Source organism: Acomys minous (genome assembly GCF_964271855.1).
Source record: "Acomys minous genome assembly, chromosome: 15".
In the NCBI taxonomy this organism is placed as follows: Eukaryota; Metazoa; Chordata; class Mammalia; order Rodentia; family Muridae; genus Acomys; species Acomys minous.
Window position 1 is genome coordinate 41247210 of NC_140497.1, and position 144179 is coordinate 41391388.

Here is a 144179-nt window from a genome sequence, read left to right on the forward strand (position 1 = left end):
AATGCTGTTTCTCAAACATGTCATGTTTTTCCTTGTGTTCTAATGTTTCTTTCTCTGTTCTTTTTGATCATTCATTTCTTCTCTGATTTAATTCAAGTCCTTTAGCTGGCTGTGGTGGTTCATGCCTTTAATCCCAGCACTAGACATCTGAGGTAAAGGGAGGGAGGGAGAGAACTGAGTGAGGGGGGGTGGGGAGGGGAACAGGAAAGATCAAGTGTGAGGAAGATGGAGGGAAAAACAACAGGGATCCTGGAATCCTGAGACATCTCTGGAATGAGCTAGAAACCTAGTACAATGGAAAATGCCAGGAATCTGTGAGGGTGACACTAGTTAAGACTCCTAGAAATGGAGGATACCAAGCCTGAAGTGGTCATCTCCTGTAACCTGGCAAGACTTCCAGTGGACGGATAGGGACACCAACTCAGCCACCAAATGTTCAATTTACAGTTTAGCCTACCTACAAGATGTGTTGGGGTAAAGGTGTCACAGAAATTGCGGGAGTGGCCAACCAATGACTGGTCCAGATTGAGACCCATGACTTAAGAAGCCTACCCCTGACACTGCCTGAAGCGTCAGGAGCCCAGAGACTTAGGGAAAAGAGGAGAAAGGGGAAACTGTGTTGGGGTGTGAAATAATAAATAAATAAATAAATAAATAAATAAATAAACAAACAATAAAAAGAAATGTGAGGGTTTTAACTTTCACTATAGTTTTTCAGCACTATAGGTAGACAAAGGATAGGAAGTCAGCAATAGTATTAACATCCGAAAGATATGAGGTAGTGTAAACATATTTTCGTTAAAAAAGATTTTTATGGAGGTAGCTGGGTGGTTAAGAGCACTGTCCACTCTTCTAGAGGTCCTGAGTTCAATTCCTGGCAACCACATGGTGGCTCACAACCATCTATACTGGGATCTGATGCCTCCATCTGGCATGCAGGCGTACACGCAGATAGAGCACTTACATACATAAAATAAATAAATAGGCTTTAAAAGATTTTATATTTTGTAAAATCTATTTGAACGTTTGTTCTTTGATTTTCCACACCACTTTGGATATTGGTAAGATTTGGCAATGACATTTTGCTGAGCCAAACATCAGCCAGGATTCCTAATCTTCTGCTGTGCCCTTCTATGCATTACCTTGTAAAAATTTAGGAAAGAACTCTGTCAGATTATCCAGAATTACGTCATGTTCCATATTTGAACATATTCTCCATCATCAACCAATCACAGGTGCTGTTTGATCATGTTGGCTTGTCTTCAATAAGAATCCTGTTAGATGCAGGAGAGCTGGCCCCACCCTTCTCAAGCCACAGTGGGCCCTCCTCAGCTGATGGCTTCTGTTGGATTGTAGGCAGAGAATGACTCACCCTCTCTTGGTTGGGCTGGCCACAAGGAACTTAGCAAAGCTCCATTGAGTATATGGACTTGTGTTTTTGGGGGGGGCAGTGGGAGGTCTATGGGGAGAAGAGATGAACATGGGAAGACTGGAAATGAGCAGGATTGAGGTGCATAATATATTCCCAAACAATCAATGAAGATAACGAAAAGAATCCTGTTAGATTGAATCTTGGAATCCTTGTTATCATGGATTTTTCTTCCTAGTAATTCTCTATCTATTGATCCCCACAGTTCCCTGAAGCTCTAATTTCCAGTTGTCCATGGTGAGTTCAGAGCCAATTTGTTATAGTGTCTCCACTTTTTAAATTTTATTTACTTTTATTTTCTCTTTTGAGACAGAGTCTCACCATATAGCCTTGACTCATCTAGAACTTGTTCTATAGACCAGGCTGGCCTTAAACTAATTCAGATCCTGAGTGCTGGAATTAAAGACATTCACCACCATGCCCTACTTCTATGATTTTTTGAAGTTCCTGAATAAAATGTTTCTCAATCATGCCTTAGCAAGTGTTATTGAATATGTTTAGTATGCATACATTGCTATAATTTAATAAAAAACTTTAGGAAAGTATATGAAAATATTTTCCCAAAGAAAATAGAAACTAAAGTAACAGAAATTCCAAAAAGTTATGAAAAAGTAATGCATTTTGTAATAACTTTTATAGAAGAAAACTCACCATTTCTCATTCTATTATTTGCAATTATCATTTGTATGTTTCTTTCCTTTTATTTTTTACTACATCTATGACTGTTAGCCATATTAAAACATGCATTTCTGCGTATTCCCATTTTTGTTTAAAAGCGGCAAAAGAATACATTATTTACATTATGGATTGCTAACACTTCATAAAGTTCATTTAAACTATGACTTAATGGAACACAAATACCTTTCCTACTTAATTTATACAAGGCTTGGTTTCATATACTGGGGAATTACTGGCAATGCCAAAAGCAACGAAAGCAAAAATCTATTTCACAGGGTGGGCAAGAGAATTAAATGAAGTAATCCATAGAAAACGCACAGGAAAGGAACCGTGCTTTGTAAGAATTTAACAAATAATGGCTCTTACAGTCCTCTTTTTCATATTTTGTACCTTCTTTTTCATACTTCTTCATCTGTCGTTGAAATACCTAATGCTTGTGATGGCACTGTCTTGAAATACCAGGAGAGAAAAGGAAACCCCCAAAGAGGTGAACACCAGAAGATTACACAGTTCCATGCAAAAGTTAAACTGAAAGATTAGCATATACAGGCACTAAAGTCCAACAGCCCAGCCCTGAGTCCACTTTGTAGGATTCGAATTGTCTAAATCACTTCAAGTTTGAGTTTCCATCTTGTATAGTTCCTCTGTAGCACTCAGTTTAGCATCCTTTTTTAGAATCATCTAATAGCTAGGTCATATTGGAGTTGGTCCTGGATTGACTTGTTCTCTGAAATGGATTACTACCTGATCCCAGCTTTTCGTGTGATAGCATACTGTGCATGACAGCATGCTATGAATACAATATGGAGGATACCCTAGATTCTGCCTCTGTAAATAGTGTTCATATTTTCATCTCGGCAGGTAGTTCATTCCATGAGAGTTAACTGCAAACTGTCTTGGCTAGAGGTTCAGCTATTTTTAAAAATGTGTTTTAAATTTATTCCTTGAGAATTTCATACATGCTTGCAATGTAATTTGGTCATATCTACCTCCAATCTCCCTCGCCAACTATGTCCAGACTCTGTCAACATGTCAAGCTCCTCACTTCTTGTTTTTTCTTAAATGCCCCTACAGACTCTAATGATTACCACCCATATGGGTACGAGTGTGGGGCCATCCAGTGGGGCACAGTTAACCTACCAGTAAGTTGATTCTCCCCAGCAGAAATCAACTTCCAGTATCTCTTCAGTTAGGAGTGAGACCTCATGAGATTCTGTCCTTCATGTATGATTTTGATTCACTTGATTTTGTGCAGGTCTGGTTCAGATAACCACAGTCACTCTGAGATCCCGAGTGCCCAGGTAATAGCTGCACTCTTAAATTCTTTCTACCCTCTCTTCCATTGGCTCCTTGAGCGAAGGTGTGGGAAATGGATAAAAAAAGCTCTTTTATTATGAATTTTCCAGTATTTCGAACAGTTATTCTGACCCTTGCAGCCATGTGCTTTTGATAAGGTTTGGAGTGCCAGATATGCATTGTCTCCTGTGGACCACACTTTAAATCTAATCAGAAATTGGTTGGTTGTTACCATAACTATTGTGTCAATATTGCACTTATATGGCATGTCACAGAACTAGATAAGACCACTGACTTCCCCACACCACAAGCCTGCGTAGAACATCACCATGCAAGCTAGCCAGTAGGGAGGGGGTATCCTAGTTGGTTTCAATTGATTTCTCAAAGTCCTGGAACCAAAGTCTTTTAAGCAATAGATTCTTACTATTTAGTTATGGTGGGCAACCAAGGACGGTGTCAATATTCTGTATTGTTTTGAGAGCCTCTTAGACCTCCTTGAGCAGTAACTAAAAAAGCAGCAACCCATGTGTTGTACTAAAATTTACACTTAAAAACCAATGCCTTTTGAGAGCAGCATTTTTTTACCTATGCAGATTAGCTCTGTGCATACTCCTTATAATTTTATTTTATTTTCTATCAAATTTATTTTTAATTCTTAAATCTCAACTGTAGTCCTCTCCCCATCTCGAATGACAAAACGTGCTGGCAAGGAAGTGGCAAAAGAGGAACACTCCTCCACTGCTGGTGGGAGTGCAAACTTGTTCAACCACTCTGGAAAGGACTATGGCACTTTCTCAGAAATTTGGGAATACCTCTACGCCACGACCCTGAGCTTATATCCGAAAGATGCTCCACCATACAACAAAAACATTTGAGCAACTATGTTCATAGCAGCCCCATTTGTAATAGCCAGAACCTGGAGAACAGATATAATTTTATTTTAATTAGCTTATGAAGTAGTGGGTTCCCATCTGGCTTGTTCACACCAACCCGTTCCTTTCTTACACTTAAACCTTTGCCTGTCAACACCAATCAGCTCTTGTTTTCCTTCTTTCATCTTTATGAGCCCTTGTCTCACAGAAGGACAGTTGTTAGTAATGACTTGACAATTTAGGTAGAACTTAAAGGCAGAAGTTGGAGTTACCCCTTTCTGAATATCTTTCTGAAATTTCCCTTCCTTTCTAGTGGCTATGAGAGACACAACTGAATGAATTTGGGTTCCTACAGCCATCTTATGAATTTGTTCTACTTTGAAAAAAGAATGCTGTAGGAAATGGTTTATTCTTGCAAAGCATTCCTTTTAAAAAAATCCATTGAGTATTATGAATGTATCCAGGATCATGCTATCTGTGAGGGGGTTAGAAAAGCAGGAGTTATCAGTAAAGTGGAAAATCTCTCCTGATGGAATTTTGTTCAAATTCAAAATTAATATAGGAAGAATGGTATATTTTAAACAGTCAGCCTTGCTAAAGGCCTTGCAAGTTTCATCTATGCACCTCAGCCTTTAGTATTCCTCAGTATAAAATTCTCTTCATGTAGATCCTACACATTTCCTAGTGAATAAGGATCTAACTGTTATAGCAAACCAATTGTGGTTATATTTTCATTGTACTTCCGTATTTTTAGCTGCACGCCTTAGAACTGGGAGGTTACGGAAATATTTTTGGCAATGGCCTGTTTTTTTTTCTCTGCTGCACATCATTTGCTTTTTCCTCCATTACTAGCACATATTCGCTACTTAATGTTAAGTCAGCTGAGAATATCAGCTGTCCAGTTCAGTTCCTGGTTTGTCACATAGATTTGTTGCCTCATTGAGCTTTTGGGGTAATGATCATTGATCTTGGGTTGTTTCTAACTTTGCCTTTTCAGTACAGAGTTAACACATAAAAAGACTATGAATGGGATGTGTTGTTGGCAATCATTTCATGTGCTATTAACTTTTGTAGTTCTGCATGGACAATTTAATGGTAGAATAGAAAAGGGTTTGCTGCCACTTAAAAAATACATTGACCCTTCTCTGAAAGGATTTTTCCACAAACATGCAAAAATACCTTAAGATTGATAGTTTTTTTTTTCCCCTTTGAGAAACAGTTATTTGGTCTAACTTTAAAGAAAAAAAATAAAGGAGTGTTAAAACAAAACTAGAAATAAAATGATAACAGGAATGAGGGTTTTCATGAGCAAGGATATTAGTTTTATCAGCAATAACTCTCTCTCTCTCTGTCTCTCTCTCTCTCTCTCTGTCTCTCTCTCTCTCTCTGTCTCTCTCTCTCTCTCTGTCTCTCTCTCTCTCTCTCTCTCTCTCTCTCTCTCTCTCTCTCTCTCTGTCTCTCTCTCTCATGCCCCAAAGAAAATTAAGGCTTCTAGATAACACTTCAAGGTATCATTAGCTACTAGCAATACATTAAGATTTGGAAATAGATTTACTTGCTTAAGGTAGCAAAGGATATTAAAATCAAGATTAGGAAAGCATCAATCCACATTTCCTTATGCATGTGACTTTTGTCCTAAGTGTTACGCTAGTTTGGATCCCCATAATTTTCTATGAAAATACTGAAGGTCATTGGCGGTTTCAGTGTATCTCTAGCATCTAACAGGAACTTTATATTTGTTGGACGGAATATGGTACTGTTTTTCATAAAGAAGATCTTGTATCTTAAATTGAGTTTAATAAAAAAAGGTATGCATTTAATCACATGTTGTACACAGTGGTGTGCCTGAGAACAGTATTCCTAACAGAATACTCATTTTTAAATATAGTATTGCATAATTAAAAATAATTTATTTAGATTACATCCCGATTGTTATCCCTTCACTTCTATCTTCCTATTTCCTATCCCTCCATTTTTCACCCTATTCCACTCCCATACACCTCTGACAGAAGGGGACCTCCTCTCCCACCATGTGATCACAGATTATGAGGTCTCATCCAGATAGCTCGCTTTCCCTTCCTCTGAGTGCCACGAGGCCTCCCCACCAAGGGGAAGTTGTCAAATAGGGGACACCAGGGTTCATGCCAGAGGCAGTCCTTGCTCTCCCCACAACCATGGAGAGTGCATTCTCCATTGACTAGATCTAAATAAGCGTCCTAGGTTTGCTGCATGCATTGTCCTTGGTTGGTATAGCAGTTTGTGCAGGCCCTGCTGGGTCCAGATCTGCCAGCCTTAATGGCCTTCTTGTATGGTTTCTGGACCCTCTGGATCCTTCTATCTCCCCATTCTTCCATACCACTCTCACCTGGAGTCGCAATAGAAAGTCCCAGCATCTGTCCCAATCCCCTGCTGAATGAAGACTCTCAAAGGACATCTATGTTGGGCTAGTGTCCAATTATAAGTGAGTATCTTTCTGGGTCTGGGTTAATTCACTCAGGATGATCATTTCTAGTTCCATCTATTTGCCTGAAAATTTCAAGATTTCCTTGGTTTTAATAGCAAAGTAGTATTCCATTGTGTAAATGTATCATGGTTCCTTTACCCATTCTTTGGCTGAGGGACATCTAGGTTATTTCAAGATTCTGGCTATTATGAATAAGGCTAATATGAACATAGTTGAGCAAATGTCCTTGTTGTGTGGTGGAGCATCTTTCAGGTATATTCCAAGGAGCGGAATAGCTGGGTCTTGGGGTAGCCCTATTCCCAATTTTCTGAGAAAGCGCCAGATTGATTTCCAAAGTGATTGTACAAGTTTACACTCCCACCAGCAATGGAGGAGTGTTCCCCTTTCTCCACATCCTCACCAGCATGTGCTGTCACTTGAGTTTTTGATCTTAGCCATACTGATGGGTATAAATGGAATCTCAGTCATTTTGATTTGCATTTCCCTGATGACTAAGGATGTTGAGCATTTTTAAAGTGTTTCTCAGCCATTCGATATTTCTCTGTTGAGAATTTTCTGTTTAGTTCTGAGGCCCATTTCTCAATTGGGTTATTTGGTTTGGTGGTGTTAATTTCTTGAGTTCTTTATATATTTTGGATATTAGATCTCTGTCAGATGTAGGGTTGGTAAAGATCTTTTCCCAGGCTGTAGGCTGTCGCTTTGTTCTGTTGACTGTCTCCTGCCTTTCAGAAGCTTCTCAGCATCATGAGGTCCCATTTGTTAATTGTTGACCTTAATGCATGGGCTATTGGTGTTCTGTTCAGGAAGTTATCCCCTTTGCCAATGAGTTCCAGGCTCTTCCCCACTTTTTCTCCTAACAGATTTAGTGTATCAGGTTTTATGTTGAGGTCTTTAGTCCACTTGGACTTGAGTTTTGTGCATGGTGATAAATATGGATCTACTTGCATTTTTCTACATGCAGGCATCCTGTTAGACCAGAATCATTTGTTGAAGATGCTATCTTTTTTCCATTGCATAGATTTGGGTTCTTTGTCAAAAATTAAGTGCCCATAGCTGTGTGTGGATTTATTTCTGTGTCTTCAATTCATCAGAATGAATATTTTATAATGTGATGTAGTACATAATCTGCTACAAATTACTGTTAACCAAAGAACTTATAAGAGACCAAAACCAAACTAAGAATACTTTATTGTCATCATTATTAAATATATTGAATATATATTTGAAAGTGAATATACTGTCCCTCTCTTGAAATAGTTCTCATTATTACAAAAGAAAATGGTAAGGTGACACATTTAAATAAAGAATATTTCTCAAATACCACAGCGTCTTAATTTATATGGATCACAGGCCTTCTATAAGCTTTCTACTAAACAAAGAGGACTGAACATTGTAAGTTTGATGAGGTTATGTGCCTTATATGCTTTAAAAAGAGAAAAACTAGCATCCTGGAATAATTTCCATTCCCGGTCCACTCTCTGCCCACTGGAAGAAATTACACTGCTTCTCCTTCTCAAAAGGACATACAAAAAAATTCTTCCCGTTATTAGGTCCAATCTTCAGCACCGTTCTCATGATGGAGCGCTTGCCATGTCTGCAGAATGGGAAGGACAGGTCTGCCCACTAAGGGAGGAAGAGGAGGGGTATAAAGAACACACGGTGTTACAACACAGAGAGACGAGACTAGCCTCACTTGATGTCATTTACTGTGGCTACCAATTTGGCATTGAGAAACAGAAATCTATTAGTTGCTGCACATTAAGAAAGTCGAAGAAGCATTTTATTCACAATTTGTTTCAATCACATAATAAATTGCCCAAATCCCAAACTTCATGTCATCTAAAGGCATATACAATCCCTCCCTTTATCCAGAGTAACTGAAAACTGTCAGCACCTTGATATTAAGCTGTCGCCAGTATCCCATCTATATGTCTGATTTTGTTAAACACTTGTTACAACTGTATTACTAAATTCCACTTGTCGACTAGGCAAAGGAAGATCCCAGCAGGTACATGCAGACTAATTAGACAAAAGCCACTCTATTCTTAGTCTCAAGACTTTGGTCTCAAGATAGGAATGAAGGGGGCTGTGATAATATTAGCAATATAAAATTATTACTATTATTTTCCATTATATTTAAATGGTTCTTAAGAAAATCTATGAATCTAGTATGAATACGTATATCCTAAGTGTAGGACCTAAAGCTGTCAAATTCCATCTGGGAATGTCCTTAAGAAGGTTTGAACACTGGGCAGAGGAACATTTTATTTCTCAGTAAGAAAAACCATCAATGTTGGGGCCTCAGCACTGAAGCTGATCCATCTTTTCCTTTTTCTATTAGATGCTGTAAGAGGTGTAACTATGGAAAATGTGTGTCCTTAAGCATTGAAATATTACACTGTGAGGAAAACAGGGAGAACGACTAAAGGGGACCTAGAACATCTAAAAAATCACCTGTGGCTGGATTATCAGAGGCTGTCATTCCCACCTGTTCCCCGAGCCAAGATACACTCATAGTTGAATTCACTAAGGTTATTGTAAATCCAAGTCAATTACTGGCACATACACTGATTTTTCTCATATGCTCTATCTAATGCATACATAAGGCAGAGGTTTTAAAGAATTCTTACTTAGTATTTCTTAGTCCTTAATGCCTTTCTCATGTTCCCTCTCTGCCTCTCACAATTCCTTCCTTCCTTTTGCTATAGGGTTTCACCATCCAGGCTGATCTGGAATTCGTTATATCAGTCTGGTCTCAAACTCAAGAATCTCTTGCTTCAACTTGCCCAGTATTTGGAATACAGATGTCTGCCACTACATCCACCCTCAATACTTCCTATCTACCATTATGAACCAAGAGCAACATTGTCACACTTGTGATTAAGTACGACCTTCACGAGCCAATGGCTGTTCTGTCATTACTCTTAACTGCCAAACCTCTTCACATTGGAAGGTAACACCCATGAATATTAATGTGGCTTTTAAAATGGAAAGGTAAAGCCAGGGGTGGGGTATGTAACTGTAATCCCAGAACTTGGATTCTGTCCCAAACACATACGTTAAAAAAAAATGAATAACTATGAAAGTAAAACTACAAATACTGATATCTGTCACATTACAATAAACCAACATTCACTTCGAACCGCAGTTAAGCATGGGAAATTTTACACATACTTCAAAAAATCCACACTGTGCTTCTCTGGGTAGAGAACAGGCGTAAAATTGCCTCCCCTTGTTTTCTCCAGGCTTCTGCACCACTCGGAGAACACAGAGGCGGTTATGCTTCCTGCACCGAGGACTGCCAGCTCTTACAGACGGAGGAGCAGGTGTTGCCTTGGGTTGGAATTCACTGTAATGACAGGTAACACAATCATGGTAGCACAGCGGCACGAAAAAAGTCACTCATGCCGTCTTGCCTCCACCATTTAGTGTTACACCTATAGAATGCCATAGTATACTCTTAATGTTTTGATTCCCCGGATTTTTCTAGTTGATTTTTAAACTCACTATGTGTCAAAGGCATTAACCTTAAAATTCTGAACAAAACCAGCTGAATTTGTAAGTAGTAATCTTGGGTTTTCTTAAGTTTTCACTTCTGGTAATCATTTCTTCCCTTACAATATAGACGGCATATTCACTTTTATTTCCTCTAAGATAGTCTTAACTGTACCTGGACCCCCCTCTCCCAAAGCAAGCAGGCTTACAGTCATCTCTAATTGCCTTCTCATCTACAGAAACTCTCATCAATGCACCAAGGAGGCCATCTTGTGATCACCCCCTGTCCATTTTAAGACAATTTTCTATGTCCTACAGTGATCATAGTTACCATTTTCATCAGAATAATATTCTAGTAATAAACAAGCTGCTTGGCAGAGAAGAAACATACATCTCTGTACATAAAATTCATAGTGTTTGACACAGTGACCAGAGCCCAGGAGATGATCTTGTCCTTCAGCTGTATATGCAGGGTTTATTGTAATTTTTAATTTTCTGTGTCTTGTATGTTTTAAGTAATACATGTTTCTGGACCAACCAGTTCAGAGTAAAAGCATTCATAGCAATGAAGGAAGGGTATAGGAATTTATCTCAGTTGTAGATGGTTTACTTAGCATGTGCAAGGGGGGTTTGATCCCCAGTACCAAAACAAAACAAATGTAACAACAAAACAAGACCGGAAACCGCCCCCCCATAATGTCCTTACTTTTAATTCCTTTAATAGTAAAATAGCCCATTTCATGTTGGGGGAAATTTCTAAAAATAATAGTAATGCTTTAAAAAAAATACTTCAGTCAGTAATCGTCTCGTTTTCTCCTGGCTTCTGAGACTAAATTTTGCAACACTGTTTAAATAATGATGCTTCAAGCAGCATATCAGAGGTTATGATCATTCACTTGTGATGAAACTGATTTATACTTTTTAAAAAAAGATATGATTAAATATATTACTTTAAAATATCTGCTGCCATAGAACTTAAAAAAAAAATCTAAGCACAGTTTTGGAAGCTGCCATTTGTAATATAAGCGTAGCTAGTGGCAATGTCACGGACAGTATTTTCATTAAATATATCACCAGTAACTATTTTTGTGTCTTTCTTCAGAGTAGTCAGGGATAGGGAAGCTGGAAGGCAATGGCTGGGCTTTTGTTTTCCACACACACCCTTCCTTGTGCCGATGAGGTCCAGAGGTAATTCAAAACTACCATTTCAAGAGAAGCTCAGCATCTAGGTGGCTACACATAAGAGGTTTCAAAGTATAAGTGGTGTCATAAACAGTAGAGACTTGATACCCTATGAGCATATACAGGGGGAGGAAATCCCCCTCAGGAACAGTCATAGGGGAGGGGAATAAGGGGAAAATGGGAGGGAGGGAAGAATGGGAGGATACAAGGGATGGGATAACCATTGAGATGTAACAAGAATAAATTAATAAAGGAGAAAAAAAAAGAAAAATTTAAGGTAGAAACAAAATGAAGTTAAAGGTATTAGCGACAGAAAAGGTGCTCAGTAAAATGTGCACACATAAATACACAGTTTAATATATACTTTCGGTGGCCCTGGTGGTTCAGGCCTGTAATCTCAGCTTCTCAGGAGAATGACACAAGAGGTCTGTCTGTTCAAGGCCAGCCTGGCCAGTTTAGCAAGAGCCTGTCTTAATTACATGAGGAAGAGGTAGGGATGGAACTTAGAGTTGTTCCACATACCAACTATGAGACCTTAATTCCAATACCCTCCCCTCCCCCCAAAGAACAAACAAACAAACAACAACAACAACCAAAACTATGCTATATGATTTTGAAAGTGCTGTTTTGGTAGCATAGTTCAATATTTCCTAATTCACTTGCCTTAAATTTTGATCCAAAATTTCGGAGACCTAAGGAGAGATTTAGAGTCCTCACAATTGTAGCTTTTCTGAGGTAAAGGTAAGGGATAGGACTAAAGAGGAAAGGCACTGATGCCTTACCTCTTCTTCATTTTGTGTTTCATTCTGTGTCTTCCCCGGCATAACGCTGAGGAAGACAAAGCTGGTTATATATTGCCCTATCCCTGGTACCCAGATTGTGTCCCACTAGCTAGAAACATTAGTATCAGCTAGGAGCTCCTCAGACATACTGAACTACCCACCACCTCCTCCAAATCCCTTTGGAATCAGTATCTGCTTGCTAACAAGATTCCCAGGTGATTCATATGCACATTAAGTAGGGAAGGGCTGAATTTATGTAACCGAGCTACTAGTGCCACCTGTGATCACATCAGCTCTAAATATGCACAAGCTAACCTCAATTTTATGACAGAAAACATTATCCAGGCTAATTAAAAGTTCTGCTTAATTGAGGATATCTTGGTTCCTCTTTGTTTCGATTATTATTTACATGTTTTCTAAAATGTAGCAGAGCATTTTCCTAGCTAAATTTAGGCTAAAGAATGGTTGAACTTATTTTGATGATTAGCCTATTCATTTGAATATTGATTTATAAATGGCATAGTGATGTAGTAAGTAGACCAGGATTTGGCAAAACCTTTTCAGACAACACATATTTTAAGCTTCTGAGTCTCTGTGGCAACTACTCAATTCTGTTGTTTTTAATAAAAAAATAACTAAACAAATGGAAATTAAATATCACACAAACAGGTGTTAGGCTGGATCTGGCCTTGTTGCCTGTAGTTTGCTGGAACAGACATTAGAATCAGGACAACACTTCAGAAACAACAAATTCTGAATAAATAATAAAATGATAAAATTGCTTCTGGCATGTGCAAAACATATGGGTTCCATACCTTAAGAATAGATAAATTAACAATAAAGATTAAAAAAACTGTCCTTGTGATGAAAAATTACTATACTATAATTATTAATTTATAAGTTATTGATTCTATAGATTAAATGATTTATTATAATAAAAATAATGCTTGGAAATATTTACTGATTTAACCAGTCAAAGTGAACGTAGAGCTGGCCATTCAATATTATTTCAAAGATTAAAGTAAGCAGAAATTAAATAAGTGAGGCCCTGAGAACCCCAGGAGGTAAAGCAGACACAAGCAGATGGAAGCAGGCGTGGCAAAATGGAGATTATTTCGAAGGTGTCCTTTTGCTCTTCAATGTGACCCTTTGCATGGTATTCCAGCTGGAACACAAGCTCTCTTTGAAAATGTACCACCATGGTTTTTTTGTTTTTTGTTTTTTTGGTTTTTTTTCTGTGTTTACAGCAATTGAATCAGAGATTTTAAACTGGTCTTAGAAGCTATTGTTAACCGCTTAAAAATTGGTTCAATTATCTAACTTATCATTGAGTAAGTGCATAACATTAAAGTATATTTAGGGACCAATCCAAAAATAAGCCTTATCAACATAGCATGCAACAGCATGGCAAAGAGATCGCTAATTAAGGGAACAAAAGTCAAATTAATTACCCTATGGTTATTAAGGAAAATAAACTGGCTATAAATTCTAAGCAGACCACCTGTTTAAGCAGTGTTTTGTGGTGAGCCTTGGCTAGGCATCTTGTCCACGAGATGAACACTCTAGCTGCCAGACAAGGAGCAAAATGAAATAAATGACAGTAATTTGCAATTTATTCCTTGTAAAGTAGCTGGGTGCAGAAGGGCTGCTGAGTGAATTCATTTCATCACTTGACATTTATCCTGCTACTTGATCTTGATTGATTGTGGAGTTTCATCCTGATGCTCTTCTATTCAACACACACACACACACACACACACACGTGCACACACGTGCACACACATGGCTGTAGCATTTTTAAACCATGCTGTGCACTGTGATTAATCATACAATTCTACTGTTGATGGCTTATGAAGAAATCATCTTAGTTTAAGGTTGCATTGATTTTTTTTTTTAATTCTTACTTGATTAGTTAGATAGTCTGGGGTTTTTTTGTGGCTTTTTTTTTTTTTGCATGAAGAGAATAAAAATATGACAGGATATTTCATCTGGGTACAATGAATGGCACCATATTTTAAAGCAACCACTACTCCCACTTCCTTCTAGTTCTGCCACCGAAGAGACAACCTGATTAAAAGCAATTTTCTTCTACAAGACAGCCTCCCAACTCAGACTGTACCTCTTCCTGATTTTTATCATAAGGCACTAATTGGAATTAGAGTGAAAAGATGTATTTATCTAGTCAGTTAAATGTTCAGTCTCCCCTAGGTTATCCAAATATATCACAGGGAGCAGTTGTATCACTCGTGTTAAATGATTATGAACAAAATATTTTGAAAAAAAAATTCAGCTAAGGGTCAACCATCAGAATTAACTCATGACAGAAGATTTAGAAGTAGAAATTGTTACAGATAAATGCCCATACTGGGCAGAAACTGTCTGAGAATTGTTATGAAAGAATCTTTAAGGATTCCCAGAGTTTGGATCAGAAGCTTAGCGTATATACTCCCTCATCCCCACTGCCCAGTGGAAGAGTCTCCCCATCAATAGATAAGGAACATCAATTAACCCAAACTCCCCGAAGATTACTTCAGGTTCCATGGTAACTGTCTCCCATTGGTAAGAAAAGACATTATTCATTTTATCTACTCTTCACTTAAAATGCTACAAAGGGTCAATGAATGTGAGGGCTGAGCGGGCAAAGGTGCTTGCTGTCAAGCCTGACAACTGGAGGACAGCACCTGGCACCTACATGGTGAAAGGAGAGAAGAGAGCTCTGTGAACTGCCGTCTGACCTCCACAGTCCACCCTACCCCAACACATGCATATTTCTGAAAAATTAAAATGCTATGTATGTGTAGCAACTGATTTGTGATGAAGAAATTAGGACAGAACACTTGTGGAAGCAATCCCTTTTTTTCTCATGGGTGCTTCCTGGGCTGTGACAGGAAGCCTAGGAGAGAAGAGGGTGATGCCCCTAAGGGAGGTCAGCGGAGACCGGCTGCAGTACTCATGAAACCAAAGGCGATATTCCTGCTTCTCAGGCTTCTACAGCTCAGCTAACAATTGGGGATCTTCTTCCGGCCATGTAGCTGGTGCTAGTTTCATAAAACACATCTGGCGCATGTAGTCCTTAATAGGAACTGCAATTTATTTTAGACATAAAAATATCGTGGATGCTCTTTTGGAAATTTTGGTTAAAAATAAAAGCAAGCAAGCAAACAAACAACCCACATGACTGAAAATAAAGCTACTTTCTTACGTTAACAGAAACTCAACCAGCAGTCTCTCTGGTTTCCCTTTTTTGAAACAGAAGACTCCTACTGAAGTTCTGTAGATAATGGTCCCACTCAGAACTCGGCTTTTCTAGGAAGAAGTACAGTGGGCCACATAGCTTTCACTTTTCCCATGGTAAAAGACAAACCAGTATACAGGAGAAGCCAGAGCTCAAATGTTGGTCTTTACTCAAGCTTGTGGTATGCAAGCTAATGCTTTCTCTCAGTGATTGACAAGCTATAACTCCCAGTCAGGCACCTGACATGAAGGAGAGAACCGGGACCCTACCATGTCATGCATTGCTAGGCTGACGTTAAGAAGCCCGAGTGAAGGCAATTGATTTTCAACTTATGCCAGGCTTATTGGGATATGACTACCTCGGAAATCAGGAAATATCTTTATATAAGATATCAGCAGATAACTGGTATGATTGTGGGTGTTTTAAATAGTTTTCTATATATTTTCTGATAGTTCCCAAATATGTCACATATAGAATATGCTGCATTCAGGAAAAGAATTTTTAAAAACTTGTTGGAGATGCAGGAAAATACGTTCCATGTCTCTCCTGTGCTAACATCAATTAGCTAGAGAAAGAAAAGCAAGCAAATTGTTATGATAATTTTCAGTGCTTATGCTACTAGAAGCAATCTGACTTCCTTAGCAACGGATACATTTTCTCCCTGCTTTAGAACTTGATGCAACACAAATGCCTTACAGATCGTAACTGTACTGGGTGGTAGTGGTGCAAGCCTTTCGTATCAGTACCCAGGCGGCAGAGGCAGGTGGATCTCTGTGAGTGAGATCCAGGGCAGCAGGGTTACACAGAGTAACCTTGTCTCCTATCACCAAAGGGGGAGGGGGGCAACTTAATGCCAGTATTGTAAAGACCAAAGTTAGAAATATCATACCTGTTAGGAAGTCCAGAGTTGTGACTCTTAAGGTCCGTTGCTGAAGAGTGAGCTGTTTTCAATTTTTTATGTGCCGAAGTAAATAATTTAGACTGGGCACAAACTGTAGGCGATCTGTTTACCTTGTTGGATTGTTGACTTATATAGTTTATCCCTTCTCTGGAAGGGTGCTGTGGATCACTTAAACATATGTCTGCAGGAGGAACGTTTTGAAATTCCCCACCTATTATCCGGTTTGGGCTTTTCTTTCTGGCCAAAGTACTGGATTTATTGCTGAAATCTGTCAAGACAAGGGTTGTACTTCCAAATACAGTTTCCCTGTTGATCTTCACTGCATGTGTGTTCTCAAAGTTATTACAAGGGTATTTCACTAAGCTGTTAAAGGTGACAGGATTCTCTCCATTCTTGGGCACTGAATTGGGAACAAAGAGATAAGTGATTTTTAGGGTATTCTTAAAAATATAAATCACCGACTATTTGAAACAGATTTGATTTTAAGTTTTACTTCCTTATAGTCAGCAAATAGGCACAACCACGTTGTGAAGGAAGCTCACTTGGACATATGACAGCGCGTCATCTTCAGCTTAGGAAAGAAAACATCAACAGCCTATAGGAACTGAAAGATGGTGTTCACAAAGATTTACATTTGCTTTTTTTTTTTTTTATGTTTCAGTATCTAAAGACTATTCAGCTATCAGTTCTAGTAATGTTAGGTGACACATTAAGCAGCATTAATTAAGAATGATATCTCATGAAGCCTCAGCTTGGCAGCTAGAGACCAATATATGGACAGGATTATTTCTATGAATGACAGAACCAAAACGAAAGATTTACTTAAGATTCTCAAGGAAGAAATATAGACACTCAATGCTAATAGGAATAAAGGTTTCAGCAAATATCCTAGAATTTTGGAATCAGCATCACAATATGATCTATATGTCTCTTCATATTTAAAAAATAAAAACAATAGTTGGCGAGGCACATAAAGGCATCCCAGAATGCTGAAATAAATGTAGAAAACTACGAGTGATTTTCCAACAGCTTCTCTCTTGGGTGATGCTGAAGGAGGTGCAGTCCTTTTTGGGATTTTGCAAAGCTGTTGGAGGGATGATGCCTGCCTCCCAGGCTCAGGGAACACAGCACAATACAGCCGCTAACACAATGCAGGGGTCCTTAAGTCAAGAAGGAACTTTCTCATCTCTAATTGGGGAAAGAAATAACACTTTGAGAACACAATGGGAACTGCATCAGTGAGATGGCTCTTAATCACAGGTTTCCTCTGAGGTTTTACATTCTCTGAACGCCTGAGATTGGGAGCTATAAAGAGTTATTTTGAAGGATTTCAATGAAATCAGTACAATTGTCTGGGTAAAGATTTTAATAACAAGGGGTAGGAAGGAGAAAGAAGAAGAGAAAAAAATTCAGCATTTTTCAATTCCACCTGCAAAGACATTCTTACAGAATTCCTCCCTTTCAATTTATGAAACACTTGGACTGAATAACAAACTGGAAAGTTGCTGAAATCTGCATAAAACAAAGCTTTATTGAATAATTCATTAGAAACAGTAGAGAACAGATGTGATCATCTCAGGACTTGAGATACAAAAGCGCATACTGTTTTAGGAAAAGCATGGTTTCCCTCCCTCTTTCTTTCTTTCTTTCTTTCTTTCTTTCTTTCTTTCTTTCTTTCTTTCTTTCTTTCTTTCTTTCTTAAATTTTCAACAGACTATCAGCCTAGTTTACATGAAAAGGCTGGCAATTTCCCTAAACATGAGGCAGAAAGCATTTCAGTTGGTTATGGACGATCAAGGTAGAGCACAATGTATACCTTACTATACAATAAATCCTCTTACAAATTTTATGAACTCAAAATGAAATGTTACTCTTACCAACAGGCCTTGCTGTCAAACAAGCGTCACAGGCATTAGCGGAGGGTTGGTTTATGAGGGTACAAACCACGCAGGACCACTGCTCTTCAGATTTCCGAGCCACAGAGTCTGTAAGGTAATCCTCTCTCCTACAAGTCCAGGTTATTTCTGCATTTCTCGTTGGCAATTTGCTGTAAAATAAACTTCTATATCAATCATTTATATTTTTAATATTTTATTCTTACACATTCTAGATATTTTAAACTATTATAGAAACACTGATACCCCAATTCCATTTATTATTATTTAAAAGTTGTTGTTGAGACTTACGATAACTCAATCCTGTCTTATTGATTCCTGCTAAATCCATAAATAAACTTTTTTATAGAGAATAAAAGTACTGTGTTTTAAAAAACAGAAAACCAAAAGCATTCGCTATAACCATCTTGAAGTATTTTGCAAATATTTTAAATAGTACTTTCCAAAGCAAAGCTGAAACATTACCTAGTCAATTAATTTTTAAAAAGGAAAAGGTTATGCTAAAATCAGAGCACTGAAAATAAAATGAAAACAAGGACATACATTTGAAAAAGAGCACAGAGTGGTATACAGGGCTTACAGGAAGGAAAGAGAAGGGAGAAATGATGTAATTATACTATAATCACAAAAAAAAAAAGTGAGGAAAAAAGGAGAAAATAAAATAAGAAGAGCTTTATCTAACTTCATGTTACCAGAATATAAAATTCTAAAAATCCTAGATTTTTCAGTAGTATTTGCTAAGCACAATACTGACCACTTGATCCATAAGGATGGCAAGGATATCTGTTGCCACTGTTAAATATATACTTACTGGGTTTAGAAACAATAAGACTAAACCTGATTTTGAGTGCTGAGTACATCATGGCTGTTACCGATTGACAAGAAAGCATATGCTTCTGAAGCTCTCATAAGGTCCCTGTTTGGAACCCATGCAGCTAAGCAGTGCCATAGCAGGCAGCGCCACCAGTTGCATGTGTTACTACGGAGAAAATCTCTTTCAGGAAGGCTATTCAGCTCCTTTTTTTTTTTTTTTCCGAGCATAAGCTCTCTGACTCTCAAAGGCAGCCTCACCTTCTGAAACACCTTTCTCCTTTTACACACCACACCAGCCGTGCACCCTGGCTTGTTTGGTAAAATAGCGAACAGCACAAGGAAAGCAGAAAGTAAGATGCATCTCATTAAGGCTCTTTTATCTTCACCTTGACTTCTAACATAGTATCTCATGTGTGTATCGAACTCTAAACCCACAGAATTTGTTCCCCTGACCTAACTCCTGGCCACCACACAACACACAACCTGCTCTAAAAGGCAACAGGCTGCCGGTATTCACAGTTGAACACAATTTAAATGACCTTCCGATTCTCAGTGTGCCCCGACGGCTTTATTATTGTCACCTTCTGCTATCCTAATCGAAGGGGGATGTATATTACTTCACCTGGAAGCTTCTAGATCTTTTTTGGTTTTGCTCTTCCATCTCATAATCATACCAGTCATAAATAATCCCCAGTCTCGGCATGCATACACAGCAGTCTCATACACGCACATATTTAACATTCCATACTACATTGAAGACCCCAGGTCACAATACGAGATAACTGGAAAGGTTGCTTTATAAAGCGTCTTCGCAGGTGAAATTGAGAATATTGACCTAGGGGGACCTGTCCTTATAAGAGGGGAAAAGGCAGACTTGACACACAGGGGAAAAAAAAAAAAAAAAAAAAAAAAAAAAGAAGGTACTGTTAAAACAGGCAGCAACTACAGTAACATAGCCTCATGTCAAGGAATTCTGGCAGCTATCAGAGGCTCAAAGAAGCAAGGGATTCATGCCCCCATAGGACCTTCAGAAGACAGACTTGTCAGTAATTTTTTGTTTGTTTGTTTGATATTACTCAAGCTTCTAGCATCCCAACTTGGGTGAATAAATTTCTGCTGCTTTATGCTAAAAGTGTGGACATTTGTTATGAAGTCTACATGACACTGGTACTAACCAAGTCAGGATCCCATAATCTGTAACTCCGCCATTTTGTTTCAGCAAAGGGTACCAGCATTTTCTTAACAGGCAATAACTGCAGACTTCAACCTCACATGTTCTTACATCTTACATCCAGTCCATCAACAACTCCTAAGCTAGTATTCTAGAGTTTTCTGAATGCTTCTAACAGTGTAAGGTGGAGACAGTAGGTAGGGTATGGAAGCAAGGAGACCAGCTGCCTCCTGGGGGCATACAGACAGCACTGGTTAGCTGAGTTACCTGCACAGCTTCCAGTCCTTAAGGCTCTGGTTTCTACCGCTTTTTATTAAGTCTACAAACTACCTCAATACTCATTTGACTATATGACCCATTTAGCCCATATTTTGTAAATGGAAATTGCAATCAAATTCTGTTCCCCAAAGAAGCTTATTGCATCAATACTAAGTCACTACAGGGTTTAAGTCTTCCAAATGCCCTCAAATTGTCCCAGCCCTTCAAACATCTCTGCAGGTGAGGGCCATGGGAAGAGCATGCTTCTCAACAGCACCAAGTTCTCAATAACCTTCGACCAGTTATAAGTGCTTGCTATTCTAGATGGTGTTTAAGCTATGCCTGTGTCCATACAAAGAAACAAAACGCCCTAACACTCCCCTCTGTGTATGTCTACAGATAAACTAGATGTTCTCCCCTGTCCTTCTCCACCTTCTGGTTTCCCTACTAGAAAATTCCTCTTGTGTGTGATGGATCCCTATTTCCATCTATACTAGAAAGATGACCCTGTCCGCCCTGGAGTCATCTGCTTCCACCTCTACAGCTCCATCGCTGGTGAATTAAATATAGCATCTCCACCACTGTGTGAAACCAGATAGGTGCCCACGTCCCACCTCAGAACCTGAGAACTTTGAGGGCTTATGTGATATTCCGCCTTGCATTCCCAGAGCCTGGCAAGTAATAAGAACGTAAATAATACATCATAAAAACTATTTTTAAAAAATTTATAAGACAGAAATCTTAAATAGGACAAGCAGTATTGGGTTTCGCGCTTTAAAAATTATACATGCATTTATCTTGCAGTGTGTGAATGGTTCTCCAAGGACTTAAACTGAAAGCCAGTATATAAAACAGGATTAGGGTGGCATGAAGGAGAGGAATTACAAGCCCCATGACACTTCTAGTACAGCAGGGCTCACAAGTAAATCTAAATCTCTTTCAGGAAACCTATGAGTCTTGAAAACCCCATTTCCAAACCCTTTGGAATTGACAAATATCTTGTTTATATGATTAAATATCATTTATTTCACTATTTGGGTAAAAAAAAGGAAAACTTTAAGCTCAAAAGCTGGAAAAAGCAATAGATTCTAGACAAACATGAAACATTAATCATTTATCCAATAGGCAAATATACTGAAGTCTTTCTATGTACTTGATACTGTGCTAAGTGCATGTATAAGTGCATCATGAAAAATAGTCCTGTTATGAAAAATAAAACCAGAAACCCCTATAACAAGTACAGCTAATTGTCTAATGATATTTTTCTATCTATGTGGTAATAAAATAGTCTGACAGGAAGGGGATAAAATGGTTTGGAGCTGGAAACCAAACTAAGAGTTACACAGCAATAGAACACAGAGGGAGAAAAGGCAAGAGGATGTGGATGTATTTATGAAAACACAAGCCACGCCTCTGTGTTCTCCACAGTGACAACAGCCCACCCGCTTCCTCAGCTTCTGCACAGCTCAGCGATGCCTATTTTCCATCTCTTCCTAGTCCCATCATTTTGTTTCCTCCCAGTGAAAAGCAATAGGTCATGGAAGCTCAGGCCATTTCTTCCTCTGTTCTCAGTGAGCTGGGCCTTTTATGCTTCACCTAAAACCACCATGCTGGTAACCCTCAGCCATTACACATCTTGCCACATGGCCCATTAGGTGTCCTTCCTGGGCAGTCTACTGACTACCATGTTTCTCAAAGATCTTCCTCATTCTATCCTGACTTTCCCAAAGTCAATATTTTTAATAACTGATCTTGCATTTTAATTTTTTATTGTCCTACAAATTAGATTTGTTTCTATTCATATTAACTTTAAAAGATTCTGGTTCTAGCTCTAGTGCATAAACGCTGGTCTGACAACCATTTTCAGGCATTCCTCCGTATGGGTTTTTATAGGTGTATTCCATTTCATTGTTCTGTGCTAACTACATGCTCCCAGTAGCTGGCAGTCCTTCAGGCACATGCTCTGATTATTAGCCATTCCGAGAGATAGTCTAAATCGGGCATCTTACCATATTTGAACATGCTGGGGGTTTTCTTTCTGACAGTGAGGACAGAAATATGTCATCCTGCTGTTCTCCCCTAAGCGACACACAGTAATTTTGCAGTGGCACTGACCACAGTTAGGACGCTTATAAACCTTATAGTGTTTAGAAATGGCACCTCCTGCTTTATGGCACTAAAAAAAAAAAAGAGAGAAAGAAAATAAAGTCATAACGTTATGCTCAAAATTGTTGTTATAGGAAACAAAGATATATTCCAGAAATCAAGTCATCCCTGAAAATATTAAAAAATTATATATACTTCCATATAATAATTTTTCATCAAAGTAATAGGTATTGACAAAATTCAGTAATGTCTATCAAATAAGGTTTGCATGAAATAATTGAGTCATTATGCTCTAACTTATTAGTATTCTAAACTGTTCCCAGCTTTATCCTCTTATCTAAATGATATATAAAAGTTCTATATTTTTAAATGTCTTTTATGCTTTTAAGGCTTTCTTAATTAAACATAATTACATGGTTGTAAGAAAAGGGCTAGATTAGCTTCAAATCTGATTGCTGTTAGAACAAGGAAGCTGCTCGCTCCCTTTCAATGGCCAAAAAACTTATTTTTAGGGGATAAAATTTAACAAGAGCATTTTCTTTGTTGGTCTGATAAAGGACTTTTTTTTTTTTAACTCGAGAGATTTGCTAGAAAAATAAAATAAAACCTCAAATACATCCCAACAGAGACTGTGCTCTGTTTTGGTATAAGCTTCATTTCAAAGACATTTTATTTTTCTGCTATAGTTTTATTCTATACACACGTTTAAAGCACCTACAAAGAGAATAGTTTTAGTTTCCAACAGGAGTGTGAAAATGTAAAAACTCAGAAATATGAGTGTATATGGGCTGAAGCTACACAAACATATATCAGTTTAAGCAAGGTAGTGAAACGCCCAGTTTGATATGGGCAGAGTGGACTGCTTTCTCTAGCCATTTTTCTCTGGAAGAATAAATGGGCACAGGTCATAGTAAAATCGCCATCACTTCTGAAGTCAGTTATGCACTGCCAGAGGTTCATGAACACTTTAGGTCAATTAGTGACGACCGCTATGATACCTTCATCTCTGTGCTTAGTAAAAACACACATTTTCAATATAGAAACCACATCATTGTGGTGGAAAACAGGCTTAGTTCTCATCCACTGCTTAAATGATGAAGCATTTTTACTGAGGTCTATACGAGGATTAAACAGCTTGCTAACTAACATGCTAGAGAGCACTTATGTCATCCATAGAAGAGTTTTTGTTGCACATAGAGAAACATAAACTTACATTACAGATTTTTAAAAGCCAAAATATTATCTAAATAACACAAACTACACAACCAATGGCAAACCCAGAGTGAACCCAAATCTATTTATCCTTGAGTATTAAGTTTGTTTAAACACTTCCTGTTTTATATGTCCAAATATAACAAGAATTTAAAGCGAACTATCAATATCAACCTTAGCATAACTAGAGCTAAATACATTCATAGTGAAGCCAGTTGAGACTGACTTCTGACCTAAAAGTCTAAGGCACTGACTGTGTCTACCGTTCAGATGTTACTCTTGCTCCATGAACCTCTGTCTTCTTGCCAGTAGAGGGCTGCACACAGCCTCAGCACCAGGGTGAAGGCAGAGAGGGAAAACCACTGCCCTGCACATGATTGAAAACCTTTGCTCTTACCCTATAGAAGAGAATGCTGAAATCACGGACCATCTTCACAAGGTGACGGGTCTGCTCGTCTGATAGCTGGCACACCTTAATTGGAAACCATAATTTCTTAATTAATTCACGACTGTAACAAAAAAACCTCAATACCAGTTCCCTTAAAGACAACTAACAACAGATTCTAAATTCCTGTACATTGTCTCTCACATCTCGTCCTCTCTCTAGTTTGGATGTTGTGGATCACGTGCTAGACAAGTCATGGCCCGTGCCCTTGGTTCTGTCCAGAAAACTTCTCCATAGAAGCCCAAGTGACCTTCAAAAGCTCACTGTGGTTAAGATTCTATTTCAGCATTGCTGCATTGAACTAAGTTTTTCCTCATTGGTGAAAAGCAGAACCTAACCTAAAACTATCATTAACTGGTTTCCTTTACATTTTAATTTCTAATGATTTGGATTTTATCAAAACCAGCAAGAAACTGTATGCAAAAACCAAAGAGGTACACATGGACTTATGTAAAAAGTAATTTGCTTAATATAGCCTATTTAGTAGAAATAGCTAGAATTTTAGCTAAGACTAACAAATCTGGATAAAAGCCTTAAATGTAGTCTTCTTTCCTAGAAACAAATGTAGGGATGCTTTCCAGCCTTTCCTTTTTTGGTGCCTTACGCAATTAATCACTATTCTTTAACATCTCTCTCTCTAGTAATTCTGTCTCCTGGAGAAATAAGAGCTCAAATCTCACCAGTTGTGGGGGTGGGGGGAGGGGGAGCAAAACCAAGTCCATTCCTTGTCCTGGTATCCCATTCTAGAAGCCTAATGCTTTCCCCTCCCTGCCAGTCTAAGCGAATTGAACAAGGACTGTAAAATCTCTCTTGCTCTCTCTCTGCTCATTTGCTCTTTAGTCCCTGCAGCGTGAATTCCGCATTTATCATTCACGGGAACAGTTTCTTCTACTGTCAAGAGCTATAAATGGGAATACACATATGTGGCGGAGAGTATGTATTTATTATGCCGGACAGAAAAAGCAAGCGGGGAGCCCAATTCACTCATTCCTACACCCCACAAACACCTCTCTAAAGCTGTGCTCAGACATTAGGAAACACCACTGAAGGGAACACACTTGGCCTCATTGCAAGTGACATTCTAGCTGAAGGAGCACCCCCCCCCTTTTTTTCAACAGTAAGTGTTAATGAGAAAAATATTTTTAAATGTAAAACCAATACATGGTATGGGAACAAATAAAACCAAAATAAGCTAAGGGCAATTGAAGGCAGGAAGTGGGACACTGTAACTCTAACAGGGAGCCAGAGACCGCAACATCAGGAAACTAACTGACACTTGAAGGCAAGACTTAAAAGATACCCTGAGTCTGCAGAGCCACTGTTCTTACCCTTCCTCAGGCTGCGACCCTTTAATACACTTCCTCTTGTTGTGGTGTTCCCCCAACCATAACATTATTTTCATTGCTAGCTCATAACTATAATTTTGCTAATGTTATGAATCATAATATAAATATCTGTGTTTCCTGATGGCCTTAGGTAAACCCTGTGAAAAGGTCGTTTGATCCCTGATGAGGTCACGACCCACGGGTTGAGAACCACTGCTATATAGATTTTTTTTGTTGTTGTTGCCAGAGCACAGATTTCTCTTTCACACTGGATCTGTAGAGTTCTTAAAAACAAGTTAGGAACACATTTTTAAATGCTGATACTTTAACAGCCGGATGGAGACCACTGTCCACGAGAGCTTCGTTTTTGATGATGTTGCCTACACCAGGCAACACTTTCTGATCCAGTAAAACGTCACACAGCATGCGATCTTTCTGCTTTCTCACTTCACTTTCTGCTCTTGAGAAACTGAACTTTGGTGAACACACATCCAGTTCTTGCCTCATTCTTATTCTCTGTTGGCTTTCCATTGAGTCCCTACAGAAGGAAGTACATGGACAGCACAGTCATCATAAATCTGCCTTATAATTTTGGAGCCATTAAATGGGCTTTGATCTAAATGCAAACCCTTACCTAAATTATAGCATATGAGTTATTTGAGTGAACAGTGATGGCCCCAATAGCAGTACTTGAAGGTCCCTTTACAGTGGCGTTTTATGGATTGTCAAGTTTCTATTAAGTAGCATGTGATATCAAAACCAAACGGCGGATCCAGGCTCTGCTGTTTTGCAGCTAAAGAACTTAGTATTCTTATCAGAATCTTGCTCTATTAATCTTTATTCTCTTTGCTAGAATTTCAGCATCTCTGGTAGTTCTTCTGTCACTAACACACCCTCCCCCCCCCCCCCCCCCCGCAAAAAAAAAAAAGTTCAAGTCTACTTGAAGAACAAGAAACAAAACAACTCTACTTTTTGTTCTGGTATCTCATTTTCTTTTTTGTATTAAAGACTTTTTAAATTAATTAATTAATTAGTTAATTAATTAATTATTTTTACCTGAGTTCTACTGAAGAGTCAAAGAAACAGATCAAGTCATTGGTGAGCTGCACTTCAAACGCTGGAGGAACCCCACCTCTATTTTCACAATCACGTGGGTTAATCAAGATGGAGCCTTTCATTCCAAAATGAATCCTGAAACAGAGCAAGCCCATTTTTGAGTAATAGAAGCAGATTACTCCTCCAGAGGATAGTTACTTTTAAAGAGGGAAAAACAAAACAGTAGCTAAAATCACCTCCTAGATAAATAGTAAGGTGGCAACACCTAGGCCAAAAGAACATAGCCGTTGGTGTGCACGCCTGTACTTTCAGCACTCGAGGAGGCAGAGGCAGGCAGATGGATGTGAGTTTGAGGCAAGCCTGGTCTACAAAGTAAGTCCAGGACAGCCAAAACTATACAGTGATATCCTGTCTCAAAGGAGAAAAAAAGAAAGAAACAATAACCAAAAAACCCTGTGAACAAAAATATCTTTTTTTCACTGAAGAATCTAGCATCTTTCCATATTTGCTTATTCAAAAGCATAAACCTAAAAATTGGTTGTGGTTTGCTTATATATTCTACAAAGCCACGAACATTCAGAGACCTTGTTTTAGCCACAGTGAATTGGAAGAATTACCTATTACAACCCCAAGTCTACAGGACAATATATGTTTCTCTTGCCCATTGTTTGAACTAAGCAGAGACATCTGCATGCACACATGCACGCACACACACACATGCCCACGCACACGCGCGCATACACACACTTGTACGAGCCACGTGTAAGGAGGATGAGTCAAAAAAAACTTTGTACAATTCTTTTCATTTTCAGTTACTTTTGTACATATTGGGAAGAAGGTATTTATAAATATTTACAGTTCACTTCAAAGCCATAATAGAGTGATGAAAAATTCATAACCTTTCAGATTTTGTAGAATTGATTAGGCTGTCCAGTTAAAAAGAAGTGATTTTGTGGGACCACTGATGAAGATCAAAAATTATTCTCAAGATGAAATACTGTGTTCTGCCTTTCAAATCTATTTCCTTATAGCTCTGTTGAGTTAATAAATATGGTTCTTTTGGCAGCAAATGTTACTGCTATGTGCTTCTAATTCCAAAGTGCTGTGTCACAGTATTGTACAAGGTTAACAAGCCCAACTTTTAAAATGCTGGTTTTAAACTCTGTGTGCCCTACTATCAATCATAAACGAATTTTACATGCCCCATAGTTCTTGACAGAAAAAATGTGTGCCTGTAAGTACTTCATAATTTAGCGTATGGAAGTTCAGCCCCAGTGAAAGGTGTACAACTGTCATGCCCAGAAGCCATCATATCTAAAAATCGTTCAGCTGCATGGCTCATAAAGTGGATTCTAAATCACTTTCCATAATGAAACCATATCGACATAAAAAACCTCAAAGGTTAAGACCCAAGTCAAAGGCTGGGGTAGCCCTAATATGAACCACAAACAAACCAAGTGCAGCTTTGTCTTGTAAACACATTCAATTTAGGGGCAAAAATGCATATAAAAACAACTACTTTATCTTGTATTAATTTGTATTTATATTATTAAATTGCTAATTATGATTGAGCTCCAGTTGACAACTAAATGTCATATGTATTGTTACTTACCAGTACCTTTTAGAGTAAGGATATACAGGCATCATGAAAATCTTAGAGGCACGGCAGCATCCATGCTGTTCTAACATCTGACACTGAGGTTTTATACTCTATATATATCAGCTTGTGGGCCCATACTACATTCAGCAAAGAGATATCAAGAGAAATCCTCTATTAAAAAAGAGTAGGTAGCACTCGGCTGGCAGAGGCAGACAGATTGCTGTGAGTTCGAGGCCAGCCTGATCTACAAAGTGAGTCCAAGACAGCCAAGGCTACACAGAGAAACTGTGTCTAGAAAAACCCAAATAAATAAATAGATAAGTAAATAGAAAGTAAGGAGAGAGCAGTTAAATTTTTAAGGAAAGTTTTAAATACCAAGTGTGGGATAGTGTGGTGCTTTATAATCCCTGCAGTGGTTAAGTGTGCACTTAGGCATGCACGGACGAGTTGTGTATGAAAAGGGATGCATCAGGGGACTGAGAAGTGTGCCCTTCCAATCATGGCAGCATCCTTACAAAATGCTGTCAGTTTCTGGAACGCTTCTCTTACATGAAACGGAAGTATTGAAAGGTGTGGTTGAGGGAGTGGAAGCAAAAGCTGTGTGTCTCTGAGAGAAGACCAGGAGACCTCTTTTGCCCAAGCAGTACATTCAGGCCTGATTTACAACCTGCAAAAGCCTGGGATAAGCTAGGAAAGCCTTTTGCCACCAGGTGGGGACTAAAGTGCACCTGCTGTTGAGAGTGAAACAAAAGTTATCTTCTCTGGAGATGAACCAGGAAGACCGGCATAGAATCCTGCAAGGACCCTCTAATAAAAAATAAAATAAATAAATAAATAAATACCATGACAGTTATCACCGAGAGGAAAAAAAAAAAAAAAAGAAAGAAAAGAAAAGAAAAAAAAAGAAAAAAATCCTGCAAGGATTCAAAGAGAAGAGGAGGAGAAAGATCTGGAACCCAAGAATATCCACAGAAGCCACGGCCAGGAGAGACTGTGACCCTGAAAAACTGCAGCCCTGTGGGCCACACAGAAGCCTATTTGGAAGGAATTAGACCCTCGCTTCCCTTCGGTCAGAAGACTTCCCTGGGGATAACAAGCAACAGTGGTCTTCATGGGCAGGCGGAGTGGAGACCCCTCTGTGACACGGGTTTGCAGGGTTGGCTGAATGCTGAGAATGGAGTAGAATCTATCTTCCATCACCCACACAGCAGCAGCAAGAGCTGGAGTTCTTTTAAACGTTGTTCAGAATTAATTATTAATTTTTAAAATGTTTGCAGAATGGCAGGCAACTTCGCAAGACACGGAAATACAAAACTAGAATAAAGAATGACAGGGCCAGGTGAGGTGGTGCATGCGTGTAATGTTAGCACGCCTATAATGTTAGCACTCTTAGAAAGCAGAGGCAGGCATAATCCTGAGAGGTCAGGGCTATCCTGATCTACAAGGTGAATTTCAGACCATCCAGGGTTAGTGACAGGGGTCACAAGAAAAACAACAGTCTTGCTAGTCTCCTTGTGGAGCTCCTGACAACCCATTCCCAAATCCCAAGTCTGGCTGCAAGTCCCAGTATCTGGCATGATCCCCTGCTGGGTGGAGTCTCTCAGAGGTCGTCCATGTTGGGCTAATATCCATGCATAAGTGACTATATACCGTGTGTGTCTTTCTGGGTCTGGGTTAATTCACTCAGGATGATCATTTCTAGTTCCATCCATTTGCCTACAAAAATTTCAAGATTTCCTTGTTCTTGATGGCTGAATAGTATTCCGTTGTGTAAATGCACCATAGTTTCTTTATCCATTCTTCTTCGGTAGAGGGATATCGAGGTTGTTTCCAGATTCTGACTTTTAGGAATAAAGCTGCTTTGAACACAGTTGAGCAAATGTCCTTGAATAGAATAGCTGGGTCTTGAGGTAGCACTATTCCCAATTTACTGAGAAAGTGCCAGATTGATTTCCAAAGTGGCTGTACAAGTTTGCACTCCTATCAAGACTGATGGACCTGGACCCGGTGGGGGGGGGGGGGCTTGCGCAGGCTGATGTACCAACCAAGCAGAGGTCCTGGACCCCCTGTTTGGGTGAAGCCAATGAACAACTCATCTTTACATGGGGAAGGGGGGATTGGAGGACTGCATCTAACAAGATCGCTGGTGCCCAGGATTTGATCACTTCCCCTTGGCAGAGAGGCCCCGTGTGCACACAAAGGAAGGGGATGCAGGCTATCCAGATGAGACCTGTTAGGCTGTGGTCAGATGGTGGGGGAGGAGGACCCCACCTGTCAGAGGTCTAGGGAAGAGGAATAGATGGGAGGGATGGGAGGATGGGAACAGGAAGATAAGAGAGAGTGGATTACAATCAAGATGTAACGTGAATAAATTATAACTAAAAAAAAAATAGAATTAAAAAAAATCATCCAGTTCTAAAAAAAAACCCCAGCAACAACAACAGGTAGACCACGGAATAAAACAGCTCACTCACCTTCAAAAAAGCAGGAAGAAAGGGGCACAGAAGTCACCCTACAGACAAACTCGGCCAGGAAGTCTTCTTACAGGTACGGAATATCACCAGGTGGTGGTATTTGTAAGCCCACTGCCCCACCCCCACCTTAGCACTGGGGCCGAAGGGGATGCAGTGACTAGCCAGGGAGAAACAGACCTTCCCCCCCCCCCCCCACTGCCCCTCACCCCGAGTGGCTGAAAGTCCACTTCTGAAAGTGACCAGAACACATGTCCTGCTAGCATGTGTGGGAATATGTAAAACAAGCCCACTACCACGGGAATTGTTCTGTTCAGCTCTTGAGTTTAACTGTAAGCCATGGCATCGTCTAGGGAAGATACTCCACCCTTTATCCCTGAGCTACATCTCAGCGTTTTTTGTTTTGTTTAGACGAAATCTAACCGAATTGTTCAGGCTGGCCTGGAACTTTTGATGCCCCCTGTCTCAGCCTGCTAAGTGGCTCGGATCACAGATATATGTATCAACAGGCCCAGTTATGACAATGCTTCTGTTTCTAAAACATGTGCAATAAACCTGCTGTGGTACAATCACAGCACTGGAGATGGTGGGGTATGGCGCAGATGAGGCAGGACGGTCAGAAGCTCAAGGCTACCCTCTACCACAAAGCAAGTTTGAAGCTAGCCTGTGACTCTGATACTGGCTCAAAAAAAACCAAATGAAAAAACAGAACAAACAAACAAAACAAAACAAAAATCTCAGCCATATATACACTATTAATTATATGTAATTTTTGTTTTTTATTTTGTGATCCAAAATGTAATTTAAAATTTTTAAAAGTATATTTGTTTGAGCTTGGGAATGTAGCTCAACGGTGGAGTGCTTACCTACCATGTGGACAATTCTGAGTCCATCCCTCTGTTGTGTAAGTTTCCTCTGATATTGAAATATTCTATCCTGCAGGGAAGCTCCTTAACCAGGAAGGTAAAAAAAAAAAAACCTCAAAATATATCCAGGAAGTCCCTGAAACTGACCAGATTCACTAGATCCCTCCCTCCCAAAGTAAAGAATAAAAGCTGATAGACCCCTCTAAGAGAGCCAAAGCCAAGGGTCAAAGACTCTGAGACCAGAACAGCTGCCTGGAACAAACAGAAGCCAGGTGAGCATCTGCCTGGAAGAGCTGTAGACCAACGGAGGCACCTGGAAAGGGCACTCTACAACCTGCTGAGCTGCCTGAATGCTGTGCAGTGTGTTCCCAGATTTTGTGAGCTCTCACCCACGCTGGGGTGAGAGTTAGAGATGCAGCTGTTTTTGAGTCATTTCTGTTCCACTAAGTAACCCTTATCCGTATTCCATGAGTATCCACAATAAAACTCATTGATTCACCAAGTTGGGCTTTGGTGGTATCTGTCTGTCATGCACTCCTGCTCTGGGGTGAGTAGACACACCAGTAGTTTTGTCACACAATACCCTTAGCATCACACATACACACAAATAGAAAAGTGGAAAACAGTCCAGGAAGATATACTGCCAAGCAGAACAGTGGCTCTCCCCGAGACTCCTGACTTCTGAACACCTGGTCTGGGAAGGCCCATTTACTTTACAAAACATCTTAATACTTTGATGGATCCTGAGCACTTATCGTTTTTGTCATTTAAATAACAGAGAAATGAGAGATAAAACCCAAGAGTCCTCTGCTAGCCTCCCTTTCAGCTCTGCCAGAACAACTTCCCTTTAACCCTTAAAATGCCCTCTATTGAGGTAAGACTTCGGAGATTTCTTCCCTAGAGTCTCTCTGGGGCTCGCTGGGCCCCTCCAGTGTCATTCAGGGTTGTGGGGGTGTTCTTATTGCTATGCCAGTGCAAAGCTGCTTGGCAATAGGCGTCATTCATTTCCTGGGACACAACTGACTGCACACCCAGCAGTTGGTAGCAGTTGACACTTTGGCTGCTGTGCTGCGCTGGCTGGAGGGATCTGGGTGGACTTGAGTTGTGACAGCCACACAGCTGGCCTGCAGTCGCGCACCCCTCCGCTAACGATGGGAGAGGTGTCTACATGAACCCAATCGCCACATTGACTACCTTGACTCATTTAACTGTGGCCTCTCGTCATAGTGGTAGGAGCTCCTCTCCACTAACCCCCACATGCCGGACCTTTGCCTCTCCTTCCTCTACATGGTCTCCTGGGTTTCCTGGTCTCTCTCCACAAAACAGGCTTTTTTTTTTTTTTTAATTTTGCGGCCAGTCACTACGTTGGTTGTTTCCAGATCAAACATGAAAGACTGACATAGGACACATAGACATTTTGTGGGTAGCATCCAACGGCAGCCTGAATTTTTCGGCCTCCTTGCAGTTCGGCAGGTTCTTATTGGGCTGCCAGTGCCAAGCCAGCCTGCTATATAGGCTTCATTACTTTCCTTGTAGGAAGCATTTGACCTCACACTGAGCAAATGGTAATAGTTTGCCACTGGGGTGTAGGGGACTGGGTGGATGCACGCTGCAATCTAGAGCTCAGTCTTTTGAGCATGGCGGACCAAGGTGTCCAGGGGTGGGGCCTACACTGAAGTCTCAGAAGGCCCCTTTTCAGAGTTAAAGCCCATCTCACAACCTCTGCTGCTGCTTAGCTCAGAGTAGCACTGCCCACACTGAGAGGAGGTAAGGAGAGGGGAGGATCAGCATGTTTTCCCCACGGGCCATGCCATGGGGATTCTTAGTGTGTGATGTGGGTAGGACAGATGGGCTGGGGTCAACACTGTCTCCACAGAGCAACCCTACCACAGCCATTCCTGTTATGTCCTTCAGGAATTGAGTTACCTACCCACCCCATCCCCCCACACCCACCCCTTTTTTTTAAAAAAAAACCATTGGGCTTAGTTTCTCCAGCTTTGTGAAAGCAGTGTAGGTTGGGAAGAGAACGGGACAGTGTGGGAGGATGTAGATCTGCTTACTGACTGCCTGGGACCATCCCATTGCATCTCACAGGCAGCCTTTAGTCCTGTAGGAAAAGGACCAAGAAGGAGGGGCTTGGTCCATGATGGGCACCAGAAGGACCACTCCTTGCTGAGTGGCCTCTCAGAGGACCCTGCCTCACAGTGCCCTTACAGCAGGTCAGTAAGGAGCTGGAGTTCTGAAGTCATCAAAGCAGCTAAAAGCAACCACAGCCCACCCAACCCCCAAAATACTCAACTACTTCCTAGATTCACTCAGTTCCACACTCTAAGGACTCAACAGAAAAGTTTTTACCATTTCTAAATTTAAATATTTATGCAAAGGCTCTTATACAAATGATACGTAAGATTTTATACGTATATGTGCAGTCATATATGTAATATAATAAATATATATACTTATACATGCTTATGTGACAAAAATAAGATTGAGTAGCAACTGAAATAGGTGATAAAAGTAATTTTAGTTAAAATAGGATAATTAAAATGCTAATTATAGTCATTTTACATTATATAATTACTCATTGGTATACTGATTGATATATTAAATGACCTAGTACTAAGGCACGTGAACAGATGAAAAATTTTAAAGGATTTAATGAAAAATTATCAGAGATAAACTCTTCAATGAGCAGATTAGCAAACTGCACTCATAAATGTCACTTAAACATAGAGTGACAGAAATAAAACAAAAGGAAAAAAGACTGACTTAGACACTTTAAGAAAAAAAATCTATGTATTGCTCTTTTCCGTGTCTACTGTTCTTTCTTCCAGCAGATTAAAAGTTTTACCAGCTATTTATTCCATTGTGAGACAGACAGACTTCTCTCAATATTGTGCGTCTGCTGTGTTGGATTCTCATAGCTTTGTTCATTTGTTTCCTTTAAAGTCTTTATCGTCCCCTCATTTTCAATACATACTTCTGGTGAGCTTGGAATTCTCAGTTGAGAGGTTTGTTGTTCCGACAATTTAGAGGCTTCCCTGCTGTCTTCTGTCTTGCAGAGTTTCTGATGAAAAGCTCAGTGCATTTTTCAACTTTGTTTCCTCATATGTCTCTCTTAATCTAGTTGTTTTCAGGATTTCTCTTCATCTGTGGCTTTTAGCACAATGACTAGGTATGTGTGAGGGGTATTTGTTTTTATTTGAGGTTCTTTGAACTTCCAGTATATAGGGCTTGCTAGGAAAATTCCCAGCCATTTAACTCTATAAAAACATCTCTTCTTACTCTGAGTTACAGATACAAGAATTTGTTAGACCATCTGACTTATCACAAATCTTCACTCATTCTGTACAACACTTCTGTCTTTGCTTATCTTTGTGTTGTGATAAGAAACTCTGGAAAAACAACCTAAGATGGAACAAGGGTTTATCTTGATTCAAGCTTCAAGGCTGCATGCATATATATTCCTATCATGGCAGTATGTATCCCTACTAAGGAATTACATCCCCATTGAAGTATATCTCCAGTTTGAGGCAGTGTATATCCCTACCAAGGCTGTATATATTCCTATAGAGGGAATATCTTTTTCTATATCTATCTTTCTTTCTATCTATCTATCTATCTATCTATCTATCTATCTACACACACACACACACACACACACACACACACACACACACACACACCCCTATAGAGGCAGTCAGAGCTTGAAAATTCTGGACACAATGAAAAAGAAAGCCATTTGTGTTCTGCTCAGCTTTTTTAATGCAGCCTGGTACCTAAGATGCTCTTCTTTGGGCTGCGTTTTCATAGTTCAATTAACTTCATCAAGATAATCCTTTATAGGTATGGCTAAAGGCTAATTTCATCTAGTTAATCTTTCACAGGTGTGCCCACATCTTATCTTCCAGGCTATCCCAGATCCTGTCAAGTTGATAGTCAATATTAATCACCATATTGACTGTTACATTTTTTATGTTATCTGTTATCTGTTTTGCTTTCTTCCTTTCCTCCAAGGCCTTTAAACACAATGAACAAGTCAATAGTGTATCAGTACACATCTACATTAACAATCAGATAGGACAGAAAAATTAACAATTCATTAGGAGACAGTATTATCCTAATACCAGAATCAGAGAGGTATATTAAACATAAAACTTTAGAACATCTCTCATGAAAACAAATAAAACCATTCTCAGTAAAAGGAATCTAGCAATATATAGAAAGGTTAAACCATCACAATGAAGTAGAGGGTATGATCAGAATTATAGAATTCAAACTGTACAATTCACCATGTATGTGAAGTGCAAGAAAAAAAAGGGGGGGCTAAAGAAACAGACAGCTCAGCAGTTAAAAGCACTGGATGCTCTTCCAGAGGACCCAGGTTCAATTCGACATGACAGCTTACAACTGCCTGTAACTGCTGTGCCAGGGGAAACAGCTCCCTCACTCATGCAGGCAAAGCACCAATGTACATAAAATAAAAATAAACAAATAGATAAGAGAGAAAGAAGAAGAAGAAAAGAAACAGAGCATCAGCCCTGAGTGTGCCCTAAAACACTCTTTTCTATTCCCACCTCAAGGGGGCAATGAAAGACCTGAACATAAAGATGAGGGCTTTCTGGAAGGCCATGGAATTAAAACAAAGTAGAAGCATCTAGAACAATTAATTACCTAGAACAGACCTGTTTCCTGAATATCTGTTGAGTCAGCTAATGCTTGGAAGGCTGGGTATACAAGGGCAAAGGAAATTGAGCTAACGTCACTGTGATTTCTAACCTTTAAAACTCTTCTCCCTGCATTAATTGAGAAAAGCAAGGGAGCATTGTGGAAAGAGCAAGTACTTCTGGTCCAACCACCCACCACTAGACTCTGTACCAGTGCTGTGGCAGCAGTCCTGCAGGGGGATGCTGATGAGAGAACTAGGGATACTGGACAGGCACCATGAGGGACAAAAGCGCTTCTTGTCGAGCAGGCCACCACTGGACCTGAGCAGTGCTATAGAGCAGACACCGTTCAACTCTTTACCTGATACCTTCCTTCTTCATAGATTTTAATAAAGTTTTTTTTTTTTAGCTCCCAAGCCACCCTGCTTTGTTTTATCCTGTCTGCCAGTGATCTGTCTTCGCTGTACTGGGGCAACTGTGCTATAGATGTTATATCATATGAACAAGAAAGGTACTATTTGATGCGAGAAAAAATAAAGCAAATAGCAAAGAGAGTAAGCGAAAGTTATCTCCCAGTCTACTCAACATCGCAGTAGGGTTTCTAGGTAGTGCAATAAAATGTGTTTGGGAAGAAAAGAGTAAACTGTCTCAGTTCACAGATGGCATAAGTGTTCACATAGATTCCCCAAGTCAAAGCAAAACAAAACACCTATATATACCAAGATTCAAAAATAAGAAAGCTAGAATGATTCAGGTTAGCGGAGTTGGAGGATACAAGGTCAAGGCACACTCAAAAAATTTTACTAGAAATGAACTGAAAGTTCTGACTTTTAAAAAGCACCCTTTACACTGACAGAGATAGTCCACTGTTCTAGATAAGCTTCACTGTTAGCTTGAGGCAGCCTTAGAGGCATCTATGAGGAAGAGCCTCAGCTGAGAACTTGCCTGGGTTAGGCTGGGGCACGGTCCCGATGACTAATTGGTGTAAGAGGGCTTAGCCCACTGAGTATAGAACCATCCCTAGGCAAATGATCCTGGGCTATATAAGAGAGCTGGCTAAGCCGGTATGCAGTAAGCTACTAAGCCAAACTTCTCCACGATTTCTGTTTCAGTTCCTGTTAGGATTACTGCGCAACTTCCCTCAATGATGAACCAAATCCTGGAAATGTAAACTAAAATGAACCCATTCTCACCTAAGGTGCTTTGGTCATCATGTTTGTTAGAGAAACAGAACACAATTAAAACATCTGACATATATATATATATATATATATATATATATATATATATATATATATATACATACACATACATACATACATACATATAACTATGCCTGAAACTTAAAACTAGAAACACAGATAAAAGAAACAAAAGGGACCTAATAAATATGTGTACTGCGTTAATAGGACAGGACCCTATATTGTTAACCTAACAACAATCACCCAATGATAGACAGATTCAATGTAAACTCTATCAAACCCTCAAGTAACCTTAGACAGATTTTTGTAGCTGAGCATAAAAATTGGAAAATGATAAGAATTAAAATAACAAGGATAATCCTGAAAGAAAATGGAAATATATTGCTAGTAAAGCATCCTAAATATATATACATATGTAAATTTAATATAGAGCTACTATATGATGGGAAAAACAATAGCCAAGCTAGATATCATATGCCACCAAATAATGCCCATGCCTCAGTACAAAGATTGGACTATATCATTTTAGTTATTGGCAAAACTGGTCCCATAGATTCCTCCCTGAAACTTTACAGGCCATGCCCAATACTATCCAAACTAGAGAGTAAGACCCCAAGGCTGAAGATATCACACACTTAGGATACAGAACGTAGAAAAATCTAGCTGGTATTCAAGTAGAAGTTTCCCCCCTACTGGCTAGTACTGGAAGCTGTTATACAAATAACTGGAAGAGAAAAGTAATCATGAATTTCACCCAGCCATGAACGCTGTGAACTATAGAAATTATCAGCCTGATAGATATGCCCACTGTTGCAATAGTGGCAGGAATGTATGAGAGCAACCAAATATTTTTTAAAATTTGTATTTAAGGCCCGCTCTGAGACAGAACCCATACCTGACACTGTTAATGAAGCTAAGAGCCTGTGCCTAAATAGGTCATGGGCCCTAGAGGATACCTACTACTATTATTTTGCGCAATGACCATAGCAATAAAATGCCTCCTGATGACATATTGCTGTACCAAAGATGAGTATATCCCTCAGCCCTAATCAGAGAAGCTTTTTCTTGTCAATGGTAATTAATACAGAGACCCATAACTGAACAACAAAAAGAGAGTAAAAGACTTTAGAGCACTCAACTCTGTATGGGATGTCTTTATCGCATCCTTCCCCTCAAGGCTCAGGGACTTAGGTGGAGGTATGGGACAGAGAGATTATAAGAGCCAGAGGTGGTAGATGACTCCAAGGACACCATGTTTTCTACATTCTACAGGGAAGATGTATATATGAACTCACAGATACTGTGACAGCACGCACAAAGACACACACAAGTTCAAAGCAGACAAAAACCCCAAAATGGAGAAGAGAAAGTCCTATCCCTACCCCAAATAGCCAGGAAGCTATTCACAATTAATAGCTTCTGGGAGAGAACTTCATGGAGTATTTGGAGTATCTCTGGATGTATCAACCAGACTTGAGGGCAGGCCCCATGCTTAGAAGTTGAGAGATGCAAATTGAACTCCATTTTTGTTTGTTAAAAGAAAGAGCATGAAGTTTGCTAGGTAGAGAGGGTGGAAAGGCCTGGAAAGAGTTGGGGGAAGGGAATGAATCCAATCAAAATATATTGTACGAAATTCTCAAAGAATAAATAAAATGAATAAAGCAAGATGACTCATCAACCATATTTGTATCTACTTTAGTAATACTGTATTATTGATGAGAATGGATACCTGGATCCATTAAAGAATATGGTGAGTTCAGAAATTCACATATGAGGTCAACTGTTTCTCAGTAAATTCAAAGACATTTACTAGAGAAATGGTAATTCCTACAACAAAATTGTCAAGATAACTGGATGGAAACAGGGAGAACAACAAACAAACAAACAAAAGCACTACAACTCCTGTCCTGCACTCTATCCAAATTTAACCCAGAGCGAACCAATGTCCTAAACATGAGTGCCACAAAAGTAAAAATACAAAACTGAAATGAAGCAAGTGAATTTGTAGTAGGGAGAATTTCAAACTTTTTATAAAAATGTTTGATCCAAAGAAGAGAAAATTTAGAGGTCATTAGTATTAAAGATAGTTGATCTTCAAAGGACATGATAAAGAAGATGAAGAGACATGACACAGACAAGGAGCAATTACTTGCCAAACATACATCTGAAAAAACAGCCTTACATACAACAACATATACAGGGTTTGGAGATGTGGCTCAGTGAGTAGGAACACTTGCTTTATATAAGCATGAAGACCTGAGTTTGAATCCCCAGCACCCTTGTAGAACACCAGGCATGGTTGCGATTATCCAGCACGTGGGCAGAGACAGCGGATTTCAGGCGTGCATTGGACAAATAACAGGTCAAGTGGCAAGTTCAGTGAGAGCTCTTATATCAAGACAATAGAGTGGAAAAGTTGTTGTTCCTGACATTTTCCTCTGGTTTCCTCACATGATACATGGGCACATATCAATAGGCACACACATGTATTACACACACACACACACACACACACACACATACATACACACACACACACACACACACACACACACACACACAATCTTACACAATATTAAAAAGAAGCCCACTCCAAGGGCTGGAGAGATGGCTTAGTTTTTAAGAGCACTTGGTGTTCCTTCAGAGGACGTGGGTTCAGTTCCTCATATATGATAGCTCACAGACAGCTCTATGTTCTATCCCAGGGACTTCGGTGCCCTCTCCTGGCATCATAGGGCATACATACACACGGTGAGCATAAATACATGCAGGCAAAACACCCATGCATCTTAAAAGTTAAAAAAAAATCAAATTTTAAAAAATGTAGTCCAATAATGACAGAAAACCCAAAGTCTCACCATAAAATGTCCAAATTTCTTGTGAATATGGTCATTCCAGCTGATGACGAATTTCCAAAAAAGCATTTTCCCCAAAACCAAGGGAGGCGTGAGTTTGAACGCAAAGTATTTATGACTCTGACGTATATGGTTTAGTTCATAATTCTTATCATATTTAAATTTTATCCAACATGTTTTGTGATGGAATATGAAAACAATTTTAAGCTGTACAAATCTTTTATAAGTAGTTTATAAATGCCATGAAGACAGCTTAGCAAACTAAGAAGAACAGTTATATTATTTCATGTATATCAGATGAGGGGCTCATACCACTTAAACTACAAAGCATTATGAAAGCCCAATGGCAAAATCTACAAAACACTACAACTACAGTTTCTGGTCTCTGAATAGGTTTGCAAGTCACAGTCAGTGCCAGTCACATAAATCATAAATTAGAAAGGGCCAAGTGCTTAGAAATGTAATAGTTATATACATTTTGATGGTGAAAGCTAGTCTGTATGGTAGATCTGCCTAACTGGCCAGATTCACTGATGCATGCACATGAGCTAGCCATATTAGCATCTAAGGTAAATAAAGATCAGATTTGCTATGGGGCTTATTATGTTTTTATACTTCTTAGTTTATGGTCATATTTGTGACATTGATAGCAGAATTAAGAATTAGGGCTGTCAGGATGACTCATTGGATAATGGCCTTTGCCATCCAAGCATGGTCATCTGAGATTGTTGGTACCAAGATAAAATGGGAAACTTGTCCCCTCACCTCCACATGTGTGTTGTGTCATATATGCTTACACATACAAGTACATACCAACAATAGATGCAAAAATTATTTTGTCTTGTTTTAATTGAAGAGAGTGTCCATATAGATATTAATCCTACAATACTGCAACTATGCCTGTAAATGAAATGCGTAAGAAATACAGTTTAGTGTTCCATGGTACTATTACGATCCCTTGGATAAAGCTTTTACCAACAAATAATAACTCTCTAATTTGAATTTTTCTCAAGTGTAGCTTTTAATATAGCAAAAGCTTAATATAGTTACCATATTATGTTGGAATGGACCATAGTATTATTATCTTACAATATATTCTACTTTCATAAACAAATGGATGCCTGAAGATTGGTAATTTCCCTGTTTGTGAACAGGCATTATCACTAAAGTTCAGAGGGAAACTGATCACACCAATCTTGGTATTTGGATAACTGAAAGAAATATTCTAAGCATGTTTCTTGCTCTCTAAGATGAAGACAAGTACTATGGCTAGAAAGCAAGTCAAAACAGTAGACTACATTTTTATCCAAAGCTCACAGACCTGCAGTTTCACACATAGATCGTCTCTCTTTGATTGAGTCTTTTATTCCCTAAGATCCATAGGTCAGGACTGCATTTTTTTTTTTAAATTAAAGTCATATTGTAATGTGAGATGCACTTGAGCTTTGATTGCTAAGTTCAGATTCCAGCAGCTGCCTGACAGTGACCTTGAGATGTTTAGCAGAATAGTCATTAGGGCTGCAGGAAATTCAAAGTAAGCAAGCCGGTGAATTTTTCCCTACCCACATATTGAGATAGGTACTCTCCAGGGATCGCACTAGTTCACGTAGCTTGAAGATGTGATTGCCCTTGTTTAGAACTTCATGGAACACTTACTGACAGCCGTTCGGTGAGAAATGATTTCCCCCCCCTTATCAGTCTGGTGGGGACCATTTGATAAAAAGCCTCCCTCTCATCCTACCAAAATAAATCTACACTTAACACCAAGAATCAATAACATATCAATGTTTTCAACCCATCATCCATGGATCCCGTTGGGTATGACTCTGTCCAGACCTAAGTGTTTTCAACCACATCTATCTACTGAGGTAATAACGTAACTGGCAATACATCATTCCTGCATGAACCAGCGGACATATGCTGATGTTATCAATTCCAGACAAAGGAAAACCATGAACTGACAATGTGGCCCAAGGACAGAAGCTGCTGACAAGTAAGAGAACACCTCAAAGGAGAAGCAATTACAGAAACCTGAAGTACTCTAAGTATGCGAGAGATGAGGTGCAATAAATAACAGAGTTGTGTCTCCTCTAGGAGTGTTTTTCACCTTCAGTTAGAAGCGCAGGGTCCAGGAACAACTCTTTCCTTGTAAGGTGATAGCTGGCCAATATCTTAAAGGAACATGGAAAAAGATCCCAGGAAGCAAACCTATACTCACAGTTTGCAAAACCTGAGGCTAGCCTCTAAAAAAACCACATGGTAATTTGACAGACACTTTAACACTCACACCTATTCCATTTACCTGAAAAAAGTTAAACTGGCGGTCATGCAAGTCTAATTGTTAGCAAGTCGATCGAGGCCATAATATATGGTTTGTCCTTTGCCACTATATTAACCGCACATTCCCATAAGAATTCCAAAATGATGGATAAGTTAGTATGTCTGTGGGAAACGTGTGAATCCTTTAAGTTTCCCACGTTCCTTTCAGAACTTCAGAGGATGAGGACAGAAAAAAAAAAATCTAGTGATGCACTTAAACCAAACTGGAGTCTGTCACAAATGCAAAATAACCTATGTTACAGAAAATAATCAACATTTGCCAAAAATCAAAGGAGACGTGTAGATCTGGTATTATAGAGAAGCCCTGGTGTATATATATATATATATATATATATATATATATATATATATATATATATATATATATTTTTTTTTTTTTTTTTTAAGAGAAACAAATCGACTGGCCTACAAGTAATGGTAACATCACAATGCATTCTTCTTGTACTTATTTCTTTCCATAATACAACTCCAGCCTTTCACACTGAAGCTCTCTTAAACTTGGAACACTTTCCAAATGATTAAATGTGAAACCTGGCAAACAGCATACAAAGTCTTCCACCCACCTTAAACATGGAGCAGCATGATGTATTGGACAGGTTTATCTTACCGTAAAGCTCTTGGGCCAAAGTACATAAACAGCTCCTTCCCCAAGGTTTCCACGCCACTGTAAGCATATCCATTAAACAGGCTCAAGAATTTCCAGCCAGAATCCGTAGCATTCACTGTAGCAGTCTAGTAGAAAATACATACATATGTAATACACACACACATATGCAAACTAAACACTATTACAACGCAATTCTTAAATCCAGTTCTACTATTCCATGACCAGGTTCATTCCTAAAAGAAAAGTGACCTCTAACAAGTTAAATAATGCAATTACCTATTTACATATATTTTGTGCAATTACTATGCAGTCACTGGAAAAAAGAGAATAGTGAATTTTTTAATTGAAAAAAATAAAAGTCACTGTAAATAATGAAGATGACCTTTTCCAAGACCATATTGTGCTTGTGTGCTTGCATACAATTACAGGAAAGCTCCAAGAATCTTGTAAAACTAACAACTAGATTATAAAACGCTCCACCTCTCAAATTCTGTATCAAGTTCCTTGGAAGGAACAATCCAATCAGGTTGGACTGCTAAAGGTGATGAATAAAAAGAAAGCAAAGATTTTAACTGTACTGGTGAAATGTAGGCAAGCAAAGGATAGTTAAGTCAAAAATCCACAAGAAAAGAGACAAGCAGAAAAGCACAGAAGCCAGCCTGAGGTATACGGGCATTTAGGAAAGCTAAGGAATAAGACCTCCCCTTCCCATGGTCTGTGGGAGCCTAGAACCAAAGGCACAAAGAACCAAGAACACAAAGAAAAGGAAATTCATGTTCCCACCAGCCTTCCAAAAGCAAACAAATTAGTTAGGATTAAAACTTATGTAATTGCACACATAATGCAAAGCATAAGTACAAAATATAGGTTCTTTTGATGGGGGAGGTAAGGAGTGGGATTTGGCTCAGATGTTGTTAATGTTTGTTTCCTTAAGCTGCACAGTATGTATACTAGTGTTGTGTATATCGTGCTTTATCATTTAGATGTTTCATAGGCATCATTTAATGGACACTCAAAATTTAATAAAAACATTAAATTTATTAATAAATAAATATAGAATCAGGGAGGATGGAGAAGACAGCTCAGTGATTAAGAGTACTTGCGGCTGATGCAGAAGATTGAATTTGGCTCTCAGCACCTATAAAAAGAAACTCATAATTAATTCCAATTCTAGAGGATCCCATGCCCTAGGCCCTCTAGATGCATGGTCCTTGTTCGGTTCATCAGTCTCCGCCAGCTCCCCTGGGCCCAGATTGGTTGGCTCTGTTGGTCTTCTTCTGGAGTTCATGTCCCTTCTGGGTCCTTCTATCCCAGCACTCTTCCTTAACACTCCCTGCCCTCTGCCCAAAGTTTGGCTGTGAGACTCTGCTTCTGCTTTTCTCCCCTGCTGGGTGGAGTCTTTCAGAGGACCTCTATGGTAGGCTCCCTACCTGTTCTCTCTCTTCAACAGCTTCCACTGTCTATTCTATTTGCCCTTCTAAATGAGAATTAAGCATCCTTCCTAGCCAGAAACTGGAAACAACACAGATGTCTCTCAACTAGAAATGGATAAACTGTGCTACATCTACATAATGGAATACTATTCAGCTATCAAAAACACAGACTTCGTGAAATTTGCAGGAAATGGATAGAGCTGGGAAAGATCATCCTGAGTGAGGTAACCCAGACCCAGAAAGATACACATGATATATACTCACTTACAAGCAAATATTAACCATATAATACAGGATGACCATATTGCCTTTATTTCTTTTTCTTAAAGAAACTATGGTGTTTATTTCTGAGAATAACAAGCTAATGTATAAGAAGACTGACAATAGTGACCATTCTTCTACTATTAAAGGTTGTGATAGACATAACTCATGCCAGAATTTTCCATTGGCTAAAGTTCAAGGAACTTTAAAGAGTTTTTAAATGCCTTTTAATCTTCACCTTTTATTTTTCTTTTTTCCCTCGGGTTTTTGAGATGTGTGTCATTATACAGCCTTGGCTATTCTAGAACTCACTATGAAGACCAGGCTAATCTCGGGCTCACATAAATCCTCTTGCTTCGTCCTCCCAAGTGCTGGTTATTAAAAGTGTGTGCCACCATAACTGGTTTAGGTCTTATCTTCTGTGGTAACTAATGGGAAATTGGTTACAGGCTCAGAATGATTGATAAACATGTACAAACAATGTTTAAACGCAAAAGCCTCCAACTTCTGCATAAGACAAAGGAAGAACCCAGGGAATTTTAGCATTAGGAATTACTGGTCCAGCTGTCACTGGTCCAGTCCTGAGAACGTCTGCTTCTGAATTCTCTTTCAGAAATGAACTCAAGGACCTATGAATGATTGTCAAGTACTAGCAAGGCAGGCTAGAGTACTCAGAGAAGGGAAAACATGAATTCACATCTGCTTTGTTTTTATAAATGAAGATGTAACTATCCTAAATTTATAAACAAGAGTCTTGCTTTTCTGTCTCCTGGAGTCCCTAAGCCACTTATATACACTTCAAACCAAGTACAGACTACAATAGCAGATTTCAAGGTACGTTTCCATAGCAACCAATTAGTATGTACAAAGTCCTTTAAACTAGCCAGGACACTTTTAAGATGATGAAATACAGAGCAGACATAGAAGTATTATAAGTAACTTTTGTCTAGGTATGGATTAGGCCACATTTTCAAGATCCCAGATTTTAAAGTCTTATTTTCATTTTTCACTTATAAGTTAACGGCTCAGTGGAAAACATGCCAATGGGCAAAAGTCCTCTTTTGTGCCACAGACAAAATTCTACCTAAAACTAGGCAAGTTTGGATACAGGCAGAGTCAACGCCCAAACTCTGCCAAGACAGGGTAAGCAAGTCTTCAATAGTTCCTGCCTCAAGTATGTCTGTCAGATGTATTGGGCCAGAAGGCTGGAGATGATGCTCCAACATTATATAGAGTTTTGGGTGACTGTTCAGGCAGTAAACTGTCTTTGTCATTTTTTTGTTTTGGAAGCTGCTAACCTGTACTTCAGGTTCACTTAGGTAATTAAATTTTATTCTTTCTCCACTAGGCCAAGGGGTATGTCTCATGAAAGTCTTCATTTACCAGGAAAATGGGATAGTGGTGAGGACATCTTAAGGTGGGAGAAATATAGGAGATAGGGAAATAGATGGATCCAGAGGGTCCTAGAAACCTACAGGAAGAACACTATGATGGGCAGATCTGGGCCCAGGGGTTCTTCTCGATCTATGGCACCAACCAAGGACAATATGTGCAGTCATCATCAAACCCCTACCCAGACTTAGCCAAGGGACAGAATATTCTCCACAGTTAAGTGGAGACTGAGAACTGACTTTCACACGAATTATGGTGCCCCTTATTTGGCCATGTCCCCTTGATGGGGAGGCCCGATGGCACTCTGAGGAAGGATAGCAGACTACCAAGAAGAAACTTGATACCCTAGCATCATATTCAAGGGGAGGAGGTCCCCATCAGTGACAGTCATAGGGAAGGGGAATGAGGTGAAAGTGGGAGGGAAGGAGGAATGGGAGGATGCACGGGATGGGATAGCAATTGAGATGTAATATGAATGATTTTATTTTTCAATTAAAAAAACAAAAAAAAATTTTATTCCTTCTCAAGGCTCTTAAGGGGTTGAAGGCCAGTTTAGTCTTACAATTAAGCTTAGCTGATTAGGGGTTAGGATGTTTTAAGTTAATAGAGATGAGATATGAACGATATTGATTCTCCCTCAGAATTTTAGACTGAACAAGATAGGAAAGATGGTTACTTCAAGTTTTTCAAATACAAATAGTCAAACCACTATGAATGTAACACACAGTTCGTGATTATTTCAAGGTTCTTCCTGCTGTATGTAGTTTATTTTATTTATGTGTAATAATATAATGTATATGTTAAAAAAGAACTATAATAAAAAAAGAAAATAATTAATAAATGGTTCAGAACCTTGTTTCTCTACCACTCCAATGCCAACTACATCATATCCAGCCCTACAAATTTTTCATTATATCTAGTTTTAAACATACATACTCTTTTCTATTAGGGCTGTTCTAATTCTGAATGTGATGTTAGGGCTTCCAACAGAGTGTCAATTATGAATTGAACCCCCATTTAAAGCACGTACACACACACACACACACACACACACACACACACACACACACACACACACACATCTAGCAGGTTCGCCAGTTCTTGGTTCAAAGGGAAATAGCCACTTGAGCTTTAAGTTCATTCAGCCCAGTTTTCACAAGTTAAACAGCACATTGCTTCCCTTTCTTTCCCTACATGGGAACTCACACAATTAGACAGTCCTCACCCCATCTACTTCCCTGCCCAGACTTTTTTTTTCCTTCTTTCCTTCACCCAATTCTGACTTCACCTTGTTTTATAATGGCTCTTGGCAAAGACTCAGACGCTGTCACCATACTGAATAAAGTAGTCAATGAGTCCTAATTGTCTCATGTGAAGTCTCCTCAAATTGCTAAATTAACAGCTTTGACACAAACTTACATCATTTACGGAAAAACTGTAGAAACCAGCAGCAATGACAGTTCATGTTATTCTCTTCACTTTGTCTACGACTGACATTCTCTGACAACCAAAATGGTACATGACATCTAGAAAGACAACCCTTTCCACTAAAAATGGCCGATTCACAGCTGTTTAATTGGATTAGTTCACTTCAGAAAAGTTTATTGACTTCCTTGTATGTTTCAGGCTGTGTTCTAAAAGCTGGGCATATATCGCTACGTAGAACAAATTGAATTACTCCACATTGTAGAGTTTATACGCTGGTGGGGAAAAGATCATGAGAGGGATGAAAGAAGAAGGTTATGGGATTTGGGGGCAGCAGGTTGCAGTTTTAAAGGGAGACACCCTAATCTCACTGGGGGAATTGGCAATTGATCACATTTTCAATGAGGTGAGGGAGAAAGCCATGGCTTTGGAGAAAGGAATTCAGTACAATTCCTTTCTTGCGTCACAGGCCAGGTTGGCCACCATACAGAGGATTAGTGGAATGAGATAAGTGAGATTTGACATATAAAAGGAATCAGATTGTGTGGCCCAAGGTCCAGTTTAAGGAGTGGCTTTTTCTCCTTAATGGAATGGAGCAAAAAATATGACCTACATTAGTATTTTAAATGCACTCAGTGGCTGCCGGATAGAATTTTGGCTGAAGGAGTTAAAGGTAAAAGCTTGAATATTACTTATTAGACAACTACAAAGATCCAGCTAGGAAACGCTAGCATCTGGACCCGTGAGATGTAGCTATACTAAAATGGCCTAATTTTTAAACATATGTTGAAAGTCAAACAAAGTATTTGCAGATGTACTGAATGTGGAACAGGCGAGTCAGAGATCGAGCTGATGAGTTTGGGGTCCGGATAATAAGAAAGAAGTCACAAAGATAGAAAGCATAGAGGAGTGGAAAAAGAAGGCTTGGTTTTAGACATGCTAAAGTTGAGGTGTCTGTTAGGAAAGGATCAAGATGATAAATATGGGATTCTGAGGTTTAGGAGATGTTTGAGCTTGCAGATATAAATTTTGTTCAGTGTTCTGCCAAGAAATTGTCTAAAACAGCGACGTTAAATGAGATAGAAGGGACTATGTACAGATAAACAGCATAGGCACACCAAAGGGGTAGGGTACTCTGAGTTAAGCTATTGGGAGGAAGAAGAACCGGCTAAGAAGGCTTAGGATGTTACAGAGAAGAGAACAAGGAAGCTGCAAAGGAGACCAAGCCTGCAGCTAGCAAGGCAAGAGCAAACCCCAGCAAGGGTGGCATTCCAGGAGCATCTGAAAAACACATTTCCAAGATTAGGGCACGTCAACGGCTGCTGACAAACCAAGTAAGACAAAATCTGACCCTGGACTCTGGACTCAGCCACACAGGAGTAATTCACAGCAAGAGTTTTAGAGATGTAGCAATGACAGAAACCTGATTAGGGCACCAGGGCTAAGATTAACCATAGAGAAGAGGAATGGCTGCAGGGAGGCAGAGGGAATTCACAGTGCATAGGATACAGAAATGGGAATAAGAGAGGAAATGGAGATAAGCCAACTTTTGTTTGTTTTGAGATGACTCATGTTTGTGCATTGGTGGGAAAGATTCAGTAATGGAAAGCGATCACACAACAGAGCAGCTGCAGCACCATTTTTCACAAGCGAGAAGGTTCAAGGTCACACACAGTTTAGTATCAGGATGGAGGGCAGACAACACAGGTATAAACGGGAGTCAGTATGAAGTCATGCAATTGCTATTTATCTACTGATCGATTAGGTTTTCTGAGTAAACTAGGAAAGAAGATCATCAACTAAGGGAAATACAGGACCCAGGGATCCGGATCCTTAAAAATGACGTGTAGTATGTGGTAATGTTACTCTAACTCATCATTCTTCGGTTGAAGCCGGTGTCCTCACACAGTGGTGTCGCCGGCTCCATCCTATCGTCTGAAATCTGACAAAGGCTATCGATGAAAAAGACGACATTGAAATCTCACTGGAAAGCACACAATGCACTCTTGGTGGCCCAGCTCCATCTCATCAGTCCATAGCCCTAATGTCACTGAAAGAAAATGCTCTCAGTGCACTACTTAGTTTGTGCTTACCCACATGGTAACTCTCCTGATGTTTTCTTTGTTTTGTTTGTTTGCTTTTATCTTACAGATTCTGAAAGCCAGGCCAGGGTCTGACAGGTGTTTTATACCTTATACCAACAACTGACTTAATGTCAGAACACTGAAATTTAAACTCAGCAGCAATGTATCTCTGTTAATGGGTGTAATTGGAGAATCCCAAAATATTTACAAGTAAAACTCACATCTAATTTTTGGTACCTTTTAATGCTAAACTATCATATGGCATATACTACAAAAGCAACCTAAAAAAATACATAAATAAAGAGTAGATAGGAGTTTTAATGGAAGTCTGAATTTTTGCCCCAACATTAAAATATCCAGGGCTTCAATTATACATGTTAGGAGGAGATTCAAATCACTTTCACATTGATAACTATTCTAGATTTTTCTCAGATAATTTCTAACCATGTGCTAAATGACTATACAGAGCATACAAGGAAGAAAATATGGTTCCATGTACAGTCTATAAAGAACACATTAAAAACGTCACACTCAGGAGTTGATTTTAACAAATTGTTTGCCCTGTACCCCTACACACACAGACACACACACACACACACACAGACACACACACACACACACACATACACACACACACACACACACACTGTAATCACTCAAGACAGCAAGGATTTTCTTAGAGCATCAATCAGTACAGCTATTATTCACTATCAGAAATTGTAGAAATATCTAAACATGAAAATTTTGACCATTTAGTATTATAAAGCAAAGCTTTGGTGGGCTGTCCTTCAAACCTTTATGATCACTGGACCACAAGCTTATTAATAACTTGGAGGAGACCATATCCCCTTGCAAATCAATTCTGTTGTGCCTAGGAGGAGGGAATCCAAAAATATAAAGGCCAATATACTTAAAATGCATGAGACCATTATATATCTTCACACAGCTGTCAGTGAAAAGTGAAATATGCTGTGTGGCTGAGAGAGCCTCAGAGAGCCTCAAACAAAATCCTTAAAGGTATAATACATGTCTCATTTGCTCTATTGGTATTTTATCCTATTTTCCATAGCTAAAAACAATATCCATTACGACATCAAAGAAAAATAGAAAACTATTATGAAATTAAGGGTTCTACAAGGTTGAAAAGAATGTTTATGACCCAATGAACATCGAAAGTATAACGTAAGTGGTACCAGAAGGGCAGGCAGAGGAATGAGCAGAGATGTGGGAACTATTTATTTATGGAAAAACAATGACCTGAAACAATCAAATGACTTCAGCACAGCAAAAAGTCATCCAGCCACAGATGCTGTGTGACCTTAGCTTCAGTGTTTTAAAGAACTGGCTTTTTTTTAACCTGATGAGGTATTTGGGAATTAAGTAAAATTTTTATATAGTTCCATATATATAAATATATGTATATACATATATATAGACACACATATATACACACATATATATACATATACATATGTATAATATGCACATGCACTCTCTCTCTCTCTCTCTCTCTCTCTCTCTCTCTCTCTCTCTCTCACTCTCTCTCTCTCTCTCACACACACACACACACACACACACACACACACACACACACACACACGCAAACCTCCCTGGCTCTTACATTTTCGTAGTTGCCTGTGTGAGGAGCTGAGTAATCTTGAGGCTTTCTCTTGGCCACACTTAGCAGAGGTTTTCTTAGCTACTGCCATGGTACTTATATACTGCATTATTATGTATCTGTGACTTGTATTTCTCCCCTGTGTATATAAGTTCCCTGGGGACAGTGACTATGTTTAGCTAATATCCCCAAAGGTTTTCTACAATGTTTGAGGATATTTGTAACATTCTTGGAATTAAATGGGCCCTTTGTCCCTTCCCTCCTAAATCCAGGATTGCATTTAAAATTTAGGACTACTGTCTCTCCCACCATGCCCTTTTTACAATTACCATAACCAAAATTTCTTGACAAAAAAAGAAAAGAAAAAACCATTTATTTCCTAATTATCTGCAGGAGAAGGAACACAATTCTCATTACTCTCTGCTCTATGGAAGTAAAGGTCTGTTCCTACTTCCTCTACTTTCCCATAAGGCTAAGAGAACTTTATGCTCCAGTGGACCTTTTCCAGTCATGGTTAGCAACTAATCTCAAAGAACCCCATAATACTACGCCTCCATCTTTCTTACAGGTCTGTTTGGCATCCAAACAACAGCTTTAAAAAGTATACTCAGATACTTCATTTTTGAGGGAAAATTATATGGGTTAAATTAGGGTTATCAATTATGCAGGTGCTTTACCCAAGACAACTGATTCCTAAGACAGTGTCTTTTTTTTTTTTTTTTTAATAATCAAGTACACATAACACCTGGGACAAAATAAAAATTTCAGCCCTGATTGACGTACGTATAACAAGGACCTTCATAGACTTTTCACTGCTTTTTCTGCATCATCTCATTTTATGAGCTTCCTGCATATATCCTGGGCAAGGCTTTTGCAATAAACCCAAGATATTTACAAGATATTCGCTTGTCCTGCTGTGGAATCTAAGGTTATCACCTCATTCTATAAGCTTCTACTGCCCAGACAAATTCAAAAATTAATTTCCAGAAGGCTATTATCTTGGCTATAACTAGACACAATTGCCCAATACGTACTTGACTTTCTCATGTTGACCCTTATAATCCTGTTACTGTGTTATTTGAACATTTGAACCTTTTCTTTCTCTGTCTGAAATAGAGATGAAAATCTCCTTTGCCACAATTGTAAGTATGATTGAGTAGGGTTCACCTCCCCATTTTCCAGTGGCTTAATAATATGAAATCTTCAAAACAACATATATTTTCAGAGACAGCACATGATTTATTGTGCTGATTACCATTTATCTCGCCTATCCGTGGGTGAACCAGGAAGATGAACTTTGCAGGGCAGAATAAGACTTTTTCCTAGACAAATGTTTTGACTCTCATTCAGTTGCATATTGTTGCTGCATAGAACGTCCTATTCACTTTCATAGTCTCAATAATACACGTTTTAAAATTATAGGTCACTTGTCTATCGATCTAACCCCTCAAAACCCCTAATCTCAAAGATAATTCCTAAGATCCAAAATAATGCCGTTAGGACCACACGTGAAAATGTGTTCTATACCCTTAAGGACTTTTGTGGAGCCTGTACCTCGCCTGATGAGATCAAGAGATCACATACTCTTCATAACAGACGGGGGAGTTCTTATATATTCTAATATAATTGAGTCTGCTGAGAAAGCTGTGCTCCAGGAAAAAAAGGAGCAATCACAAGAATGTTTAGTTTGTTAAATACTAAGCTAAGAGTTTTTAGGTCCCCTAACTTAACCTTGACCAAATAAAGTAAGATGTGCACATAAGCATCTCCAGATGAGGATGTAACAAAAGTAGAGATGGCTGGATATTCTTTGCAGCATCTGGAACAATGTTGGGTCAAAGCTACAGCAGACACGGACATCTCAGAACCCTCATCTGTAGAAAATAATAGGATCATTTCCTGAGTCCATGTGAGTGCTAATAGTAATGACCTTGAGTCTCTGGAAAAGTCATTATCAGTATCCATGTAAAAGGCAAGAACTATACGATGCATGCTCTATAAAAGTTATAGGGAACCCATTTGGATATTTAATTAGCTCATTCTTTCAAATAAAAGGCAAGAACATCTATAATTTTTTTTCTACTTTGAACAAGGGGGAAACTTTTGCTATGGGGCTTTTGTACTTTGACATAGTGCATGTCTCCAAGTGACATGTACAACTAAAGGTTCATGTGGTCATAATAAGAGGCCCTAGAAGACTTTAAAAAAAAAATACTTAGGCATTTTATATTATTCAAAGCTTTGCTTTTCTCTATCCATTCATATTTCAATGCCTAGTTTGTTCTTGAGAATCTAAAGTATCATATAGATGATTAAATGTAGGTAACGTATTATAGGAATCATCGGAACAAGCAGTGCATGCTTCAAAGTGATGAATGCTTATAAATAGACTGCTTCATTTTTTTTTTTTTTTTTTTTTTTTTTTTGTGAAAGGCGATTGGAAACGCATGCAGATTACACACTGATTTCACTGAAATGCCGTACCCACCCAACAATTAAAATTGGAGGATGGACTCTTTAAAGCTCATTAGTGAGAACATGTTCATTTACATTCTGATATTGTTTCCTACCAGAGGGGCCACAAACTCCAGCAAGGGTTGACCGACAGGACGTGCTCACACACTTGCTTGATTTTTTTTTTTTTTTTTAAGCTTACAAGACAGTGGGCCACAACTTAGAGAAGTGACACCGTGTGGGGATGATTGACAGATGCCAAGATCATCTACAGGGAGGCTTCCTCAAAATAAGGACCAGTAGTCACAGAAGAAGAGGAATGAGTGGGTTTTCTATGGACTTGAACCTAGAACAAAGACGAATGCTGTGTGATAAACAGAGTATGTATTTCACTCTGAGGTAAGATATTTTATGTTTGGTTTTTTTGGAATAATGCTTATCTGAAGTTTGAAACTTTTATTTTAAACGACCACTTAATATTTCTTTAGTCCTCCATTGTTATTTTTCATATTTGTTGTACTGTAAAGAATACAGCGTGCAATTACTTTTAAAGGCTGCTCTGAGAAAACTAATCATTTCAGGCCAGTAGTAGAAACATTAAATAGCTGTAGCTCTTTGGCATATATGCCTAAAAAAATGGGGATCATCTATCACAATAATGATCTTGCCAGAAGTTTGTGACAATGGTCCATATTTTAATGAAATTTAGTATAGATCCAACATCCCTCTCAAGTGCAAGAGACTGCTGATATTTACCCGGGTTATTATTATGCTTTTTAGATCAAAGACCCAGAAAGTGAAGTCACAACAGAGTATTTAGAAATCCACTGAAAGCCACATTATTAATTCCATATTGATTTTCAATCCAATGTCAATAGAAGCAGATCCTTCATTCTAATCACAGGGCTCTTTTCCGATAATTAGCTCTTCTTTCTATTAAGGCATTATCCATAATAGCTTTAAATGCAGGGCTATTTATTTGTGGAACATAGCTTAGTGAGTAGTGTTGCCAAGTGACTCTAATCATTGCTCAACCATTAAAGAAGCACTTATATTAGGTTATCAAGATGCACCCTTTGGTGCCATCTGAACACAAGAATGAAGGGAATTATCAGAGCAGATAATTGACTGAGGTGAACAAAATGTAAATGATGGAGGACACCGCCAAAACCCAAGGTCACACTTCTTCAGTTAATAAGAAATCGCTATCACGTACAGGGCCTTATGGTGTGCCATTGCATTAACTAGTCTATTACTGAATCTTTTATTACTGAGAGTAGCTATAACACACATAAAAGTGTTGGCTTCAGAGGCTGAAGGGATATCAAACCTTGGCCCTACATCTTACACCATGTGATAGTGTTCAAGTGATTTAAACTCACCTTGAGCCATCATGTTCCTTTTCCGTAGCATCGAGTTTATCTTTACAGTAATATTATTCTTTCTCGTGACTAAACTGTACTTCATGTTTTGCCACAGATAATCAAAATGAACTTTAAATGAACTGTTAATACTACTTTGTCTAAACACCAATGAGGTGATTATTAAAAACATAATCTTGGTTTCTTGCAACAGGAAATTTATTTTTATAAATATTTTTATAAGAAACAAAAGAGGTTTTATTTCACCAGCAACTAGAAAGGAGTATATCACAAAACATTGTTATTGAATGATATAAATCAATGCATCAATAGGATGTTCATATCTTAGGCATTGTCAAATACTAGTTTTTACTTCTAAAATAGTGGCTGGCTTCCTCAAGGTTCCTCATGATGCCTAAGATAAAGTCCCCAATGTGAAGCATTTGAGATGGCTCAGCAGTTAAAGGCATCTGCCATTAGGGCTAAAGATGAGAGTTTGGTTTGGTCCCTGGAACTCACACTAGGTAGAAGAACCAACCTTGCCAGTTGTCCTGACTTCCACACTTGCTGTGGCACACACACAAGCACATTCACTCACACATACAAGTACACACAAAAATAAAATTAAACTAAAAAAAAAAAAATCTAAGTCTCAATTGTGCTAAATGGAGTTTTATACAATCTGCCTATCGACTTTAATATCAAACTGCCATCTTCTCTCATTCTTTTACATACACACTGATTTTCTTTCAGGCTCTTGAATGTTGTGTATCTGCATAAATGGCCCACCTTCGTGCCAGGGACATTAGATGTCCTACAACCCCTTTATATGTCAGCTTTGTCCCTTCCAAGGAGAGACTTCTCTGGTCTCTTTGTATGTCCTAAGAGACAGCCACATACTTCCTCTGAAAACACATCAATTTGTAATTATTTATGTTACCTTTTATTGAATGTCTGTGCATTTCCGCAACTATAATCAAAAGACAAACTTATTTTCACTTCCCCTGTAGTTTGAGAGTATTCAAAATTTTGCTGAATGAGTGATCTTCACCAACACTAAGACTTTAGAGAAACCATTAACATATAACTCTACAGTGTTCTAAAATAATTTGAGAAATATGATAATTAAAAAAGAATACAGAACACTTGATGACATATCAAGTCAAAATAAATAGAAGCACAACTGTTAAAAGATCTAAACTTTTTTTTTCTCCTTAGCTTGAACATAATTTTCCTTGTTTCTTTCAAGTTGGGAGCACATGATAATTTAATAGCAAACTACTTCTTTCCTAGACTAAGACTATGAGGAAGCTTTGGGAGAGAAATTAAAGTTCAGGACAATATTGCATGTATCCACAAAATATAATCAACCATACATCTAAAGGGCTTTAAAAGCATGATAGTTTAATCAGAATGTTTTTAGTGTACTCCTAAGTTCTTACCAAATGACTATCCAGCCATCTGCAATGTATGGTCGAGTCACAAGTAACTCCGCTACAATTTACTTTAAAAAGAAATAAATTCACTTAAGAAAACCAGAACTAGGTTTTACTGTACCTTCCTTAGATGGCAATATTCAGCTGGGTGAGAATTTAGTACTAAATTTTCCACGTGTATTTTTATATATTACTTATCAACTGCAGAGTTTTAGGCAAGCAAAAGGCTTGAACTTTGTTAGAAGTTCAGTCTTCGATGTGAAAAGAAAAACACACCGGACGTCGCATAGAGCTGATGACATTGTCAGTGAAAGTAGAAGGTACACATCAGAAAACATCTTTTGCTGACTTACAGAGTTATAATAAAATACCTTCTATGGAGACCTCTTCTGGCTAGGGCTGACTTCTTAGGTAACCAAAAAACATTGGGAAACACAGGCCCCAGGACACGGGGCCTAGAGTAGACAGAGATGCTAAGGAGCCCAGAAACTGCTTCTCCCCGCTGCAGGCTCCACGCAGGCGTCAGACAAACTCACCTGGGAAGAGACGCCAGCTTGGGAGGCTGCTGAGGGCAACGCTGGGCCCATGAGGCTCTGCAGAGCTCTTCCCCGCACGCCAGTCACTGCCTGACCCGGTAGCACTCGCGCCCGAATCTTCTCTCCATTCAGTGTACAACCTGGCCCTTCCACCATTTCTGTCCTCAGAGTTAGTTACAAGGCCTGACTGAAAAACAACCCAGCGACTGCACTTTCCTGCTGACACAGACTGCGCCTAAAGTTCAAATCTCCCGCGCTCGCCGCCCCGCCCGGGCCCCGCCCAGGTTCCGCCCGGGCCCCGCCCAGGCCCCGCTCATTTGCAGCCAGGACCCGCCCAGGTCATGCTGACTCCGCCCCAAGCTCGGCTAGCGGCGCTAGGGGTCACGCAATCGTCCTCCTGTCTTCCTGTGCACAGTGAAAGGAGTTCACAGAACCAGGCTTAAAGTAAGAGAACGCAGGGGACTCGAGCTACTCGGCCTATGCTTTTTGTGGTGAAATATAGCACATTTAAAACGTCAGTTTGTGGGTTCGTAAAAGCTCAGCGCTATACCGCAGTTCAAGTAGAAAAATATATGTGGAGGTTTGTCTAATAGCTTTCTGGTGGGGAATGATGACTGGTTAAAGTTGTCTACATCAGACTCAGGACTATCTGGACTCTGGACTCTCTAGTTTACTCAAATTCAGTTCTGACCTCTGTCCTTTGATGAAGAAGAATCAGAAACGGCCTTTTCACTTTCACCTTTGTGTTGTTTATTGTTATCTAACGAATGATATCATTTGCTATTTGAAAGTTTCTGTGAATCCGAAGTTAGCAAAGTCTAGCTGAGTGGTTCTAGCTCCACGGCTCTCTAATGTTACAGTGTAAGTTGGATTGTAGCTATGGGGAGCCGCTTCCAAGAGGGTTCATTTACATGGGCGGGTAGCAGGAAGCCTTGGGGCCCTTGCCTTAGACCTGCTTAGCTGTTCCCCTAGTATGGTAACCGATATAAGAGAGAAAACAACAAGAAAGCTGCCGTCCAATTTATTACCTAGCAGCGGTTCAGCAACCCTTTCACGGGGGGTTGCCTAAGACCATTGGAAAACACAGATGTCTGCGTTGCAATTCATAACTAGCAAAATTACACTTACGAAGTAGCACGGAAAATAATTTTATGGTTAGGGGTCACCACAACATGAGGAGCTATGTTAACCAGTGCCAGCATTAGGAAGGATGAGAGCCACTGAGTGCCTCCTCATGTTCCTGGCTCCATTTTGTGCTGCCATAACAAAATACCTGAATCTGCCTTATAACGAACCGAAAACCATCTTCCCATAATTCCAGAGGCTGAGATTTTCAAGGTCAAGGTGGCAATAGGTTCCTTGTCCGGTGAAGTCGGCTTCTGTTTGCAGGGTGGTGATATGACTGGCACAGAGCCTTCAGAGCGGAGTGGGATGTTGTATTCTGTATCCTAACACACTCTCTCTGTGAAAGCCTAAAATAAGAGTACATAACCACATCCATGTAGAATCACTGTGTAAAGGCCACACTGAGAGGTAATTCCACCCTGCATTTTAGAGGAAGGACATACATTGACACCATACTAGCCCCTTCAGTCACGAACTCTTCATCACCATGAAGAAATGCTCTGTAATCTAGACTATGTCAGTAGTCTCTGAATTGCCTTGCCCCTGTAATTTCTTTTTCATATTGTTACCAGAATAATCTCCCTCATTATTTCCTATTCTCTACATATTTTTTCCTGATGACTTTATTCATGTCATTAAATTTCTCTAAAACTCATTCTCTTCAGCTGTACGGTAAATAATGACTGTTGTTGTTGTTGTTGTTGTTTGAAAGGTGGCTTGAATTTTCTAAAACTCAGCTGAGGGGCAGCCCTGTTTCACAAGGCAAGCTTGTTGAGGTCTCCTTTAGGGTTTTTATTGCTGTGCAGGGACACCACGACCAAGGCAACTCTAATAAAGGAAAGCAAGCATTTAATTCAGGGCTGGCTTACACTTCAGAGGTTCAGTCCATTATCAGCATGGAGGGAAGCATGGTGACATGCAGGCAGACAGGGTGCTGGAGAAGTAATTTGGAGTTCTGCGTTTGGGTCCTCTGGCAGCATGGAGAGAGAGAGGGGGGTACTGGGCGTGGTTTGAGCATCTGAAACATCAAAGTCAACCCCCAGTGACACACTTCCTCCAATAAGGCCACACCTACTCCAATGTAAGTCCACACCTCCTAATAGTGTGCTGTGTATGGGTATTTTCATTCAAACCACCCCAAGATCCAAGCCACTTAAGGGTTGGGCGTAGAATTTTAAAATGAATTACTGTTCAGTCAGAAGTTCTGACTCTCTTGGGATTATTTTTTTTTCTTTTCTTTCTTTCTTTCTTTCTTTTTTTACAAACCCAGTTATTGGGTCAGCAAGGTGTCTCAGAGAGTAAAGGCACTTGAAACCAGACTTAATGACCTGAATTCAATGCCTCAAACCCATGTAGTGGAAAGACTCTCCCTCTGGGTGTCCCTCGCATGAGACTGTGGCATGCACTAACCCACTGACAGAGACATAGACAGACAGACAGACAGACAGACAGACACACACACACACACACACACACACACACACACTATAAGTAGGTGTAAAGATATCAGAACCCTAATTGTTATAATTGAGCCTGATATCTTCGCTGACGTTTTCTTGGCACTTTTGCACATATGTCAAATACATAACCTCATCTTTCATGTTATGACATAAAAGGAAGCCCTCAGTAGATGTAGTCATCTGACCTACCCCTCAGAATTATCATCCAAGTTCACGATTTTTTATAAGTAGCCAGTCCTAAACATTTTGTATTGTATCGACAGAAAATGGATAGAGATGCTTTGCTGTAAACATTCCTTATTATTTTGCATTCTGGGAAAACTCAGTAAAGTGGAGGCATTCATATCTACTTTATGTTACCAGAATACTTTGTACTTTCTGTTTCTTCTTTTCTGTAGTAATTCTAACTTTTTTCTACATATCTATCTGTCTGTCAATCTGACTGTTTGTCTGTCTGCTTATCATTTACCTATCTGTCTGTCTGTCTGTATATCACCTACTCTATCTATTATCTATTCAGGAATAGAAACAATAGTATGACTATATTAAAAATGGAATCACGGGCTGGACAGATGGCTCAGAGGTTATGAGCACCTTCTGCTCTTCCAAACGTCCTGAGTTCAATTCCCAGCAACCATATGGTGGCAAACAACCATCTATAACGAGATCTGATGTTCTCTTCTGGTTTACAGGTGTACATGCAAACAGAACGCTGTATAAATAATAAATTAAGAATCTTTTTATAAAATGGATTTACAATACAGAATAAGTAGTCCAACAATTTCTGTCTCTACTGAAGAGACCAAGAGCCCTTTAGCTTTTCAGGCCAGGGTGAGGCTGGATACTTCAGTACTCCCAATCAGATGCTGATGACTTGCAGGAGTCCCATGCAGCCATTGGCTTACGTCTGTATTGGAAGCCCAAAGAACCTTGGTTCAGTGAAGGATGGCAGCAGCAGCAGTGGCAGTAACAGCAGAAGAGTAGATGAACTGGCCAACAATATAGGAAGTCAAGCAGTTAAAAGCAAATGCTTTTCTCTTGGACTTCCTTATATATGAGCTACTGGAAGGTATTGTGTGCATTTATGGTCAATCTTCTCATTCTTGCTATGTAGCCCAGGTTGGCTCCAATCTGTTGATGATCCTTCTTTAAGGCCTAAGTGCTACAGTTATGCACCATAAATACCTGGATATTGTAATGGTTTGCCGGTTTCCTTTTTTAAAAACCTTCCTTTTCATCCTAGTTTAATGCCATTCCCCCAAATTTCAAAGAAGGTTATATGATCTTCTCTTAAAATCTATCCAGATACAGTTAGTATGAATCTATGTTATGTAATTGGTCCTTTAGAGAATTCACCAAAACATCTTTATATTCATTTGTGTTTACAGTGGGCTTTCATAAAAATAGACTCTCATTCCTTGGTAACAGGTGAACATCCTACTCATTTTTTTTTGCTTTGTTTTCATAGCCCTATGATAGTCTTTGGCACATGATAGACATTCAACAAATACAAAATTTAAAAACATTTGGATTTATTTCACAAAATACTTTTTATGTAAGTTATATATATTTTATATATTTAATATTATTTATTTGAAATAAAATTTAATGTTTTGGAAGCGATTTATAAAATAAGTGTTATTGAAATTAGATAATATACAAAGTTATCCTTTAATATCCTTGCTTTACTAGGTCAGCAAACCAATAACCTTGGCTTATTCCTCAGGACACAAGACCAATAATAAGATCAACTATTTGCATATATCATTTTATATGAATTTATCTGTATAATAACTTTACAGCATAGTCAGAATAGATATCGTTACTATTTTACAAATAAAGAAATTGATTATGATGATAATATTTGATAGTTTGCTTGGTTGGATTAAGAACTGCCTAAGAAATTAGAAAAGTTCATCTCTAAATCTGTCTGTGAGGGAAATTCTAGATCATAGGGCTATGATCTAATCAATAACTTAATTCATTAATGGATTAAAAGTTGAAAAGACTACTGGGAAGCCATAGAAATTAGTAGGTAGTGGGTCATAGAGAATTTGTCTTGCAAGACATATGTTGCCCTGGTTGCCTCTTGGCTCCATTCTGCTTCCTGTGAATATTGGGTAAAAGCCTCCTCCACACACTGTTGCCACCATGATACTCTGCTCCAGCATAAAGTCAAGCAACCATGACTTTGAACATTTTTTTAAAAACAAAGAGAATGGAAGGCTTGAGAAATAGTTCAGTGTTTAAGAGCAAGTCTTGTTCTTGCAGAAGATCCAGGTTTGATTCCCAGCACCCACATAGACGCTCACAATCCATAACCCTAATTCCATATGTGAACCTCTTTCATGACCTCCATGCGTGTACATACATGCAGGCACAACACACACACACACACACACACACACACACACACACACACACACACACTAATGTAGATAAACCTACTAAATTTTTTTTCTGATTTTACTTAAACCAGAATTTCACACTTAGAGAGAGAGAGCGTAGTCATTGATCATATAAAAATATCTGACATATGAGGAAAGATAGCTTATTTTACGGCCTCAAGCAATCAGTATACAGCAAGTACACAGTACTGGTTTAAACAGTTCTTAAATGGCATAGGCATAAGAATTTTCTAAAAAGAGATAAATGTCAAATTTACTTTGAAATGTCTCCTTATTCCGTTCTCCCAAGCATGTTTGTTTGACACTGGATGTGATGACATATGACTATAATCTCAGTACTAGAAGCCAAGGCAAGAGGATTGTGAATTCAAGATGGAAGGCCAGTTTGAACTACACAGGAAGTTTGAAACCAGTCTCGATTGCATAGTAAGATTTTTATCTCAAAAAAGCAAAAAGCAGAAACAAAACAAAAAGGCACACAAATGTGTTCTCTGTGCGGTACGAAGCCGTACTCTGAGGTAAAAAATTCCATAGTTGAACCCTTGCATGTAAAAACATTATAGGGTGGTTAGAGATAATAACATTTAAAAAAAAACTCAGTGAAAGGAAAAAAGGTCTCATGTCACTCTATATACAGAAAAAGATATAGATCGAGGAGAATTCATTGAAGGAAAATGCTCAAAAAGACCTGGGAATTGAGTGGCCTTAAGAAGTGGGAGCCCCAGGCAAGTTAGAAAGGTCAACTAAGGGAATTCATAACAAGGCTAAAGTAGGAAAAGATGTGATAGAGTTGAGCCTCGGTGATTAATGCAATAATGTCAAGCAGGGAAGAGATGAATAACATTGGAAAGATTACTAGTGGGTGCATCATAGGGAATTTAGGATACGGAAAGTTAAGTTCATTTTCTTGGTATAACAGTTAATGAAGCTTTTGAGCAGGTACAGAGCTTCTTAACTCACAAATTGCCAATGCTTCCTTAATGTGAAATGCCGACTTACTGGATGTACTAAACCTAAATACTGAACAACACTCAGCTGTGTGATGAGCTGAAGCTGCAGTTTGGATATGGGTTTTCTTAGTCTTCCGGAAGGATAGCTGCCAGTGCCAGGAGGATTTAGTTTCCATCGTGATGCTGAATTCATAACGGTTTGAAGATATTTTTAATACAAAATTTCCCCATCTTCTCCTGATAATTATCCCATATTCTTATTGATTCCTAGTGACAGGCAATAGTCAAAATGTTTCACAAACAGACCTTTTATCCTCATCACAATTCTCTGTGATCAGACTGCTACTGTCACTCACAAGTGAAGGAAATGAGACATACAAAGACAACATAGCTTATTTAAGGTTATAGACTTGGATTTGCTCAGGCAAGCTGTAGTCAACCAGACAGTTTTCTGCAACATCAATTGCATTACCCTGGCTAACAACCAAATGTTTTAGCAACAACTCACATCGTTTGGTGGAAAGAAGAAAGTCTTTAATCAACCTCTCATGGAAATTAAGGACATCTGAAAAATTGTCTTAGTTATTTTTCTCTTGCTCTGAAGAAACTCCATGAGTAAGGCACTTATAATGGAAAGCACCTAATTGGGTTTTTTGTTTTTGTTTTTTTTTTTTTACAATTTCAGAGGGTAAGTCAATGGCCATCTTGGTAGGAGCATGGGAGCAGAGAGTTAGGCATGGTGGTGCGTAGCTTACCTCTTATCTCCACATTGGAGACAGAGAGAGAGGACGTGGGACATGGTGTGGGCTTTTGAAACCTCAAAGCCTACCTCCAGTGACATGCCTCCTCTAATAAGGCCACATTTCCTAATCCTTCTCAAAGCAGTTCCACCAACTAGGGACCAAGCGTTTAAATATAGGAACCTATGAGGATGTTCTCACTCAAACCACCTCACCTCCCGTCTAAGTGTTACGTTTTCACATGTTTTGGATTATGAAACTTCTCAAGGTCTTGGAGGAAACTTCTAGCCAGAATGGCAACAGTATAGCATGGGTTGGGGCGAATGTCTTGTATGCAAGTTACTTGTACTATATTTACAAGCACATAACATCGGTTCTTTCTCAAAGCCGTCTGGGTTTTATTTTTGACCTAAGAAAATTGTCAGCAGTGAGCGTTATGGATAGGTGTTTTCAATGGTACTTACAGAAAAGTCTCCAGTTTCTAAACAGCAAGAGAAACTTTTAACATTAGGTGATCAAAAGAATAACAGCACAGTGCCTTTCCTTGTTTGGAGCAAACTGCCAATGTTAGAAAACATCAGATAATCTGGTTTTGATGTCTGAAGACCAGAGGTGCCCAGGTGGTAGCTGTCAACTTGCAAAGTCAGCATCAACATTGCTAGTTCTGCCTTGTACCCCAATATATAAAAATTCTCAGACATATATAGCCTTTCCAGAGTATTGTGTCATCTGTGTTTGTGGTACTTTCATTCTAGTTGACGTTGCCAAATTCTTCTGATAGGGCTTTTCTTTTCTTTCTTTCTTTCAAATTTAAACATTTTTAAATAAAAGTCATTTCCCTCCCCCCAACAAAAGTGGTAAACGTGTTGTTGTCATATCCTCATCAAGAAGAACAGAGTTTACTGTGTGTTGTCAGGACAGGCCCTTGGGTAACTTTTATTCAACTAAACGTGCATTTTCCCCCTCTGATCACAAATTTGTGGTTGAGAAATAGTATTGATTGCCACAAGCAACTGAGATTTTAGGATAGGTTGTTAATGCAGCATAATCTAGGAAAATATGATCGATGTACTTATGTCTACATTTAGACATTTTATCTATGATGATATATATGTATATATAGAGAGATAGCGATAGAGAAATAGTGTCATAGATAAAAAATATATGATATATTCAGTTACTTTCTTTTGTTTCATCAGATTTATCTGCCCCTATCCCAGTTCTGTGCTACTTTTAAATTTATTTATTTCATTTGATCTGGGGTCAGGTAGGGAGTCTGGTTATCTTAAGCAAGCTATCTTGAACTTGTGCATGCAAGTGTTCCTATGGCCTCAGCCTCTCAAGTAGTTGAGACTACAGCCGTGCTGTACTACACACAGTTTAATCTATGCCATTTCCCCCTTACTGATGCCTTATAGCATGTCTTGATATCTTTTAAAGTGAGTTTCCACTTTTAGTCTTTCTTCTTGAAATTGGTTAGCTTTCCATGACAATTTAAACATTCAAATTATATTTAGAATCACATCCAGTTCCTACTGAATTCTGATGAGACTTTAATTATAAATACATTAAATTTATAGATAAATTTAGGAAAAATTAATCGTTTTACCACATTAATATGTCTCCTTTTATTAAGTTTCATTTGATTAACTTCAAATTTTTATGTTTGTCAGTGAATACAGTGTGCTTTTTAAAATTGTGTTAGGTTCTTCTTATTCCATGGTTTAGACTGACATTTTGAGTAGCATATTATTTTCTATTAGAATCTTAGCAGGTTTTAACTACATAGGTTTAACTACAATAGGTTTCCATTGTGAAACATTTACACATAATTGAGGATCATGATAAAATATTAGCACTTCCACATATATATATTTTTAAATCTATTCACATTTAGTTTATGTGTATGGGTGTTTTGTTTGCATGTATATGCACATGTGTGTTTTGTTTGCATGTATATGCACATGTGTGTAGTACCCACAGAGGCCAGAAGAGGGAACTGGATTCTCTGGAACTGGACTTATAGATCGTTGTTAGCACCATATGAGTTGTGGGAATTGAACTCTGGTCCTTCGAACCTGTATGTATCCTTATCTTTGAATCCTTATGAGAACTGGCAAGAAAAAGGGCCTAGAGTCACACATCTCCTTCACAGTTATATATCTTAATGACTTAAGAGCCCCCTTTAGGCCCTGTTTTCTAAAGTTAATATTATCATCCAATTTTAACAAGTTGAGGATTGGGCCTTTAATATGCCCTTTCGTTGGGGCATACTAGTTTAAACTAGTGTAGTAGTAGTAGGGTTAAATAATTATAAATGAGTGTATAATGGTTGTATTAAATACATGTTGAATGTCCCTACCTGCTGCAGTGTGCTGCAGGTAGGGACCAAGGGATGCCTTAAACCAAGCAGTAGCTTGTATATAAATTCACATAGATAGTAAGGGGCGTTTTCAAGACTTGAGCTCAGGCACTTGAGGTGTGAAGTACACACTTGTAGCTTATAAATAATGAAATACAGAATTTATAATAGCACTTTAGTAACATTTGGCTTACTTGTTAAAGAGGAGGAAAAATATATATGTGTATATGCATATATATTCACAAATAGGGTAATATATATAAACATTTATATTAAGGTTTTATTTGTTAATTGGTAGGGGAACTAATACTTTAAAACCAGGTTGTAAAAATTCTATTCTTCTACAATAACTATGATTTTGCTAGCACTAAGTAGTTAACTATGCTTCCAAGTCTAATTAGAGAGCAGTTTATTGCCACCAAAAGCATATGTGCCACAATTGTACCCAGAAGAGTATAATGTCATGCGGGTTAGTGATGTGCCTCATAGGGGTCATAGCTGGGTAGGACTGTTGGTTGCTTAACTCTTTTGGAGGTTTACTTGATGTCATCCGGTACCATGATATTTTTAAACTTTATCTTATGTTTAGTGATTTCATTTACCCCACTTTTGTGATACACTGACTTGGTTATTCTCTTGGTTAGTCACTGAAGTTCATTTTATTATTTATAAATGACAATAGTTTTATTTTTTGCTTTCTAATTCTTATCACTGGTAATCACTTTCCTTGTCATATTTTGTTGGTCACTGCCTTCTGCACTGTATTTAACAACAGTCTTGGTAAAAAGGTATCTTTATGTTGTTGCGTTTTAAATTTTTCAATGTGCACCATTTAGCCAACTCCTGACAGAAATATTTATTTTGTACTATAATAAAATCAGAGTTTGATTTGGATCTTCTAAAAACTGTAATTTCCTGGGTGATAGGATGCCAGGTTTTATTCATAATGAGCTCCTTACATACTTGACTGAGTTTATAGTAATATGGTAACTTAGAATAAGGACTCTTTAGATAGATAGGTTCACATGTTTGGCTACTAATAAGACCAAAAAGCTAGCAGACAGGAACTCTTAACACATGAACCTAAGGGGAAGGGAATTAAATGAGACTGAAAATGGGGCTCAACCAAACGTTTGAACAGATGTTTGGGGAACAGCTTGTTTGGTGAAAACATCTACGTCAAGATAGTGATGTTAAAAAAGGGATGGAACCTGTCTGACTTCTCTCTTGGACCTTGCCCTAGATGACCTCATCAGCTGTTCCTAATTTGCCTCTTTTGTCTTGCTGAGTTCTGTAAGTCTTCTTTGCTGTCATCAAACATTAGGTCATAGAAATTCCTCATTAGAGCTGTCAAAATTACAGGTGTTCTGGAACTTGCAGTATCAGTCTGGACCAGACAGCAGTCTTTTGGCATGAAGCCTCTAACCTTCGTCCGAAAGAGTTGACTGCATTAACTTGTAATTATGTCCTTCCTTCCTTCCTTCCTTCCTTCCTTCCTTCCTTCCTTCCTTCCTTGTTTTTTTCCTTCCGTCCATGTTTTGGAGTCCTTTCACAAGGTAAAGATCATCTACTTTTTAAAGTTTCACTGTCAATATAAAAAAGACTCTATTTTAGCCCAGCATCGGGTATTTAATTAACAAAAGGCATCTTCTGGAGGAAGCTGATTTATCCAGTCAAATATTCTCTATAATTCATCACAAGATAAATAAGTTTTGGAGTTTCACAACAGAACTTAAAATTCATAGTACTTGGCCAATTTGGAAAGGGTTGAGAACATCGTGCCTTGTGCACATGCCACTGTTGCCGTTCTCATAGTTCTTCTCAACCATTTTCCAAGCTGTTTTTTTTCCCCTTATAATCCTACCACATTTTTAATGCACACAGCGAAAACAGCTGTGTCACTATAAGCTACGTTGGATGGAGTTGAGGGCTGGAAAACAAAAAGGGACAGGTCTCAGAAAGCAAGCATCAGGTCTCGGAGGGCAAGAACCACTTCAGAAATTAGATTTCTGATGGGGACTGCATTTGCTTCAGTAAGAAGATACGAGAGTAATTGCTCTTCGTAACAAGAATTCCCACTGGAGGTGAAGGAACAACTCTTATCCTCCCTGATTGAGTTAGACCATGGAGAGGAGAGGCTAGCGAGAAGCTCCTGTCTGAGCAAAAGCTGCAGGCCCGAAAGCTGAATATCTTTCTACTAGCATCTCTGGCCGATATTTATTTAAAGCGCTTTAGACCAAGGACCAGAGCATAAGAGGTTTGGAATCATTTTTGCACAGACCCGTTGCCATTTTGAAGGCTTGCGACGTAAAAGTACTGAATAGCTGGAAAACTCTGAAGATAGAAACAAACTCTGTGCCTGTTTTTAGAGCCAGGAGGTCGTGTGGAGAGGTAGAAGTGAAAGATAGAATAGGAGGTGACGCCTGACAGAAACTGAGCTGAAGTCCTCCTGGATGCTATAGAGATGAAAAGGAGAACACAGGCTGAGGAGTGGACCTGGAGTTTTAAACACAGAACGCATGAGCTGTGTCATTATGCCACATTATCCGGTCTGTAGACATTTCAAGCCCAGCTTGATGATTTGAGGCAAGGTAACAATGAAATTGACAGCTGTGAAATGACAGCAACAGATGGCCCTTGCTAGCACGAAGCACTCAAGGATGTGCAAAGTTTAGGCAGAAATCCTCCATCCTGAGCTTGACAGACCATATAGGAGCAGGTTATATCATTAACTAAAGGTCATGTACAAATATAGTGAGCTTGTCTGATAGTTGGGCATGCGTTAGTTTTCTCCATCCCATGTATAAACCTGGGAGATAACTTGTCAGCTAGACGTATAGGCATCTCTACTTATATAAGTGGCAGGCATAGAGAGATCTTGGGAGTCAATTTTGTCCGCTCTCTTGTTTAGAGTGTCTTAAAGTAAATGCAAGTGCAATAATGTAGTAAAATGGACTGATAATCTTACTGGAACAGAACAGTCAGTTTCAGCAACCACATAAAAGATCACTTATTGCTCATCTAACTAGACCTGCAATTTTAATCAACTGCCAAAGTCAACAGAACAAGCCAGCCATATGTGATTTGTAGAGATCTTGACATCCATTACAAAGGAAGAAGTGTATTTTGAAATGTTCCATCTTATGCAAGCTGGGCTAAGTTCACAGGCTCTTTGTTCACATCCTCAACAAGGGTTACTTGGCATTTCTGATCAAAGTGTTATTGGCTTAGACACAAATTTAAAGAGTGACCAAACCATAATTAATAGGCTGTATTTTCCAGTATTAACATCTTGGGTTTGAAAGCTTTATCAGAATCAAACCCCTCTATCATTTTCAAAGTCCAGACATTTTCCTTATTTACTTAATACTAACGTCTGCTTTTTCCTTTCTTTTGTGTTCTAGTGATTTTCATTGGAAATATTAAGGTGTGTGCGTGCATGCATACTTTCTGTGCTCATGCTTGCACACAATTGTGCACAGGTATGCATGTAAATATGCACATGCTTTAGGCTCTTTCAGGGACAAGCACACATTCTAATTTTGGCTGCTGAAGGTAAGAAAGTACATTCATCCTTTCAGGTACTTTCAACTAGGGCATCCAGAGCCACATCCTTGAATGCTGACTGGAATTGTAGTCTACCTTAATGGGGAACTTTGCCTTCGTAGGCATTTATCTGACAGCCTGATAATAAGCAGATGATTAATGTCTCGGCACATGCATGTTAGATTTTGCTTCTGAGTGGGTCCTGATAGGAAAAGGATAAGCAGTGTATGATGGGAATTCAAAGCTGCCCCTGAGAAAAGGGCTCAGCAGAATATGAACTCAGAAAAGCCAAGCAGTGACAGAAACACATTCGGGAGGATTCCAGATAGGAAAATAATTTTGTACAAATTTTACCTTGGAAATGTCTTTCAAATTCTGTGGGAAGTTGAATTGTTTTACAGACGGGCAGTCAACAATCTTTCTTGGTCTAGTCTGAACTTAGTGTTTCATTTTAGAAAAAAAAAATAATGATATTTTGAAGAGAGAGAGAGAGAGAGAAAAAAAGCACCACTTGGAAGGATTTCTGATTACCAAAATGACGCATAATGGAGATAAGTCCACACAGAGTTTTTGGCATGATTACACAGTAACTTACAAAGTTTGTTATTTATGGAAAGGATTCCAGAGTAGAAAATGTGCAAACATAGATGTCAGGCAGAAGTTTGGATCTGGCTTCTGGGGGACTCAGAAACTTCCTTGGACTTTCTCTTTGGGTATCATTTAGGGTTATGTTCAACTAATGTGTTAGAAACACAACTGTGGTGGCCTTTTCATATATATTAGCATAGGGCATGAATAGGCCAGAGTGATATCATGGCTTCCTATTGTGAGTACCGAGGGCTGAAGTTGCCTTTTGGCATTTTCTCCTCCTTCCTCATGAGTCCTGAAGAGTTGTACAATAGTATTCCTCCCCGAGCTCCCTTCTCATTCCCAAGAAGGAATGGCTGATGGTCAGGAAGGCAGAGCTACAGAGGAATCCCTGGTGAGCATCAACTAATCTCCTTGAGCAAAACAAGGCTTGTAAGTGTCCTTTGCGTTTTCATTTTCAGTTGTTGTGTTATGGCAAATACATGGGAGCTAGCTCTTTAAGTGACGAAAAGGAGTACACATTGGCCAAGCAGCTATATGTTCTTCAAAAGATTTACCAGTGTCCATTCTGAATTCTGGGCATCTTCCTGTGACATTTGATTGTTAGTTATCTTGTAAGTCGCATATCCTCAACCATCTTTTACTTGATTAGAAATGGACTGTGCGCAAGGTAGCCATAATGCACAGAGCTGAAGCTCTCACGGAATAATGTCATCCTGAGAGTTTGTACTGAATAGTTATTCTTTCAGAGTGCCCCAAAACAATAGCAAAAGCTCAATTACTCACACATACAGAAAGGCTAAGAGGGCTATGCTCTATTAGTAATGCTGGGTAAAAAGTCAAGGCCAAATCCTACCTTAGTCTTCCTATGGCCTTCAGAGTTGAGTCTAAGTGATAGAATGTATTGGTAATAAACAATATCCAATGCAAGAAATAGTAGAAATAATGGAAAAGAAAGAGATAAGCGCAGTGATGATTTTAACCTCCTTCATCAAGTGTGTATATCACAATCTCTAAGATTAATCATCTGTCGTAAAATGTTCAATAAATTTACTTTGTTTTATATTGTAAATTGCTAACTGGTAGCAACAGAAATAAATTAGAAATCAATAACATCTAGGAATGCCTAAGCATTTGGAAATTAAAGAATTCCATTCTAAATATCAAATGGGACATTGAAAAAGATGAAAACAATTTGACCAAAACACTAGTGAAAATACATTTTGTAAAAAATACTGCTAAGTCAAGACAAGTTGAGTGCAGAAGGTAGGGTTTAGGTCAATCAAATAAGGGTTCTGGATTGCAAGCAGTGTAGCCTGCTAGTAGAGACCCGGTGGAGGGGCTCCGCATCTCACCACAGGAAGAGCTGAGTTTTACTCTGCAGGAACTTGGAGCAAATATGTGCTCCTCTTTAGTTTTCTCAGTTACGTCCCAGCGGATCTTTTTTAAAAAATAGGACAAGACAATCATTTGAGAGGCTGATAACAGCTAAGGTTGCCATGGGTACAAGGTCAGCCTGGTAGGAATGGTCAATTTCAGGTGAGCTTGTGACTACAAACCTAGATATTGGTCTCAACCAAAACAAACATACAAGCAAACAAACAAAGAAACAAAGATTTTTCAAGGCCATCCGCATAGTTGTACAACACTGTTTCCATTGGGTAGATTTTTGACTCCATGTGACTTGTTAAATGATTAAAGATGCATGCATTTCTGGATTTTTCAGAATTCTTCCTATCTGTTTTTTCCTGGGCAATCTCCTTCTACCTGAATTTTGACAAAGTAAAAATTTGTGTTCCATGACTGCTTCTCTCATCTCAGAAAGGTTTCCAAGTCTCTGTTTTTTTTGTTTGTTTTTTTGTTTCCTAACTTAAACATCACACCAGTACACAATAGAATTTCCTGTAGGTATAATGAATCATATTTACCTCTGAACTATGGAAAGCCTATCAGTGGCTTAAACAAAAATAATGATTAGTTTTTTTCATGGATACCATGTATAGCAATAGGCAATCCAGGAAACGAAATCATGAAGGACTCTTGTGTCCCATCATACCATGTAGCCCTTGTGCTTGCTAGTTTGAATATCCCCTCCTACCAGTTCATGTGTAGAAACTCAGTGTTCAGTGCATTCCTATCAATGTGTTGTTTTTTTAAAAAAATATTTATTTATTTGTTACATATACAGTGCTCTGCCTACATGTACACTTGCACACCGGAAGAGGGAACCAGATCTCATGATAGATGATTATGAGCCACCATGTGGTTGCTGGGAATTGAACTCAGGATCTCTGGAAGAGTAGATGGTGCTCTTAACCGCTGAGCCATCTCTCTAGCCCCCAATGTGTTGTTTTAATGATTAAACTTTTAGGAGTCATTTATCCCTATAGCTAAGGCCCCCAGGGAGCTTGCATCCTCTGCCTGGACAGGCCACACAGAAGTTTTCACTTCTGAAGACCAAGTCGTACCAGATATAAAGTCTGATTGATCCTGAACCTTAGATGGCTCAGCCTCCAAATCCAAGTGCAAGAAATACCTCTTGCTTATAAATTACCCACACAGAGGTGTTTGTTACAGCAGCCCGAGCAGATGAAGATGATGTCCATGTTTGCAGCGTAGACACTTCCGGTCTCAGTATCCCATTCCCATAACCAGACAGGAAGAAAGAGAGAGAGTTAGTCTTTTTGTCTTTTCCTGGGAAGGGAGGCTGTTCTCTGGTGTGTCTGCTTATGTGATATTGGCAAGACTGTATGCCTTAGCTTCTCTTAAAGGTAAAGGAATGGGAGGAGATGAATATATTTATGTGTTAGGCTGGGAACATAGCTGCTCACTCCCAATATAATATGAGCTCATTTAGTGACAAGTGGTTTCTGCTGTAGGCTTACTGTAATAAAATAAGAAGGAGAGAGAGAGGGAGAGAGAGAGAGAGAGAGAGAGAGAGAGAGAGAAGGGGTAGAGAGAGAGAAGAAGGAAAGAAAGAAGATACAGAGAAATATCTCTCAGTTCTTTTTATTCCATTCATTTATTTATGTATCGTGTCTGCTCCTTTCTTCTGTTCCATATTTGAAAACAGAACTTTCCCCAGCTTTACCTTAGATAGCCAAAGCAACTTCTTTTAAGCTTTCTGGTACAAATAACTTGCAGAGCACTCCCATCCCTTTGGAGAATTTAGTATCCCTAAAATGGAGCTTTAAGAAAAAGATGTAAATAAGGTTTCAGGGCAGCAATTGAAAATGGCTTCATGACAAACTGTCAGAATTTTATTTGGGTCACAAAACAGGCTATTTTCTGTCTTCTCAAAGCCCCGTTCTCTTGAAATCGCTGCCCTGTAACCCCCGAGTGTGGAAATGTCCTCTGCTAGTGTCACAGAGGCAAGAGCATCCCTCTTCCCAAGGGTATGCCTTTTCCTTAATGGCACTAGACACTGATTGCAGGGCCTGGTCCTGTTCATCATTGTCATAATCACCGTGGATTATATTTTTGCGTGCCCACAGGGGGCACGGCACTGTATTCTGCATAATGTTTACTGTCCTATTTCTGCTTCCCAATCATTAGATGTTTTGTTCCCACTGAGCTTATCTCTGATTGCAAGCAACACTGTCCACTGCTGTCAGCCAACTCAAGTTAAAGCATTTCATACTGTGAACATTCCCTGAAGGAATCCGATGCTACCACTTTTAACTTGAGTTTTTTTCATCATTAATACATTTACTCCTCTCTTACTAAGTGCTATTTTTTTTTTGTTATGTAGCTCAGTGATGATATTGCTGAAGTAAAAGTTTGCCAGGACCATCAGGATTTGGAAGAAAAAATCAAGCACTAGTGCTTATATTTTCTGAGGATACTAATAAGTGTTTTGTATCTAACCTTTCGGTCATTCCTCTGAAGAAATAATTAGTATATACATTCCGTAGACAAAGCTATGAAACAACAAAGAGTGAGAGGGAGAGAGAGAGAGAGAGAGAGAGAGAGAGAGAGAGAGAGAGAGAGAGAGAGAGAGAGAGAGAGAGAGAGAGAGAGAAAGGAGAGGATTGCTAGTCTCACAGGTAGTGAAATTTAAAACTACAAAGGAATCTGGGTCTTAAATTATCACGTAAATACTGTATATCCTTCTTCACATATGTTATGATAGTTATTGAGGAGGTTACAAATTTAACTCTTAATGAACTCAGTTAACCTTGAAGCATTCTAAAATGATTCATATCTTCTATGGACAATGGTTATTGTTCAAGAAAAATAGTTGCTTTCTTAGGCTAATGAAGGTACTTAGAAAAATCAGAGACTTTAAGAGTGAGGTATATTGTTTACTTCAAAGTATATTATGTACAAGGTTCTTTTAATATAGTGAAAGTAAACTCTGAATATCTTCTTATTCTGTAAGATTTGTTCTCCTGAACATGTTTGTATCCTTGTTTGTCTCACTTACATCCTTATAAGTGAATCCTCCTCCATCAAAACGATAGTTTCGCTAACTTTCTTGCTCGCTAACACTTCTTCATCTCCGTGGCAGACTTTAATATGTGGCTGTATTTGATGTCTTTCTCAAGTGCTTTCGTGGTTTGGAACTGAAGCATACCAGCTTCACTCTCTTCCTGCGCCATGTCTAAGTACTAAAGGCTATGCATTTCCTTCCTGAATATGTTTTAGAAGCCTCTGCCTCCCGTGGTGTCACACAGTCAGAGCTAGCTTTTCTGTTACATGCTTATCTTCTCAAAGTCTACGCTTTTTAGAGCTTAATGCTCCTGCCCATTTAAATGACAGTTCGCTAAGAACGTTGTAATTGCTATCGACTATGTGTAGCTTCTATTCCATAGGTGCTGTAATTTTCCTCATTCCTGATAATTCCATCTATGGTGGTCTGAAACTTTATTATACTCTTAAAAAGGGATTGGGAGATCTTTCCTGTGTGTTGTCTTTCTTCACAGAATTTAACGTGAAGGATCTGACTGCTTTTTCCTCTTCCTGTTCTCAGGAGTGAAAAGTATTTATGCTAAAAAACTAAGCTTACATCTGCTTCATTAATCTCTGCCATTTCTTATTGCACATTTTTTAACCTTTAACCTACATTTCCCACCTGGTGCCTTGAGATGCACTCTGTGTTTATAGCTATTCCTGGCTTTATTCATTAGCCATGTACTTTCTTGACACGTAGACATTGACTTTGGCAAGAACAAACTTTTGTTTTTGGCACATGTATTTTTCTATGATGATAGTAGGAAAAAAGATACCAACTGTATGGCAAAATCTGAGAGAGACTGAAACATATCAGAAAAGACTATCTAAAAGTACCTTTCAAGTAAATAGATCAGTGAAGGAAAATGGGCTTGCTTTGAAATAGAAAGCTACGTATTAAGTAGTAATAGTATGTTATTAGCATTGCGTGTGTAGGGGAGTAAGTGTGTGTGTGTGTGTGTGTGTGTTGTGTACTGGGAATTGAACTTCTTTCTACATGTGTGCTAAGCCAAAATCTCCAGCCTATCTTTTAAAATCACATAATCATGATTGTAGTGAAAATTTTTGTTTCTTAAAAAAAAAAGGCCGTTATGTTCTGTGAAGTTACGTTTTTGTTTTAATCCCAGGTGAGGAATATGGGGCTGCCTCAGAGTGTCCTAGGAGGGGTGTGACTTTTTGCCAGTTGCAGATAGTTTACATTTGAAATTCTAGAGACTCTGCAGAGTTGTATCAATGCCAGAGCCCTAAGTGGAACAGCTGCTGCTGCTGACCCCACTGCTGCTGCTGCTGCCCTGGCTGTTGCTGCTGGTGGTCCTTGCTGCTGCTGGTTGCTTGTCGCTACCTTTGTTGGTTATTGATTGCATGTACTGGTTGCTGGTTGCCATTTGCTGTTTGCTGAATTGCTGGTGTCTGGTGAGAGATAGCCTGATGACAGAGGTTGGGCTTGACCCAAGGAACTTGATGTTTAGGAAAGAGTTTAAAGAAATCAATGTCAACTTTCTCCTCTGTCATTCTTTCTCTCCTACCTAGTGTTGGGGGTTTGAAAGGGATTGGGATGGAGAAGGGTAGTAGGTAAAAGAACCCAATAAGATAACCAAAAATACATACATACATACATATATATATATATATATATATATATATATATATATATATATATATGATATAGTTTTTCCCAATTGCTACAAAAGCCAGGATCAGGCATAGAGAAATGATTCAGTCTTTCTTTCTTTTAAAGAGGACCTAGGTCTTATTTCCAACCCCCATATAGTGTCTCACAACCATCTGGAACTGCAATTGTAAGGAATATGAAACCCTCTTTTGGTCTCTGTGATCACCAGGCATTAATGTGCTACAAATGCATATATGCAGGGCAAACCATACCCATAAAATAAATATCACCATCTACCCAACCTCTCCTTCCCCAAAACAGACACCATCACAACGGTCAGCAACGAAAACTGAAAACAAGGCTGAGCAAGGCATTCAAGCCTGCCAATATCATCCTAATAGGTAAGATAAGGACCAGGACATAAAAGCTGCAACTGTGAGTGTCATGGGCTGTGTTATAACGTATATAGGGTTACTTAGGTCATAGTGCTGGGTTCCGGGGAAGCCAAATGCAGGTGGTGAGGGCTTCTTGCTGCATCATACCATGAGGAAACATGGCCAAGAGTGTCATATGACAGCACAGAACCAGCTGTCTTTAGAGATCTTAATCTCATCACAAAGCCACTTTCATTATAATCTGTGAATTCACTAAGGGATTGGCTTCGAAGTAGAAAACAGAAAGTGTAAAATAGCAACGTTAAGTTTTCTGTGTTATATATTTTGACTTATTCCATGAGAATGAATAATAATTAGTAAGATTTAATTTAGGTTTTGAGGATAGTTCAACTTCTTCATTAGTAAGTGAACAATGTTTCTTTATTTTTGGTAGGGATACTTTAAACATAATTGGCGTTTGATTAATAAATTTGGCTGAACTGTTTCCTTGAATGTGTTTTGGTATGGCTTATCAGTAATCTAATTTTATGCATGACTGAACTACTCCAAAGTCATAACTGTTTCTGCACTGGTGTATACAATAACTGACTGACTCAGAAAAGGACTGATTGGTGTATGGTAGGAAGAATCCGTTAGTTTTTGATATGGGAATATGTTTTTTAAGGTTTATGTTGATTCTGTAGGTATTCTTGTGATGCCCTTGACTGCTATGGCTCCTTCAATCTGGGAGGCTTCCCACAGATATCAATGAGACTTGGCATATCAAGTTGCAGTAAGATTAGGGGCATCTTCTTCTATTGAGGCTAGATGAGGCGACCCAGTTAGGGGGAAGGGACCGAAAGACAGGCAACGTAGTCAGAGAAATGCCCTGCTCCCACTTCAGGAGTCCCAAATGGAGACCCAGCTGCCCAACCATTATATATGTGGAGAGTGCCTAGGTGCATCCCATTAGTGGTGTAGATGCGGTGTTGGAGGGAGGTGAGAGAAAGAGACGGGGGGGGGGGGAAGAGGAAGCTTTGATCTGGTGTAAAATAAGTAAATGACTTAACCAATAAAAAAGTTTATATATATAATTTTAGTGTGTGAGGGTTCTGACAGTGTATATGTATATATGCACAGCAACACAGCATGAATGCCTCATACCTAGAAACTAAGAAAAAGGCACGGGAACCCTAGACCTTGAGTTATAGATGGCTACAGCCAATTAGTAGGTGCTCAAAACTGCACCTGGATCATTTCTCTGAAAGAACAGCAGGTACTCTTAACCACTGAGCCATCTCTCTTCTCTTTATTAGTTTTTTTTTTTTTTAAAAGAGTGACAGTGACTTTCTTGGCTTTTGAGGAAACTGGCTTGAGAATCTAGGGTCCCAGAAAAGTCAGTGGCCTCTAAAGCCCTCCCATCCCTAAGCTTGTGACTTTCAAGTTCTTGTCTGGCAAAATCGAAGCATGCTATCTATGGACTACAGTCTTAAAGAGAAGTTAGAATAGATACATAGGAGAGAGAGAGAGAGAGAGAGAGAGAGAGAGAGAGAGAGAGAGAGAGAGAGAGAGAGAAAGAGAGAGAGAGAGAGAGAGAGACTCTTGTATAGCAGGAAGAGTCCCAGTGGGTCCCACGAAGTACCACCATTATGGTACTTGGCATTTGAGAAAGGCACGTGGCAGACTCTTGGGTGAGGCATGGGGAAGAGGCTGTGCTAAATATTCAAGGTGATCCAACTACAGAGTGCCTAGGTTCCTATTCTCAGTTCCAGCCACCCCCTCGCAGGCAGGAGGACAGGCCGAGGTACTCATTTAGAAGACACAACAAGGAAATGGGAAGCAGCACTCTTTCCTGCCTCCTGTCTCCAGCATGGACTCCTCAAGTCCTGCCTCAGATCTGTTAAGATTTGGGGTCCCTGCCCCTCCTGACCAGTTCCTGTCTCCTGTTCTCATAATGTTTTCTGCTCTTTGATGGAATTTTGCTTTGTATGAGGCATAGTGTGGAAAATAGTGTGAGGAAAATTGATGTGACTAGTCCTTTTTTTCTCTAATCATATTGACACTGAGTTCTTCTTTGTTATTTACTACAAGAAATCCTATAGCATATCTTTGCTGTGCACCTCAAACAGCTTGTCACATCCTCCCTACCTTCCTACCCTCTCAATTTCATGTTCTTTCTGTTTCTCTTCTTCTCTCTGTCCCCCATCTCTCAATAAAACACAAAAAGTCTTTCTTCTAGAACAGTTGCTACTACTCATTTTTGTGTTATCGGTTCCGCATGCATGTCTACTTTATAAAACGATGTTCTGATGTCTTGTTTAACTTGGAGTCTGACTGACGCAATAAATATTACCTAAACCCAGGAACGACTGCAAGCGTTTTCATATTTGGTGCTCTCAACCTTATTCTCGTGAGACAAGGAACGAGCCAAGCAAATTAATTAAAGAGTTGTTTACAAAGCAATAGAGTTTATAAGAAATAACCCAAAGAGTCAAACTAGGTTTTCTGACTGGGAAGCACTGTCTCTTCAACAGTTCCGTGCTGTGTCTGTTAGTATAGTCTATGCCAGTGTTTAGAACTGTCCTATAAAACCTCTTTCTTTTTTTCCTAGAAAATTTTGCTATGAATTCTTTATACTTATCTCTGGCACTTGTGTGACATTTAGAACCTCCAAATAGCCTTAAACTCCCTTAGCACAAAAGCAGCAGAAAGGCAAATTGAGAAATCTACCACAAAAATTGCTGGGCATCTGTAGAGTATTAATTAGCGCCCCCATAAACAATCCCTGGTACTCCCCAGGGAGTGCGGTGGGAAACCACTTTTTAAAGTTGCATAGAAGTTCCACAAAGTTAGCACATTTCTGAGCTGCTGGGCAAGCGTGTTGGCTGGAAACGAATTTCTAAAGTCCAAGGACAGAAAACACTGGTGATAGAAACTCTTTGAGACCTTTGTCTCTGAGCGAAAGCTCACTTATCACAAACAAACCATTTCTAAGAAAGGAACAATTTTGTTGACTGCATTTAAAGGCAGAAACACACAGTTCCCAAATGTGATTTCAGTTTTCTAAGGGACAGTTTTACTCTTTTGTGGAAATGCCTTGGTGATTATGTTTTTGTGGTTCTGTTTTGTTTAGAAGGGCTTCTTGGTGTGCTGTTTCAGTGGGCAGGAAAAAGAAAAGACAAAGCAACTGAAGCAACTTCTGATGGCCCTGGGCAACAGAGAGAGTGAAGACATCTCTAGCAAACAAGCAGGGAATAGTTAAAATTGATAGAGACTGTATGAATCGGGTTCAAAAAATAGCATACACTGGCCCCCGTCAGACTGATGCACTCTGTTTTTCCTGGAGAGTATCTATTGCCATACTGATTTTTTTGACATTCAACTTTTATTTTCATTTCAAATATCTATGATTTCAATATTCTTTTTATTTTAATTTAGTTGGTTCACTTTACATCCCAATCGTAGCCCCATCCGTCATCACCTCTTAGTCCCATCCTCCTTCCCTCATACCCACTTGCTCCCGCCCTTTAGTCTTCAGAAAGGGCGGAGCCCTCCTCCCCTGACATCTGACCTCAGCCTATCAAGTCTTATCTGGATTGCCTATATCCTCTTCCTCTGTGTCCTGGTAAGGCCACCCCACCAGGGGGAAGTGATCAACCAGTGAGGACCAAAGTCTATGCAAATCAAAATGACCTCATAATTTCATCTTACACCTATCAGAATGGCTGAGATTAAAAAAAAAAAAAAAAACAGCACATGCTGGTGAGAATGTGGAGAAAGGGGAACACTCCTCCATTGCTGGTGGAACAGCAAACTTATATAACCACTTTGGAAATCAATCTGGTGCTTTCTCAGAAAATTGGGAATAGTTTTGCCTTAAGACCCAGCTATACCACTCTTGGGCATACACCTGAAAGATGTTCCACCATACAACAAGGACATTTGTCCATACTGATTTTTTTTTTTATTCTTAAATAACATCATTTTTATTTTTTATTAATTTATTCATATTACAACTCAATTGTTAGCCCTTCCCTTGTATCCTCCTATTCCTCCCTCCCTCCTGCTTCCCCCCTTCTCCCCTCCCCTATGTCTGTGACTGAGGGAGACCTTCTCCCCCTATATATGCTCTTAGGGTATCGAGTCTCTTGGTAACTTGCTATCCATCCTCTGAGTGCCATCCAGGGGACATGGTCAGAAAAGGGGCACCAGAGTTCCTGTGAGAGTCAGATCTCAATCTCAACTCAACGGTGGAGAATGTCCATACTGATTTTTTAAAATGCCTTTGAATGTCCTGAAATGTCATTGATAAAGTCATAGTCTCTGGTACTAAGAATGAGATTTAATCTCTCTGTAAGAGGTAGCCTTGAATTCTCTTATTTAGTGTATGTGTATCTTCTCTTTGAAAGCTGCTGGTTTTAACTTAAGCTCATATTAGGTAGGTTTGCAGAGGTATTTATTTCTTTGACACAGGGAATCTTGCAAGGTTGCCTGGGCTGGTCTTGAACTCTCAAGTTTAAGCAATCCCCCTGCCTCAGTCTCCTGGGTAGTAGCTGAAGCTACAGCTGTATCGTGCTCCTGCACTTGGACTTTAATGGAGATTTTTAGTTAGCTTTAGTGAAAGATCTTCACAAGAGTTTAAGACTCTTTTACTCAGACTAACAACTGCTTCAGTATCTTAGGACACTGGTACAGATGTTTCCTAACCTAACAGTTATTTTATTAAAGTGTTTCACTTTGTGATGATATGAAGGCAATATGTATTCATGGTGCTCTGAATTTTGTAGCTTGACCAGTTCCTAGACTGGCTTTTATATATGGTAGTCTGATATTCTATGATGGTGAGTGAAGATAAGCCACAAAAAAGAACTTGTCAGCCACACCGCTAAGAGGGTTTTTGCACTCTGCAGTCTACTGTGTTCCTAGGTTTTAAAGCTCAGTACTTCAGATGAATTAAGTTCATTTTATATTTTTTGAAACGAGGTTTCTCTATGTAGCCCTGGCTAGCTTGGCACTCAATATGTACAATAGGCTGTCTTCAGACTCACAAACACCCACCTGCCTCTACTTTCTGAGTGCTGAGATTAAAGATGTGTACCACCATGCCTGGCCATTTTATAATATCTTCAACTTTCTTTTTACTTTCATGGTGGATAATACCACTGAGAGGCATGCAATACCTGTACACTAGCTGTCTGAGAAGAGGGAGCCTCTACTGAGAAAATGCCTTCAGAAGTTTGGGCTGTAAGCAGACAAGCCTGTAGAACATTTTCTTAGGTAGGGATCCCTGGGGCAGGGCGCAGCCCATTGTGAGTGGGAATACCCCTGGGCCAGGGGTCCTGGTTTCTATAGAAACACAAGCTGAGCAAGCCGTAAGGAACAAGCCAGTAAGCATCACTCCTCCATGGGCTCTGTGTCAGCTTCTGCCTCTAGGTTACTGCCCTGAGTTCCTGCCCTGACTTCTTTTGATAGTGAACAGGGGTGTGGAAGTGTAAGCCAAGTAAATCCTTTCCTTCCCATGTTGCTTGGCTCATGATGTTTCATTTCAGCAATAGTAACCCCAACTGAGACAGCTACCTTCCATCTTCCTTATACTTATTCAGGTTGGCCATACATTATTTAATATGCATGCTGGCTTAGAACCTGTAATTTTTTTTTTACTGACTGAGTTAATAAATACATATAACTTTATATTATCTGTTTAGTGATAATACCCTGAAAAAAAAGCAAGTTAAGAGAGAAAGGGCTTAATTTGGCCCATTGTCCTTCATGCCAGGAAAATCAAAAGCAGCAAGCACTTGAGGTATCTGATTTCACTATCTGGAAGCAGGCAGAGATGAATGCTAGTGCTCAGTAAAGTGTTCACTTTTATGGAATCTTAGAACCAAACTCAGAGACTAGTGAGTCCTCCCAACACAGTTGTACCTTGGGGTTGGTCTCCTAGATAAATGCAGATGTGTTGCTCTTCAACACTGTCACCAATTTATATATGAAACCTTCAAAAATAAAACATTTTAGAATATCCACATGTTTAGGGTATGCTGTTGAGTGGCACCTGCCTAGATTCTAGGTTTTTCTGAGGAGCCTGTGAAGTAACTGAGTAGACACTGAAACCTGTCTACTCATACAAGGATTAGTGCTAACCTATATTCAGTTTTTGCATGCTCTGCAATTAAAAAAAATAATTACACACTTTAATGGTTGTAAAATTAGCACAGAAAATATAAGACAAGCTTACCAGGAGATGTAATATATTAATAAGATACCTAAATACTTACAATATGACTCCTATTATATTGATAAAATATTTATATACTTATAATATGTCTTCTCATAAAAAAAGGTTTTTCCAGATCTACTTTTATTTTTAAATATAAAGTCTTTAATCTGATGTCAGTCCTATTTGAGAAGTGAATTTAAGTCTCAGAGAGATTCTGTGACCGGCCTTCTACTCTTTCTCTCCTATGGATACAAACTCTGTTATGTTTGGTTGACAGTGCCTTACCTGCTGGGGTGGAACGTGATAGGTTACTGCCAGTTTTGTCATGTGCTTGCTTGCTTCTTCTTCAGTGACTGATCTGCAGTAGGCATGTGACTCACTCTTAGAAAATGAAACAAAAGGGGAAATAAAAAAGACATCCAAGATACATTGTACTCCTTTAAATACAAGTAGAAAGGATTTGGATCTTTGTTGCCATTGTTGACTTCTGATTGATACTTTTATGTGAAGATGTATTGTGTATCTTTATAGTCTTCTTATGAGCATGTAGGATGTGAGAAGGTCAGCCTGTTGCTGACCTCACATTGACCACTCTGGCACAATCAGTGTGACTACAGGACAGTGTAGTGGCCTCCAGCTGGCTCCTCTGCAGTAAAGCAGCATACCTGTTCCTGTTGAAGCCACTGTTCATTTTGTATTCTGACATTTGCTGCCAAAACATCCAAAATGATTGATTCATTATTTTAAGTCTGCCCTCACAATGAGCTCAATTAAGCTTCTGAAATTTTGTTTGGAGAAAGGAGTTCTGAAATCGTGAGTGAAATTATAGTGTCATCCAGATGGGGATTAACGTGACACGCAGTGCCTAATCTTGGAAACAGCCAATTGAGTTTTAATTTGTATAAGAAAGGAGAGCAGGGAGGCTTCTACAATAAAAAAAAATATTTTTCTCATCTGAGACGTGTGTATGTTTATGCGTTTGTGGGTATGTTCTATACAAACGTGGATTTCATGCATTCAACTAGATGTTGCTCTGAATATGACACATTAGGAATTAAGGGAAATTCTTTCTTTGGCTTCTCAATAATGACATTTCTGCTCTGTACTCTAAAGCTTATGGTCTTGAATTTTACTAGGAAACTTCACATTTCTTCCTTGGTGCTTGTTTTAGTATGGAAGAAAGTGCAAAGTGCAAGTTATTGTGGTATTATTTTACTCGTGTTTTTAAGTTCCTAGTCTGACAAACTATATTTCCCTCTTCTCCTATGAGAAACTTACTAGGACTATTTTTTTTTAATCCATAAATTGCTTTTTATTGAACTGGTCATTTAAAGAATATTATTCTACCAATCTGTGAACACAGGCCATCTTTCTATTTTGTAAAAGCCCTTTGCCTTTTTCCTTTTCCTTTTTTAACAGGACTCTTAATTTGAAAGTATTTTTCCTTATGCTGCTGTTGGCTCTCACTTGGATATGCTCGCTATTAAAGTCGGCCACAGGAGGACATTTGTTTAGTTTGGTTGGATGTTTTCTGAAACCTTCACAGGATTACCATCGAGATTGGACTTCTCTCAGGTGTGTGCTTGTCCTGCCTATCTGTGTTGTATGGCAGAGAAAGCTCTTCAGTCAGGCTTGTCATCTATTCATCGGTCTCTAACTTACATTATTTTCAATTATTGGTTAGCGTGTCTGGAATTTTCTGCACTAGTCTCCTTTGCATATTATTGGGAACTTTTAGCTATTTAGCAGAGGCTTTGTAAGTCCCACATTTGCGAAGACACAACTCTTTGTTTCTTACGAAATTGACTTCATGTTAAAAAAATTAATAGAAGATATCTTTATCTGAATAAATAAGGAACTATAGAATATACCCAGTGCTTATCAGGATAAAGGTCATTCATTTTTAAAAAGCTTTGCCCTCCTTATACAAACACCATGTCATCAATAAGTTATCTCTTTTTAATATCCATTTTCATACTTGAAAACAGGAGCTTTGGAAGCTCAAAAGGCAAGCCCCGGTCACTCTTCTTTGAAAAGACAGATTCTAACTCTAAACTCAGGTTTCCTGATACTATATCCTTCCCAGAAGTAGGGTGTTCAATTTCTATTTGGTATTATCATTACCGTTTTAAATGACATTTGAGAATGAGTACTTTTCAAAACGCAACTCTTCAGATCTACCCAGTTATCCAGGCTTACATCTGACTTCGACGCTGTAAAGCCGGTTTTCCCAGCTGACAACTGATGTCTTCACCGAAGCTGTGAGCCTGTTTCAAAAGCCTTTTGTATAAAGTTCTCTTTGGAAAAAAAAATGTAGAAAAAAAATAATTATCGCAGAGTAAGAACTCACAGAAATCATTTGGAAGATGTGTGAATGCTGTGACCCAAGTAAGTGTGGATACAACCACGAAGTCTATTGACCTAGGGGGGCTATCGCTCTTCACCCGTATTCTCCACAGACGGCAGGAATCTGAACACCTGACTGTCAGGCTTTCTCCGTGTGCTTCACATATGCATAGCCCTCATTCCATTTTAATTAACCTCAAGGCTCTGGTTTACAAAGTAGAGCGGTCTCCCTAATTATTTTCATAAAACCAGTGATCTTGTAAGCCGTCAGAAGCCATGGCTAAGTCTCAAATAAGTGTGTATACTAGAAAATTTAACAAAGTAGTATTTTTTAATGAGGGCTTTCTTTTATATTCTTTAATTTTATTGAATGGTGTTGCAGTTAACTCTAGAAAGTACTCAGAGGCTAATTTGTTTTTCTTTTTGTGCCGCTATTAATCTACCAATATGTTCCTTAGAGTGCATTAAAGAAATCATGCCCAAGGTAACGTTTTTCATCTCTGTAATGTATGTGAAAAGTTATTCTTGTTTTATCCTCTACGGAGAGTTAAGACTTGGAATTGGATTCAGTGTTACTCACATGATGGCCTTGGTGAGAAGGCCCAGGATTAGCCTCAGAATCAAAGCTTCATTATGGAGATAAAATGAAAGAGACTTTACCACTCTTTATGCAATTAAATGCAATCATTATTAAGAAAATTTTTCTGCATAGCTGTCAGGCTGAAGAAAATCTTTCATTATCAGTAATCCCTTTATATCTTTAACATGACTCATGGCTCCCATCTGAAAATGACAGAATTTTAAACCTTCCGAAGTAAATACTGCTTCTAGGTGGCTTTAGTCTCCAGACTCCCAGCTCTTTTTTTCACTGAAGGGCTCATTCATGTGGCCGGAGGGCCATGGCTTGGACATTCGTCCATCCAATGGCTCATAAATAAAAGTTCAAATGGCCCAGTGGGACATAAAATGTCCAATTTACTTTCAGGATTTTATACAATTGAAGGAATAGCTTCAAACCAAAATGTGGAGTTAGGAATTCTCATATAATATATGAACTGGAGTGGAGATTATGCTGTGTCTCAAATATTTCTAGACTGACTAGAGATGAAAGAGGTGAAACCTAACCTACATGACCATATCGAACAATTCTTCCAAATTATATATATATTAGACTTAAAGTGCCTTTTATTTGTTATTGAGATTTGTCTAAATATCAGTTGTCCCCATATTCCAGAAGGTAAGATAGGCATATACTCCTAGGGATTGCTTAAAGCTCTGTGGATTGGATGCAATTCCCTAGTTACATCCTCAGCAATCTCCTAAAAGTCGAGGAGGGTTCCTTTTCACCCCCATGCTACAGACAAAAAAAAAAAAAGCGGACAATTTAATAATCTCAAAAGACCCTTCCCTTGGGAAAGCTGCTTTTTTCATTAGGTGCGGGTATCTCACTCTCTAAGACATGGCATGTGACTAAGGATTACATTAACTGTCTTGTTCTTCCTTGTGCTACCCAAGTCTGTCTTCCACATGGCACAAGGATCTTTGTTTATTCAGGTCAGATAGGACCCTACAGCTCAGTGTAACATGAGACATCACCATCCATTAGCAGTTTGTAAAGATCCCCATTAGACACATCATTCTGATTATCTCTGTGTTTGTGCTGCCTGGCTTTGTGATGATCAGCACCTTGTTTTTATGGTGATGTGCAGCCATTTAGATTTTCCCACTTTGGGATCTGTCATCCTCATTAGACTGCTAAGACTATATAGAGGTTGAATATTTTAGCTTCCTACCTGGTGTATAAGCAACACCTTGCAAAATGCCATATAAACATTTTATAAAACTTATAACACAGACACAAAAATTAAAAAATAACATTGCAATGCTGTTGTTCTGAATTTTTTAGTTATAGTCATGTACTTTTTCATTTTAGCTCAGTGGGAATTTCATAGTAAGTTGTGTCATCTCCTGATCTTGTGCTACTAAATAACGATTTCCTAAGAAATTAACATGTCCTCACCTGTTCAGTTAGAATCTTCTGTAAATTTAACATGAATTCACCATGTTATGTAATCTGTGATTAAACATTGTATTTCATCACTTGGCCCAGTGTTGTCCTTTATTGAGTTTGATTGTCCTTCAGTAAGTCTTACGCTTAATTGTCACATTTTGTTCATGTAATTTATACTATGTTACTGTATTAATACATCAATTATAATCTCCATCATTTAATGAATAGAGTAAGAATCAGAATAGGCTGTTTCTTATATTAAGCTTGTTTATTCATAAGAGAGTAGAGCTGTTGTGCTTTCCAGAATATTACATAAGGGATGCTATAACTCAGCATTGTTCTGAAGGTTTCAGTATCCACTCCATTTTTGTTTTGATTAATTATATATATGCTGTGTAGGGGTGTCTACATGTGCACATGGAAGCTGTAAGTTGATAATCAAGTGTTGTTTTTATCCTCCTCCTCCTCTTCTCATCATTCTCCTTCCTCTTGTTCTTGCTCCTCCCCCTCCTCCTCCTCCTCCTCCTCCTCCTCCTCCTCCTCCTCTTCTTCTTCTTCTTCTTCTTCTTCTTCTTCTTCTTCTTTTTCTTCTTCTTTTTCTTCTTCTTCTTTTTCTTCTTCTTCTTCTTCTTCTTCTTCTTCTTCTTCTTCTTCTTCTTCTTTTTCTTCTTCTTCTTCTTCTTCTTCTTCTTCAAAACACCTTATTTTTGACACAGTTTCTGACAGAATCTGAAGCTCATCAAATTGTCTAGACTGATTGACAGTGACCTCCAGGAATCCTCTGGTCTTCATCTGCTCAGTGCTGGCATTACAGATCTATCCTACCACAGTCAGCTTTTACAAAGTGTGTAGGGAGATGAACTTAAGCTCACAGGCTTGTTACTTAGTGGTAAAGGACCGGCAGGTTGTATAACTTTTTTTATCTATTGTTGAGAGAACTCAAATGACAAAGCATAAAAAATAATTTGTTAGGAAGTAATTCTGAGGGCTGGATAGATGGCTTAGAAGTTATGAAGTTGTTGCCTTGTGAGGTTCCATAGATCAACAAATATTACAGACCAGTACCAAAACTGTTGGTTAACTTCTAGAACTTGATGGTTAAGACCCTGTTGTGGAAGAAGCTATACATTTGAGTTATACCACATAGACATCTCAAACTGGTATTGACATATATAATTCATCCCCATGGGCAGTGATGGATGGTGCTGTGCATACTGCTGAAGAAGAAAAGTAATCAGAAGATGCTGTGCATACTACTGAAGAAGAAAAGTAATCATCAACCTTACCTAGCTGTGAACTTTGTGGTCTGGCAAGGCATGTTCACTGGTGAAACAGTGGCATAAACAACCATGGGAATAACCAAGCACTTTCCAATTGGATCTAAGTCCCAAGTCACAAGGGAGGAGTCATCATTGGCAACACCTGCTAGGTCCTAGCAGAAAACTGACTTTTGTTATTCTGCCAAATGGACAGGATTAACCCAACTTCCAGTGACTTCGCATTAGTCTCACAATCAGAGCATCTCTCAATCCTCACCAGAGAAGCTTCTATTTGTAGTAGATGGCAATTAATAGTGAGACCCATAATTGGTCAAGGTGAAGATAATAAGAGAAAATGGAATAATCATCCATAAATAGGGCGTCTATACGATATACTTTTCTCCCAAAGCTCAGGAACAATTGTGGAAGAGAGAGTGGAAAGAGTGTAAGAGCCAAAGATATGGGATGACTATAAGAAAGCAGTGTCTTCTAAACATAATAGGATTGACTGTGGCAGCATGCACAAGACTCATGCAAGGTCAAGCCAGACTAACCCTCAGCATGGAGAGACAAGATGGCATAAAGTGCCACCACTAGGCAAGGAGCTAATTACATTTTTTAGCTGCAGGGAGATGAGTCAGTTTTTTTTAGAGTATAATTCCTGGGAAGTTTCTCACACTCCAGTGATAGGCTCCTCATCCAAGAATACATGAGCAGCAAACATTGGATTTGATGGGAAAACAACAACAATAACAGCAGCAGCAGCAGCAGCAGCAGCAGCAGCAGCAGCAGCAACAACAACAACAACAATAACAATGAGGAGGAGGCCATAATGTTTAGAGTGTGAGGCAGTGGGGGATGGATTTAGGAGGAGTCATTGGACGAATGGATGTATATGATCAAAATAGACTATAGAAAATTCTCAAAGAGCTAATAAATATCTAAAAATTCAGACTAAAGCTATAGTGGTATTAGTGCTTATTTTTGTGTCAGATAATTACCTACTGAGCCATCTCCCCAGTCCCTGCATTTGTTTTTAATGAACCAGTGAATTGTTTAAATTCACTATTGATAGCTACTAGTTTTCACTTGTGTTTCTCCAGTCAACCCTTGGCATTCTGAAACAGGGAACCCTACAACACTGCTTGTTAGTTTTATTATTTATTATTTTATTTGATTATTTTCTATGTATGTGTGTGGGTGCTGGGAATTGAACTCAGCTCCTCTGGAAGAGCTGCTTATGCTGTTACCTGCTGACCCATCTCCCCACCCCTTCTTGCTTTATTTTGTTTATCGGTTATTTCTAAGTTGCCCATGAAATAGAGGACCCTCTTGTGGCAAGACAGTGGACACCTCAAGATTGACATTAAGGAAACCAGCTGGGACAAAGACTGGAAACCTCTCCCTATCAGAACTCCGTGGAACAAATAGAAGCAAACAGAAGTCTTCTGGAGAAGATAGACTGTAAATGATGTATAAAGGATCAAAACTCAGATAGTGAGGGGCTTTGGGCATCTGTCTCTGAACATCTGTAGCCCACTCCCACCCTCAAGAATACCTTTTTGTTTCTTTTAATACCTTTAAAGTCAACAGTTATCTATGTGTCCTTGGTCCAAGTCATTGTTCTGATGCATAAGAACCTTCACCTATTACCAGACGGCCTCTCACCTGCATCTGTAACACTCTAACCCTCTTTAGAAAGCCTTCTTTTAGGTTGAGCATGAAGGGGACATCACATAAACCCATTCCATTTTTATCTCTCTGAAATTCAATTTCCCCTTTCCCCCTGTTTTTCTTTAAATAAGATCAGGGGTCTCATTTTCATTTCTTGCAGGAGTTCTGAGTCCAGTCAGCTCACCAAGCCAACAATCCATACCACAATGGCAGGCATGGGTTGGTACCTTGAGTATATAATCTCTGGTGGACATACACATATTGATATATTTGTCCTGATACTATAAATTTCTTTCTGCCTCATCCTGGTATATTAGAAGCTGTTGTTGCATGAAAATTGCAGCCTTCTGTTAAGATCCATTTTAGCCAAGTTGTGAATTTGATATGAAATGTAACCAGTGTTAGACATAGACTGTTCCCTTAAAGCAAACTGGGCTGTTGTCATAGGGCTAGAAGCCAAGAGATATGGCAGTAGTTCTGTCTTCTCTTAGGGAGCTGGCATTGCAAGCCGAAGTAGAATTTGGGCTTCTTTTGTAGGGAGGCCTATTTTCTCTAGGCTTGAGGCTTATGGAATGCCCAGTTTCATCTGAGTTCCACCAAAATGTCTTCAGTCGGGTTTCCACCTTTTCTTGGGAGATGCCCCAGTTTTGACATATGAGGCATGGCAAGGTTTGCCTTCAATTTATGTTGTCATTTAACAAATCTAGGAACTGACTCTGTACCTGATTTCTGGCTGTGTCAGTTTCCGTGGCTGCAAGAGAGTGTAATAGATGTTCTGTAATCTTCTACTCACGCCTTGAGCTGAGAATTTAAAACTCAGAGCTGGCTCTCTCCTCCCCTCCCCCGCTGTTCTTCTTTCTCTTTAAACGCACGCATATAATGAGAAATAGCCAGACTTCTGTATTCTTCATTCCCACCGTAATGGTCTATCACAGGAGTCATTTCATCTGTCAAAACCTTCCTTTCGACAGGCAGTTTATTTCAAGTGACTGAAGGTGATAATATGAGTAACTGTGTGCTATGGGCTACGTGTTTTCCATTTTTTAATGGCATTGGGATCATCCTTGTTTCAAAAACTGGATTTTACAATCACTCTCCAAGTCCCATCTGTGAAGATATTTTCTGCAACTACTATTCGTCTTAATGCCAGTTGGAACTCAATGTAAAAATAAAGTTGAGTATAAATATTTTTAAGGAAAGAGATTAAATAGACATTTTAGTCTTAATAGAGCCACTGGGGATGGCTTCTTCAATCACGGGCAGATCAGTAGGGGGCCTATTCCTATAAAATAGATACTGGACTTGAATCCAGGATAACAGAGTAATTCCACCACTGTTGATGACAATTCATTATAAAAATTAAAGAAGCAGTGATGATGACATATCATAAATGAATTGGTTAATCAAATTTCTATGTGGGCATTAGAAAAAAACTACAACAATAAAGACAAGAAAATGGTCTGGGTCTCATCTTTACCTTCTAAACTTCACTCAAGTTTAGTTAAGCTGAGAGACCTCATTTGCATCCAGCATCCCAACCCTGATGGGCTAGTGCTGTCAACAATCTTCTTGAACCTCAGTTTGACTGACATTGGGTTGTAAGTTGAGCAAGACAGTTGACTACGTTTCACATGGGCCAACAATAAGAAGTGCTACACATTCAGACTCAGCATATTCCAACGCAATAATGATAGCGGTAAGCAGAAAATATTTGACTCAATTTCATAGTGTGTATTTGGAAATCATATCTCAGACAATTCTTAAATACATGATGCTCATTCCTCCAGAACTTTATTGACACCCATTCCTATTTTATTAATTGTCTTAAGCCATGAAAATATATAGTATGTAGCTCATGGATAAAGTGATATTTGACATCCAGTCTTATATTTAATGATGATGCAATTTTCTTTTCTAATGAAGTCTTGTTATATTAAAGTCACAATCAGTAATTATATATTACATATTTGTATTTTAGGCAACAAAGGGCAAAGAGAGGGTAGTAGTAAGTGGTAAAAGTATTTGCATAACATGTGCAAGGTCCTGGATTAATGGTCAGTACAGGGAGAGGAGAGGACAAGGAGAGGGAGAGGGAGAGGGAGAAGCAAAGACACAGAGACAGAGACAGACAGATAGACAGACAGACAGACAGATGACAGAGACAGTGGAGACAATATGAATGAGGTAAATGAATGACAGTATGAAGAGGCACATTCTGAACAGTCTGACCTGCTATGGAACATCCTAGTCACCTGAGCCAAGAAAATTTACTTTCTTTGAAATTGGACCAACCTATACGGTACATGTTAATATGATATAGAGTTTTGACTACTAATTAATAAGACAATATAGGATCTAATCTAAGAAGAAATTAGCAATAACCAAAGGGAAACTATAACTCGAAGTTAATTTTTTTTTAAGTTTAAGGGCATTTATCTTATTATGGGTCTACTGTTGGACCATGTAAAACATTGTCAACTGTCTTGCTACATCATTCCAGTGTCACTCAAATTGAGGGTCAACTGAGGGTTTAGTGTGCATGAGCAACCTGAGACGTATGAACCCCACACAAGCCATGGGAGAGAGCTCCGTTATCTTTAGTGTTGTCTCATCCAAAGGCCAACTTCTTCTGTGTTCTCTTATACTTGGTTGCCTCTTCCAAAGATACTCGTCTCATGAATTGAAAAATAATTCAATGAAAGGAAAAAAGATTAATTTTAAAGAAAATTATTTTTTAAATATCTTTCATGCATCTACATTAACCTTGTTACTGCTAAAAATATTCCCCAAGCATTGGTAAGAGATGAATCACCTGAGAGTCAGAATTAAGGTGTAAGAAATGTCAAATGTCTTAGAAAGGGGACAAGAGAATAATTTGTAAATGACATTTAGGTTCAGTGACAGCTTAGGAATTAACGGCATTCACTATGAAAACTCTATCTATGTTTTTCATTTTTATTTTTAAAAAATTTTGGGGAAAGTGGAAGACTTCTCATTGGTGCTATTGAGAAGTCCTCTTAAATACAGACCGTGCATTCCTCACTTGCCACATTGCATGAGAACACACTTTATCGTATTGTCATGAATGCCTGTGTTAAAACAGGGTTGTAAAGTTACTGTGGTGGTCTCAGCATTCCTCTGTCACATGGGTCTCTCTTTCTCTCCTACAGTTTAAAAAGGGTGGTTTAAACCAGTCTATTGACCTAAGGCCTAATTGTTGGAGTTCCCAGCATGAACTTCATTGGCTTTTTCAGCATTTTTAATGTGTTAATTTCCCCAAGTACGTCTGATAGAAATCAATTTCTGGAATAAAGTCCTTCTTGGTGTAATCAGGACACATATAATAAACTTGAGAACACAATTAGCTTTTATTAAGTACTTGCTGTGTGCCAAATTCTATAGCCAACAATTTGCAGGTATTGATTTACTTAGTTCTCAATGATTTTCTGAGTAAAAGGCTGTTATTATTCCCATTTTGCAGGTATGGAAACAAAAACAGAAAAAGGTTTAGTACACACTGTAGGAAAAGGCTGATTTGCTATTTAAACAACTATGTTAATGAAAGGGTATTGGATTAACATAAAAATGAAACAAAGGAAAGAACAAAAGCCACCATAATGGTAACAAAAATGCTTTTATAACCATTGCCCTTTGTGCATGCACATTTGTTCATAAAACGTGCATTTTGAGTAACACATTACTACCAGAGCATGCTCTGGGAATGCTTCATTGATTTAGTTAGCTTCTAGATGACTGCACTTCTAGATGACCAATCACCTCTGAAGGTCCAGAATCCCTTAGTTATCTTTAGAAAATAAGTCTGAAATTTTTTACAGAGGGGATTTTCAAGATGTCCCACTACAATGATTCAGGATATCTCTGAAATGGGGTTTTGGTTCCCACTATTGTTGAAAACAAGCCAATGATATTTGTTTGCTTTCTTCCATCCACATCCCTGACCATTAGAACAATACCTGGAAAATAGTGGATACACAAGAATAATTAAAAAAAAATAAGGGTATTAAATACCTCCCTTTCACCATAGTGGTAAATATACTGCACTTAAATCTTAAAGTATAGGATATTGGAATGGCAAAGCAGAATGGAAAGTGATTTCAAACTTCTGTTAATTAAATTACCCATCCATCTTTTTTCATCACCATTCTGTTCAAGAAAGATATGATACAAGTCTGAGTGGACTAAAAGCATTCCTTTATTAATATCTTGTTTTCTATGCAGACATGGAAGAAATTTCATTCATGCAATCAGATAATGAATACTTTTTTATATTCTATATTAGTTTTGGGATAGACTGTACACATTCTGATAAATATGTCCTTAGGTGACATTTTTGGTGTGTGTCAATGTTATAGAATGTGCTTACACATGTGCATGTGGCTATTCCTGACACATAATCTCATGATATAGTCAAGAGACATGGTAAGAGGCTGGGGAGATGGATCAGTAGTCAAGAGAGCATACTGTTTTTGCCATGGACCCAAGCCCACGTTCATGTTGAGAAGCTCATAAAATTCTGTAACTCTAGTTCCAAGGAATCTTGTACACACACACACACACACACACACACACACACACACACACACACACACACATACTTAATATAAAATGTTTTAGAAATAGAGAAATGGTACATCAGGCATGATAGTTGACATGATAGAACATGCCTGTATCCCCAAGAACACTTTGGCCTAGGAGGACAACCTGGGCAACATAGGGAAATACTTTCCCAAATTAAAGAGAGGAGGTATCTGTGTTTGTGGGGGGGTTGGGGGTGGGGTGGTGTAGGAGAATGAGAAAGAGGGGTTAAACATGAGATGTATGAAGCTTTTAATAACGTGATATAATATTGCATCCTATAGCAAATATTTTATATGGGGTATATTCTAGAATACAAGAAAAATTAACTCAGTAGATATATCTTATCAATTATTTTATTTTATCATTATCAAATATTGTATACTCTATAGAATGGTGTGTTCATTCCTTGTACGTGACTAGTGCTCAGTGGGCTTGTGACCCTCAGAATCCTCACAACATCAGGAATCCCCTGTGCTAAGATGCTACAGTGGCAATGATGTCAGAAAGCAATAGGTATTTTCAATCTGTGTTGTAACTTTATGGAACTATATGTATTATCTGACATTGACTGATACACCAATATGTGGCAGAATACTTTAATAAACAAACTCCCACATACTAATTACTTTAAATCCTAACATCATATGTATTTCCTGTAAAAATACTTGTGATGGATATCTTATTTGGTTCGGTTTTTTGTTTTGTTTTGTTTTGTTTTTGTTTTTCGAGACAGGGTTTCTCTGTGTAGCCTTGGCTGTCCTGGACTCACTTGGTAGACCAGGCTGGCCTTGAACTTACAGCAATCCGCCTGCCTCTGCCTCCCAAGTGCTGGGACTAAAGGCATGTGCCACCACGCTTGGCTTTTGACGGACATCTTTAGATGTTTAACAGTTACTAAGAGTAGCTTTCCAAAAGATACAAACACACACACACACACACACACACACACACACACACACACACACACAGATACAGCCATTGAACACTTGCCACATTTAATATATGAGAAATAGCATAAAACTAACAGTTGCCAAAGTTTGGTTATGAAGATTTTTAGCCATTGTTTAGAAGCCAGTTTTTAACCAGTAAACTATGGTCCATCGTATAAATACAGTGGAAATGAAGGATGCTTATTCGTACAAGTGCCTGCCCAAAATTGCAAGTGCCATAGAATCAACACAGGGGTTATGAGACAGTGTTTGGGTTACTTCGGACTCTGAGATGATGACCTTGAAGCTGATGTCTTAAAGCAGATCAAAGGACAGAAGGCATTTTTAGAAACCAGAAATTATATGCAGAGACCAAGAAAGGCTGGAACAAAAGGACACAGATAGAATGGAGACCTAATTGTCCCAATAGGTCAGAGCAAAGCAATGCCAGATACTGGAGGCAGCGGCTAGAGAGAGAAGGCACAGTGTGCTAACTATGTACACTATATGAATTGTGTAGTCCATTCTTATTTCACTGTGATGTTACTAAGACTTTAGCAGATGTGTGATGTGATTATATTTATGTTTTATGAACTTCTGTATTAGGTTTGTACTTGCACAGTAAGTATCATGATGCTAAACAGAACATTTCTGAGAAAAAAAAAAACCACATTTATTTCTATCAGTGGCTGTTTTCTTCAATACTTTAGCTAGTTCATTAGTATCAGAAATAAGACATGGAAGATAGTTATGAATACAGAATCCACAAATATTAAATACATGGTTTTGAAAATAAATTAGCTAAGTATAACAATCAAGTTTATGAAATCTTTATATTTTACATGGAAATAAGTAGAAGGATATGTGACTGAGACACTGTTAGGTTCCTAAAAGTATTCATTTACAAAATCACTATAAGTTACTTTTAGTGGTTTACAGAACGACCTAGTGTGTAAGTATTAAATATTTCTTAACACATTTAAGTATTTAAACTATATTTACTCTAAGTAGTGTGGATATAGCAAACACACAAATGGATTTATTAATACATAAATCTGTAGTAGGATTAAGTAGGATTAATTAATTGATTCAAGTTTACTATTTCAACCATATTGTAAATATTATAAACCAAGAGGGAAAAAGTAATTGTCATCACTTTAATGAAATCAGAGAAGAAAGAACACATATGATCTTGTATAACCAAACACACACACACACACACACACACACACACACACACACACACACACACACACACACACACACACACACACATGAAAAAAAAAAACCCAACCAACCAAACAAACAAAAAAACCCCAGATTCTTGGATGCTAGTTATTTGGAAAAACTATCACCTAGAAATAGAATTTGGCTACCTTTAATGGTGGGTGGTCGTTGTTCGTACCTTATTGATATAAACAAGTTGTCTTTTGGAATTAGAAATAAAAAATCCGTGGCCTGTAGCTCCAGCTAAAGAGCATGCATGTTTGCGCTAACAAAGATTTTTTTCCCCTTTTTCGGGCCAGCTGGAGATTGGCAGGAACACAGCGCCGAACAGCGAGAGCCGGCTCACGGTCCAGCAGCGCTCCCAGGAGGGCGATGGCAGAAATAGCAGGCTCACAGGCTGCCGGAACAACGCAAGGAGCCACATTCCCAGCGATTGTTCAAGGAAGGAGCAGGTAAGGCAAGGCAAAAAACATTCAAGGGACAGGCCAGACATAATTTGGGAGGCATCTAGGGGCCCCAGTAGCTTTTGATCACTGAGAATATTACAAGAAACTAGAGAAAAGGAGCAGAAGGAAGCGATAGGAAAGTTTTCAGATTGGAGTATCCAGGGCACCCACCTAAATATTTAGATTCCATGGTAACCACTCACTAAAACCAGTTTCAAAAAGCCATGCTACTGAATCTGCCACCTGTCTGGTTTGAGAATGAGAAGGAAAAGACATTGTGATGATGAGTGGCTGTCCCTGATGGTCAGTTTCTCACTGATAAATTTGGGGTACCGCCAAGAATATCACCGAGGTCTCAATACACTGTACATATTGTTAATTCATATATTGAGATAAACTAGAATAATAAAAAACGAGAATACAAGTGGAAAATGTCAGGCAGATAACTATCCTTTTAACTATAAACGTGCAACTATTGTTCTACATGGAGGTAGGTAACAGATGCCACTGAGGTTCTGCGGACTCTGTGGCTGCGAGGTAGGACAGAGACAGTTTTGCCGTGGTAACAGCAGGTTGCTATGGTGGGTATGATATAATTCTCAGGCAAGGGGATGTTAGGAAAACAGCTGAATCCTTCCTTCTCTGAGGGTTGTGGTTCTCTGCCCTTCTCTGTTTTGGGGCCACTTAATTAGCACAACCTTTGGATAGGCAGAAAGCATGCTTGACAGTGTTAGCCCAAAGCCTGTTGTTGAAGTGTATGGTAAAATTAATCATATTGTGATTAATGCTAAAGCTGCTGTAGTTTCAGAAGGTTGTCTTTTTCACTTACAAGCCACAGGAGCATTTGAATTCATAGCTCCAAAGATGAGTAATTTTCACATATTGGAAGTAGCTAATAGCTCTGAAGACTAATGTTTTAGGCCTTTATGCCAGGCACAAGGCTTGACTTTGATAAAAGAGACCTGGTCTTTCCCCTTCATAGAGCTTGGAGGATACTTTTTAATTTTACAGCAGTAATTGATAATGGTTAATTTTCAGCTTGTTTTTTAGAAAAAAGAGAAAAGTGGTCTAAGCTGCTTACCCTTTGGATAGAAAGTTAGGTGTCTGGACTTTGAGTCAGACAGCTGCAGAATAAGTGACTCCTTGGTAAGGACCAGAAAGTGACCATGGGTGAGTAATAATGGCAAATGTGGACCATTGTTAGGTGACAGTCACTGTGTATTACACAGGATGTCAATGCCATGTCACGTCAGAGGAGGCAGGTGTTATTCACATGCGACCTCAGGAGGCCCGAGGCTAAGGTGAAATTTAAACCTACTGCCCAGGTCAGGCATGTAAGACTATATGTTTCGATGTATCTCACTCACTTGAAAAACAATCAACAATGGAAGAGTTTTAGAAAGAAATGACTAAAATATCAGGACTTTGATACACAGAAACAATAACAGGTAGCAGGAACACCCAGAGGGACCAGTGGTAAGCACTGTGACGGAACACAGTAATTGTGACCCTTGCCTCTCCTTGTACCTGGCTTTATTATTGTGAATCAGCAGCCTTTGTCTGCTCAGAATGCTTCACTGATTACACTTGAACCTGAAAGGTTAAGCTGTGTCAGAGACAATCTCATAGGGAGTCTTTAAAAAGAAGGATGTGCTGCGTGTGTGCATGTGTGCATGCATTTTGCATGCGCTCGTGTGTGTGTGTGTGTGTGTGTGTGTGTTTATGTGTGTGTGTGTGTGTTAACCTGTCTGTACTAAAATCATTCAGCCATGAGCAAGATATCAGAAATTCATAGCAGGAGGCAAATGGGTGCTCTGAACACGTTACTAGACTCAGCGAATGCTCAACTGAAGGAAGCATCTCACTTGAGGGCAAGATTGGCTTAGCCTCCTTTTGTTCATGATAAAATGCTGACATGGCTTTAATTATAGTTTTATAAACAGTGCAGTTGGACCATTGCTTCACCATATGGGACCGAGAGTGATAAATATGCTGGATATTGGTTTTTTTTTTAAGAAAGGGAAATGTAAATGTAGAATATACTCTTTGTAGGAATCATATTTTTATGAGGCTGCCGAAGAGTGGCTGAGTGTTGAATCAAATCACGAATTCTCAAGGCCATCGTAATCAAAGTAGGAAAAGTATATATTTGCTCGGGGAAACATCTGTTAAGGAATTTCTCCTGAGTCTCATCAGGAGTTGGCAAGCTTTACTGCTTTAGCTATGTTTTCATTATTGGCTTGTCTGCAGTATAGTTTACATTAGTTGTCCTCCCATCGTTAATCCCCCAGTAAGGAAACAACCCTTTCAATGGCCTGCCTTTGTTAATAATGCCCCCTATGAAATTCAAATAAGCAAGCCACTTGCAGGTTCATATTTTATTCAGTTGTGTTCTTGGATTCTATGTGCTTCCAGAGAGTTCTGTAAAGGAGAGAAATTATTGTAAGTGGGGAAATGAGCGTGTACCTGCCATGATTCCTTCAGAAGTTTCGAGAGCTGTATGCTTCCCCTGTTAACACTTGCTTCACTATAATCACGTCATCCTTTTTAACATTTCACCGAAATTATTGCAATCAGATACATTACAATCCTTTGAAATCCAAAGAGAAAGGACCTCCTGAAAAGGACATACTTTTTGTGAAACCGGTCAAATTGATAATAGATTATTGTGGTTTTGAATATGAAATGTCCCCCAGGGCCTATTGTTTGGGAAGCATGAAGGCACAGAAAGAGGGAAGTCATTTGCTAGCAATGGGCCTTTGAAGGTTAAGCTTGCTCTTGGCTCCTGCCCTAATTCTTTACTTCCTGTCTAAGATCATGTGACCACTCCACTGGGTTGCTGTGATGCTCCTGTCTCACATGCTCCACCACCAAGGACTGTATTGCTTCCGTTCTGCCATGCCTTTCTACAGTAGCTGCTTTTCATGTTACGGAGGCGACACACTCAACAAAAGATCCTAAGAAGGACGGGATTATTTAGGCTCACAGCTGAATGCTATAAATGCATGTGTGTCCTGGTGGAGAAGTCACGGCAGCAGGGGCATGAGGCAGCAGGGGCATGTTGGATCTGGTGTCTGGAAGCAAGCTCGATGAATGCTCACTCTCTGCTCACTTGCTCCTTTTTCTTCTGTTCATTGCCTCGGGCCACGGCATGGTACTGTTTATATGAGTCTTCCATCTTCATCAAACTTAATCTGGAAGCTTTCTCCTGTATGCGTGTACAGGTTTGTCTTCAAGGTGATGTTGGATGCTGCAAAGTTGGATATAAACCACCTCGCTTCCCCATAATGCTACCAAATCCTTCTTCTAGCATGATCCGAAATAAATCCTTCCCTCTTTAGGTTGTTTCTACCAGGCATTTTGTCATAGTACTAGAAATGAAAGTAAGTAAGAAAGACATGTAAGCAGGAGTTAAAGTGTTTTCTGGAAAAAACTAAAGACAGGAAAAGCACAATACCCGTCCTCTCTGACAGAGGTGTATGAAATATACGTCACAAATGGCATGCATAAAATGTGCCATGATTTGGGGCTATATTTCACATTAAAGCCAACTGACTGGCTTCCTTTTATTTTCATCCACCTCTCCATCTTGTGCTTTCCAGGTGCCACATAGTCAACCCAATGCTTTGTTGAAACCCCTATCAGTGACAGTGGTACAAAACATATTGGAGCTCTGCACGTAAATCATTTCTAGTCCAACATCTGCTTACAGAGAAGTCTCTAAGGCTCTTGTGATCGGTAATGAGGACTAATAGTATTGTATCTTGCTTTAACATTTTATGCAGTGAAACTGTTGCTATAATGCAACTCACTATATAAACAAGGGCAAAAATAATATCTCAGCCATGTACCTCAGTGTAGAGTACTTGCCTAACACAGCCAAAACCTTGGGGTGGATCCCCCACAACAGGGAAAAAATAGTAGTATTCTGCTGGGTAAAATATTAACCTGCAGTTGTTGATGCTATTATTAGGTCTCTGAGATTGTTTAGGCCATCAATCTCTGGCGAGGAGCTTTCAGAATGCTTGATGATATTGCAAGCATCAAGCTGTGTTGCATTAAGAAATGATGAATCTCTTTCCAGGTAAAGCTTTGGCCTTTGGCTATCACTATGTATCACCATTTTGTTTACAAATGGATAACCACTCCGTTAAAAGGTGATGAAATGCATGAGATGTAACTAACAGGGAGTGTTGGTGCTAACTAGGGCCAGAACAAGTAGGAATTGAGGGGAAATAGCCACAATTACTTGTAAAATAGGTGATTTTGGTAAATTGAAGTCACTGTGGTCTAGGTATTAAATGATTAAAAATATGTAAATCGATTTTGTTTTTGCGGCACGGGCACATCACACTGGTGCTTCATATATGGTCAACGTGTTCTATAGCCTGAGTAAAACCAACAGGCAAAAATACCTTATTTTAAAACTTCCATTCTTACTTAGAAAATGGCTTTCAGTGCTTTACCTAAGCAGAATTTTATAACACTGTACACATATCTGACAGTTGACAGATTCCATACAAGTCTCTTTCAAACCTCTGTGTCTGATTCATCAGACCAGTCACTCCCAAGGCTATTATAGTTCTGAGCAAAAACCCTTTTTTGTGTGCGCATAGAAAATATAATACAAACACTTAATGAAAATGACTTGATTTTCTCCTTTGCTGATTGGAAAAAGGAAAATTTATGCTACCTTTATGCATCTTTTAAAGTGATCAAAGTGGGATTGTACACTTAGGGAGGAAGGAAATTGCCGTGCTGCAGTCACCCTCGGTTCATCTCTCTCTCTCTCTCTCTCTCTCTCTCTCTCTCTCTCTCTCTCTCTCTCTCTCTCTCTTACTCTTTGCTTTGCACATGTTTTTCTCTATAAAAGAAACATTTCTTTATTTGTATACTACACACGGTAAACAATTTCTCACCAGAAAAAGTTTCTAAAAATACGAAAATCTGTAGAAACAATGTAGTTACCACACCAGAAAATGTTACCAAAGAAAGAAAATATGGCAGAAGGAATGCAGAATTTTCTCTCCCTTCACCTGTCTGCTCTTTCTTCATTCACTCTTGTTAATTAGACTAGTGATCAATTTCACGTCCATGCATCTATTCATACAGATGTATGATGTGTCCTTCAATACATTCCATTTTAAAAATTTTAGTGTTTACAAATATATGCATGTGTATATACCACTATATAGCTTGCTTTATAACATTCTACTGTTTTTACTTCTGTTATATATTTTATGTGTAATAGTGTATATAATTGCGTATTTAATGTCTTTTGTCTTGAGTATCAGCCTTTATATTTTAAGCATTTTGAATCATGCCTATGAATTCCCCCCCCCATGGTTGTTCTACAGTTTCTTTTAAGAGGTATAGAGATCAGATCTTTCATCCACCTAAAGTGGATTATGAGGTATATTTCTATGTTTACCTTTATAAGTAAAATAAAAACCTATTCTTACAGTAACATTTGTTGAATATGCTGTTTGCTTATTTTTCATGACACCTCTGTCATGTTGTGAGGGTTCCAAATAGTCACACATGTGTCTCTGTCTTCTCCGTTCTTCTGCAGTGGTACAGCTTCCACCTGTGGAAGAAGGCTTGGCATTTGTTAGGACGAGACCTGCAGAGCTAGGGCAAGTTCATGTGGCACTGTCTTCACAAAAAGATGCACAAAAATGTCTTTTAACCTGTTCTCTAGTATTTTTAAAAACTGATTTGTGTTTCATTGTACTCTTTTGTTAGTTTAAAGATAAATTTTTAAGTTCCTTGAATACATTCATTAAAATTCTGACTGGAATCAGAGTGAAATTATAAATCACTTGGAAATAATTATATTTTAATAATCTTACAGCTACATTTCATGATTTTCTCCATATATTCAGATCTTTATTTTCATTATTCAACCTCATATTATAATTTTCATTGCATTTACATTCGTTAATAGACTTAGATGAAGATTTTCTTTAATTTGGTATTTGTTTATGTCAAGCTTGGATTACTTTTATTATCTGTGTGCTGGTTTGTATAAAAATGTCCTTAGTAGGCTCCTATATTTGAACGCTTAGTCATCAGAGGGTAGCACTACTTGAGAGAGATTAAGAGGTGGCCTTGTTGGAGTAAATGTGTCACTGGGGGTGGGCTTAGAGGTGCCAAAACCCCAAGCCAGGCTCAGTGTCACTCTCTTTTTGCTGCCTGCTGATCTGGATGTAGAACTCTCAGCTCCTTCTCCTGCGCCATGTCTGCCTGCACACTACCACGCTCCCTACCATGATGTTAATGGACTAAACCTCTGAAACTGTAAGGAAGTCACAATTAAATGCATTCCTTTATAAGTGATGCTTTGGTCATGATGTCTCTTCAGATCAATAGAACAGTTTCCAAGGCAGTATGCGTGCATATTGGGAGAAGGTACATGCACGTGAATGCAGGTGCCAGTAGAGGCCAGAGGCATCAGATCCCCCTGGAGCTTAAGCTACAGGCAGTTGTAAGCCACCCTAAGTAGATTTTGGGAAACAAATTCATGTCCTGTGCAAGAACAGTATGCACTTTTAACCGTTGAGCCATCTTGTGCAGGCTCCCAAATTTGGATTTTTAGAACAAAAATATAGTGTAAAACAAATTTCAATATATTTCCTGCCATTCTTGAATGCCAGTGTAATCAATAATCGCACAATTTCAAAGTTTTATTTTACAGATAATGAAAATTACAATAGTCTAATATAAAAAGATATTATTTGGTATATATATATATATATATATATATATATATATATATATATATATTCACATCCAAATGTGTTTACAGTAGAAAATCTTTTGTAGTCCTTTTTTTTGATATGTCAGCACAACTAACATTTAGAAAATTCTTCAATATTAGACATAGAAGTAGGCATGCAATGCATACTTAAAGAGAACTTTCAAAATCGGTCAGATTTTCCTAGCAAGGTTGGCTGCTTGCAGGGTGGAGCAGGGCAAGTAAGGGGAGCCTGGAACAGAAATGAAAACGAGGAGCTGATTGGGCTTACAGCTTGACCCGACTGCTTCACGTAGGCAGCTGTCCTAGGATGACTGTTCCTGGACGCACCTCCTCCCCGTCCCCCTGGCCATACATCATCATATGGCTGCCGTTGTCAATCGTTAGAGGACAGTGGGTGCCGAGGGACCCTGCCTCACTGAGCGACAAGTTGCACCAGAAGATGGAAAAGCATCAGTTTTTCTCCTTACTCTTACTCCTTTGCCATGAAAACTCATTCAAGACGGCTCAGAAAGGGGCTAGAAGAATTCCTAGAGCAGCGACGGCCCATCCCAACTGAGAGGCGGCTCACATAAAGGTGAGCGAACCCTAGCCAGCCTGCACATGTCAGTCCAGACCATAACACATCTCACTCAAGGCCCTTTGAGTAAACTTCATTAGATACGTGCTGGTCCTTCTGAGCCCTGAGCTGTGCTGGCTTCTTATGCAATTGCAGCCACACATATAACACAGTTCTGTGCTCTTCTTTTCATCCAGGTTTCCCTAATTTTTCTCAGTAATGTTGTATTATAGAAGAGCCTCATGCATGCCTCATTCATTAGTCTTAAGTTTGATTTTAATCAATATTTAACTGTTATTTAAGAACCAAATTTCTGCTCCCATTTAGAGGAATGTATTTGATTATTGCACTGTAGCTTTGTTCATACTGTTATTAATATGAGGGCTCATTCCCCCCCCCCTCGTGCAACATTCTGAATTATTGTTGAGTTCTTTGCCATTACATCCAATACTTTTCTGAAAATCTAATTAGGTACATGCTAGTTCTTTGTAATCCATCTTTTGTGTCTCTTAATTGTTCTAACACGTTTAATCTTTCTCTCTCTTTGCTCCAACTTATATGAATTTATGATGTCTCCGTTCATAAAAGTCTCTATTTGTGTGACAGTTTGTCTAGCTTCTTCAGATATAAAGATTCTATTGCTTATTTTTCCGTGTTCAGGATTGTTCTCATACTTGCTTCAGTTGTACGGGTATTTTATGAACAGTTTCCTTATTCAGGTTTTTGTTTTTACTTATTTTGAAAGCTTTACCCATTAAAAAAAATGCCAACAAGATCTTTTTATTTTTAATATAATGCCTTCATTTACTTGAATATTTTAATTAAACAAACTTAATTTAATTTTTGTTACATTTTTATCATTATCTCCTGATTGCACTTTTTCATCCCCTGTTTATCCTGTTTGTGCTCATATGGACAAACTGGTAAATTCCCAGCATACTGCTGCATGGATGTTTCTAGGCTAGGCAACAGAAGCTCTGAGCATACAAAGTAGAATTGACATATTTCATCTACTGATTGTCTATAGTGCTTCCCTGTCATTTTGTCCGCACTTCTTTTTGGATGATGGTGTCCACCTACTGGGCTCACATGTGACCAGTAAAACCACTCAGCTGGAGGTCCAACAAACTTTCTTTGTCATGGTAGTAAAGACGTGAGCCAGTCATAACTAAGCTGTACTCTCTGCCTAAGAGTCCTCTTTTTTCTCTGCTTTGATAACCTACTTTCATAGTATAGCTTAAATCTCACGTCACTCGTCAATTATCCTTCTCAAGAAGTCATGAAGATAAAATAATTTTGTTTAAAATAATCCAATTTAGTCATTTAGTAGACCATAACATACACTAAATGGTTAAGTCAGTATTTCCAAATTTAAATATTTTTGTGTGATATTTTCTATTGTGTCTTGGTTTATTGACTTTTGACAATATATAAACATCTTTGTATAATTATATTATATATTAATATATTATATATTACTTATAAAAACTCCTGATTAAAGATTAGAAGTGTGTGTGTGTGTGTGTGTGTGTGTGTGTGTGTGTGTGTGTGTTTTCTAGGGCACTTGAAATGTTTTTATAGCATGCTATTTTATTAATATATAAGGAAGTCCTAAGCATACTATATATTTGTATTTGTAGTAGTGTCATTCTTCATTTGAGATCATCAATGTTGATAAATACTATGTATCTGCAATGCAAGCATTTTATTTCCATATATAACATCCTGTATTAGTCAGTGTCAGAGGAAAAATTTAGGAAAACTATTACTAGCATTAAGACAGTTTCTTTTATTCATTATTAGTCCCATTAAAATAATGAGCAATATTGCACAATCTGTATGAAGACTATAATAACTAGTTAGTATTTTGGTAGAGGTTGGATAAAAGTTTATATCTAGGTGTCTTGAAATGCTGACAAAGATTTTTTGTTTTGGGGGCAGGGGAGGAAAAAGTGCTGTGCAGTAATTTGATGTTTAAAAGAAAAGGTACACTATAAGGGGTTTTAAAAAATTTATACCTTATCAGAGCAGAATAGAAATTCAGGGCTCAAAGAGATTTTAGAAATAACCCAGTCCAATCACATGCATTGAAGCTGAGTCCTGAGGAAGTGAACTAACTCTTAGGGAAACAGCACATTAGGCAAAAATAGAACCACAGATTAGTTGTGCTGGGGGGCCCTGTCAAGCATCATGTGTACAGAGTGCATTTTCGAAACCATGAAGAGATGAGTTCACAACAAAATTCACTATCAGAATGCCTATGGTTCTTTTGTACTGTCCATCTGCAGGGCAGAATGGAGAGTTACGGCTTTTCAACCTCACCATTCCCTGGGGTTCAGTGAACTCTGTTACCAGTTACTGAAGAGAAAAGCATGGGGACTTATTGAATAACAGCCTTGGCACTTATATACCTTCTAGTCTAATGATGAGTCCTTAGTCTTCACTTTCATCACCCTTTGTAAATTTTTCTTCATAAAAAGATTGTTCATTCAGCAAGGTTTTAATAAGCACCTATTCCTTCCATAAACTGGTTGGCACCGGAGAGGCAAGCATGTTAAAGTGAGGAGACATATGGTGCTCCCATAACAAACATTTTCTAAGTAAAATAGTCTTTACTTGCTTTAAAGATACATGACACGGGGCTGGAGAATTGGCTCAGTGGCAAGGCATTTGTTGCTCTTGTAGAGGACTCAGGTTTGGTTCCCAGCACTTACTCAACGGCTCTCAGCTATCAGTTACTATGGTTCCAAAGGATCTTGAGCCCCTTCTGACCCACATGAACACCTAGAACACACATGATACACAGACAAACACGCAAGCAAAACACTAAACATAAAATAAATAAAGAGAAAAATTTAAGATGCAATCCACAATGATGAGACTACGTAGTGTCTCATAGACATGAAGGACAAATATCATGATCAAAAGAACAGACCTTAAGCAACTTAAAAATGAAGAAGTTTTGGTTGTCTGGGAAGCAATTGCAAATTTAAGTGAAAAGTGAGGGAGAAAAACCGCCGAGTAACTTTTGAGGGAATTATGATGGCAGTTTTGTGTCCAAAGGTGGGAACAGCCACTGATATTGAAAGGCAGTTGAGTCTTGGAAGAGGTAAGGTGGCCTGGGGTCTTTGGGTCTCACAGGAAACCAAGAGCACTTGAGATGGAAATGAGAAAGTGAGTGATCCAGAGGGACTAAACTGGTCAGTGTCATTCTGGAGTTTAAATTCTGGAGATAATAGGGTAGATGTATAAGTTGGAGCTCTCTAGAAAAATAAAGATGGTAAGATATCTGCCTGAGTGTAAAGAGAACCTATGCTGTTTGTTGAGTTGTGCCCTCTCAAGGTTTACACAACTGAAGCTCTAAACTGTGAGCATATTTGTAGATGGAAGCCATTGGGCATGATTAGGTTTATATAAGGTTGTGTGCATGAGTGATGCACTTGAAGAAGAAATGGTAGCAAGCCTGCCGTCTCTCTTTCCTAGAGAATGTTTTATCTGCAAGTGAGGAAGAGAGTCTTAGCAAGAACTGAGCTCAGAACCTTACCTTAGGCTTTCCAGCCTCCAGAATTAGAAAAAAATGCATTTCTGTAGCTCATCTTCTATTCTATTTTTGATGTTTTGTTTGCTTTTAAGACAGAGACAGACAGACTGACTGAAAGACAGAGAGGCAGGCAGACAGGCCGACAGACACGGGGGAGAGTCTAACGTGACCGTGGCATCCGTCAGGTCTGAAATCCATAGGGTAGACCAGCAGTGTGGAAGCCTAGAGGCTAATGCTGCAGTCTTGAATTTGCATTTGGCAGATCAGGATTATAGCTTAGAATCTCAGGCATGATTTGATGCCAGTCTTAAGGCAAATCCATGGGAGAGGCCATACAAATGATAACAAAGAACTGCTAAACACTTCTTAGAGAATTCTTGGTAGAACTAGATTAAGAATGGGGAGATAGACCACTCAGACCAATGTCCCACACACAAAGTGTCCAGGTGTCATTACGTACTCCAATATAGCTTCCAGCTAACAGTACTCAGGTAGAGTGTATAAAACAGGAAGAGTGTAAGAAACCAGATCAGGAAATAGCACCTCCTTTGGCATTCTTGGCCTCCAGTCAAGACAGAACCAAGAACTTTTTCTGGCTATTAGCCTAAAACACACACACACACACACACACACACACACACACACACACTCTCTCTCTCTCTCTCTCTCTCTCTCTCTCTCTCTCTCTCTCTGTCTGTCTGTCTCAAGGACCCTGCCATAAAGTTACTTTAGCTACTTTGGTGTCATCACCCATTAGGTATAGGATGTACCTAAGGTGCAGTTGGGGTTGGTCTGGAGCTATTATGTATTTTACTGTTAATTGTTTGCCCACCAAGATACTTATTGTCCTATGAGCAAGTTCTTATGTATACAAAATGATGATGTATGAACGTTGCCTCCCAAGTTACTCCTGATTGGCTAATAAAGTTGCCTAGTCTGGGCTGGGCAAAAGAAGAGAGGTGCTGAGCAAAAGTTTTTGGGCTTGTGGGGTCAAGAACGACCACAACGGGAGAGAGGAAGGAGGAAGAAAGAAAACAGGTTGCCATAGGGTAACCTATAAACATGGTGTAGAGCAGCCTACACTGAGAACTGGCCTGATGGATCAGAAGCAGCCCAAATGAAACGTGTATAAGTGTTTAGGGGGACTTTAGCTGGGGAGCAGACAAGACAGCTTCGAGGGTTAATATCTGCCCAGACCTAGAGTTTTAAGGCTTATAACAAATCTAACAGGTTTCTGTATCTTTTATTTATAAAATAGTAGATTAAAGAATAACTGTGTTGCCATACTAATAACCAGAATTAATTAACAGTAATATAATAATTAATTCCTTTACATATGCCTTTATAACCCTAAAAATCAGTATTAAATATTATTAATTCCATGACAAGGTACCCCTTAAAACAACACACTCGGAATCCCTTTGCGTTTTGTCTCTTTGGTAGGGCAAATGTAACATAAAAATTTCCCAAGTGCTTAGTAAGCTCACTGTAATATTTTATTCTCAATGATAGCATTTCACATTTCGTGCAACTCGTCCATTGTGGATTAACTGCATTCTACTAAAAAAAATCATATTTATTACTGTCACCACTACTATTACTTTAAATTTACTGAGTGATCTGAAAATAATACCATCATGTTACATGAAGTTAGCCTTGTGTTCCAATTATGCCATTCTAATTTTAAAAATAATTTGGCTTTATTATCTATATTATTACATATAAGAGACAAAAGCAGTGCACAGATGGTTATGCGGAGGAAGCCCTTGCTTTGTATTTTCAAATCCATGGGCACAGCATACACATTTATCTGCAGCTTGAGCATAATTAAGCTGGGTGGAAGCCATTCAGTTGAACCATGGCAATACTGTTCTATATTTAAACGCAGAAAGACTGCCAGATCTGATCCAAGATTTATAATAGTTTTACTTGAGAAAATAAAACAACAATAGTAACAACAAAAACCCACAATAGGTAATCCAGAAGAAATATTGATGTAGAAAGTGAGTGTAAATCTTATCTAACTAAAAATTATAAAGTTTTATTTAAAGCAATTGAAGGAATCCATCCCATCTTAGTTTGACATTAACTCTTTTTTTTTTGTATTTTTTATTAATTTATTCAGATTACAACTCAATTGTATCCTCCCGTTCTTCCTACCCTCCCTCCCTCACCCTATTACCCTCCCTTAGTTCAATGCCAGAGGGGGACCTCCTCCCCCACTTTATGGTCACAGGCTATCACTTTTGTATGCCTTAGTAAAATACAGAATGTCAACTGGCAAACTGCACCTTCCACGGAGTTCAATGCTTAAAATGATTTCATAAATCTTTCTGTTATAGGCATATTTTCACTTTGAATTTTACAAACAGTTGTTTAAGAGTTGATTAAATCAGAGAATTATTTCATGACAACATTCCCACTGAATACTGTATCATAGATTATCATCTTTATTTCTAGGAAGAGAAAGCAAAACCCATGTATATTTTGTGAAGCTCTTCCATTCTATGAAAAGGCAAAACAGATCCCAAGGAAATTCCAACTCATATAGCCTTCATTGAGGCTTAGTCACCTGGGCCTCTGTGGTCTCAAATGCATGAAGTCAAAGAAATGATACAGGCTAAAAAGAAGGATGTTTTGACTGCTTCTTTCTTTCTTTTTTTTTCTTTTGCATTTTTATTTTATTTTATTAATTTATTCTTGTTACATCTCAATGGTTATCCCATCCCTTGTATCCTCCCTTTCTTCCCTCCCTCCCATTTTCCCCTTACTCCCCTCCCCTATGACTGTGCCTGAGGGGGACTTCCTCCCCCTTTATATGTTCATAGGGTATCAAGTCTCTTCTTGGTAACCTGCTATCCTTCCTCTGAGTGCCACCAGGTCTCCCCCTCCAGGGGACATGATAAAATATGAGGCACCAGAGTACTTGTGAAAGTCAGACCCCACTCTCCACTCAACTATGGAGAATGTTCTGCCCACTGGCTAGATCTGGGTAGAGGTTTAAAGTTTATAACCTGTATTGTTATTGGCTGGTGCCATAGTTTGAGCGGGACCCCTGGTCCCAAATCTGCCTATCGTAATGTTCTTCTTGTAGGTTTCTAGGACCCTCTGGATCCTTCTACTTTGCTATTCTCCTATGCTTCTCTCATCTAGAGTCCCAATAGGATGTCCTCCCCTTTGTCCCAGTTTCCTGGTAAGTGAAGACTTTCATGGGACATGCCCCTCGGGCTAGTATGACTGCTTCTTTCTTATTCCCACTTCAGTGTATAGCTCTTTGGATTGTATCATGTATATCACCAGCACCTACGTATAGCCCTTGAAAACATTACACTTCTCTCACCCGCTGGATACACTTTTAAAGTACAATAGTCTTCCAATACTTTTTGAATGAATAACTATGGTTATCGCAAATCTTGTTACTTTGGAAAAGTATGTGCTAGCCACTTTACAGCCTCCTTTGAAATTCTCTCACATCCATTAAGTAAATGACCAAATCGGCAGATAAATACATTACATAAGTTACCGACTCTGTGCCTGTAGATTCAAGATCCAAATGTTAACAAATGACTAATTTATGCCCTGGGACTTCCTCTGGCCTTTATAGTGTCTCTGAAAATTCAAGTTCATCTGAATTGCTTTCTAATGACATATTTTCTTTTGGTATTTATAAAATAACTTTAGCTACATTAAACAAATCTAAATGGAGACATATGAAAAACACTAGAAGTCAGACTTTGTTTTATTTTCATACACCACTTAAATTTGTGAGAGCATTTACCTGTTTTAGCTCTAAGTCCCTTGTCAACACTCGGAGACAACAGTGCTTTCTTCTACTTAATAAGGGCACTTCGGAATATGTCAACATCTTCTCATCAAGCAAGTGTAAATGTTAAAGACAGCTCTGCTGCTTCAGATCATAGCTGAGTGGCTGGGAGTTTCAAGACCTGTCTGGGTGGAAATATCAGAGTGTATACATGTTGTTAGTAACTGGTAATGTGTTCTTTAAGAAAATATTAAAAGTTAGAAGTGCAAGTCCTAACAATTTCCTTGTCTTTCACAGTTATTTGCTGAAAAGTACTCATCATAGTTATCTCTCATATTTACATTTTTAAGAAGGTGTCAACTACCTGCCAGAGACTGAAAATTTTCCTATTTCAGATTATGAAATGAAAGATTTAAAATTATCTGAAATTACAAATTAAGAACAGAAATAAATTGAGTATGAACTGGCCAAATCAACCATCTCTTGTAAAGGAGCGTCAAGCTATAATATTAATTGTATTGCTGTTTGTGTATGTGCATTTGAGTGTATGGATGTGTGCATGTGTGTGTCCATGTTATCACATGTAGGCATGTACTCTAATATTTGCATATGAGAGAAGTGTGAAATTTGTAGCTATCTGTCTTGGTTATATTGCTTTGTATGTTGATCTCCAGCTTAGCTCCACCCACTTCCCATCAAACAACATATTTTTTATGCCTGAATAAAATTTCATTGTGTCAATATACAATATTTTCTTTATCAGTTTATCCATTAGAAGACAACTACTATAAATAGTGCTATTGAAAACATGGCTGTGGATGGATCTGGGAATAATGCTGACATAGGCTCTTTCGAGTTTTTCTCAGGCGTAATATATTTCAATGGTACAATAATTTCTTTTGTAAACTTTTGAGAAATTTTCATACAGTTGTCCACTGTGACTGGACTAACATATTTCTCCCAACTTGTTTGGCACTTCCTCTACTCTGAAACCTCAGTATCATTTGTTATTTGTTTTCTGTGATACGCACTTTAGGTAAGATGGAAAAATGATGGCAACTCTGCTGTAAGATCGATCTACAGAGCAAAACTTTGCCTAAAAACAAGTGTAACCCAAACACACACACACACACACACACACACTCACTCACACACAATCGCACGTGAAAAAGAAAGGAAGAGCCTCTTTGAATCCACCAATTCTGTCCATTTAACCCAACATGATCATTCCATTTCAAGATCCTTACCATACTCACACTTGAAAAGTCTCTTTTACCATATAACATAACATATCTAGAAGAATTCTTATGAATGTCTGTGCTGACTAGTACTATACCCACACTTATATCAGTATGTATTTATAGACATATATAGGAAATAAAATACTCACTGTAATGGCAGATGCCTCCAGCTCAACCCCAGACAATGCCCGCCAGAAGACCAGATAGGCTGCCTGAAGACCTTCTCCATTCTCTGATACACCAGACCCAATACTTAGGGTACTTGATTGCCAACTGCAGCTTCTCCTCTTCCCTGTCTACACTTTCTGTGGATCCCTTAGATCATCTCCTGGCTTCCCATCCCCGCAGCCTACATCAGCAAACATTCCAATGTGAACACACTAGCCTAGCAGACAAGTAAAATAGGCAACACACTATCAACATACTCTCTGGAAATCCAGAGAGGAAGCAGAAATCAAGGAGCAAAACTCCCACCTAACCAAAACAAACACAGAAATCAGTTCCTAGACTCATAATCACCCCAAACTCTTACGCCTAGACACCTGTGTAAGAAAAAAATAACACCAGGAAATGCCGTCTCTGTCAGAACCCACCTATCCTACCACAGCAGGTCTTAAACATCCCAACAGAACTGAAGCACAAGAAAAAAGACCTTGGAACCAACTATCTGAAGATAACAGTGGTCCGTAAAGAGGAAATGAGTAAAATCTAGAAAAACGCAAACAATAAATTGGAAGAAATAAATAAATCCCTCAGAGAAAATGAAGAAAGCACAAGCCCTTGAAGGAAATGAATAAAACTATTCAAGAACTGAGAATGGAAGTAAAAGCAATAAGAGCACAAGCAGAAGAAACAGAAGCAGCCATGAAAAGTCCCAACCACAGAAAAAGCCCAAGGACATATGGTTTTAGTGCAGAATTCTACCAGACTTTCAAGGAACAATTAATAGCAATACTCTTCAAACTACTCCACAAAGTAGAAACAGAAGGAATATTGCCCAGTTCATTTTTTATGAGGCCACAATTATCCTGTTACCCAAAATCACATAAAGATTCAACAAGGAAAGAGAATTACAAACCAATTTCCCTTATCAGCATAAATTCAAAAATAATAAAACACTTAAAAAATCAAATCCAAGAACATATAAAGAGATCATCCAATCCTTATCAAGTAGGCTTCAGTCAAGAGATGCAGGGATGGTTCAACACGGAAATTAAGTAAAAGGAGCTGGCGAGATCTTAGAACCATCACTCCTGCATTCTAGTCTTTTTGGTGAGAGAAGCTTCTCTTCAGGCTACAGAAAGAGAAACCTGGACATCAACTCAGCCAGAAGATCCTGCACCTACAACCTGTCATGCCTGCAAGGTATGCTGGATCAATAGTGGTGTAGAACTATTGAGAGAGAGCAAACAACAGTGCTACCGCAAGACCCTGCTATACCAGGAGTGGTAACTCTTCGGCATGTGCATGAAAGATGTTCCCCCATACAACAAGGACATTTGCTCAACCATGTTCTTAGCAGCCTTATTCGTAATAGACAGAAGATGGGGGAAAAAACCTATGTGAGATCTGAGAGAGAGACTGAATCAAGCAACATGGTTAGCAAAGCCTTCTCTAGTTACTATAGGTGGAAGACCTGAAATAAGCAATAAGACAGTTAGACTGGAAATATGTATATAATATTTTATTATATATTGTATATAATATATCTTATACATTTAAAATAAAATAGTATATTTTATTATACATATATAACAATATATTACATTAACATATAATACATAACATATTATAATATAGTATTATGTGTTATAATATACTATATAATAGTATATATAAAATTATATTTATATATAAATATATATACATACACTCCAGTATACACACATACACACACACACACACAGACACGCATACACACCCCTCTGAAAACCCTCAAAAGTTCCTTCATAGCTAAAGATATATTTTTAGTTCAACTCAACAAAGTAGCTACTGAACTCTGATGTATGGTAGGGGAAAAGGTTCAGAAATCATCGAGAACATTTAATATCTGTACTTCCCCTCATCAAGGAGATTGGGGAAAGCTTCACTGAGGAAGTTGCAGGCATTCAACAAGTAATTCCAAGTGTGATGAATGCGCTGAAGCAATGCTGTGGTCATGCCAGGAAAAATGACTTAACCCAGTCAAGATGCTCAGGGGCTGCCACACGAGTACATTCAGAATTAGATGGAGACCTTTGGGATGTATCACATTTAACGAAGGAAAGGCTGGAACAGTGAGACTTCAGTGTGACAGGGGCATGGAGAGGGAGTAAGAGAAAAAGGGAGGTTGATTTTAAACTGAGAGCTATTTACAAGGCCTTGTTAGTTGGTTAGGAGCTTTAACATATGGATTCACTGATGACCCTGCTAAACTTGAAGTTTAGAAGTGGCATAATCACATTTATAGATTGAAAGAATATTCTGGTTTTAGGATGTAGATCAGAACAGATTAAGGTAGGTGTTGGAGGACAAGTTAGGCAGCTATTGAAATACCAAAAATGTCCTGACTTTAGGGGAATATAGTATCAGTGAGTATTACAAGATAAAATGTTTATTTAAACCAGCAGCGGAAAGCCCTGTATTCTGTATATGCTAGCCTGTATATACAATATACAGGTACAACATGGTACACCAAGTCTTCAACACTTTTAAATTGATTAGCTGTTTGGTGCAGGGGGGTGAGATGCAAAGATATGGGACAGCCATAGAGGTTTGGTATGTATCTTTTCAGTGACTAAAATGGGAGTTCTTTGACCTTGTCACCCATTTGGTTTACTTGTCTCTTAGTGGTTGTTTAGAAAGCATACCTAACGCTAATAAGACTCTAGGCAGGAGTAGAAGTAAAGACCTTCATGAACTAGTTCACATTTGATGGACTGCAAATCAGTGGGATAGGAGAAGCCACAGAAATCAGATGTGAGGAACAGCCAGAAGCAGAAAGAAAAAACAAAAAGAAAGCCAAACATAACACAGTTTTAAACATAAAGGCCTGGAACAGTGTGAATTCAAGACTGGCAGCCACAGAGGAAAAGAATAACAAAACAAAAATGTTCCACAGCCATGTACTGACAACCAGGATGGTTACAACCTCCAGTGGGCAGTTTGATCTCAGGTATATATTTCTTTCTGTGTGAATCCAAACTCTTGTTTTTATTAACTTACTACCAATGTTTGATGTGCCTTCAGTTTTTTTTTTTCTTCTAACCTTAATACAACGGAAAGCCTAGAAAGATAATTTATTGGGAGAAAGCTTCTAACTAGGGTCTGGTCACCACTCCCTGTCTCCAGCCTTATGAGAGTTAAATTGTTTCCTTTCTCATTTCCCTAAGCACTGGATAAGCAGCTACTGAACAGTTTCTTAGTTTCCTGTGAGTAGCTTAAAACAAACTGTTTATTGACACTGATCAAATTCCATTGACAATTGCACAAGAGCTCTTCCCACGCTGCTGTTGTTGTCACAGTCACCACTGCTCAGAGTTGTATTCTCAGTAGAAGGTTAGAAATGCATGAAAGAAACACTCTTGAGGCCAACAACAGACAGTTACAAAATCGTTTCCAAATTCCAGACTCAATGCCACAAAACGCTAGTGAGTCCTTTGGGGGTGAGGGCAGGGGTGCAGTGCGAGAGACAGGGATTGGTTTTAAAACTTTCGTAGTCACTTCTGAATATATTCTGTTACATATTTGTGGCACAGCAAACCATATCATAAATTCTTTTTTTTTAAATTAATTTATTCATATTACATCTTGATTGTTAGCCCTTCCCCTGTTTCCTCCCATTCCTCCCTCCCTCCCACTTCCCCCCTTCTCCCCTCCCCTATGTCTGTGATTGAGGGAGACTTCTTCCCCCTATGTATGCTCTAAGATTATCGAGTCTCTTCTTGGTAACTTGCTATCCTTCTTCTGAGTGCCACCAGGCCTCCCCATCCAGGGGACATGGTCAAAAAAGGGGCACCAGAGTTCACGTGAGAATCAGATCTCACTCTCCACTCAACAGTGGAGAATATCGTGTTCGTCGGCTAGGTCTTGGTAGGGGTTCGAAGTTTACTGCCTATTTCTCCTTGGCTGGTGCCTTAGTTTGAGGAGGACCCCAGGACCCAGATCTGCCTGTCATAAAGTTCTTCTTGTAGGTTTCCAGGACCCTGTGGGTCCTATTATTTCCCCATTCTTCCATGCTACTCTCGCCTAAAGACTCAATAGGATGTCCTCTCCTCTGACCCACTTTCTTGGTAAGTAAGGTTTTTCATGGGACATACCCCTGGGACTAGTGTTTTGATATAAGTGAGTATATACCGTTTGTCTCTTTTTGCTTCTGGGTGAACTCACTCATTATGATAATTTCTAGGTCAATCCATTTGTCCACAAATTTCGGGAATTCCTCATTTTTAATAGCTGAGTAATACTCCATAGTGTAAATGTACCATAGTTTCTTAGTCCATTCTTCTACTGAGGGACATTTAGGCTGTTTCCATGTTCTGGCTATTGTGTATAAAGCAGCTATGAACATGGTTGAGCATATGTCCCTGTTGTGTGTTAGGGCATTTTCTGGGTATATTCCAAGGAGTGGGATAGCTAATATTTTTAAATTTTCATGATATCAAAGTAGATATTATCACTACTCACGTCAAGAAGGAACTACAAACACACAGAGAGAAATGGTATATACTTTTGTTACTTAACGTTTTCTCCAAATAACTGTGTGTGTTTGTGTGTGTGTTGTGAGTGTATGTATTATATGTATGAAGCATGTGTGTGTGCTGTTTGTGTATCCATGTGCTTTATGTGTCTATATAAGTCCCTGCTATAAAGAGTTTGTTTTTGTTTTTGTTTTTGAGACTAGATTTCTCAGTGTAGCCTGGGCTGTCTGGATTTATTTTGTAGACCAGTGTGGTCTCAAACTCACAGTGATCCACCTGCTTCTGCCTCCCTGAGTGCTAGGAATAAAGGCTCATACCCTCATGTCTGGTTGCTGTAAAGGAATTTTAACAACAACATGGCTGCTCTAGCAAGGGATCACATTTAAAGACTTTCTAGTTCTATGTGATCTGGCTGGAATGCAGACCCACTCTGGATTACAGTGTGATTTTATTGTAAGACAGAAATGCCCTTAGTAAACCCTTTTAATTCCAAACAATGAAGGTAAGATTAGTTTACAGAAGGTGCCAACCATGTTTGAAAGTTATGCATAATTGAGGGGCAGACAAAGTGATGAATCAAAGAAAGATTTGACAAAATGAGTCAGAGATACGATACACCCAACTCTCATGAGAACAGGACAGATGAGTGAAGCTACTTAAGAGCATGGCAAGGAGAGAGGGAGGTTTTCTTACTGAGAGTTTTTTCCTGTGAAAATGTTATAGTTGCAGAGAGAACAAGCTAGAAGCTCCTAGAACAAAAAGACAGAATGAGCCAGAGAATGAAAAATAGCCACATTAAAACATATTGCCAGAATTAGTTTGAGGCCAGGCAGAGTAATTCAGTCAGAAGTCAAAAGAGGCCAGTTTGAGTCATTCAGCTTGGAGAGGAGTTTAGGCCAGAACAGCTGAGTTGAACCAGTGAGCGAGAGTTCATAAAGAGCTAGAAAGGTTTTGGGAAAGGCACTCATCTCATCCTCTCATCTGAGGAAGTAAAAACAATATTTGTGTGTATGTTTGGTGATTTTATATATATATATATATATATATATATATATATATATATATATATATATATATGCACATGTGTATGTGTGTTTATAACTCTACATGGTACACAGACATACATACATGCAAAACACTCATCCATATAGAATAAAATAAATGTGTCTTTATGACTGTCTACACAGACAGAGCAGGTTTACACTAAATAGGAAAAATTAAGAGCAAAACATTTTCTACATGAACTTCCTTTTAAGGCCCAAAGAAGGAGCCCATTTTCAGCTCAGCTCCTTTACCAGTGGAACCAATTGCTCTGTGTGATCTTCAGTCCCTGCAGTGAAGGCAGGATCCTTTGCTTGTGGTAAGCAACAGCACAAAGCACAACATGCTGTGTAAAGGTTTAAAACAAACTGACCCCCTCTGCTTAACACAGGCAAACTATGCAGAACAGAAACGTGCTGCTCTATGGAACTGCTGGGGATATTAGTCTGCCCAACAGAGGTCTCCAAGGCAACAGTCAACTCTTCTTGATGAAGGTGAACAAGAAAGACAGTTCGTCCCATAAATGAATAATAATACTGTTGCATATCAGCAGGGAAGCCCCTTAAATTCAAGTAAACCACTCAAACTAGGAAAACCACTCAAACTCATTAAATCCTGGAATTCACTAGATTCCTCTCTCCTAAGGGTAAACAATAAAAAGACTCCTAGAGTTAGTCAGACAAGCCAACCTGCAAAGGACAAGCCCAGCTGCCTGGAAGAAGCACAGATCAGCCAAGCAGCCTGAAAAAGAGCAGAACCCAACTCAACTGCTTGGAATCAGCAGAGACCAGTGGAACTGCCCGGAACAAGTTTAGAACAATGAAGTTACATCAAAATGGAACCCTTCAACCTGCTTACCTGATCCCAGATTTTCAGTTCTTGTGAGCTGTCACCAATGCTGGGTTGAGCTTTGGTGATATAGCTGTCTTTGAGCCATTTCTCATCTTGTAATTAACCCCTCACCCATATTTTAATTCAACCCAATAAAACCCATTTGTTCGGGCTGGAGAGATGGCTCAAGGGTTAAGAGCACTGCCTGCTCTCCGAAAGGTCCTGAGTTCAATTCCCAGCAACCACATGGTGGCTCACAGCCATCTACAATGAGATCTTATGTCCTCTTCTGGCCTGTATGCATACACGCAGGCAGAGCACTGTATACATAATAAATAAACAAATCTTAAAAAAAAACCAAAAAATAGGGTTTAAAAACAAAACAAAACAAAACAAAAAAAACATTTGTTCACCAAGTTGGACTTTGGTGGTATCTGTACTTTGATCTGCTCTGGACTTTCTATCTGGGGTAAGCAGTGGTGTGTGTGTGTGTGTGTGTGTGTGTGTGTGTGTGTGTGTGTGTGTGTGTGTGTGTGTTTCATCTTCTCAGGAAGTATATCTCACAAAAATATAAATAGTATTTTGTCATATTTCAAAAATTTTAGACCATTCACTGTCACATATAAGAATAGAATTGGAGGGGCATTTTATTCTAAAAAAAAGTTCAGGTGTTTAGAGGTTTATAGAATACCAGAATAACTATCTATCTATCTATCTATCTATCTATCTATCTATCTATCTATGTATCTATCCATCCATCTATCTATTTATCTATATCTATATCTATATCTATATATCTATATATCTATATATGCATGTTTTCTTCAGGAGATAGTTTTCCTAGGAGTTCTCTTTTTCATATAGTAGATGTTTTTAGTTTTTGAAATAACAAATACATCATTTGTTTCTTTCCCTTTTCTCCAGCCCTGCCCCTGCCATGGACCCCTGTTCTTATATGTATATGACCACTTGGTATTGGATAGCCACTTAGGGCCTCTTCCTCAGAGAAGACCATTTCTCCATCTCTATCACATAGAAGGCATTCTCCAGCTGCCTCTGGTTCTGTGTCTAAGGTTGAGGTTCCCAGCCTTCATGTCAGCATGTCCATCATTGTCCTTTTGTACAGCAATGGCCCATTTCTCCTTTAAAGTGAAAGTAAACATTGTTTCCTGAAATACAGTATTGAGGTTCAGTGTTTGCCTGTACATAAAAGGAAAAGAATTGAAATCAGGGAAAGGGGTTTTGCAATCTGTTGATATATTTAAATATTAAATAATAAGCAGTTTTAAAAACATTAGACATTAAAAGACAAAAAGTATTTCCCGAGTCTTTTGTAGTCTTTTGTGGTACAACGTTTCAAGAGGCAACTTCAGAAATTCCTCCTGATAAAGGAGACCTCACACACATAAACTAGGTCATGATCATGTATTATCAAATAGAATATCTAAATGTTCTCTAAAATATGCCAAAAACTACATTTTGCAAATAGTTTCAAAATCTTAGCTGTCCTAAGAAATAGGAAGAAAATTACTTACTGAAATTTTTTCAAATAGGAAACAATACTTCCTATCACCTTCCATTCTCCTTTGAGTGATTTGTTTTTTACTTCAAGATATAATGTCTTATCTCACATGCTTGTATACATCTAGCCAATTAGCATAGGCAATTATAGAAAGATCTGGAAGTGAATGGAAAGGGAAGGATGTAGGCTATGGACTGGTCTGATGGATTTTAAGTACCAAGCTGATGTTTCAAAGGTATTCCCAGGGAATCTGTATAGATCTCTGTCACTAAATTATGTACTAAAAAGTCTGCTCCAGTCTTTGTTTTGAGAGTTTTAATGCAAAGCTTCCTTAGCCACTTATTAGTAGCTAAGTGAAAACTGCAGGCATGATTGTTTTTTATTTTTTTGTAACATGTAACAAAAGTAAGCTGTTACAGACAGGTAGATGATATGACCTGCAGCGTCCAAGTTTTCACTTGACATTTCAAGTTTTTCTTGCAGCAACTACTGATATGGATGAATTAATTTAAAATATTTTCATTGTTATTTTGTAGAGTTGTTTTTAACAACTTAATCTTAAGAAAAATTTAATGTCAAAACAGATAAAAAAAAACTATGAGACTGTGTGCTCATAAGTGTCAAAATGTCTGTTTACAGTAAAATTAAAATCAAATTTAGATTCATTTTCATAACTGAATTATGCATTATAGTTTATCCACTCACAAACTCTCATTTTTCAGGTCACAAACCAAAGGCCAAATATGTTAAATGGCTTGCTCACTGGTGTCTAGCATTAAATCTTTAATGCATCTAGCATTAAGAGATCTATAGAACTAATTAAACAAAAAGCTCAGGAAAATATATTATTGCCAAGGTTATTCAGAACACCAGTAAATCCCATATCACATCTCTATGAAGGTAACAAACGGGCTGAGCATAATCTATATCCATTGACATTAGGACACATTTTTGTTTAAAAATTACTTTCAGTTAGATCACTAAATTGAAGTGAAAAGAGTATTTTTTGCAGTTCACCTAAGTTCATTATGTTGGCCAGAAATTATGTGACCATTACTTCCAACTTTGGCAAGAACTACTAGAAAAATTCCTTTAATCATCAGAAACTGCCCTTCTCCACTGCCTCATTCTACTTTAACTAGTGGGACATGAGGGAACGAACTCTTGGCTTCTTGCTCCCGTGGCTTCTACAGGTTGGCTTTTACCAAAATGTATTGTGTTCACAGGCCACGTATCTCTTAAGATTTTCTAGGCCAATGGATTAACAATGTTCAGATCACTTTTGGCTAAGTACTCATGTTCATTTTGCAGCCTGGAAATCCCCACCGATGGTTTTACTTTATAAGCTTGAAAAGGAGTCAAATTTTGACATTTTAAAATATGTTATCCAGCACATTAATGGCATATTTTGCAAGTTTACTTTTAAAAAAAATCAATGCTGATAAGAGCAGTGGACCATGAAGATACAGTTATTTCATATGAAACTTTGTCCGTGTCTTTTTCTATTTTTATCATTGATTTCTTTTAATTAATTAATTAATTAATTAACTTTTCATCCCCATTGCAGCTTCCTCTCCCTCTGCCCTTCTGAGTCCCCACCCTCTCTCACACACCCCCCCCCACCTTATTGCTGATTTCTTTAGAAATGAGAGAATGCTACTCCTTTCCCTCATTAGTAAGTAATGTGTTTGTGTTAAAACTTGACACTAAAGTGAGAACTACAGGGTAGGTTTATGGAAGCCTTCACAAACTCCTTTACAGATCTCAGGAATGGCAAAACAATAGAGACATTTACTCGGAAGGAGCTAAGTTCCCTTTAACGAAATGACTGAATTACCAGGACTCATTTCTCCACTTGTGGTCTTTGGTTTGGCATGACAGCCTAATAGTGGGTGGGGTTTATGACTTAGAGTGGGGGCCTGTTGCTCAGGTGGGCCGAGTTGTTGTCACAACACGCCTGTAGCATCAGTGTTCTCTGGCAAGTAAGATCAACAGATGAGAGCAGTGGTTGTCAACCTTCCTAATGCTGTGGCCTTTTAATACAATTCGTCATGTTGTGGGTGACCCCAACCATAAGCTTACATTCACTGAGACTTCGTACCTGTAATTTTTACTACTTTTATAAATAATAATATAAATTGTGATTTAAATTACCAGATATATGCAGAATATCTGCTATACAACCCCTGTGAAAAGGTGATTAGACTCCCCCAAAGGGGTTGTGACCCACAGGTTGAGAACCATAGGACTAGAGTATGGTGGCTTGAGGCTGTGGTCACTCTCTGCTTTTTAAAGGGGGGAAAAAAAACCCTGCTTTACAAGCATAACCTGGAGCTCCTCTCTCCAGGTATGGATGCTGCTGCTCCTCATTAGCAGTGACAGACAGTGTAGTGTTTCCATTACAGAATACTCGTCAAGTGTAGAGATCAAAGATATTTCATATAGCCTTGTAGCCAAGTGTGCTGACTGAGGGCAGCATCGGCCTAAGTTAAAAAAAAAAATCACAGCTCAGCTTTATCTCTCCAACCTTGTAAATACTACTGGGCTGTGTCAAGAGGTCAAACAGGGTACTTAACTCGTCAGCTTGTTAGGAGGCTTAATATGCCTGCAAAATGAGCTTCAATAGCTGTTACCTATCACTATTAATGATTTCATTTTTGAATATACACGGGCGGCTTCATGCCTACTCTTCCAGGACGATGGTTAACATTTATTCTTCTGTTGTGATCATGTTTAAAGCATTTCAGCTGTCGGCCTGGACACTTTACATTATTCATTGCATGGCAAAATCATTTTTCCATGTGCCTTCATTTTCTGTTCTCTCCACAGTTGTTAATAGAATTGATTTGCATCGAGGTAAATTCTCTTCATACGGAAAGTCTATCAATGCTAAATAAGTCATGAGCACCCTGTTCATTTTACCTTAACATAAAAGTCATAAATTGCTCAGTGTTTTCTTTCACATATTCCTCACCCAGCTTCCACTAATGTTAACAACTTATGTAACTGTTATATAATAATTAAATGGACACAACATTTTTTAAATTTTATTATTTTTTATTATTTTTTATTATTAATTTTATTATTTTTTATTTTTTTAATTTTATTAATTTATTCTTATTACATCTCAATGGTTATCCCCTCCCTTGTATCCTCCCATTCCTCCCTCCCTCCCATTTTCCTCTTTCTCCCCTCCCCTATGACTGTGACTGAGGGGGACCTCCTCCGTCTGTACATGCTCATAGGGTATCAAGGACACAACATTTTAGAACTCCAAACCGTATTAGAATTTCCCTCACTATTTCCTTTCTATTCTGTAACTTAAGGTAGAATCCTATGGTATTATCGAGTTTTAACTTTCTTCAACCACGATAGTTCATCATTCTCACTTCACTTTTCTCTCAATGAGACCTACGAGTCTGTTGTCTTGTAGATTTCATTTCCATTTTAATTTACCTGTTATTTTCCCACAAGTGGAAGTTTGCTCTGAACTTTTAACATAAACAATAAGGAGTGCAGGGAAGTCTCAGGAGTACATGATGTTGATGTAGATATTAACCAGGAGGTATGGGTGGGAAATACCTATAACCAGGAGAGAGCTGGTGCTGAGTTTTTCTCAAGAGCACATGACATTGATAGGTCTTTTCATTGGAGAAATTAACTATGGTCAATGGTAACATATTGTTTATCCACTATAAAATTGTAATTTCCCCCTCAAAACTGATCAATATTTGGAGGAAGATTTTTTATGATATTCCTATGGGAATATCTTTCTTTTCCATTTTTCTTCACTGACTTTCAGCATCTATTTGAGGATTTTTTTTTTATTAGTGGGTTCTCTGTCACTATAACACATATCTAAACCCATAAATTTATACACTTTATCTTGGCCTTCACTTTTAGAAATTCTATTCCATGATGGGTTGACCACCTTGCCTCTGGACTGCGATAAGGCAGCATATCATCATGTGGTGGCACATAACTGCCTCCCTGTGCTAGGAAATGAAAGTGAAATACTGAAGCTTCATAATGTAAGACCAGCCTGAAGTGACTTCTAGACTTCCCAACTACATCCTTGTAGTTTCAGGCTGGGTACCAGGCTTCTTATGGAAGGCATTCAAGATCCAAAGAAAAATGACCATCATGTTTGCCTAGCAGTGACTTTGTGATTCTATCGTTTCTCCTATGGATGTTAATTGCACTGTCCTATGAAGAACACTTGTATTCTCTCTCCATTTTTTACTCAACTGTGTTCTTATATTAGTATGGATTCATGGTTATTTACTGTGTTATGTGATGATCCAATTCTATCATCTGTTTGTTATCCTAATGAGTCCTATATTTGCCATTCCTTCTGTTGGTTCCTTTTCTTATGACCCGACTCTATACTTTGGGGATATTTTCTTATTTCTGACATTGTTTATTATCTATTCTTCTGTATCCAATGATTCTTACTCATTTTATTTGAGAATGATATTCAGAAGGTAAAATCTGTAGTTCAAATGTATTGAATAAATATTCTTTTAAAAGTAATATTTTCAGAAAATGTGAAGAACAAAACAACCCCAGAAAAAACAAAAGCAAATAAATAAAAATAAAACAAAACAAATGCAACAACAACAAACACCACCACCAGCAACAAAAATCTTGTGGCTACTGTAGATTATTATGTTGCTGTGGACCACAACTGTTAGAAGAAATTATGAAGTAAGTATAATCAATTTAGTCATCACAAGATCACCAGAGGCAACTTGAGTAGTACACAGGCTCTCTCTTTTCTTACTTAGTTCTTATCTCTAGACCTCAAAGATGTGTGATGCAAGCTCTTCTCCCAGAATGGTCAGAAAGTCAGAACTACAGGCTCTCTAAATCTGCCTGATTAGAGCTATTTCATTTTTTAAAAACATTTCCTAATAACCACGAAGCAAAGCCATTGCATTCCCTTTTCCATCCTCATTATGACACCCATGGACCTCAGTTACATGTAACTAAACATTTGTTTCAGGAAAGGATTTGATTAATTTTTTTTTGTAAACCAAAACACACTTTCTCTGTGAGTAACATGTTCAAACTTAGTTTTGTGTTTTCTTAAATCTGAAATTAATTGAGTATCTATTAGCTATAGAGGTTTAAAAATTAATACAGGGCAGTGAGATGACTTAGCAGGTAAATTATTTTGCTGTCAAATGCTGACCAACCTGAATTTGATGCTCAGATCCCATGGTGAGAGGAGTGAACAGGGATGGACACACACACACACACACACACACACACACACACACACACACACACATGCACGAGCACATGAGCAGATAAAATTTAATAAACATTGAGTACTTGTAACCAATGAAAACTTTTAGTAGTACCATATTGGAATATGAAATTAGTATTTCTTCCTTATTTAAAGTAATAAACAAGGAAATAACAGAAAATGTACTTTTAAAAATGAGGCTCTTCTCCTTTAAGTTAATTCTGTTCTTTAGCTATGAAAGACTACATAAAATGTTTAGGATATGGGAAAACAGTAAGGATACTGGGAAGTAATGTCAGACTTCATAATGTAAACTGCTCTAGTCAGAAGAGTGTAGATTACTGCAGACAATGTGATTGTAACCGAGAAGCATAAAGTAGACCTCTGAACAGGGGCTTTAGAGCAATAAAACATATTTTAAAACTTCCAAAGCTTTAACTCTTAGAACTGTTTAAAGTGCTGCGCATGTGAAAATGGATGTTTTATAGTGACATGAGAGCACTGGAATAAATTTAGGAATGATTCTTAAAGACTGATGATGTCTTAAAGTTGTCTGACAATACAGTGTGAACTGATTCTTATACATTCTTAAAGTCACTGATATAAAAATATTGGGCAGTGTCGCTTACTTGCTTTCAGTAACAAATATAGTAGAAAGCCTTAAGCTGAACTTGAGTTTGTCTGATTCTGAGATGGACGCCTGACACAAGAAACAAGAAAGCCCATGCATTGCTTAATTTGACTAAGGAGGCCATGCTGGTGAATTGAAGTTTCACATCAGCAAATCATTGTGATTCATTTGTATTTTTTCCCCCCACTGGACTGAAACCAAAGCCTGACTAAAATTTTCTTGTTGTGAACATGAAGAGAGAATTACACGGCAAAGATGAATGACTAAAGCTGACTGCTCCATCCCATCACCCCACAGAGATGCTTTGAGCTAATTTGATTATGATAATGTTTGTGTCAGCCATTGTTCTGATATGAACAAAGGAAGAATTTATTGTAATGTTGCTGGTTTGCACATGTGATGATGGGAAAGTTGAGGGGCCCTGACCAAAAAAAAAAAAAAAAAAAAAAAAAAAGTACAGGAATAAAGACCATGGCACAGCCATCTGGGGAAACCCAGTGAGTGAGTAAGATATTGTTTCCTCAGCCACCATGAATATCGGCCACCACACCCGTGTTCCCCTCATACTGTGGTACCCTGAAACCTAACGTGCTTGACCATGGCTGAAGCGTCTGCTTCCTAATATCTTAGCTCTATACAGCGGGTTTCCTGTCCTCACAGACACATGAAATGAGGCTAGCCCTACCTTCTACAGAAACAAAGTTTAGATGCTGAGTACCAAGTCCTCATTAGAATTCTGAGGCCTTAGGCCTCCCCCATCCTAGACAGGAGAAGGGGACGGGCTACTGATACTTACTGCGATTCTGGATGGACGGGAACATCTGCATCAGAGAAGCTAGTATCACATTCGAACTGCCTCTGTCTCAGTGTCAGAAAAAGAATGAGAGTGCTTAGTACAAGGCTTGGCCCAACCTAAGTGGCAAATAAACAGAAGTTATGCTTGCGCGTTTGAGGTCTGCCCAGGCCCCCTTGTAATTCACATCCGCTCCTTCACTGGCTTTGTCCTAACCATCAGGTATATGGGCCTGAGATCTTCTGCCATCAACCTTTATGTGTTTCTTTCATGCTTTACCTGTCAGCTGTCCTACGATTTTCTTTATTTCCAAGCTAAAACACAAACAAACACACAAACAAAAAAGTGACTTAGTGCCCATATTTTATGATGGTTGTTACCATGAAGAATAAATAAAGTTACACATGAGGAAAGACTTGAATACGTTCCAACATATACTAGAAAATTAATGTTTTTTTTTTTTATTTCTCTTCTCTTGAAATTAGGTGATAAACAAACTGACATTCTTTACATGGTTAATATGCCCAGGCAATGGACTAACCTCTATAAAATTTCATTTTTTAAAATTCCAGTAAAACTCAGTATGAGAGATAGTGTAATTTGTTTCATTTTTACCTAAGTTGAAGCAGATTCTCACTGAGGATGATATAACAAATAGATGCTTATATGTTCAAATCAGAGACTATATTTTATCTTTCTATTCCCCAGTATCTTATAGTAACAAGGACACGTGCAGTGCATGCTTCTCAGATTAAGAAACAAATTCCAAGTCTATACTTAATGTGAGATGAGAAAATAATGAGAAAAGCAACCAAACAGCAGTATTCAGAGTTCCCACACTCTTTATATATCCTTTATGATAAAAAGATATAAACGCCTTTCTACTAAATGATTCTATTAGAGTATGGGACATATATTTTTTCCCTGGGAGCATAAAGTTTATGCAGTTGAAACATGATATATTCAAAACAAGGTAAAATGTTAAAGTCAGACCCCTAAGCTTGAATGATAGACCAATGAGGTACTGATTTTACTATTTTAGTTTCAGCAGGCAAACTTGGTCACCTGTCTCAATATGGCGATTAGAAAGATTAGTGATGCTGAACGGCAGAGCATTACTCAATCTGGCCACGTTGGCAAGAGAAACAGACAAAAGAGAGACAAAATGGTTGAGTTACCCAAGTTCATCTTCAGAAATGTGACATCAATATCAAGTATAAGCAGAAAAGGAGGTAATAAAGCACCCAGTGAAGTAAAAGACTACAAACAAAAAATTTCTTTAGTAGCTACATTAGTTTGAGCATATGTCTTATGCCTAATCAATATTTCAGAAAGCAGCAGAGAGGCACATGAGACACAAGGGGGCGGGGAAGGGCAGAGGAGAGAGAGCACGAATAGAGAGAATAAAGAACTTCAAGAGAATGAAAACAGGCAGTGATAATCTATCATAGGATTGAGGGTTCTTGGGAAAATCCCAGAGGAACAACAGCTTACACTCTAGAGGGAAACCAAAAATGGGTGGAAAGTTGTTAACAAATCTGTAAAAGATGGAAAATTACTATTCCAAATATAAAATGTCTATGAGCTGAAAGTAGCTTTCCCCATCCAAGTCACCTTACGTAAGACATTAGCTAAAATTCCCCCCACAAGAAAACTCTATGGGGGAAAGAAAAGTTTAGCTTGACTTGGCAGCACCTAGTCTTAAATTTCAATTAGCATTCAACATTGTCATCGCTAGGTAAATATAAAATAAGAATAGTTAATTACTCATGCAAGAATATGATATAAAAAATGACATCAACTCTAAAATCTAGGAAATAAATCTTAGGCTTATCCTGCAATAGACTGGAGTATTAAATCTCTAAAATCTTCTGGGAACCAAATAATCTAATTGTCATTAATCTTTACTCTCATAAGAATGCAGCATTCTTTAAGGACTTTTGAAAAAAATTAAAACTTGTATATACAGTTAAAAAACTTGTGGGTAATCAAAGTTCTTGTATAAGAAACAAGAAACAAAGGCCATGTGGTTGATGCTACTAGCTCCAACATGAACAGTGTCATTTGACAATAGTTTTGATATTCTGCATTTAGAACTTTGACTCATAATGTATATGGATGACAATGGATTCATTTCTCCATTATCTATGGAAAGTTTCACTCACAGAAAAGTCACCTTCAGTGATAGGTCGATTCTCCTCTAAGCCGGTAAAAGTCTTCTTCTCACCCTTGAAGGTCAAAAAGCCAATCACATAATGACAAATACGTCTGGTTATAAAATTTCTAGTGACAACATCTAATTATTTGAAGATAATTTACAGATTCTGGTGAATCCAACAGCATATGTTAACCTTTTCTTATATTTGTAACATCTGTTGGAAAAGCTTTATTGTGACAGCAAAGAATTGAAAATTTTTGTGTTTCATATTCAGACTAAACTAGACCACTAAATCCTTCGAACCTACAGACTTCATATAGATAAAAGATCCAATGTACTTTAAAATAAAATTATATTTTCATGGGTTTTCCCAACTATAACTTTATGTAATTAAAAACAATGAATTTGGAATGCAAGTACTGTTAGTCATTAATAATGGCACAAAATAAACTATCAATGTTAGTACATGTCAAGTTAAGGGTAAAATACTTACAAGAAAGTTAGGAAAATTGAATGAGAAATATAACATGAATGTCAGCCATTTCAGAAGAGAACAGTGACCTATAGACCAAGCCATTCCCACTGTATGTTACTATACATAAAGCTTTCTGAGACCCAGCCTGTTCGTCTGTTTACTTGTCTGCACTTCCTTCCTAATATGATGGTAGACTAAATAGTTGAGCTCTGCATGACCCATCAAACCCACTAAACCCATTCTGTTGTATTTGCTAACTCTTACCTTTGGAAAATAATTTTATTTTAAACTTCTTGAACCATAGAAACCTCAAAGTGCACAATTACGCGTAATCATTCCCTCTGTTTCTTTCTTTTCTAAAGGGTCACCATTCAGTTCTTAAGTTACAGGGAAAATTTTTCATTTTTCCCTAAGATGAATCTTGATTGACTCCGATGTTATAAGTTTTGTGAAAAAAAGGGGGTCATGGTAAATAATCTAGCTGCTTGTTTCGGGAGTTTTAAAGTGGATCACCTTAGACTACATGGCATTTGGTAAGGTAATCTGCTGGGCACAATTCTCAGAGAAAAGGCTGTTGCTTTCTGAAAATTTAGAAAGCTAAAAGCTCAAATTATTTTCTTACTTGTTCATGATTCTGAAAATATAAGAATAACTGCTCAAGATAAATCAGGGCGAGATGACACTTTTCCATGCTACAGCACTATAAAAACAATGCCAGACCTTACTCCTCATTGAGAGGTTTCCATGTACAATGTTTGCCAACTTTCCAAAACAAAATGCTACATAAAAATCAGAAAAGTTAAACATGTGTGGAATTAAAGGCACCGGGCAGTTTTACTTTATGTTTTCTTTGTAAATGTGGCTTAATTTCTTGGCATTCCGCGTGAAGTGGGAGGTGAGGATGAGGTACTGGCCTGGGTTCCCTTCAGGCTCCTCGTTGCATGTATGGTGCTACCCATTCAACACCAAGTAAGTGAGATTTATTGGCCTAAAGCCACCTCCAAAGTAAGATTCTAGTGATAGGTGAAGACTCAATTAAATTCAACCCTATAGCAATATTAAGGACTTCATTTTACTAACTTTTTGTATTCTTATTTTGTGTCAAGCCCTCTGTTGTATTTAAGTGGACAAAAAAAAGAAAAAAGACAAAATTATCTCCTGACATAACTGGCTAAATCTATAATTCTTCCTTCTCCACCACCCATTTCCCACTGCCCTTTCCTTCTTTTAAGACAGGAAAGGTCCTAAACCATAATCCCGGAGGTCCTGAAGCTCATTATGCAGGACAGGCTGCCCTCAGATCAGAGAAATCTTACTACTTCAGCCTGTTGAGTGCTTAACAATAAAGGCTTCAAGTCAACAAGCCCAGCTGAAATCATGGTTTTCTTCCTCACTGCCGTTACTTTGTGTGATTTGAACATAGGCATTACAATGAACATCACACCAAATGCAAGGCTTACTTTTTGTGGTTCTCCAAGTTGGTGTTTTGCTGTGAGACTGGTCTACTACTGATATCTGACTTGCTGATGATACTTAAAAGCATCATATTGCAGTTTCCTCTATGCATCCTCCAGAGACTCTTTACTTCCTTTGCAAATTTAACTGAGATGATAACCAACTGTGCAAATATTTGTCAACATTATTCTGAGTGTGTCTATAAGGGATGATATAAGTATTTGAATTTGTAGACTATATCTGAAGTGGTAAGTGAAGACTCAATTGACCAAATTGAGACTACAAATCTTGAAGACATGAACAGAACAAAAAAATACATGATTGTTCTGTGAGTAATATTTAACTGCTTAACTAGTAATATTTAACTGCTTAACTGGCTGACTACCTTAGAAATGGGACTGTGGACGAATGTCTTTGAGTGGATATAGCCGTTGTCAATAAAGAGCTGTTTGGCCAATCAGTTGAGCAAAAGGATAGGCGGTAGAAGGCGGGACTTCCTGGTAGGGGACCGTTGTTCGTGAACTCTAGGGTGATAGAGGAGCTTGTGCCTGGAGAAACGGACTGACTGAGTAGACGCCGCCCAGGGAGCCATCAGATTGGCAAGTTACTGGTTTTTATGTATGTTTTAATGGTACTAGGGTTAGACTAGCTCAGATTCAGCCCTCCATAGTGCTTACAGCTTAAAAATAAACCATAGTCTCTCATTGGGGAACCAGCTGGCTAAAGAAACTACTGTCTTAATAATTTACCGTGTTAATTTAGAAAGAATAATTTTTAATTCAACATGAGGCATTAGACACCCCATGTTAGTCCTCTTTTCTATTTGACTAGACAGTGGATCTTCCTGGGTCTTGAGCCTGAAGGAAGTACACTATCAATTACCCACTGACAGTGTGTGTGTGTGTGTGTGTGTGTGTGTGTGTGTGTGTGTGTGTGTGTGTGTGAAAGAGAGAGAGAGAGAGAGAGAGGGAGAGGGAGAGGGAGAGGGAGAGGGAGAGAGAGATCATCTTATGTGCTTCTCAAAAGCTGAGGCTAATTGTCCAGTTTTGCTTAAATTATTCATCAGTGTAAGATGAAAAGTCAGAGTAGCCACAGTACAAGTGACATTAGAGCAGTTTCTCAGCTTGTTGGCACAAGCTATGGTTCCTTCTCCTCCTTCCCTATAATTTCCTGTGTTGCTGAGTTGGATGCAGCTAAAAGGAATCACTATCATCTTCCTCTCAGGCCACAATTGTAAGGAGAAAGACAGCTCTAAACCAAGTAGAGACTCCTAGGACCTGATAGTTTCTACTCCAACTTAGAAAGGGAGCTATCACCCTGGGTAGAGCAAGCTGTGCAAACCGAAAGCCAGTGCTCCATTGATGACTGCTGAAAGAACTGAGGTGTGACTTTGGGTCTTTGGGACACATCTATTGTTCCACCTTGGCTCTTGTGAGGTGATAAATATTCTGTCCAGATGAGAAAAAGGTAGGTGAGATAAGCATTCAGATCCAAGAGATGAAAAGATCTGAACAGACTTATATTCTTTAGAATAGTGAGTGGGGAATTCATTGCCAGACATGATAGAAAATTGGGTAGAAGAGAATACTCCCAACTTTAGTATGAGAAAGAGTGGAAACCTCAGAAGATAATCATTGAGAATTTGGGAAGAAACATTGTTAGAGTTACTCTGAGGATAATAAAGATAATGACCAAATGCCAAGTTGTTCCTACTGAGGAGCAAGACACAGGGTAGACTTGAAATATTCCCAAGCCATATAAGTTCCATTAGCAAAAGTCCAGTACTATACAGGCCCTAGTTAAGCATTGCCTTCTAGCAACCATTAATTGAAAGAGAAAGTATTCTGACTCAAAGGAAGCTCCAAGGAAACTAGGTTAAGAACACAATCACATACATTTACAGAATAGGGAACACTGAGTGATTATAACCAATGCTCTGTTCTCTCAAAAGTGGGAAGAATACTAGTCCCTGGCTGATAAGCTATGATAGAACTTTTAAATTATACACACATCCAGTGAAAAGGATAGAACACTAACCAGCTGAGAGGATTAAAACCAATTCTTAGTAATTATTAGCATTTATTGATCCAAGTATGACCCTTAAGTAGTCAAGGTTAAAGATTGAATGCAAGAAAACAAATACCTCATCAGATGGATGTGAGCCTAAATACCATGGTAGAAACAGGACTAGATGTTGATTAGATGTGTCCATTCTCATGCAGATAGTAACATCAAATTTATGGGATGGGAGGATCAATATTCACAGGTGTCACAAGTGTTATCTAACATGACCCTTTTCTGGGGCTGGAGAGATGGCTCAAAGGTAAAGAGCACTTGCTCTTGCAGAGGACTCAGGTTTAGTTCCCAGCAACCACATGGCAGCTCTCCACCATCCACACTCTAGTTTCAGGGGGATATGTTTACTTCTGTGTCCACCAAGCACAATGCGGTACATATACATACATGCGGGTGTTGTTGTCCTTTTAAACAGCTATTTTTATTTTAGGTCCCTTATATCTCTTTCTCCCTTTCCCACCCAAGTCCCTTCCAACTCCCCAGCACCAGGTAGGGGAGAAAAAAGGATAATGGGGAGAGGGGGTGTAGTTTTCCTTAGCTACTTCCTGCTGTTTAGGGTCATCAGGTTCCTTAGGGCAAGTCCAATCCTCATTTCAGGATATCTTCAACTTCTCATCAAAGTGCATCAACAGCATCCAGGAGCAGCGAGAGTGATGGGGTAGGGAGGGGAGAGACACACTAATAGCCTTCTTCTTTCTCTGAGTCCCCAGTCTCTCTCTGAGTATGGCTTTTATCCCCAGTGACAAAGACCACGGCCCCACATGAGGTAGTTAACAGCTGACAAACATCACGTGTCCTCTCAGGAGGCAATAATCAGCTGTGGACAAACTGGAGCAGCTCCCATATCCCACACCTGGGATTAAAACAAAAATGTGTTTATATATGTACACACCAAAACTTCCACAACATGCAGACAAAACGTTCAAACATATATTTAAGTTGATTTAAAAATATGGTGCCCCATTTCCAACAAAGCACTATGAGACAAGGGAAGAAATAGCAAGCTAGGTTCTAGAAGGGGAGGACATGCTTGCCAATGGAAAGAGCTTCATAAGGGCACAAAACAGTGACCTTAGCAGATGAACTGTTCAAAATGGCCACAATAAGAATAATCAGACCTTACAGAAGATTGGGTCTAAAGAATGAAGGGAACTTAGGAAGCCACTGTTTCATCAAAAGTGAGTATTGACAGTGAAGTCATTAAAAGAAACAATTCATAGTTATGCAATTCAACTGCATAATCACCAAATAAAACCATAGAAGAAAAAAAGTGAACAAAATATGGGACAATAGAATTTTTGTAGTTATAGATAAAAGGTGAGCAAGCTGAGCCTGAGACATACGTGGTCACCACTAAGTGTATTAATATACTCACACTGAGAAAAAGAGGGCCAGAATGAGAAGAGGAGAAATAGAATTTTAAAAACTTATGTCCATAAACCTTGCAAATCTATTCAGAGACATCAATACTCTGAAGAGTTCAAATATGAACACAAAGAAATTAAAACACGGACATATAATGGTTAAGATATAGAAGTTGAGATAAAAACATTGAAAGCTGCAAGGTAAGGAGTATCATTTTCAACAGAAGCCAGTAAGACGATCAATGTACTTTTCATCTGAAACAACAGAGTCTAGAAGCAAGGAGATGCTGGATAATGTACGTATGAGCTGAGAGCAAAAACTGGCCTATGAAGAATACCTATATCTGGCAATATTGTATTTGAAAATTAAGGCAAAGACATCTTCAGAAAAAAAAATCAAACACAAAAAGAAAAACAGAGGACTTGTTTCTCTTTGCCTGACTTTATATAATTAGATCATAGGACAGGCATGATGACTCAGCCATTAAAAACACTGACTGCTCTTCTATAAGACCCAGGTCCAGTTTCCAGCATCCATGTGATGGCACACAGCCATCTGTAGCTCCACTCCTGGAAAATCTAATGCCCTCTTGTGATCTCCATGGGCACCAAGCATTCATGTGGTACAGAGATATACATGCAGAAAAGGCATCCATATAAATGAAATAAGTAGTAATAATAGCTCATGAGTCTAACTGTGAAGAAAAAAAAACCCTATCATAAGGTATAACTGTCATTTTCTTACTTAACTAATGTCCTGGGTTAGCTTTGTCACTTCACAAGCCTAGAGACACATGAGAACAAAGCCTTATTTCAAGAATGGTCTAGCTCAGACTGGCCTGTGCCTTTAGGTTCAGAATGTTAGCCCAGCAAACAATGCTTGTTTATGTCACTCACAAGAAAGTTGTAGAGCAGTTGCTTTTCCAGATTTCTCTGCATTTGTCTGACAACAAATGGAGAATTCATTTCCTTTGGGACAGGGCAGCAGGTTGTAAACAGAGCAACATCCTCTTTAATGGCCTAGAAGAAAAACTCACCAGACTACTTGTCTGTAGAGTGTTTTGTAAATCCAACATACCCAAAGGTGAGACCTAGGGGACAGCCCCCTCCCCCAAACCTGGCCTGGAAACATGACAAGAACAAAGCCAACCATGCTTGAAGCCCTTTCTTTCCTTGAATGTTATTGAGCTCTCTTGTACTGTCGTTTATTTTATTGACAACCTAACTTCCTTTTAGTTCTCTATTTAAACCTTCATAACCACTTAAGACACAGAGATATGACTAGGCTAATTTTACAGACGCAGAAACTGAATTCATGGTTGTTATAGAAAATAGCTATGATAAATGAGAACTCAAGAGCAGCTCTTTCCTCTAAACAAGATATTCCCTGTACTAGAGGTCTGTGAGGGCATCAGGAGAGCTTGTAAAAATGCAGATGTTCTGTCTATAGTCTAGGTCTGCAGAGTGAAAGTTTTGTAGGCGTCTTAATCATGTGTGTAATGAGATCTCAGGTGAGGATTACATATTCAGAGACTATATTTTCAGGGACAGACTAACCATAGCAATGAACTTGGGATTTTTAATATAAACAAGGTGTGTATGTGTGTGTGTGTGTGCACGTGTGTGATTTATTACATAACCTTTCACATTAATTCTTTTCTTTTTCTTCCCACTGCTCGATTGATATCAATTACAAACTGTAGTTAAGGAGAAATGACTTAATTGGTAAAGAGCCTTGCCAACAAAGACCACAATCTGAGTTGGTTCCCTGGAGGCCACTTGGTAGCAGGAGAGAACTGATACCCACAACTTGTTCTCTGAATTCCAAATACATGTGACAAATGTGTGCCCACACCCCCCCAATATATAAATAAGATGAACTAAAAATTAAGATTCCTAAACCGCAGTTATTATTTTTCATCATTTTGGCTTCTAGTGTTAAGGATGTATGAAGTATCAAGAGGGATTCCCCAAGATCAGAACAAAATATTTCAAGAAAGTTATTCTTTTGTTTTACACTTCAAATTACCATTTTAATCTTTCCAAACAGGATGAAAAATGAGTTTAGGGAAAAAAAAAAAGACTTTCTTCTTTACTAAGGGCAGAGAGGAAGAGAAGAGGATAAAGGGCAGAGCTGTGTGGCCCGAGGCTGGTAGGCTGCAAGTCAAAGCTTCCCCACAGTCAGCATTTCCTTTCCTGTGCTGCAGAGATGGAGACTGAAGCAGCAATGCAGTACAGCCTGTCCTGTTGCTCTCACTTAAGGGACCCCTGTTTGTAAGGGAGACGTTACTAATGATTTCAGTTTAATGCTCTTCTGCATTTCCCAAGACTTGACCCATCGATGCAGAGTTCTCTGTCACACCGTCCACAGTGAAATACGACTAGAAATTGAGGACACGGGTTATGCCTTACCTCCTCCGTAGTATCCGACACTGCAGAAAGAAAGAAAGCTCTCACTCCTGATGGAGGGAAGACAAGTGGGTTAAGTCTAAAGTTGCCGCTTGAGCTGGGACTTCTGCAGAGAATGCTCATCTGGTCATGAGGTCTCTCAGCATCTAATCTCAGCTCTCTAATAGCGTGCCTGACTCTCCCAGGTCTGCATCCAGTCCCATGGAGTGTTTCTGTCCAGGATAACTGTCCTTGCTTAGGTTTATGGTACAGCCCAGAATGTCATAGAAGTCAGCAGCCTCACCATGCTGGACTCGAAAAGCATTAATTTATAAAGCACCAAGAGCCTCCTGGGCTTAGAGAATCACCCTGAGAAAGGACAGATGCTGTATTTGCATCAACACATTTATGGAATCTGCTTGTCCTCTGCCCAAACAATGTCAAGGAACTTTCTGCTACAAATCGAAGCTCACCTTGTAAACAATATGATTTAATTAAACTGTAAAGACTCGCTTTTGTGAGCATCTCTACCTTTGTGCCTTCGAATGTTTAAAATAAAGACCAGCAGGTTACTCTTGCTATGTGGTGCGTTCAAGACCTGGGATCCGCACAATGGAAGGAAAACACCAGCTCCCACAAGTTGTCCTCAGACTACCACACGCTTGACTTAGCATGAGTGTGCATCGGTCTAACATGAGGATACATTTGTAAAATATTAAAATTACAAGTAAAATTTTATAAATTTGATAAAATAACACATTTACTACGTTATAAACCCCACCACTATTACACTTAATGTGCTAACAACTTTATATGTAAATATCCAATGTAAGCATAGAAATCAAAAGTTTTACATTATCCATTTGCAAAAATAATATTGCAGGTTAACAAAATTTTCAAGATTTTAGTGATTCAGATTTTATGACATTTTAATTTTCTTGTTGTAGAAATATCAATTCATATCAAGTATGATTTTTAGTATGCTTTAAAAATTTAAATCCTGAAAAAGAGGAGAAAACACTTGCTTAGATGTATTCGTCCTCATACTGACAAGAATCATGTGAATCTTTATTTCCCCACCAAAATAGTGTTTAAACCTCTATAGCATCTTCGCTATTCTGAAGGGGAAAAATCCTATTACTATAAGTGCTCAGTGGATTGTAGTGTGAATTTTAAAAATAAATTGATGATTTTTGTCAGGAAGATAAAGTCTATAGTTAGCTTCTTTATTAGCCATAAACCCTACTAAGAAATTCTCATAATTCCAGAATCAGCATTTCTCATTTTGGTTCTAAACTTTCATCTTAGTAACCAAAATGAAAATAAAAATGTAACTTTTACTATGTCATATACTCCTCCTGTATATTTAAAGCTGGTTTGAATCTAGTAAACCGTAGAAACACATTTAGGAATCACCTTTCATATACACGTGGCTGCTAGAAATTGCAATATGTCCCGTGCAGCATACAATAAAGTACGATTAGTTGACTTTTAGGTTTTTATGATTCATATGTCATAGATGCAAGTCAATCAGAAAATTGCTTCCAGTAAAATTTTCTTACCAGATAATAAAATAAAGTCATTAGCAATCTACAAGACAGATAGCAAAGAACAATTAAGAATGCAATTTTCTTTGCTGAGTTGGACTTAAATAAAGTCTTCACTTAGTCTTTGGAACCATAGCTCTTTGCAATTAATTAAATCTAGCATTTTTGTTGTTGGAATCACCACACTAGCATAGGTTTTATTTTTGCAAGGCTGTGAGAAGTGTTATTGCTGTTTCAACACATACAGTATGCCGCACATAAAAACGGATCTCATGCTTTGTGAACAGAAACAAAAATCTCAAGCATTAACAATTATATTGGTGGGAGGTTTAGCATTAAACGAAGCTTGGAATAAGGAAGAAAAGTGGGCTGTAAACAAGAAAAAATATTTCTCTTAAGACAGTTAAATGTTAACGAGGCCCATTAATCAACTTGTGATGTACTGCTCTGCAAAGTCAGCTATAAAAAGTGTTTTCCGTGACTTTTCTACTTTCACATTAATTTTTTTTGCAGTAAAAACTAACTGCCTTATATAGTGGAAGGAGAGCACCTAACATGATGTGTAATTTCCTTTTGAACCAAAGAACCTGTAAAATTCGTGTGGGAGAGAAATTAAATGCTCTTTTACCTTTATGGCTGAAGACCGTCGAAGCATTTTTGGATATGTGCTTGTTCTTTCTAAGGGCAAACCATTCTCTCTCTCTCTCTCTCTCTCTCTCTCTCTCTCTCTCTCTCTCTCTCTCCCTCCCTCCCTCCCTCCCTCTTGTTATCCCTCCTCCTCCTCTATCCCTCTCTTTTCTTGCTCAATCTCTCGGTTAAATTTTAGTGAAAATTCAGGGGCTGGAATAAATTTGCAACTCAATTGTGAAATGAAGAGAGGGCATGAAAAACTGGGGGTAGAAGGAGGAGAAGAGAGAGAGGGAGGAGGAAGGAAAGATGGTTTTATGTCAGAGAATCAACTCAATAAAATCTAGGAAGACTACATATGTATGTATGTATGTATGTATGTATAATTTTGGGATGCTCTTACAAAAAGAAAAGACAAGAAAAAATTTTGGAATCCCTTAAGGAACTGTAGTGTTTAGCTCAAAATTTAAAAACAAGATTTGAAGTAACCCCATGATTTTAATCAACAGCTATCATTTAATGTTTTTGTCTTGGGGAAGTTACAACTTTTACTAATTTAAATATCTGATGTGAAAAATGATGAAATAAATGTCCTTTAAGGTTTAATCTCTTTCAAAAGCACAATATACTGTAAAAAAGAAGAAGAAGAAGAAGAAGAAGAAGAAGAAGAAGAAGAAGAAGAAGAAGAAGAAGAAGAAGAAGAAGAAGAAGAACAAATTTAGGAAAGAAGTGCTGATTGTCTTCAAGTTAGTATTGTTCATGGTGTGTGTGTGTGTGTGTGTGTGTGTGTGTGTGTGTGTGTGTGTGTGTGTAGGTATGGAGATGTGAAGTTCTCAGGATGATCCTGGATGTTTTCCTCAGGAATTTCCCCCCTCCTCCCCTTTTTTTTTTGGAGGCAGAATCTCTCATTGAGTTCATTAATGTAGGCACTCTCTGAATTCTTCCAGAGACGGGCCTGCCTCTGCCACTCATCTCCACTTTGCAGGAATAATAGAGCTGCATCACTTTGCCTGCTCTCCAGTTTATTTTTATTATTTTATTTTCCTATTAAAATTTTCTAATTAAAATATAATTACACCATTTCCTTCCTTCCTGTCCTCCCTCCAAGCCTTTCTATCTCCTCTCCTTTCAATCCCTCCCATATCTCCCTGCCCCTACACACCCCCTTCAAATTGATGCGCCCTTGTACCCCCTTTGGTGGGCTCTGAGCATCTGAAGTCAGGCCCTCACACTTGTGGAACATGTGTCTTCCCAGCTGAGCCATCTCCCTGGGGAGGTGGCCCCCCAGCCAGGACCTAGGGGTCCTATTTTCATGTTCAGTTGAAGCTTACACATAAATACACTTCTGGGAACTTGCAACAACAAATGTGCAGTGCTGTCTTCCCCCTGATTCCTCTGCAGCCAATAACTGTGCCAGCATCAGGAGGAATGAAGGTAGCCAGGGCAGAAACCAACTTAGTTGCCAAATCTACAGAGGGTTTTGTAAGGGGCTTTCATCAATGACTTTTAAAGGCTTGTGCTATTCTGTCTGTGCATTGAGTGAAATATAACTAGTCTTGATTTCCCCCCCTTTAATTCGAGCACATAAGCACTTTGGAGAAGCTTTTAATTCTGTGGCTCATGAATGCTTTAAAAATATATTTGAGGAACCTATTACTTGTGAGGATTATGTAAATGTACTAATGTATGGCCATTCTTTGTTCTTTTTGAGTAGGAAGTGTTTACATGTAGGAGAATATGTGCTTCAATTTTAAGACAATTCAATTTTACAGTGTAATATATAAAAATTTAAGTAATTTTCAAAAAGCCTAAACTATTTTTGACTTCACAGCGACCTTTTCTGTATTCTCTATTGTTTCTGGAGTGTTGATGATTAAACCCAGTATCCTCAGACATGCTGAACTTGCACTCTGACAATGACCAGTAACTTCATCCTCACCTCACAGAAACATAGAACATTAATAACAACCTCAAGATGAAGTGGACATGTCAGTACAGGCTTCTGATGTCAAAACTCAGAAGGTGGAGGCAATAGGACCAGAAGTTTAAGGTCATCCTCAGCTACATAATGAGCTTGAGTGTTCAGTCTTGCATACATGTGAGCTTGTCTCAAACCAACAACAATTAAATAAAGTAACATACAGAAAAATAATAAAATTATTATATCTGAATTGAGCAATGAAATAATTTTTGTTTGCAATTGAATAAGAGAATATTCAAATTTCCGGCTCTCTGCTCCTCCCTGTTCCAGAGACAGACGCATCTTCTTATGCAGTGCCAGCCTCTTCCCTTGACACAATGGTGAAGGTTGGAATAAATGGATTTGGCCGTATTGGGCGTCTGGTGACCAGGGCTTGTTTCTTAACTGGCAAAGTGGAGATTGTTGCCATCAATGACCCTTTCATTGACCTCCACTACATGGTCTACATGTTCCAGTATGACTCTACCCATGGCAAGTTCAACGGCACAGTCAAGGCTGAGAACGGGAAGCTTGTCATCAACGGGAAGCCCATCACCATCTTCCAGGAGCAAGATCCTGCAAACATCAAATGGGCTGATGCTGGAGCTGAGTATGTTGTGGAGTCTACTGGTGTCTTCACCACCATGGAGAAGGCCGGGGTCCACTTGAAGGGTGGGGCCAAAAGGGTCATCATCTCTGCCCCTTCTGCTGATGCCCCCATGTTTGTGATGGGCGTGAACCAGGAGAAGTATGACAACTCACTCAAAATCGTCAGCAATGCTTCCTGCACCACCAACTGCTTAGCGCCCCTGGCCAAGGTCATCCATGACAACTTTGGCATTGTGGAAGGACTCATGACCACAGTCCATGCCATCACTGCCACCCAGAAGACAGTGGATGGCCCCTCTGCAAAGCTGTGGCGTGATGGCCGTGGGGCTGGCCAGAACATCATCCCTGCATCCACTGGTGCTGCCAAGGCTGTGGGCAAGGTCATCCCAGAGCTGAACGGGAAGCTCACTGGCATGGCCTTCCGTGTTCCCACGCCCAACGTGTCTGTTGTGGATCTGACATGCCGACTGGAGAAACCTGCCAAGTATGATGACATCAAAAAGGTGATAAAGCAGGCATCTGAGGGCCCATTAAAAGGCATCCTGGACTACACTGAGGACCAGGTTGTCTCCTCTGACTTTAACACCAGCCCCTACTCTTCCACCTTTGATGCTGGCGCTGGCATTGCCCTCAATGACAAATTCGTAAAGCTCATTTCCTGGTATGACAATGAATACGGCTACAGCAATAGGGTGGTGGACCTCATGGCTTACATGGCCTCCAAGGAGTAAGAAGCCCTGGACCACCCACCCCAGCAAGGGCACAAGAGCAAGAGAGAGGCCCTCAGTTGCTGGCTGCTGAGGAGTCCGTGCCCCTGACACTGAGCATCTCCTCTCACAGTTTCTATCCTAGATCCCAGAATAATGGGAGGGACCCAGGGAGCTCTACACTCTTGAATACATCAATAAAGTTCACTGCACCTAAAAAGAAAAAAGAATCAAATTTCCAAAATAATTTCTGTCATTAATGTGAGTCATCAGATAAGTTGCTCTTTTAAGAACAAGATTTTCTATCAAGGTAAACCTGCAAGGGGTAGGAATCACAGCTTAATGATCATAGGGGGCCAAAGTAGAAGTCTACACAAGGAAGTGTTTATGAGCATGATGATTTGGATGAGAATAGCCCCCATAGGCTCATATGTTTGAATGTTTAGTCATTAGGGAGTGACACTACTTGGGAGGGATTGGAAGGTATAGCTGCGTTGGAGTAGGTGTGGCCTTGTTGGAAGACATGTATTACTGGGGGGTAGGCTTTGAGGTTTCTAAAGCCCAAGCCAGGTCCAATGTGTCCCTCTTCCTGCTGCCTGCAGATTTAGATGTAGAACTCCCAGCAACTTCTCCAACACCTTGTTTTCCTGTAT

General features: G+C 38.7%; 2 protein-coding genes across 3 annotated transcripts; one reads left to right on the plus strand and one right to left on the minus strand.

Moving 5' to 3' along the window:
- Window positions 1–7909: 7909 nt before the first annotated feature.
- NEIL3 (nei like DNA glycosylase 3) lies at window positions 7910–57509 on the minus strand. 2 transcript variants are annotated; one of them, XM_084759685.1, is made up of 10 exons: window positions 57224–57509; window positions 43224–43348; window positions 26616–26750; window positions 25884–26097; window positions 24187–24261; window positions 22481–22647; window positions 18212–18381; window positions 16323–16734; window positions 9914–10088; window positions 7910–8362 (listed from the first exon to the last, which is right to left on the minus strand). In XM_084759685.1, the coding sequence occupies exons 1-10, from the start codon at window positions 57377–57379 to the stop codon at window positions 8180–8182; spliced, it is 1812 nt and encodes a 603-aa protein (XP_084615811.1). In that variant the 5' UTR covers window positions 57380–57509; the 3' UTR covers window positions 7910–8179. The 2 variants fall into 2 exon arrangements, with proteins under 2 accessions (XP_084615811.1, XP_084615812.1); XM_084759686.1 differs by lacking the exon at window positions 57224–57509 and adding an exon at window positions 57059–57175.
- An 83358-nt stretch (window positions 57510–140867) lies between these two features.
- LOC311585158 (glyceraldehyde-3-phosphate dehydrogenase-like) lies at window positions 140868–143716 on the plus strand. Its single transcript, XM_084760039.1, has 2 exons — window positions 140868–140996; window positions 142502–143716. Exon 2 carries the CDS (start codon window positions 142549–142551, stop codon window positions 143548–143550), a length of 1002 nt encoding a protein of 333 aa, XP_084616165.1. The 5' UTR covers window positions 140868–140996; window positions 142502–142548; the 3' UTR covers window positions 143551–143716.
- The last annotated feature ends 463 nt before the right edge of the window (window positions 143717–144179 follow it).

Coding starts and splice junctions, on each gene's coding strand:
- NEIL3 (XM_084759685.1), bottom strand. CDS start 57,379: ATGGTGGAAGGGCCAGGTTGTACACTGAATGGAGAGAAGATTCGGGCG. Junction 43,349..57,223: donor AAGCTGGCGTCTCTTCCCAG/GTGAGTTTGTCT, acceptor ATTTTCTACTAG/ACTGCTACAGTGAATGCTAC. Junction 18,382..22,480: donor CCCCAGCATGTTCAAATATG/GTAAGATGCCCG, acceptor TTTATTTTACAG/CAAATTGCCAACGAGAAATG.
- LOC311585158 (XM_084760039.1), top strand. CDS start 142,549: ATGGTGAAGGTTGGAATAAATGGATTTGGCCGTATTGGGCGTCTGGTG.